A 144,179-nucleotide genomic window follows, 5' to 3' on the forward strand; every position below is an offset into this window, starting at 1 on the left:
TACACGGCCAGCTTCATATACCATATTTTTGTTTTCCGCAGGGCACTGTACGGCTTCAGTACCTGATCTGAAAGATCCACTCCGCCCATGTACTTATTGTAATCTAGGATACAAATAGGTTTTGAGGTGTGGGTACTGGTACCTCGTACAGGGACGGAGGTGGTACTGTCTCCGTGAATTGTTGTCAGTATAAGGACATCCCTCTTGTCCTTATATTTGACCAACAACATATTTTCGGTGGATTGTGCCCTGCTTTCACCCTTTCTCAGTAATTGGGCAACGTGCGTTTTTGGGAGGCCTCTTTGGTTCTTGCGCACAGTACCGCAAGCTGCTGTACCTCTTGAACCAAGGGCCTTAAACAGGGGGATGCTGGTGTAAAAGTTATCCACATAGAGGTGATAACCCTTATCCAGGAAGGGGTGCACTAAATCCCAGACAATCTTTCCACTAACACCTACGAGGGAGGGGGGGCATTCTGGCGGTTCAATTCTTGTGTCCTTCCCTTCATATACCCTAAACCTGTGGGTGTACCCTGAGGTACTTTCGCACAGCTTATACATTTTTATGCCATACCTTGCCCTCTTATTGGGAAGGTACTGGCGGAATTTAACCCTTCCTTTAAAATGTATAAGTGACTCGTCTACACAAATGAATTTTTCGGGGATGTACATCTCAGCAAATTTGGCGCTGAAATGATCAATGACCGGCCTGACTTTGAATAGCCGGTCAAAGGTGGGATCATCTCTGGGTGGGCACTGTGCATTATCGTTGTAATGCAAAAATTTAAGGATCGTCTCAAAACGAGTCCGGGTCATGGCCATACGATGAAGTGGGGTGCTGTACAGAACATCTGTACTCCAATATTGCCTAATTTCTGGCTTTTTAACTATGCCCATATGTAACACCAGACCCCAAAACGTCATCATCTCTACTGCATCTACAGGGGTCCACCTAGCAAATGATGACGTGGGGTTTTGGGCAATAAACTGCTGGGCATATAAATTACTTTGGTCCACCATTAATTTTATAAAATCATCAGGGAAAAAGACTTTGAAAAAGTCAATTTCTTTGAGGCCTGTAGTATCAAATTGGATTCCTGGGTTGGCCAAAAACTCAGGAACCTGGGGCTCAAAATTGTCTGGTGGTGGGGTCCATACGAGATCAATCATTGGGGGGGGGTCTCAGCTGCTCTACGGGGGCGTCTTTGAGGGGGTCCCTCATCACTAGAGGAGGAAGAGGAGCTTAAGACGAATGCAAATTCATCGCTTACTTCACTGGCTGTGTCAGTGTCAGAGGCAATAAGGGCATATGCCTCCTCCGCTGAAAACAGTCTTTGCGATGATTGGGACATTTTTATTATTTTTGTGTTTGTGTAAGTGTAGTGTTTCAACATGTGTATAGTGTAGCGGGGGGTACAAACTTTATTTCAACACGGGGGGTATGTAGTGTGTATGTAGTGCTTTAACACGTGTAAGTTAAAAGAAAAAAAAAAAAGCTCCTGCGCCAAAAATTGAGCACAGATGTTGGTCAGTAACATCCGTCACTGATCAGCGCTCAGCGGCCACAGGACACCCACAAAATCACCGTGGGTGTAAAAATTTTTTTTTCAAAAAAACCCCACAGCACCCTCCAAAAAAAAAAAAATAAACTGCTGATGAGTCAAAGGCAACAGGAATTTGATCCCAAAAAAAAAATTAGATCAACCCTGTGCCAAAAATGCTGATCAGTGATGTACATCACTGATCAGCGCTCAGCGGCCACAGGACACCCACAAAATCACCGTGGGTGTAAAAATTTTTTTTAAAAAAACCCCCACAGCACCCTCCAAAAAAAAAAAAATTAAAAAACACTGCTTATGAGTCAAAGGCAACAGGAATTTGATCCAAAAAAAAAAAAATTAGATCAACCCTGTGCCAAAAATGCTGATCAGTGATGTACGTCACTGATCAGCGCTCAGCGGCCACAGGACACCCACAAAATCAATGTGGGTGTAAAAAATTTTTTTTAAAAAAACCCCACAACACCCTCAAAAAAAAAAAAAAAAACTGCTGATCAGTGATGCAACACTGATTAGCAGTGAGGGGCAGCAGGCACACAACTTTTGGTGCAACCTGACGGGGTATATATATAAAAAAAAAAACCTGCACCCCAAAAAAGTTGCTGATCAGTTAATTTATACTGATCAGCACAAAAGGGGGGCAGCAGGGGGCAGCAGAGACAAAATTATATTATACAATATTATGTTCTATGACACAATGACGCTGCTGCAGCAGCAGCAGCACAAGCACCAGGAAGCAACAGCAACCAGGAAGCTCCAGCAGCTGGCAGCACGGATGCCACCAACGCTGATCAGGTCAGTATAAGGGGACAGATGGGCACGGAGACCGCTCTGCACGCTGTTCCTGACCGGAATGGGGGGCAGGTGGGGTGACCACCAGTGACCCCTTTACACCCGGTGGTTATTGGTGCTGTACTTAACAGCACCAATCACCACCGATCCCTGTGTTACCGAGCGACGTTATTCGCCGGTACACAGAAAACGCTGTAATTGGCTGTTCACATTTGAACAGCCAATCACAGCGATCGCCGATGGGGGGGGCATCGCTGCCCCCCCTGGGCAATGAGGGAAGATGTCTGCTGTCAGGGACAGCAGCCATCGTCCCTCTGTCACCGCGGCTATAGACGCGGTGACAGTTTACAGTCATGACGTACATTTATGCCATGTGTCGGGAAGTACATCCCGACCATGACGTAAATGTACGTCAAATGTCGGGAAGGGGTTAATAGTTTTCTGAATTGCTCAATAAGAAAGTTTTGGCTTGGGGGTGCCGTGAAAAAAGAGGCTGATTCTCATTGCTCCAAAACACTATACTAAGGGGGGTATTTAATGTTGGTCGTGCTCCCGCAGCCATCTACCGACGGGGGAGATGGCTGCGGGGCCCTATTCAATGCTGTCTTCCCCAACGGCATTGAACAGGGGTTTTAGGCAGAACAAGACACAAACCTGGTGCCCAAATACCACCTGGGGCCTTTTTTTTTTACTCCGATCTGGCTCCTAAATACCATCTGGGGCCTTTATTTTGACACTGAGCTGGCGCCAAAATACAACCTGGGGATTTTTTTTGTACTATTTTACACAGATTACCCAAATACCACCTGGGGCCTTTTTCTGATATTGACCTGGCGCTCAAATACCAACTAGGCCTTTTTTTTTTTATACCGAGCTGGTGCCCGAATACCACTTGGGGCCTTTTATTTTATACCGACCTGGCACGGCACCCAAATACCAGCCGTGGCCTTTTTTTTTATACTGACCTAGTGCCCTTATACCATCTTGGGCCTTTTTTAACTGTGACCTGGTGCCCAAATACCACCAGCAGCCTTTTTTTACTCCAACCCGGTACCCAAATACCACCTGGGGTGATTTTATTACCTGGACCTGTCACGCAAATACCACCTGGGACCTTTTTTTGACACTGACATGGACCTGGCACCCAAATACCACCTGAGGACTTTTTTTTTACACCAAACTGGTGCCCAAATTCCACATGGGGCTTTTTTTTTTTTTACACAGACCTGGTACCCAAATACTATCTGGGCCTTTTTGACACAGACCTGGTACCCAAATACCTCCTGGGCTTTTTTTTTTACTCCGATCTGGCTCCTAAATACCATCTGGGGCCTCTTTCTGATATCAACCTGGCACTCAAATACCAACTGGGTCTTTTTTTTACACAGACCTGGTGCCCCAAATACCACCTGGGGCCTTTGTTTAACACCAACCTGTTTCGCAAATACCACTTTGGGACCTTTTATTTTATACTGACCTGGCGACTGATTACCACTCGGAGCCTTTTTTGACTCTGACCTTTTGCCCAAATACCACCTGGGGCTGTTTTTTACTCCAACCTGGTGCCCAAATAGCACCTGGGGTAATTTTTTGACATGGACCTGGCACCCAAAATACCACCTGGGGCCTTTTTTTTTTTACACTAAACTGGTGCCCAAATTCCACCTGGGGCCTTCTTTTCATACTGACCTGGTGCCCAAATACCACCTGGGGCCTTTTTTTACACCTATCTGGTGCCCAAATACCACCCTGGCCTTTTAAAACACCGACCTGTAGCCCAAATATCACCGGAAGTGTTGTTTTCAAATACGACCTGGCGCCCAAATACCACCTTGGGCCTATTTTTGACAATGAAGTGGTGTCCAAATTCCAACTGGGGCTTTTTTTGACTCTGACCCGGTGCCCAAATACCACCTGAGGCCTTTTTTTGACACAGCCTTGGTGCCCAAATACCACCGGGGCCTCTTTTGACACTGAAATACATACCCAGGGCTATTTTTCAGCAGGCTCCAGCAGGAACTGAGGTCCTTATTCTAGTTCATTCTTTCTGACAAAATATGTGTTAGATGGACAAAACCATGTGCACTGCAGGTGAGGCAGGTGTTACTTGTGCAGAGATAATTAGATTTGGGTGGGGTTTTACACCTGATTCACCTGCAGTGCACATGGTTTTGTCCATCTAAGAAATATTTTGTCAGAAAGAGTGAACTAGAATAAGGGCCTCAATTCCTGCTGGAGCCTGCTGAAAAACAGCCCTGTACATACCTCCCAACTTCTGCAGTTGGGAGGTCGGGACTCTTGCGCGGCGCAGTTGCGCGCACTGCCGAAAAAGGGGCGCGGCCTCACGAAAAGGGGGCGTGACCTCGCGGGATGACGCGTCCTCCTGCCGCACCCCCGTTTTCCGCACAGCGTCTATTCTTGGCAGGCTGGGGGACTCCCAACTGTCCCCCCCACCGCGGGACAATGGCGGCCCCGGGCGGGACGCGGGAACGTCCCTGAATATCGGGACGTTCCAGCGGTAAGCGGGACAGTTGGGAGGAATGCAAATACCACCATAGGCCTTTGATTTTATACCGACTTGAAGGCGTTTTCGGACCTAAGGGGTCCTTCCTCAGAAGCTTCTGAGGAAGGACCCCTTAGGTCCGAAAATGCCTTCGAGCCTAACACCACCTCACTGGATCCCACGGACTACGCTCTGGATCTTTCTTGCCGTTTGTAACCTCCATCTGCCACTCCAAGGCGGATCTTGCAAGCAAGTATTATCCCTGGCCGATATCCGTTTATCCAGTTTTCTACCACTACACCCACTGTGGTGTTATATGCCTGTTGTTAATTTTAAAATGTGAGTGCAAACCTATAATAAATTTGTGTTATTTTTTTATACGGTGTTGCACTATTATATACCGGGAGTCGGGACTCGGAGTACTCACTGCACAGTGGAGCCTGCAGAGCACCGAGCCCCTCTGTATCCTAGGCTCGGCGCTCTGCAAGCTGCACTGTGTATTGTGCGTGCCTTGGCGCCGGGTGGGGAATGCATTGTGGGGGTGTGGGGAGTGGTGCCGTGCCACTGTGGGCAGCTGCCCGGGCCCCTTTCAGAGGCCGGGGCCTGGGACAGCTTTACCCCTGGCACCCACCTGTTGGTGACCCTGGACCTGGTGCCCAAATAGAAACTGGGGCCTTTTTTTTGTTCACTATAGCTGCGGCCACTGTTGCAGGGTGCTTACAGCCACTGGAGGGAGCCGGAGGATAGCTGACAGCTGCTCACTGACCACCTCTCTCTCTCTGGGTGACTGATCAGTGTCTGCACCAGAGACAGACAGGCGGTCCCACAGGCAGTGCTGCTTTCAGTAAAGGGAGCCCTGCAACAGATTACAGGCTCCGGCTCCGTGCAGGGCTTTCAGCACTCTCCTCCATCTCCCTCCAGCAGCTGTCAGCTCTCTGCAGCAGCGGCCACAGCTACAGTATCAGCACTGATACAGTGACCACTGCTGACAGGCTCGCTGTCGAGATGCCCGTGGCCCCCAGATTCCACAATTTTTTAAGTTGACGGATCTGAAAGCCTTTCATGCTGTTGGAAACCACAGGTGACAATATTTCCACCGGCGGAAATATCATCACAGATTGAATATCCCCCATAGACCTCTTAATGCCTAGGGGGACGGGCAGTCCTTCAGCCATGGCTCCCCAGAGGTTTCCTCACCAAGGGGGTTTTCCTCTCCTGTGTGCTAAGGACGATTCCTCCTGAGTCACGAGGCTTCTGCCATCTCTTTAAAGGACAAGTTTGTAAGAAATATGGACTTATCTTAGTCCAGAACATTTTTACTTGAAATAAAAGCTTGAATTTAATTTTTAAATATATTTTCTGTGAGACTGCACTGGCTTCACTGTGATATATGATTGGTTACCTCTTGATTGAGGGATTAATTAATGAATTCATTAAGTAATAATAATATAGGAGAAAGTGACAAAGATTTATATTTTTATAGCAATTTTCTCCACTATGAGCCCATAGACACAAAGAGAAGAGACTGCTGCTGTGTGCCAACTTGGAGAGAGAGGCCACTCACCCTTTCCTGCATCCTCAATATTCTTTCATCCATCCTTTATTGACTATTAGCCAGTGCTCTCCATGTGCATTGTGGGGGCACAAATACCGTGTTTAACTTTTTTTAAGAAGGGAACTTGGCCACACCTACCCAAGTTAGCCACACCTTCTCACAGTATCAGCCCTAAAATTGGCATGTGTAACCAGAGGCAGATTTGTGCAAAATTAATATTTGGGAAATAGCTTAAAGTTCCCTTTTCACTCAACAAAAGGAACAAGCTACTGGTGGTACTACAACCCTCATACTTGCCTACCCAACCTGAATGGCTGGGGGCTCCTGGACAAGTGGACAAGTTCCCCGAAATGGCGGCAGCCCTCGTTGTGTAATACCTGTAGTCCAGGCAACAATGTTACAATAGCAATGGCCACACCCACTTGTGCACTTATTTGAATAGCCCCACCCATGGCTCCGACCCTTTTGCAGGCAGACCGACGGCCCTGCCCCCTACCTCCCATTTTCTGGGGTTTAACTGCATTTTCAAATGTTCTAAAGCCTCTCCCCTAAATTTTCTGTCGCTGAGGGAATCGCCAGCAAAAGCCTATGAGCTTCTCTTCGTAGCCTTGTTTGAGGATTCCGTCACTGATCCCTACAAGCATGCCCCACGGCTGGCGACATCACTCAGACGTCCAGCGCCAAAGCTGCATCGCAAAGGAGAGCTCATATCGGAAGAGCTTTCCTTTGCGTTAATAATTGCAGATGCTAGTGTATATGCAATTTCCATGGTTGTGGTACCTGGCAAATGCTGGTGATATATATGTGTGTGTGTGTGTGTGTGTGTGTGTGTGTTGGGGGGGGGATGTTAGTGTATCTCCATCACCCTGGATATCATTGCACAGACACAGTTAATATTTTGGTAGTTATGGATACAGTAACACTTTTTTTTTATTATTAACAATTACTAATACAACAATTGTGAGCCCATTGATTTAATTATACATTTGTCCAAAAGCTGCTATTGATGTCTATCTAACTGAGGCAAGTGACAAGTGGCATATTCACTCCAGGGACCGATGTTTTGGCTCTGCGAATGCATTGCGTATATGCTAATATACGCATGTTCAAGGCTGCTGTGCAGATGCCGTTGGCAACTATGGAATGATTTCTCCTGCTAGCAGAGGCATGCAAGGGGATGTGTTCTCACACACACACATATCCCTTTGCATGGTACCGAGGGAATTTGGCAGCAGGGGGGTGGGGATTTGGCCGGGCAGATGGCGGCCTCTCAGGCACTTGGTAAGCTACGATGTTTGCAGCTTACCGAGCCAGACTGAATGAGGGCCTATGGGCATGATTCTGGTTCACTCACAAAAGCATACCTCCCAACTGTCACGATTTTAGAGGGACAGTCCCGATTTTCGGGTCCTGTCCCTCTGTCCCACCCGCGGCAGGCATTGTCCCGCTGCAGGGGGTGGCAGTTGGGAGACCCCCCAATCTAGTAGAATAGACGCTGTGCGCATGCGCACAGCGTCTATTCTCGTATGAAAATGAGGTCGCGGCTAATTAGCATAAGCCGCACCCTCATTTGCATACGCCCCGCCCCCTTTTCGGCCCTTAGTGTCCCTATTTCTTCAAGCCAAAAGTTGGGAGGTATGCAAAAGCAAATTCTCTCTCTAATGGAGTGGGTGTTATTTTGTTTCTGTGCAGAGTGAATACTGGCAATATAGATATCAGTTTGAAGTACAAACCCCACCCATATCTAACTCCCTCTGCACATGTAACATCTGCCCCACCTGCAGTGCATATGGTTTTGTCCATTAGAGAGAATTTGCTTTTGCAAGCCAACCTGAATGAAGGCCTATTTCCTTCCAAATTATAAAATGTATACCTACAGTATACCAAAACCGATCACTAGAGGGCAGAACAACATAATCCTTCCAGTAGTAAGATTTGTTATAAATAATACTGCATTCACTGCTGCAATAGTTAATTGGTTACCAATATAAATAAATCTATTGTTTATGCCGACATCTAAACACTGATACTGTTACTAGAATCTTGTTCCTAGATTCGAATGCTGATAATTTTGGGGATTCAAAATGTATTTTATGTCCATGTTATGTGGTCTATTTATTAAAAACAATTACTTGTTTGTTTGCAAAGAATTATTTGTGCACATAAAATGCCGTGCTTTATGCAGAACATAGGGTCATTCTCATCAGTCCCTGTCTGGTTGGAGTTTACAACCTCTACTTCCTACAACATGGACGCATATGCACACTTAAATTCTGTCAGAAAGCACTTCGTCTACCAGTATGTTTTTGTGAAGTGTGGGAGGAAATTGGAGCATCTGGGGGAAACCCACACAAACTGGACATACTAAGTTCACAGAGACAGTGCCTTGGTATGGAATGGTTGTGGATTAAAAGATTGACATAGGTCAAGAGTCATTAGGCCGACACCTTATGCTCGACATGCATTAGGACAACAGGGTCAAAAGGTCAACATGGAAAAAGTCAACAGGTACAAAAGGTCGACATTGTCGAAAGGTTGGAATTGGTCGACACAAAAATAGCTCATTTCTGTCATTTTGTTTTTAAACATATGAAAGCCAAAATAGTGAAAAAACGTCCCCTAACCACGCGCTTTGCTTCACTACCGCTATGCTTGTCACAGGTTACTATTGTAGTTTATGTGGATGGTAAATTATGAAAAATGTAAAAATAAAAACCTTGCGTCATCATTTTTGTCAACCTATAGGGGTGAATTTGCTAAAGCTTATAAAAATGAAAAGAGGTGATGTTGCCCATAGCAACCAATCAGATTCTGTCTATCATTTATAGACAGAATCTGATTGGTTGCTAGGGGCAATTTCACCTCTTTTCATTTTTAGAAGCCTTAGTAAATTTACCCCATTGAATGTCATTCTTCGTATAGAAAGTGTTTTGGATAGAAACTCATGAACCACTATTCCACCAGCTGTTCAGAATACAATTATTTCACATGGTCAAGCAAGCGGTCTACATTTAGGGGTTTATTCTGGTTGACTAGCAAGGCTGCGGATTCGCGGCCTTGTGATTCCACCAAACCCCGCCCAGTGAATGCCCCCCCCCCTCCTACTCGCAGCGTGGGTTCGCCCTTTCTGGCAACGAATTGATGTTTAACATAAACATCCATTCACAGGCTCTGGGGACCCACCCTCATCATTCGATGGTCGCCGACCAGCGAATGATGGCGAAGGCCCACACATATGTAAGGCTGCTCCGAGCATCTGGGCGACTTTGAGCTGAAAGTCGCTCAAAACAGCAGGTTTGGTTATGCCAGCAGATGAGCGGCTTTCAGGACAGCTTTGCATAGCGCTCCACTATGCAATGCCATCCTCCCCCCTCCGTCAGCGCCGGGCAGGGGGAAAGCTGCACTGCACTAAGTATGCACTGAGCGGCTTTCCCCGCAGCGATGACAGCGGTCATCGCTGTCCATACACGCCCAGTGTGTATGGAACTTTACAGATAATTTCTTAACTGCATGATTGTTTGTCAGGTGCACTTACAGTATATGTATTCTCTGCTATAGGTAATTATACTGTAATTCAGGCCTTTATTGTAATACTACACTGGTGACTTACGCACTTCAGTATACCCACTACCTGTTTTTTATTGCACACCTTATGAGCTTGGCCTAGGGGCACTTGTACACGTGTACAAGGAAGAGTCCAATTTAAGCATGAAGGCCTGCAAAAGAAAAGATTAGTACATACAATGATTCGGATGAGGCTGTGTTAATATTTGTTTCTCGTCGCTCTGAAGTTTTAGTTATGAGGGATATTAGAAGTGGTATCTAGACCTCCTCGCACATCAATAGGGCTCCGTACTCCAGGGTAGGGACATAGAGAGCCACACCGAGCCCGGTAATGAATGAGGAGGCGTGACCTAAAAAGAGGCGTAATGTAAAAAATGTATAATTGCGGCCCAGTGAGGTTGACAGGGGTCACCATTCTAATGTAGGGGGTCGGGGAGGACACATGTTTGCTGCATTGTGTGCTATCCTGCTTCCTTTCTCCTCCATGGCCGGTACCATCTACACAGCGATATTTGGGAAGATGGCGCATGTGCACTAGAGAGCAAAGACTCATGGGACTAAGTAAATCCTGGACCCGGACAAGACTCCGGAACGCCAGACCGGACATCAAACTCTGCATTCCGGAGCTTGTAGTGTTCGGTCCGGGGGGGGGGGGGGGGTGTAAAAAAACCCCCAAAAACTGGCCATTTTATGATAAATGATATAAGCAAGAGCCACGCGCTTCAGATAGGGTGAAGCTAGATCCCAAAGTAGTCACCATTTACCTATATTATTAGATGTGAAGATAAGAGAAAAAAGGAACCAGTGCTCCCAAATGGGACAGAATTTATAAATATAAAAGTTTAATTCCAAACTTTCCTTTTTGTTATGATGTTTCCACTTGAGGCTTTTATCATTTCAGATACCTCAAAATCATCGCTTTCCATAGCGCAGACCAATACATCACAAGAAATGGGTAAACAGTGCCCAGTTACGCTTTGTAGGCCTTCACCTATGCCAAAAGAAACAATGGGCCTGATTCAGACCTGTTCGCTAGGCTGCATACCTTCGCAGCATGTGAATTTGGACCCTAGCGAATGGGTCTGAATCGGCCCAATGTGTGTTATATATTCCCTCTGGATTGTCTCCTCACAGGCTTACAAATCTTCAATGTACGAAGAGATGCAAGGTAGCTCCACATAGTGCTAAAACATTCATTTATTTGGAATATACATAAAATAACCAGACGAATGATCAACAGGTAATGCTGATGAAGGCCCAGGGTCCTCAGAAAATCTTTCCTGGATGCCAGACGTTATGATCCAAAGTCCTATATGGATAATGTGCTTGTTCACCTTCACCCAGAGGAACACTTGATGCCACAATGGGCCATATTCAATGCAGCCGGCAAAGGGGTTAAATGGTGAGGATCTCCAAAAACAAGCCATCCTCGCCGTTTAACCTATGCACCCACTGCTCACCCTATTCTACTTTCCGGGGAAATCCTCCGATGCCAGAGGACAGTGAGAATTCCCTTAAACAGCGAGCCTTGCTGTTTTGGCGACCGCACAAGCCATTTCCACCTCGCTGTAAAAACCCAGCGAGGTGGACGTGGCGTGTGCAGGGGGTTCAGTTGAATACTGACCGTGCATGCTGTGATGGCGAGCAATCAGCACTGCTCGCTGTCACAGCTAGCATAAGAGCATTGAATATGGCCCAATGAGTCTGCGAAACACAGAAGTATTGTAAAGCTTGAAATCTACTGGCTGTCCATTTCATAACTGCAGACATTATATGGGGGTTTATTTCTCTAAATCACTCTTTTCATTGTACATTGCATTAGTATGATGTGCTATAATATAGTTTTTTTCTGTTTGTATCCATGCTCCTTGCCTGCAATGTGATCTATTATCCTGGCCTCTGGCTCTCTTCTCATGCTTTCTTGATAATGGTGCTTCTCGGCTGTGGTGCTTTCTTCTTTAGTCCCAAACGCACTAGGCGATCCGCGCAGATGCCAATATTGGCGGCAGTGGAGGGGACCCGGCGCACACACTTGCTGACACCGATGGGGACGTATCGGGGGCACGGCCATGCAGCATGGCCGTCGTTAATGAGGAACTCCCTTACCTGTACATGCAGGTTGAGGTTGTTAACGATGTGTGGGACCATGCATCATTAAGGATATTGAGTGCAAAACTAGAAGATATAGTAAAAGATATTGTGCAGAAAGACCTTTCTGTCCAATATTATTTACTATATCCTCTAGTGTGTATGGAACTTTACACTAATTTATTCTGCATATGCGCTGGCGTGTGAGCACAGAAGAGCAATGGCCACGGTTCTATAAGGGTCAAAATTCAACTTCTTTACACTTTTCTCATTGAGTTTAAAATGACACCATCCTGAGATGCAACTGGGGGATCTCCTGCGTAAAACAGTTGATACAATGGGCGGTATTCAATGAGGCTGATTCGCCAGGTTTTTATGGCGATTTTGTGCTGTAAGGCGAATTTCTGACTAAAACGGTGAATCACCCTATTCAATGACCAGATGGCGAATACATTTCAAGGTTTTTTTCGCCATGATTCACCGAGTAGCAATTGCTATCTTTTTATGGTGAAGTGGAAGGTGAACTTTTAAAATAAAGTGTTTTGTTTTTTACAATTGGTGTAAAAAAAATCTGGAATTTTATTCTGAGGAGGGGCATGCTATTTTTATTCATGTGCTGTAAGCACATGAATATATATTTAATTTAAAAAATATATTTAATTATTTTTTTTTTTTTACACAGACCGATCCGAGCCGCTCATTAGATATTCATATATTCACTTCACCCGATCATTACATATGCATGATCGGGTGTAGTGAATATACCCGGTCCCCTACCCGTTTACATTCCAATGGGAACTCCTAGAGTTTTCATGGGGATGGCCATAAAACGCTGGGCGTTCCCTTTTTGCCCGCCCCTCCCCTGCCCGTGCCAACACCTTGGCGAGTGTGAGACTAGCCGAATGCATTTGTACAGAGGGTCTGCAAAGTTGTCAAAATCCCTGTTTTAAGGCAATGATGTCATTTGTAGTTTAGAGAGGAGAAACTATAACTGCTGGCGCTAAAATTGAGGAGGTCGGGAACCAGCACAGGACAAGCATCCGCCCCCCCCCCCCCCCTCCTGAAATCCCTCCACTTTGTGTAGGCCCACAAATTTTTCTGGAAGATTGCATTTTCAGGGAGGGTCTTTGACGCCAGGGCCGGCCTTGTTCAGCCTGACTCAGTCGCCGATTTGAGGAAGGGTCTGAGCTACTACAAAAATTAATTGATGGGGGGGGGGTGTGTGTGAAACCGTCGAATTTGCGTATCTCTGTGGAGGGGCGGGGCTAAAATGACGCGATTTTGCCATTTTAGCTCCGCCCCCTCCTCTGAGACTCGTGGATTGCGGCATTTAAATGGACCCAATTTTCGGGAGACTCCCGGCCATTCCGGGAGGGTAGGCAACCCTGGAATTGCATATGGATAGTGAATAGTGTTTCATTCGCAATTCTCTCGCAATGCGGGTTTTCTTTGTGTCTGGAGGGCGGGTAACTTCTCAACTTTGCAGATCAGTGATCAGGTCTGAATCAGGCCCTGGAGACTTACAGCATGACAGCAGAGATAAAGCTTTCGTAATTGAATTGTCTGTGAAGTAGGAGCGTGCATAGGCAAATTTACCTTGAGGTGCGAGCATTAGGTCAAGCTGCTAATTGATTTCGGCCCTAGGAATTAGGTACTAGTTCACCACATGGATGTTAGCGCACCAGTTCTTTAGGTACATTCTAATAGTGTAATGAATCCACAAAGATTCAATCTTTTTCTTTACAGTTGTAAAACATTGTTGGCATGATGTGCTGAAATGTATAGTATGACCTTTTGTAAGATTACAGAATTCTAAATGCAAAGTAAATAGATGAAAAACAGCCTTCTGAAAATCTGCTAGGATCTGTAACTCTCACTTGTAGGAGGAGAGGAAACTAACTACTTCCTGTCTTGCATCAGATGTAACTTGAGTTTTATTCTTGGTCAAATACAAAGTTGGCTATAGTCAGAGCCAAAAGCAGATGAACAAGTCACTTGTCAGTTTATATGCACATATTTACACTGGGCAACTGTCATTTATGTCATTCTGACACAAGAATGATTGGATTGTGTGTCCCTCTACTTGTACACCTAGGCCAGGGATGATAACCTTGGCAAAACCATGTAGCACTGCAGGTGGGGCAGATTTCAAAAGTGCAGAAAGTTTCATATATTTAAGGGGGGCCTGGCCAAACTCAAAGCTAAACTGAAGCATACAAATAAAGTGAAACATCATTGTTGCAAACACAGCCAATATTTACCCTGCATGCAAAACAATACAGGAATTTGTACGGTTTGCAACATGGGGCTTGATTCAGATCTGATGGCTAGGCTGTGTATATTTGCAGCCTGGCGAACAGCTAAACACTGGCTGTCAATCCCTTTCTGCCTCCACCACCTGAATCCCCCTTCCCTCCTCCACCACCTGAATCTCCTCACTAGCATGCGAGGGGATGTGTACCCTGCTTCCACTCCATGTCTGCCCCTGAACAGCCTGGAGAGTGTGAAACTCTTGGAAGCCGTTCACTCCCGGGGTTTGCACATGTAAATATTTGTCCATTCGCAAACCCTGACCATCAGGGACAAATTTTGCCCGCTATAAACAGGTCTGAATCAGCCCCCTGGTTTGTCCAGGTGCAAAGTTACTTCCTTCCTTGCTTTTGCTCCCAAGAATCAGCCTCATAATATTCAAGAATATGAATTGGACCACTTTAAGCACTGTTTGCTAACATCATTTAAACCACTATTTACTGTTTCATTTAGTGTCATGATCAAGGTATATAACAGATGGCCCAAGAGAAAATCCCTCTGCCTCTGATACGGCACTAGTATGTTCTGCAGTATCTCTCTGCAGTATACTCTTATATTCATAGGAACATTAAATTATAAGGAGGGCCCTTTGAGCTCTATCGAAAAGGATCTTTGTGTCCATATTGTTGGAGTCTACAGAATATCTCATGACTTTAGGGAAACTTTGTTGGGAAATATGTGTGGTGATTTATTCCGACGCATACCTCTAGTTTCCAAATGTTTGGTCTGTATAACCAGCCTCTGACATCAACTCCAGAGACTGGCGCATAACAATGTCTTGTTTCTGTAGATCTTTCAATCTCACCAGATCACCAGAGATATGGGTAATGTCAGTTTGGAGGGGATTGATGTTAGAGCTGAGTTTTCCCTCAAGCAATTTTTCCAACTCTTGGAAATCAGCCTAGGTTAGGTTTTAAGCTAAAAATCCCATGTTCTCATCAGAGGCGTAACTAGAACTTTGTGGGCCCCATAGCAAAATTTATAATGGGGCCCCCCTAACTCAGGTCTCTACTAAAGCACACTGTTTGTGACCATCATTAGTGGGAACAGTAACAATGTGCCCCTCCAATAGATACTTTAAAAATAAAGAATGCACACATTATATAAGAAGGTGTGTGGCCTCGCCTCTTAGGGTAATATGTGACACACCGCGATGCCATTAAACATTACGCGACCCACCGCAAAGCCCATTACACAACCCACCCCAATACACATTACGCGTCACACCGCAAATCCCAAAACACATTACGCAACACACCGCAAAGCCCAAAACACATTACGCAACACACCGCAAAGCCCAATACACATTACGCGACACACCGCAAAGCCCAATACACATTACGCGACACACCGCAAAGCCCAATACACATTACGCGACACACCGCAAAGCCCAATACACATTACGCGACACACCGCAAAGCCCAATACACATTACGCGACACACCGCAAAGCCCAATACACATTACGCGACACACCGCAAAGCCCAATACACATTACGCGACACACCGCAAAGCCCATTACACAACACACCGCAAAGCCCATTACACAACACACCGCAAAGCCCATTACACAACACACCGCAAAGCCCATTACACATTACGCCACACACCGCAAAGCCCATTACACATTACGCCACACACCGCAAAGCCCAATACACATTACGCCACACACCGCAAAGCCCATTACACATTACGCCACACACCGCAAAGCCCATTACACATTACGCCACACACCGCAAAGCCCATTACACATTACGCCACACACCGCAAAGCCCATTACACATTACGCCACACACCGCAAAGCCCATTACGTGACATACCACAAAGCCTAATACACATTACGCCACACACCGCAAAGCCCATTACACATTACATGATGCACCGCAAAGCCCAATACACATTACGCGACAATTACAAACTTACCAATATGCTTTCTTATTCTGTTCCACGCGGCTCCTCTCTGCATCACAGGTGCGGGAGTAGGAGAGATCTGCGCACCGTCACCTTACTGCTGGGCATGGGGGGTGGGCAAGTGTGCATGCTGCTGCAGGGCCACCAAAAGGTGGCCACATGGGACTGGTGTCTCAGGCAGTATTGTGGACCCAGATACAACAGGAGACTGCTGCTACTCCTCCCCCTCCCCCCCTCTAGTACTGTCTAGCCTCAAGCAGCGCTGCAGCATTTTGAATTTGCCGCTCTCCTGAAGTAAATCACAGCTCACGGATCAGCAGCCAATCAGCCTTCTGATCCGTGAGCGGTGATTAGTTAATGGACAGCGGCAGATTTAAATTGCCGCAGCGCTTTCACTATAAGTTTGTTTCACTAGTGGGGAGGGGAGTTTTGCCCGGGACCGCAGAGGGTGTAAGCGGTGGGGAGATCAGCGGCAGCGTGAGGCTGGGAGAGGTGGTGAGCGGCTGTGCGTCTCTAAACACAGCCACTGACCACCATCCTGCACTGCCAGGCAGGATTCCTCTCTCTTCCGCCCTGCGCTGTCAGTCCCCACTGCCTGCGTCAGCGTGTCACTGTCAGAGGCAGGCAGCAGCGCTACTACAGAATCTCTCCTGCTTCTTCCGGACTCGTGTCCCGCCCCCCCGCTCAGCTTCTTTCCCTCCAGCATCATTCTAGCAGCTTCACACACAGGCAGTTGCGGCGGCCGCGGCTCCCTAAAAAAAAAAAAATCTTCGCACAGTGCAGGGGAGTGCTAGCTGTCCATCGGGCCCCCCCAGCCGCCGGGCCCCATAGCAGCTGCACCCCCTGCACCCACGGTAGTTCCGCCACTGGTTCTCATGTTCCCATGAGCTGTACTATGATGCAGGCCACGGGATTTGATAAATGTTGGAATGGTAGGAGTCCCTCTTAATTGAATCCTTCACAGGAAACGTGGTGGAGGGTACTTGAGGGTAAATTGGAAAAAGCAGTAGTGGCCTAGTGTGAAAAGCTACACTGCCCAGGTCACAATGGCATTGCTAGACCTTGAAGGTGGACATCAGGCTCTGGCAGTCAGAATTGTCCTCCAGATCAAGGCCACAGGGTTCATGAAAGGGAATGAGGTCCTATGACATAAGGGCCAGGTGGAGGGGAGCAGTGAGAGACCTACCAAACACAAATGAAAGGATGTCCAAGAGGGAACTGAACAGGTTGCAGGTGGTCATCTGTCCATGAAAGAAGGAGTTCGCAAAATTGTCATATAAAACCCTCAGGGTGCAAATAAAAAAACAACAACAACAAACAAACAAAAAAAATGTATGTGTGTGTGTTTGTGTATGTGTGTGTGTGGTTGTGTGTGTGTGGTGGGGGGGGGGGGGGGTTGAAAATCATTGTACAGGTTTGTTTTTTCCACCAACCTGCTTTACTGCACAGGTAATTCTTTAAAGTGTTTTTGTCATACTGCATGTATAAACTCCTTCAGAATGGTGAAAGCTGATATACTGTACATTTACTAGGAGAAGGAGTTGATGTCCCAGTTTCCTATTTGATGTGACAGCTCTTTTATTGCCTTATGCTACAGCCTTTTGTTCCCTTGCAGGCAGCATATGGGCTGTATTTGCTGAAATACCAAACAATTGATTTAATTAGCTATAATGATCAGGTGCAATGATATTGGAATTTTAACGTAAAATATTGCTTATTATTGCTTGCAGCAGGCAAAAGCATCCACTCTCAATGATCCTGTACCCACAGAGAAAGAACGGGTGTACTGGCGGTAAGAACTGTGCTGAGGGAGAAGAATAGTGGGGCCTACACAAGGGATGATTTTTGCCTATGTTCTATGCGATCTGACTAGATCTCGTCAGTGTCCTCTATATTGAAAACACAGGCACTGACGAGATCGCTCAGCACACAGCACACAGCACTGAGCGATCTGTGCCGAGTAATCTGAGCTTAACTGGATCGCTCAGCACACTACTTCTGTCGCCCTGTGTGTGGGCCCTATAAGATCAGGGCCCTGCCTGATACCTTATTTTATATATAGATAGATGATACTCAGTACCATTGAGTTTGATAGTTACTTACAGTGCAGCTTTACCACGCTGGCGTCTTGGTTTCCTCTTATTTATATTCATATTGTCCATAGTTTGAGTTATGTGCTATTAACATTGTGTTCTGAATATCCTACACCCTGAGTTATGCTGTCATGCATATGTTTGGCATTTTCCAAATGCTCTCCAAGATAATCTACAATTCAGGCACTTGTGGTTTTTCACTGTAACACATGCACATACCTATCATGCAGAGAGAGCAGATCACCATCATGGCAGCTAACAGAATGGACCGTCCTCAGTAATAGAGGTGGCATGGCCATTTGTGACGGGGAGTCTCAGTTGAGAGTGTGTGCTTCCAAAGGGCACTGGCACATGATGGTGAGGGCATGACTATTCCATTCTAGGTGGCCTCTGCACACCACAGCGGTACCCACAGCCACCTTCCTGGATCTACTCTTCTTTTCTTGGAAAGTGGGAGCGGCCTGGGTGATGCAATTTGCATAAATATGACCACATCTCCCACTGCACAATGATATGACATGCAGCACTACATATTTGTCACTTAGAAGGGAAATCAAACTTATAGGTTGGTCAAGCGGCAAAGATTCTAGTGATCACTTATCAAATACATTCTATAAGATATTGGCTAGACCTCGATTGGTTGCTATGGGCAATTTCTTCACCTGTCCTCTTTAAATGGTTGGATACATCATGTCCCCTTAGACCTTACTCCACGATCTTCCTTAGGGAAGATCAAAATGCTGGAAAGGTATTGTTTGTGTCCAGTTCAGATATCACTGTTATGGCGTACAATCCCTTCTGTTCACTATGCCGAGCTTGTTGTATACATGCATCATGTGTACTGCTCAGCTCGTTGCACTGCCACTACTTAGCTGTTTCTACTGCTGGCAACATACTAATTAATGGCAAAACAATAAGCAATGTACTGTAGTTTCCGTATTTGAAATGTTTATTTGAAAAAAATAAAAAAAATGTAATTACAGTAATAAAACATCACTTGCTTGCCAGATAAGATCCTTAAGTAAAACATCGCACAAATGTTCTCTCAGTATCCATAAAGCTGCAGTACAGTTTGCTCGCTGCAGTTTGACAGGTGGGACAATGTTTCCAGTCAGCTGCTGGGGTGAACATGAGACTGGGCACATGCTGTGAATGTCTATACAAAAAAGGTCTTTGCTTTGCATCCCTTTCTCAGAGCCTCCGTTACACAGATACCAAATCTTTATTTGCATTTAAAAGGAAGCTTGCAGAAAATATAAGACTTGATAACACATATCCACTGCCAAAACACTTTTCAGCCATTAATGCTTGAAAACTACATACAAAATGTGTTTGTTTGTTGTTGTTTTTTTACATGGGCTTGAGCCTACTATTCCTTTTTCATAAGTCAACATTATATTTAAATTGCACAAAAGCACTACACAACACAAGTACACAACAAGCATGACAGTGAGAAACTTGCTGCTTTACAGTGCTGAGGTGATGACTTACATGAGGGTCCTATAGGTGAGGAGTTTGTATCTGCTCCTACTGTTTACACTGTGTTTCCATTTTCTGCTACATGCCCAAAAATATACTGGTATATTAACAGATTAACTGGCATGGTACTGTAATTAGCAGGCATATACTGACTTATACCCCATTCACACCAGCATAATTTTCCAGGTTCCCGGGCCAAAATCCCAGCAAAAAATGCTATGGAGCTGGGTTGTTCCCGGGTTTCACCCGGGGACCTCGCCGGTGTGAATGGGGTAGGGGATATTTACCCGGGTTGCCGGTCCTCGGTGTTCTGTCCGGCCGGGAATCCTCACAGGCGGCGGGCGCAAATGACGGGACAGGCAGCGGATGAAGATGACACAGCTCTCCGGCGGAAGTGACTTTTCTGGTGTGAAAGGGGCCAACCCGGGAATGGCCCGGCATGATTCCTGGGCCATATTCCCGGGTGGGTCCCTGCATTTTCTGGTGTGAAAGGGTATGTCATCCTTATGCTGGGAATACAAATATTGTAGCCATATACCGAGATATATTTTATAGTGTTTGGCTAAATAATATCTGGGTTTCTCCCCTAAAGAGGAAAAATGTACCCATTCCTCCCATGGAAGAACAGGAAATGTCAGGTGGTTGGCCAGGCAGGGTGTACTACCAGCTGAATTAGCCGGATCGGATGACATTGTTGAAATGTGGATTGGGCCAATAATAACATAATATTCTGTATGCCTGACATTAGTCCCCCATCATTTAAAGAGAAAATTTTCCTTCTTGCCAAGAACAGTGGGGATTAAATGTGACTAGGGGAGAGGGGTAAATATGATGGGAAATATTATCATTGCCACTTGAGGTTGTTTGTTAATATTACAATGAGGTACATTGGACACATGAAGGGGGTTCCTAACATGTATACAGTATTTATTTGTATTTTTTTTTAACTGACAATTTAGGATGGCCATCTAAAGAAACAACGGTCATTTAGGTGGTTATTTGGTCTAGGACATTAAATTGATCTGTGTTTGTGGGAAAGCATTTAAGCTGTAAAATACATAAAACACTGATGGCTGATATTTCCGCCTGTCAGAAATATCTGCCAGGATGGATTACCCCCCTAAGAGAGAATATACAGAGCAGATCTATTAAGTGCTACTTGCAGAAAAATAACTATGAACACTCGACAGTCATTAGTCAGACGTCGGAATCCCGACTGCACAGCGTAGGGAGCGCAATGAAGCCCCTTGTGCTCGCCATGCTGCGGGCACGGTGGCGAGTTGCGCTCGCCACCTATTTTATTCTCCCTCTATGGGGGTCGTGGACCCCCACGAGGGAGCAGTCGGGATTATGACGTCGGAGGAATGACTGTCGGAATCCCGACTGTCGGGGAGCCGTCCAGCACCCCACCAAAGAGGTCTATTGCTTTTTCTCTCTGCACTTTCTCTTATAAAATTTATTTTCAAAATGGGAAAAAAACATGTGCACTGCAGGTGGGTCAGATGTAACATGTATAGAGAGAGTTAGATTTTTGTGGTGAGTGTTGAATTTGAAATCTAAATTGCAGTGTAAAAAAATGCAGCCAGTATTTACCCTGCACAGAAACAAAATAACTCACACAAATATAACTCCCTCTGCACATGTTACATTTCCTCCACCTGCACTGCACATGGTTTTGCCCATTTTGAGAACAAATTTGTAGTGCGATCAGATCTGAATAAGGGACTCAATGCAGAGTTTTCATTGTTCCCTCCTTGGAAATCCTCATCGAAACCAACATGTGGCCTCCAGTAACAGAGAAAACTAAAGGCCCATACACACAGCGACTTTGAGCTGAAAGCCGCTCAAAACACCAAGTATTAGCAGCTTTCAGCTCAAAACCGCCCCGTGTGTGTATATATATATATATATATATATATATATATATATATATATATATATCTCCTATATATTTGGCTACATCTGTCACTCAAAGTGGGTGTCTGTGTCTATAACGCTCTGTTCCTGGACTTTCCTCTTAATGTGTGATTGCCTTCATCTGTGCTGAACACCTTTCTGAGAAATTAACCTGTTTAAAACAGGTGATGGCAATCATACATTAAGGGGAAGTCTAGAAACAGAGCATTGTGTCCCTCCTGGAGAGGGTCATGTTGGGAGGTATGTGACAGAGAACCAGCCCAGTGAGCCCACAGACAGTGCCAGACACCCACTGCCTTCCCATGTTGCCCAGGAACCTACTCCACAGCCACCAGGTGAGCGCCCCCCTCCCGCGATTTGCGGCAAAACCTCCGCGCCCCCCCCCCTCCCGCGATTTGCGGCAAAAATACCCGCTCCCCCGCGACCCCCCCTACTGCGATTCGCAGCAAAAACACCCCCGCGACCCCCCCTCCCGCGATTCGCTGCAAAAAGAACCCCCCCACGACCCCTCCCGCAATTCGCGGCATAACCACCACCCCGCGACCCCCCCCTCCCGCGAATCGCTGTAAACCCTCCCCCCTGACCCCCCCCGATTCGCGGAAAAAACACCCCCCCGCGACCTCCCTCCCGCGATTCGCGGCAAAAAGGACCCCCCCCCCGCACCCCCCCCGCAATTCGCAGCAGCCCCAGGATTAAATGGCACATGCAAAACACTGACATGGCTATGGTCGACAATGAAAAAGGTTGACATGAGTTTTTGAAGATTTATTTTTAATTTTTTTAATTTTTTCATATTCATTGTCATGTGTCGACATGGACACCAATGAAGTGGCACACTTATGTCAACATTTACATGTGTTGACCTTTCTGTGTTGATTTTTTCTTGTGGCGATTCGCGTCACACCCCCCGCAACCCCCCCTCCCGCGATTCGCGGCACCCCCCATGACCCCCCACCTCCCGCAATTCGCGGCAACCCCCCACCGGAACCCCTGTGAACCCCGCCCTCCCGCGATTCGCGGCACCCACCCCCGCGACCCCCCCTCCCGCAATTCGCGGCACCCCCCCGTGATTCGCGGCAGCTCCAGAATTAAATTGCACATGGAAAACACTGACATGGCTATGGTCGACAATGAAAAAGGTTGACATGAGTTTTTGAAGTTTTTTTGTCATTTTTTGAATATTTTCATATTCATTCTCATGTGTCGACATGGACACCAATGAAGTGCCACACTTCTATCAACATTTACATGTGTTGACCTTTCTGTGTTGATTTTTTTCTTGTGGCGATTCGCGTCACACCCCCCGCAACCCCCCCTCCGGCGATTCGCGGCACCCCCCTGCGACCCCCCCCCCCCTCCCGCAATTCGCGGCAACCCCCCACCGGAACCCCCATGAACCCCGCTCTCCCGCGATTCGCGGCACCCACCCCCCGCAACCCCCTCCCTCCCGCAAATCGCGGCACCCCCCGCGATTCGCGGCAGCCCCAGGATTAAATGGCACATGCAAAACACTGACATGGCTATGGTCGACAATGAAAAAGGTTGACATGAGTTTTTGAAGATTTATTTAATTTTTTGAATGTTTTCATATTCATTCTCATGTGTCGACATGGACACCAATGAAGTGCCACACTTATGTCAACATTTACATGTGTTGACCTTTCTGTGTTGATTTTTTCTTGTGGCGATTCGCGTCACACCCCCCGCAACCCCCCCTCCCGCGATTCGCGGCACCCCCCGTGACCCCCCACCTCCCGCAATTCGCGGCAACCCCCCACCGGAACCCCTGTGAACCCCGCCCTCCCGCGATTCGTGGCACCCACCCCCGCGACCCCCCCTCCCGCAATTCGCGGCACCCCCCCGTGATTCGCGGCAGCTCCAGAATTAAATTGCACATGGAAAACACTGACATGGCTATGGTCGACAATGAAAAAGGTTGACATGAGTTTTTGAAGTTTTTTTTGTCATTTTTTGAATATTTTCATATTCATTCTCATGTGTCGACATGGACACCAATGAAGTGCCACACTTCTGTCAACATTTACATGTGTTGACCTTTCTGTGTTGATTTTTTTCTTGTGGCGATTCGCGTCACACCCCCCGCAACCCCCCCTCCGGCGATTCGCGGCACCCCCCCGCGACCCCCCCCCCTCCCGCAATTCGCGGCAACCCCCCACCGGAACCCCCATGAACCCCGCTCTCCCGCGATTCGCGGCACCCACCCCCCGCAACCCCCTCCCTCCCGCAAATCGCGGCACCCCCCGCGATTCGCGGCAGCCCCAGGATTAAATGGCACATGCAAAACACTGGCACGGCTATGGTCGACAATGAAAAAGGTTGACATGAGTTTTTGAAGATTTATTTAATTTTTTGAATGTTTTCATATTCATTCTCATGTGTCGACATGGACACCAATAAAGTGCCACACTTATGTCAACATTTACATGTGTTGACCTTTCTGTGTTGATTTTTTCTTGTGGCGATTCACGTCACACCCCCCCACCCCCCCCGCAACCCCCACTCCCGCGATTCACGGCACACACACACCCCCCCGCGATTCTCGGCACCCCACCCCGTGACCCCCCCTCCCGTGATTCACGGCACATCCCCCGCGACCCCCCCCTACCATGATTCGCCACAACCCCCGCCCCCATAACCCCCCTCCCGCGATTTGCGGCAACCCACCCCGCGACCCCCCTCCCGCGATTCTCTGCAATCCCTCCCCTCCCGCGATTCGCAGCATCCACCCCCCCACAACCCCCCCTCCTGCAATTCGCGGCACCCCCCGCGACCCCCCCTCCTGCAATTCGCGGCACCCTCCGCGACCCCCCCTCCCGCGATTCGCGGACACCTAAGTTGCAATACAGGGCATCTTTCATACAATTCTAACCATATTTCTCATATACAAACGTTCACAAATTAAGGGGGCGCAGCCCCTTACGACGGTGTGAAGAGCGCCCGTAGGGCGCGATGAATCACCTAGTATATATATATATATATACTTTCAATATTCTTGCATTTCGTCAATTTTGGTTATGCACATTTCAGTAATATGTGTTCATGGTTGGCTTGTTTGTTTGTTTTTTTTTTTTTTAATTATGAATTATTTTTAACTATTATTTTTAATTATTTAACAGTCCCTTTTTTTGCTATGAGTTTTTATGCATAAGGACACTTTTTTTTTTTTTTTTTAAGATCCATACACACTGGGCGATTTATGCCAAGTGTGTATGGACAGCGATGACTGCTGTCATCACTGGGGGGAAAGTCCCAGCGATGATGTGGGAGCACGCAGCAGCGCTCATCGCTGGGACTTTCCCCCCAGTGATGACAGCAGTCATCGCTGTCCATACACACTTGGCATAAATCGCCCAGTGTGTATGGATCTTAAAAAAAAAAAAAAAAAAAGTGTCCTTATGCATAAAAACTCATAGCAAAAAAAGGGACTGTTAAATAATTAAAAATAATAGTTAAAAATAATTCATAATTAAAAAAAAAAAAAAAAAAAACAAGCCAACCATGAACACATATTACTGAAATGTGCATAACCAAAATTGACGAAATGCAAGAATATTGAAAGTATATATATATATATATATATATATATATATATATATATATATATATATATATATATATATATATATATATACACACACACACACACACACCCTTGAAAACATTATCTACCTAATAATTGTACTTATATTTAAATTTAATTTTTAACATTTTATAAAAATAACTCATGATTATTATTATTTTTTGCTTACTAAAATAGATATTAATGTAATGCAAACCAACATACTGTACATACAAAATAATGTTTGGGACATCAAGAGATGGTTACATGTGTGTGCAAATCAGTGTATAATATAAGCACTTTATAAATAACCACAAGATGATATTTTTTTTCTACTTTTAAATCTATTTTATTATTTTATTATGGATAACAAGATATTTGCATTTCACTAATGGCAAGTGAGATTTTAGGTAAGGTTTACATAAAAATAATGTCACACTGCCCAGACGAAGCCTCTGGTGTACACAGGAAAGATGCTGGACTCTAACCTTTAACACACTGCATGAAAACACTCTAATTGGTTTAACATGTCTGCACAACAGTGTTTCCTACACACCAGTCATGTCACAGTGTAGACCTGACAATATTATAGAAAGTTTCCGCACTGCAAATACTGTACTTTGCTTTCCATAATGTTATGGTTCGGTCTCTGGCTCACATATATAAGCTCACAATTTGCAGAAATGATTGTTTGGCTACTACCATGCTTCCCACAGGAAACCTGTCAGTAGTAAAAACGATTAGTGGGGCAGATGTATTAAGCTTTAACAAGAGATAAATCCAAGGGTAATAAAGAGAGATATATGTTCAGCCAATCAGCTCCTTTCTGACTTTTTTCAAACACAGGCTGTAACATGGCAGTTAGCAGGTGATTGGCTGGATGGTTATCTCTCTTTATCACCCTTGGAATTATCTCTTGTTAAAGCTTAATACATCTGCCGCAGTATTTGCTTTGTTATGGATTAAGGGCCTGATTCAGAGTTGATTGCTGATCAGCTGATGGTGAATTGTGCAGCAGATTTCCAGGGAGAAGAACACACGCAAATCACCACTGCCACCATGTACCTTTCACATAAATTTGCATGCTGCTTTGATGGCAGGGTTTTAATCCAATCGGCCTTATTTAGACCTGCTCACTGGGCTACGAGTTTTTGGAGCCCAGCAAGCAGGTAACTGCGTACCCAGTCATGCACACAGGAGGAAATCATTCACCATCAAATTACTCCAATTATGGTGCTACACATAAGAATATTGAGGAGACTGTGCTGGAATAAGGACGTATTTAGGGTTACCACCTTTGTGTTGTGAGATTCCCAGACAATGCCCCACCCCTTGACCCACCCCACCCATTGACCCGCCCCCAGCCCCACCCCTTGATCCACCTTATCGTGGCTTTTTTTTAACCTTTGCTTCAATTCTATTCTTAATTTTGCACACCGTAATGCCACTTACACGTTACATCACACACTGTAGTGACCATTACACATTATGCCACACATGATACCCATTACATGTTACGCCAGCCACCCCGATGCCCATTACATGTTACGCGAAACACTGTGATGCGTGATGCCCATTACACATATGGCATATATATGGCATAATATACCGTGATGCCCATTACACATTATGCCATACACCAGGATGGGCATTACACATTATGCCAGGACTCAACAATTTTCCTCTAAATAGGGCAATATGGACAGTGCGCGCCATAATGCCTATTACACGTCAGATGCCCATTACATATTATACCACTTGCCATAATGTCCATTACACGTTATGCCAGGGCTTGACAATTTATTTTTCTAAATAGGGACAACAGGGACAGTGTGCACCGTAATGCCTATTACACGTCAAACAACCATTACATATTACACCACATGCCACGCCGTAATGTCCATTACATGTTATCCCAAACACTGTAATGCCCACTGCACATTACGCCACCATGATGCCCATTACATGTTATGCCTCGTATGATCCCCATTACATCACACACACACACACACTGTAATATATACTGTAAATAAAGAAAACTACTATAAATAGCTAAACACTATAAAAAAAAAATACAGTTTTTAAATAAATATTATTGTAAATAAATAAGAGCGTCAGACTCCTGAGTGGAACAAGATACGAGTCCCGAAGTCCCTGATCTGTCTCCCAGTCACTGCCAGCTGTGTCAGTAAGCAGTCATAAGAGCAAAGGCACAGCAATAGCATTATCCACCCATGCCTGGCAGCCCAGGTGAGAAGCCACCAGCCCCCACGTTACTCACATGCCATATGGTGAAGAAGATGAGGGCAGCGCAGAGGACCAGAGACAACATGTAGCAGAGGCAGCGAAAGTAAATGCCATAGCGAGCTGCGAGCCCAGCCCGGCCAGCAGCACCAGTCCTCAGGTGGCTGGAGAGCCCAGCGCAGCCACCACCCTTGGTGCGCTCTGCGCCACTGCTGCGTCCGGGTGCATTGGATGCGCGCAGCAGAGCCACCTCCAGACTTGCCCAGCAGGCGACGCCTCATGTCCGGCACAGGGCTCAGAAGTGTCCCGGCATACAATACTTTGTCATGCCGGGGCCCGGGCAGTAGTTCCGCCCCTGAGTCCTGGCATTTCAAATCTCGCGCCGCCTGCGGTCCGGGGAAGGAGAGACGCTGCCACACCACCACTGCTGGTCTTGATTGGTTGCCTGGACCGCAAGCTCCTATTGGCTCGTGGTCCGGGCAACCAATCAGGACCAGCAGTGGTGGTGTGGCAGCGTCTCTACTTCCCCGGACCGCATAGGATTGGCGCAAGATTTCTATTACCAGGTCTGACAGGCAGGTCCTGACTCCCGCGCTACAGCTTCAAGTTCACACACCAAGTTGCGGCGCGGTTCCCGGACAATGTATAGTCTGGGAACACCACCCGTCGGGACTCCGGACACCGGGCTTAATTACCGGACTGTCCGGAGTAATCCCGGATGGGTGGTAACCCTAGACGTATTTACTAATAAAAAATAAGTAGCTATAATGAAGAAAAATATAAAACAAAAACCAGTACAAAATAAGCCAAAATATTACAATAAATACTAGCCAGTGGGCAGTATTCAATGAGAAATATTGCCGTGTGCAGCGAATCCTGTTTAGGATTAGCTGCACACTCGCTGTGTCCCGGAGGGCTGGCTGCCACTCCCTCTCCGTATTCAATGTCGGAGGGGCGAGTAGCCCCTCGCGGCGAATCTTAACCCCTGCAGCAGACGCTCGTCCGCGGCAGGGAGCCGTGGGACGGTGGCAGGCAGGGAGATTGAAGTCTCCCTGCCTGCCCCAGAATGTATGTGGGGGGAGGTGGGCTCCCCGGGACCCAGGCAGCACAAGCTGTCCCCCCCCAGAGCCAGCAGGGGACCGGGTATATTCACTGCTCCCGATCATGCATATGTAATGATCGGGTGCAGTGAATATATGAATATCTAATGAGCGGCTCGGCTCCCGGCCCCCTGCTGGCTGCTCTGTGTAAAAAATATATATTTTTTTAATTAAAATATATATTCATGTGCTATAAGCACATGAATAAAAATAAAATGCCCCTTCTCAGAATAAAATTCCTGATTTTTTTACACCAAAATTAAAACAAAAAAACTTTTATTTAAAAAGTTCACATTCCACTTCTCCATGAAAAGATGGAGAATTGCTTCACGGAGAGACACGGCGAAAATCACTCAGAAAGACGGCGAGAAGTGCACATTGAATAGGGTTGCTCGCTTTTTGAGAGCAAAAGTCTCCGTCCAACGCGAGAAAAGCACAAATTCACCATAAAACATGGCAAATTTTTCTCATTGAATACTGCCCAGTAAGTTAATACACTGAAAAAAACATTAATACAGTTAAAGATTCTATACCAGGTGCATTGGTAATAATATTTGAAAATAGCCACTGTAATTATCTCGATAAAAAAATATAATTGTAATTATTAGTAGATGTTAGACAGATCAGAGACAGGGATTCCGTTAGTTGGATTAATATATACCATAATGCAGCAATATTTTCCTCATGTTAGAAGGCGTTGGAGTAATTGTGCACAGTACTGGCATTTATTAATAGTTACCGCTCTGAAGCATGCAAAGCTTTAATAAAGGGCCATATGTGTATGGATTCTTGTGTGACGGCACCTGACTGGTTTGCACTCCACCACACCTTGTCTGGAGCCCGTTCTTATGATATTTTGCCTCAGGTTGTATAATCAGGGGTCCTGGTACCAAACTGGTGCGTTTCACCACCTCCCATAAACAGCTTCTTCAGAGAGCAAATAAAAGCTCTGAGGAAGCCGCAGGCGGGAGATGGTGGAGAAAAGCATCAGATTGGTACCAGGACACCTGATTATACAACCTGAGCCAAAATATCATAAGAACGGGCTCCGAACAAAGTACGGTGGAGTGCTAACCAGCTGGGAGCCATCAGACAGGAATCCACATTTTTAGAAAGTCTAAAATGTATGTATCTAGATGTTACATTAGACGATATGCACAATGATGAAAATTTTCGATGCATATTATCCAGCATATATGCACTATATTGTTAACAATGCACTCTCCAAAAAGTCATTAGTGAAGCCATTTGTTGTCTATGCATGCAGGATGATGGAAGATATCGCTAGCGAGAGCCATGCTGCCCCCACCATCATAGCTGGCATCAGTAAATGTGTATGCACTTACCAATGCCAGCATCCCACCAGGTCCCCATAGGTAACAATATCCCCCGAATGCATGTCCTGGCGACTTAAAAAAGTCAGCCTCCCAATTTTGAATTCCTGGGAGAAACACAGCTGAGATGGCTGGTACATAGCGCTCGGCGGATTCAGTATGAAATCCCGGCGGTCGGGATCCCGGCGTTCAAAATCCTGACGCCGGAATCCCGACCGCCGAAATCCTGACAAGGGGGGGGGGGGGATGTGGATGGATTGCGTCCGTGGTGAGGAGAACCCACCAAGAAATCCAAAAGGGTCTGCCCATCCTCAGATGAGCTTCATCGAGCCACCAAACCTCCATGGTGAGACACACTGTTCAGGAACGGATAGATTGAGGACGTCCTTCCTATCTGGTCAGAATAAGCCTTTGCAGTGGGCGAGAATCAACTTGTGCCCACTCAACCATATCGAATATCGACACCAACAGGCCGAGAATCTGCATAGCCTGATGCAACATGACTCTGGGGAGAGGAATGAAGTATTGAATCCTGGCCTATAGCTGCAATTGCTTGACCAGAGGAAGAATCAACCTCTGGACTTTGGAGTCCAGCAGGGCACCCAAATGTAAAATCTGCTTGGACGGAACCAGAGCCAATTTATCAGCCCATGACTCTGAAGGAAGTCCTTGATGAGCTGAAGATGATAGCGTAGCATCTCCCTTGAACTGGCACAAAGTAGATCGTCCTAGTATGGGATTACTCTGACTCCGACGCCTAAATGAGGCCATTGTGACCGCTGTAATCTTTGTGAAGATTCATGGTGCTATGGCCAACCTGAACGGAAAGGCCTGAAACTGTAATACTCCAGCGGAATGGCAAATTGAAGAAACCGCTAATGTGAATGAGCAATATTGACATGCAGATATGCATCCTGAATGTCTAAAGACATCATGTAATCCTACGGCTCCATTGCCAATACAATGGTTCTTAAAATCTCCATGCAGGAATTTTAGGTTTAATATGGGCCTGTAAAACCAGTTTGGTTTGGGCACCAATAATAGGATCAGAGAAAAATCTCTGGCCTCACTGATGTGGAGGCAATGGTATAATCACCCTGGATTGTAGTAAAGATTCCACTACCTGCTGTAGGTAGGCTTTCTTTTGTGGTTCCTTTGGAAGATCTGTCGGGAATAACTGTTGAGGGGGGCTTTCCCTTAAAGGACACCACATACCAATGGGTCACCACTTCTCTTACCCAGGCATCGGACGTAGTCCTGAGCAATACCTGTGCATCAAAGATAAGTTGGCACCCTGGGATCCCCTAGAGGGAGGCCCGCCCCATCAGGCGGTAGGTTTGTCAGGCTTAGGGTTGTCTATTTGACCAGAGTTACCTTGAATAAGGCTTGTCTGTCCCTTACTTTTTTCAGAAGGATGAAAAGAATTACTATTGGTGAGTGATAGTAGCAGATGGTAGACAAGCTGTCTTGGCTGCTGCCAGGGAGGCTACAATTTTATTTAGCTCCTCCCCAAAGAGGACTTCCCCTGAAAGGGGGTAACACCTCTAAAGCACGCTTGGATTCCGTGTCCACTTTCCACAAGCGTAACCAAAGCATGCATCTAGCTAGCACTGAGACTGCTGAGGCCTTGGCAGTTAACTAACCAGCATCCATCATTGCCTCAGAGATGTATGCAATGGCTTGTTTAATATGTGTCAGATACATGGTACATTCCTCTGAAACAGCCTCCAGAAGTTCAGCTTCAATGATTTTAACCCAATCCTTCCTTCTCTGAGAACTTACAATCCTCCATTGGGAGATGATACCAGGAGATTACCCTTTTAGGTATCAGGAGTTTCTTCCCCGGGGATTTCCAGAACTCCGTCCTAATCTCCACAAGGTGGTGATCAGAGGGTGGAAACCCAGATCTAACCACTTTACGGGATTTAAACACATCTACTTTCTTTGCTACCGAAGCTGTCTCCTCTTCCTCAGAATTTATTTAATTTAAAGGCAACCTTTGAAAAAGTTGTCCCAGGACGACGAAACAAGTCAGGCCACATTTCTTTGTTGGACATTGGACCAGCTCTCCACTGATTACCTCCCATTGGATCCATCTTATTTTTTTTCCTTCCAACTGGAAATTCACCTTGGGACACCATCACATGCTAACTACTTGGAGCCTATCCTGTTTACCCAATTTGGGCTACCTCATACCGCCAGAATCAAGGTCAAGGCATCCAGACCGGTTTATGGACACCCACCATACCAGTTATTTCACCATCTTATTTGGGAGACCAAATTTAACCACTGAAGAGAGCATCCATAGGAACAAGCGGGACATATCCTACAGTATTACGGTCCATCCAACAACCTATTAACAAGTGCACCTCTTTTAACATAGTTTTTTTATTCATTATGATTTATAATACTAGGTGATTCATCGCGCCCTACGGGCGCTCTTCACACCGTCGTAAGGGGCTGCGCCCCCTTAATTTGTGAACGTTTGTATATGAGAAATATGGTTAGAATTGTATGAAAGATGCCCTGTATTGCAACTTAGGTGTCCGCGAATCGCGGGAGGGGGGGTCGCGGAGGGTGCCGCGAATTGCAGGAGGGGGGGTCGCGGGGGGTGCCGCGAATTGCAGGAGGGGGGGTTGTGGGGGGGTGGATGCTGCGAATCGCGGGAGGGGAGGGATTGCAGAGAATCGCGGGAGGGGGGTCGCGGGGTGGGTTGCCGCAAATCGCGGGAGGGGGGTTATGGGGGCGGGGGTTGTGGCGAATCATGGTAGGGGGGGGTCGCGGGGGATGTGCCGTGAATCACGGGAGGGGGGGTCACGGGGTGGGGTGCCGAGAATCGCGGGGGGGTGTGTGTGTGCCGTGAATCGCGGGAGTGGGGGTTGCGGGGGGGGTGGGGGGGTGTGACGTGAATCGCCACAAGAAAAAATCAACACAGAAAGGTCAACACATGTAAATGTTGACATAAGTGTGGCACTTTATTGGTGTCCATGTCGACACATGAGAATGAATATGAAAACATTCAAAAAATTAAATAAATCTTCAAAAACTCATGTCAACCTTTTTCATTGTCGACCATAGCCGTGCCAGTGTTTTGCATGTGCCATTTAATCCTGGGGCTGCCGCGAATCGCGGGGGGTGCCGCGATTTGCGGGAGGGAGGGGGTTGCGGGGGGTGGGTGCCGCGAATCGCGGGAGAGCGGGGTTCATGGGGGTTCCGGTGGGGGGTTGCCGCGAATTGCGGGAGGGGGGGGGGTCGCGGGGGGGTGCCGCGAATCGCCGGAGGGGGGGTTGCGGGGGGTGTGACGCGAATCGCCACAAGAAAAAAATCAACACAGAAAGGTCAACACATGTAAATGTTGACAGAAGTGTGGCACTTCATTGGTGTCCATGTCGACACATGAGAATGAATATGAAAATATTCAAAAAATGACAAAAAAAACTTCAAAAACTCATGTCAACCTTTTTCATTGTCGACCATAGCCATGTCAGTGTTTTCCATGTGCAATTTAATTCTGGAGCTGCCGCGAATCACGGGGGGGTGCCGCGAATTGCGGGAGGGGGGGTCGCGGGGGTGGGTGCCACGAATCGCGGGAGGGCGGGGTTCACAGGGGTTCCGGTGGGGGGTTGCCGCGAATTGCGGGAGGTGGGGGGTCACGGGGGGTGCCGCGAATCGCGGGAGGGGGGGTTGCGGGGGGTGTGACGCGAATCGCCACAAGAAAAAATCAACACAGAAAGGTCAACACATGTAAATGTTGACATAAGTGTGGCACTTCATTGGTGTCCATGTCGACACATGAGAATGAATATGAAAACATTCAAAAAATTAAATAAATCTTCAAAAACTCATGTCAACCTTTTTCATTGTCGACCATAGCCATGTCAGTGTTTTGCATGTGCCATTTAATCCTGGGGCTGCCGCGAATCGCGGGGGGTGCCGCGATTTGCGGGAGGGAGGGGGTTGCGGGGGGTGGGTGCCGCGAATCGCGGGAGAGCGGGGTTCATGGGGGTTCCGGTGGGGGGTTGCCGCGAATTGCGGGAGGGGGGGGGGGTCGCGGGGGGGTGCCGCGAATCGCCGGAGGGGGGGTTGCGGGGGGTGTGACGCGAATCGCCACAAGAAAAAAATCAACACAGAAAGGTCAACACATGTAAATGTTGATAGAAGTGTGGCACTTCATTGGTGTCCATGTCGACACATGAGAATGAATATGAAAATATTCAAAAAATGACAAAAAAACTTCAAAAACTCATGTCAACCTTTTTCATTGTCGACCATAGCCATGTCAGTGTTTTCCATGTGCAATTTAATTCTGGAGCTGCCGCGAATCACGGGGGGGTGCCGCGAATTGCGGGAGGGGGGGTCGCGGGGGTGGGTGCCGCGAATCGCGGGAGGGCGGGGTTCACAGGGGTTCCGGTGGGGGGTTGCCGCGAATTGCGGGAGGTGGGGGGTCATGGGGGGTGCCGCGAATCGCGGGAGGGGGGGTTGCGGGGGGTGTGACGCGAATCGCCACAAGAAAAAATCAACACAGAAAGGTCAACACATGTAAATGTTGACATAAGTGTGCCACTTCATTGGTGTCCATGTCGACACATGACAATGAATATGAAAAAATTAAAAAAATTAAAAATAAATCTTCAAAAACTCATGTCAACCTTTTTCATTGTCGACCATAGCCATGTCAGTGTTTTGCATGTGCCATTTAATCCTGGGGCTGCTGCGAATTGCGGGGGGGGTGCGGGGGGGGGGTCCTTTTTGCCGCGAATCGCGGGAGGGAGGTCGCGGGGGGGTGTTTTTTCCGCGAATCGGGGGGGGTCAGGGGGGAGGGTTTACAGCGATTCGCGGGAGGGGGGGGTCGCGGGGTGGTGGTTATGCCGCGAATTGCGGGAGGGGTCGTGGGGGGGTTCTTTTTGCAGCGAATCGCGGGAGGGGGGGTCGCGGGGGTGTTTTTGCTGCGAATCGCAGTAGGGGGGGTCGCGGGGGAGCGGGTATTTTTGCCGCAAATCGCGGGAGGGGGGGGGGCGCGGAGGTTTTGCCGCAAATCGCGGGAGGGGGGCGCTCACCTGGTGGCTGTGGAGTAGGTTCCTGGGCAACATGGGAAGGCAGTGGGTGTCTGGCACTGTCTGTGGGCTCACTGGGCTGGTTCTCTGTCACATACCTCCCAACATGACCCTCTCCAGGAGGGACACAATGCTCTGTTTCTAGACTTCCCCTTAATGTATGATTGCCATCACCTGTTTTAAACAGGTTAATTTCTCAGAAAGGTGTTCAGCACAGATGAAGGCAATCACACATTAAGAGGAAAGTCCAGGAACAGAGCGTTATAGACACAGACACCCACTTTGAGTGACAGATGTAGCCAAATATATAGGAGATGCATTATGCTTTTATATATGTCATTAATTATTGTTTATGATGTGTCAAGTTTAAATTAAATACATTTTTTACTTGTGATACCCAATTGATAAGCTTTAAAAAGATCCTTTTTTTAAAATACCCTGATTAATTTACTAATATATTCTAGCAATCCACCATATTGTTTTCTTTGACTGAGAAGAAGATGCCTGTTTAGGCCGGTTTGAACCCTGTGCAGTAGCTAAGGGTGTATTTTGGGACACCGGTGTTTGAATCAGAGACTGCATTGTGCTAGACAATGAATACACCCCCGGCGGAGTAATTTGCATGACTGGCGCGGGGGTACTGGACCTGTGACGGGTGGTAATCGGTCCACTAATGCACCTAACAACTGAGTAAAGGCTGCCCATGGAGGCTGTTGCGTCTGAGGTGCAGGTGAAGGGCCCGTAGAAATATGGCAAGAAGTAGCACAGAGACCATGATACACAACCTCCTAGCCAGATCATCTTGCTGCGCATTAACAAAGTAGTGGGGAATCTGCCTGCCGGTGTTCCTGATCACTATACATGCTAGCAACCATAGGCGTGCGCAGCACATTTTATTAGGGGGTGCACCATCAAAGGGGTGTGTCTAGCACCACCTATTGGGTGTATCTAACATTGCCAATCAGGCATTTCTACCATCCTCTATTGGCACTAGCTACTATATAAAACGTCTCTCCACCACACCATAATCCCCTGCCTATTTCAGTTCTAATTACTCTGTGTAACAATACATGCAAATAAAGTCACACACATATATGGATGAGCAGGTATGTAGTGATATGACAATGGTCTAGTACAATTAATAATGCAAAACATAATTGACTGATGGGTGCTTCTTTTAATTGAATACAGTTTTAAAAAAACAAAAGTATTTGGTAAAAGGTTATTGCTGGTATTGCTAGCGACAGGGAGGTGTTCATAAGGGTGGACACAGCATTAGGGGGCGCCTGTGCACCCCTAACACTCAATGGGGCAGATGTATTAAGCCTGGAGAAGAGATAAACTGGAGTTAAAGTGGAGATAACATGGAAGAGATAACGCACCGGCCAATCAGCTGTGTTTGAAATATGACAGTTGGGATCTGATTGGCTGGTGCGTTATCTCCTTCCACTTTATCTCTTCACCAAGCTTAATACATCTGCCCCAATGTGCGCACACCTATGCTAGCAACAATATAGGAACCTGCCACATGTGAGGCTCTATGCCTTGACAGTGACCCGTGTTAAGTGTGACTAGGTATTACAGCTTCCCCAGTACACCTGGTCCCAGGTGAACAAAGTGATATATATATATATATATATATATATATATCTATATACTAGATTTCTCAGCACACAGCACTGCATAGAGTTGTGCCACTGAGCAATCTGTCAGGAACAGTGTTCTAGTGAGATTGCTTAGAAAATGCCCGGTATTCTCAGCAATACAATTTTTCAGCATTCGTCCTGAACGAAAATTCCAGGACTAATATAATATGCTCTCATGTTGGTAAAGGATTCACCCTATGTGACAAGATAATGACACAAAACATACATCCAGGCCATTGAAATCTTAGAAAGGAGATAACCCATGGACAGACTCCTATTTGTGGCACTGTAGACTTAGCGCAGGTCTTTGGAAACATTGCACCTGCCATGTTCCCAGAGTCTAATTTCCAGTGCTGAGGCACAGGCCTCAAAAACACGAGTGCACAAGTTCCAGAGGACACATCTGTATTGTGCATGCACGATTTACCAGGAAGTTGGCTGCCGTGCCGTTTCTGAGTGATCTCTCCGGCCTCAGCACCACCAATGTAGCTCTCCAGCAAGGCAAGATAATAAAATATGGGCACAGGTATGTGCGGTGTGGGTCACACTGGAGCCAGGGGTCCATGTGCACCGCACATACTACATCCATTATTAATAATAACTATAATTACTTGTGCTCCATGCGGTCAGAAGTACCTTTTAGGAACAGAATAACTGTAGGAGGTCTGGGGGGTGTTGGGCATTCCGTGACTAGAAGCATTAAAGTGCAGCTTTATAGAAGTGGAGATGTTGCCCACAGCAACCAAGGACAATCGACTTATTTATCGTGCACCTTCTAGAAGATCTTAGCTAGAACCTGACTTGTTGATATTGCAACATATCCAATAATTCTATAAACCCGCACTTTAGAGCTTCAAATCAAGGAATGCCCAACAGTCTTCAGCCATAAAATTATTTGGTATGAACTGAACAGAAGTGTGAAAGCAACAGAATTATCGTCCAAATTAATGTTTAGTTACCATTGTCAAAAAGAATGCGACAGTTGTATTTGGTGGTTATACGCGAGAATGATGGCTACATTTACATTTTTATAATTTCTTTTTGTTTATTGAACCCTTTGAGTGCCAACATATGAGCGATGTGCAAAATTGGTATCTGCTTAAAATGCCAGGATCCCTCACATTTGTTATATAAATTAAAACAAATAAATAATGTTGTATAAAAAAAAGATTTCCTATGCAAAAGTAAACATTAGCGATTAGGAGGAAAAAAAATGCTTGCTTGGCAATTTACACAAATTCACTTGTCACTCAAAGGGCTAATCTCCATTTATTTGTTTGTTCTGTGTGTCATGCCACAGTACACAGACATTAGAATACATACATTAAAATTGAAAATAAAAAAAAATAAAAATTGTTATGTCCCAAGACTTGGTCCACATGGTTCTAGGTCAACATTAGTCAAGGTTGACATGGGTCTAGGTCATGGGTCCTCAATCTGCGGCCCTCCAGATGTTGTGAAACTACAAATCCCAGCATGCTTTGCCACAGTTTTGCTATAAAGGAGTGTTAAAACTTTGGCAAGGCATGCTGGGATTTGTAGTTTCACAACATCTGGAGGGCCGCAGTTTGAGGACCCATGGTCTAGGTCAACAGGACATTAGGTCAACATTAGGTCAACAGTCAAAAGGTCGACAAGGGGATTTACAGTTTTTCGACCCGAATGTCGACACAGTCGACATGGACACAGCTTAAAGTGCATCACATCGCTCGCAATGCTTCGGATACTATTTTAGTCTCCCACCACACCCTAGTGCAGTGGTGGGCAACAGGCGGCCCGCGAGACGCTCAGGTCTGGCCCGCAGCACTGACCTCTATCACTATGACAAGCGGCCCAACTAGCTGAGCCGCTTGTCAATTAACCGGCAGCTGCAGGGCACCGCGCACAGCATTACTGGGAGTGTGGGAGGGAACGCGGTGGCTGCCTCCCCGCCATTGGTTAGTGTGACCGCGTCCCTTCCCACACTCCCAGTAATGCTGTGCGGGGCGGGAGCGGTCGGACATCGGCGGCACTGCATTTCTTTTAGCCCTGTGGCATGACTGACGACTGCTAGCACTGGCACCAGAAAGTCCTGCATGATCCTCCTGTCCTGGCTCCCCTCGCTCAGGCTCCCCGCTGACTGGTGGCTGCAGTTTTTTGGTGGGTGATGTTCTGATAGGGATGTGAAGGAAGTGCAGTGATGAGGGGCATGAATGAAATGTGAAGTAATTTTGGGTGATCATAGGGTGCTCACTTATAGGGGGTACAATGGGTGGCTTGAAATGAGGGGTTCTGATGGGGATGCTATTAGGGATTGCGCAGCAATGGGTATGCTATGAGGGATTGCGCAGCGATGGGGATGCTATGAGGGATTGCACAGCGATGGGGATGCTATGAGGGATTGCGCAGCGATGGGGATGCTATGAGGGATTGCGCAGCGATGGGGATGCTATGAGGGATTGCGCAGCGATGGGGATGCTATGAGGGATTGCGCAGCGATGGGGATGCTATGAGGGATTGCGCAGCGATGGGGATGCTATCAGGGATTGCGCAGCGATGGGGATGCTATGAGGGATTGCGCAGCGATGGGGATGCTATGAGGGATTGCGCAGCGATGGGGATGCTATGAGGGATTGCGCAGCGATGGAGATGCTATGAGGGATTGCGCAGCGATGGGGATGCTATGAGGGATTGCGCAGTGATGGGGATGCTATGAGGGATTGCGCAGTGATGGGGATGCTATGAGGGATTGCGCAGCGATGGGGATGCTATGAGGGATAGCGCAGCGATGGGGATGCTATGAGGGATTGCGCAGCGATGGGGATGCTATGAGGGATTGCGCAGTGATGGGGATGCTATGAGGGATTGCGCAGCGATGGGGATGCTATGAGGGATTGCGCAGTGATGGAGATGCTATGAGGGATTGCGCAGTGATGGGGATGCTATGAGGGATTGCGCAGTGATGGGGATGCTATGAGGGATAGCGCAGCGATGGGGATGCTATGAGGGATTGCTATGAGGGATTGCGCAGTGATGGGGATGCTATGAGGGATTGCGCAGTGATGGAGATGCTATGAGGGATTGCGCAGTGATGGAGAAGTGATGAAGGTGTGCGCAGTGATGGGGATGCTATCAGGGATTGCGCAGCGATGGGGATGCTATGAGGGATTGCGCAGCGATGGGGATGCTATGAGGGATTGCGCAGTGATGGAGATGCTATGAGGGATTGCGCAGTGATGGGGATGCTATGAGGGATTGCGCAGTGATGGGGATGCTATGAGGGATAGCGCAGCGATGGGGATGCTATGAGGGATTGCGCAGTGATGGAGATGCTATGAGGGATTGCGCAGTGATGGAGAAGTGATGGAGAAGTGATGAAGGTGTGCGCAGCGATGGGGATGCTATGAGGGATTGCGCAGCGATGGGGATGCTATGAGGGATTGCGCAGCGATGGGGATGCTATGAGGGATTGCGCAGCGATGGGGATGCTATGAGGGATTGCGCAGCGATGGGGATGCTATGAGGGATTGCGCAGCGATGGGGATGCTATGAGGGATTGCGCAGCGATGGGGATGCTATGAGGGATTGCGCAGCGATGGGGATGCTATGAGGGATTGCGCAGTGATGGAGATGCTATGAGGGATTGCGCAGTGATGGAGAAGTGATGAAGGTGTGCGCAGTGATGGGGATGCTATCAGGGATTGCGCAGCGATGGGGATGCTATGAGGGATTGCGCAGTGATGGGGATGCTATGAGGGATTGCGCAGTGATGGGGATGCTATCAGGGATTGCGCAGCGATGGGGATGCTATGAGGGATTGCGCAGCGATGGGGATGCTATGAGGGATTGCGCAGTGATGGAGATGCTATGAGGGATTGCGCAGTGATGGGGATGCTATGAGGGATTGCGCAGTGATGGAGAAGTGATGAAGGTGTGCGCAGTGATGGAGAAGTGATGAAGGTGTGCGCAGTGATGGGGATGCTATGAGGGATTGCGCAGTGATGGGGATGCTATGAGGGATTGCGCAGTGATGGGGATGCTATGAGGGATTGCGCAGTGATGGAGAAGTGATGAAGGTGTGCGCAGTGGTTGGTTTTGATGGTGGGGTGAGTGCCCATGTCGGATTGCTTCGTGCAGGGCACATCGCATCAACTATGGAAATAGTGACCCTTAAAAATTAAAAGTAAGAAGCTGCTTCTGCCAGCCTATATTACGATATGTGAAAATATACTCTGTGTGTGTGTGTGTGTGTGTGTGTGTGTGTGTGTGTGTGTGTGTGTGTGTGTGTGTGTGTGTGTGTGTGTGTGTGTGTGTGTGTGTGTGTGTGTGTGTGTGTGTGTGTGTGTGTGTGTGTGTGTGTGTATATATATATATATATCTCATATAATTTTGTGTGCGGCCCTCGAATATTTACTGGAAGTGTGAAGCGGCCCCAAAGCCAAAATAATTGCCCACCCCTGCCCTAGTGGATGGTAGGGCATGAATTACCTCCTGTCGGCACAAAAAAAAAAAACCGTGTCGACTTTGTGACTGTCGACCTAGAACCATGTCAACCTAATGGTGTCGACCAACATACTGTAGACTAAATTACTGTATTCCCTACAGTGGACACCAAAAGGGGGGGGGGGGGGGGGGGGGGGGAGCCTAATGCAATTTTTAGAAAGAGAAGGGGGTGTTGATCTGATGCACTTATATTTTAAGATTTTTTTTAAATCATTGTTAATATTAATAAAAAAAAAGTTATATTGGTACTTATGTATTATCTGGGCTCCCATGTTAAATGCACCCCATTTTTTCATACCCCTACTATCCAACTATGCATGGAGTTGATTTTAGGTACTTATGTAGTAACTGGGCTGCCGATTTCTAAATCGGGTCGGATCGGGAGATCGCATCGCATCGCATGCGACCATGCGATTCGATGCGATGCGATGCGATGCGATGACCCGATTTTTCCATAGGAATCAATGTTAAAATGGACTGAGTCCATTTTAACATGGAATTCAATGGGAAAAATGGGTCCTTTTCATACCCCTACTATCCAAGTGGGCATGGAGTTGGATATAAACCTGTGGCGAGCGTAGCGAGCCACCGAGCCCGAAGCGTGGCGAGCGAAGCGAGCCCCGCGAGGGGACGAATACCGTCCCCTCGCGGGGCTCGCTTCGCTCGCCACGCTTCGGGCTCGGTGGCTCGCTACGCTCGCCACAGGTTTATATCCAACTCCATGCCCACTTGGATAGTAGGGGTATGAAAAGGACCCATTTTTCCATAGGAATCATTTTAACATTGATTCCTATGGAAAAATCGGGTCATCGCATCCGATATCGGATGCGATGCGATGCGATGCGATATCGCATCGCATCTGATTGTATGCCTTAACTTAAGGCATACAATCAAAAAATCGGCAGCCCAGTTACTACATAAGTACCTGATTTTATATAGTGTGGCGAGCGCAGCGAGCCACCGTGCCCGAAGTGTGGCGAGCCCCGCGAGGGGACGCGGTCTCATAAGAAAAACAGGTGCCCAGATATTACATAAGTACCGTTGTATTTAATCTGTACAGTGCAAAAGATATAGGGGATATTCAATATTTGTTTTCGACAGTTGGAATCGGGCAATCAAACGTTAATTCGACCATCTGAATTCAATTGTTGAAATCCACGAGTATTTGTTTAAAAACGTCTGTGGATAAGGCAATCTAGCGGCTATTTTCGACCATGCAGATTTGACTTTTTAAAAAGTTGAATTTGACAGGCTTCAATGCGGTCGGAAACAGCCGCATTGAATAGGTGTGTGATGAGATTTCGGACTATCGGAAATATCGGCACACATTGAACACCCCGAAAGACACCAATTTGCTTTATAAATATTGCATGTGTTCAAAAATACATGACACAGGTTGGTTGTATTCTTGCGTCAAAATAAAAGAAAGAAACTCCTCCTTTAACGGTCAAAACCATATGCACTGCAGGTGGGGCAGATATAACAGGTGCAGAAAGTGTGTTACTTTTGGGTAAGTTATTTTGTTTCTGTGCAGGGTAAATACTGGCTGCTTTATTCTTATACTGCAATTTAGTATTCAGTTTAAACACAGCCCACCCAAATGTAACTCTCTCTGCACGTTACATCTGCCCCACCTGCTGTCCACATGGTTTTGTCCAGTAAAAGGTGCTTGCTTTTGCAAACCAACCAGCATCACCCCCATTGTACATGACGGCCATGCTGCAGCATGGCAGTCATATCCTCGGCATGTTCGCCCCTCTGGTGTGCGGCATTGGCAAGTGTTTATGCATTTGCCGCCACTAATATCAGCATCGGCATAGTGTGTGCAGCCCTTAAAGATGCATGATCACCAAGGTAACACACTGTTTGTCTTCTGCTGTCTATTTCCCAACAGCTTTGTGATCACTTTTCTAAGCGATCTGTCTAGATCTGCCTGCTTAGAAATGAAGCACGGATAGCTCTGTGTGCATGGCCTCCGGCAACGCGTGGTCTTGCTTGTCCCTATTGCCTAACCAGATTTATACTACATGCATGCAGTATAAATCTATTCACCACCAGTGGGCGATTTATATAACTGTTTTTACAGATTTCTGCTTGTACAAGATTATGGGCAGTATTCAATGCTTTTTGTGAGCTGTGACAGCGAGCAGTGCTGACTGCTCGCTGTCACAACTTGTACGGTCAGTATTCAGCTGACCCCCCTGTAGATCCGTTTCCACCTCACTGGCTTTTTACAGCGAGACTCGCGGCTAAATGCAGCGGGCTCCCTGCATTAGCTGCGAACCTCGCCATTTGGGGGAATCCCTCAGAATGTTGAATGTGGTGAGCAGCTGGAGTGTGGGTTAAACGGTCACTTTTTTAGGCGATCCTCACCGTTAAACCCCCTCGCCGGCTGCATTAAGCATTCTGGACAATCTGGCTCCCATTTCACTCATGCACATCCTGCTAACTGTGCATATGGCCTGCAGAGATTACTGGGGACTTATTTATATAGCACACACATTCTGCAGCGCTTTACAGAGAATATTTGAACATTCACATCAGTCCCTGCTCCAGTGGAGATTACAATCTAGATCATTTCCACCAAAACAATTTGATATACTCCTAATACTCATAAACAGACATTTTATTCAAGAAACAGATGTAATGAACAGTAAATAAAACATAACATTGTTTATTACCATAGTCTGATTACAATTATCTAAGCCTGGTTTCACCTTAAAATACAATACAAAGGGAATGTTGCATCACTGCATGCAGAATTACCAACCTGTAGATCTTTGAGATGCTAGGATTGTGTTAATGATACTGAAGTCGTCTGTATTTTCAGAGCAGCGTGTCTGCAGACATCTAGAGCCTATTATCAAGCCCATTTTTCATCAAATTATGCAGAAATGGCAGTTTCTGCATTTTTTTTATGTATTTGCACCATGTACAGAAACAGACAGTAGCTACAGGTCGAGTATCCCGTATCCGAATAATTCCGAAATACGGACATTCCAGAAAGTGAAAATTTTTTTTTTTTTTGCTAAAAACTCACTGGGGACATTTGTAACAGCACTACTGAGGACATGATATGTAACTGGCACTATATATGTGCAAGACAATGATTGCTTGGCATTCAAATTCAGTGCTGAGATAGTACACACATTTTGTTTCACGTTTTGAAACCTTGTTTTTTGAACAATTAAAATATATTTGTGTGTATTTTATGTGGTAATAAAATATATTTGTGTGTATATTATGTGTTTATACAGCATAAATGCAAGATACTTCAAAATACATCATTGAAATATTAAAATATTCCGAAATACGGAATAATCCGTTATCCAAAATTCTCCTGGTCCCGAGCATTTTGGATAAGGGATACTCAACCTGTACTAAGTGCTGCAGGCCGTAACCATCAATGTAGACTTCAATCTGAGCCCCCTGTCCCAGTATTTGGATGTCATCCTCCGATTACTAACCACATCTCCCTTATGTCCTACTTCAATACAGCACTGCTTCTAGACAAAAGCATGAGGAACATGGCTACAAAAACATCCAGACAGGAGAATGTATGCTGCAATGGTTAATTTATGAGCCCAGAAGGTTTGCCAGGGATGCTTGCTGAAAGCAATGCAGATCAGCCCTCAGCTATGAGGGCATAAACCACTTATTTGTCCAGCCTGGAAGTTAAAATGGTAAACTCTACATGAAACTAGAATTGAGTGGCTGGTGGAGTTCACACAGATAAGTTAAATTACAATGATCTGCTACACCCCATGTTCTATAAGCATCAAATAAAATACAAGCATAAAGTAAATGTCACAGCTACTTGCAGTACAATTAATTATACTTTATTCATAGAACACAGCATACTCTGGATTTCTTTACAAATGGGAACAAACATTGATAATGCAAGTCAGGATATTGGTCAACAATCACTGCTTTATTATCACCATAACAATAACAATTGGTTCAATGCTATGGCCTTTTCTCTTGATACTGCTTGCTTAACTAAAATTGGAGTAAGTGGTACATCTTCCCACTGAGCTGCTCATTCACAGCAGACAGTATAGCTAGGTTTGGCTGAGGCAAGCAGCAGCACGAGGGGATCCCCTTCAGGGGGGTCCAACTCTGGAGCTAGACAAAGAGCTTAGGTCATGTACTCACAGCATGTGGTAGAACTTACTTCTGATTTTAAACAGTAAATTGTTAAAAGGAGTAGGCAATTTCTTGTGGCCCACTCTTTCTCAATAGATCACTTTCCATTGGGAGTGAGTCCATAAAGTCTAATGTGCATGCAGTAAGAGGCAAAATTAATCTCCAGCAAAATACAACTGAAGCTATTTAGCATACTAAACCCACAAATGTATATATTCGTAAATACATTGACACTATACATTCAGTAATAACAATTTGCTATACATACTCACATATAGAAGCTAGTTCCTCTCATATAAATGTAGAGAAAACAAGGTAGCTCAACCAACACCTACTGAAGGAAGCCCTAGGTCACAGGTCTTCAACCTCGGGCCCTCCAGATGTTGTGGAACTACATGTCCCAGCATGCCCTGAGGTTTTTCGGCATGCTCTTATAGGAAAAAATGTGGCAATGCATGTTGGAACATGTAGTTACACAACATCTGGAGGGCTGCAGGTTGAAGAGGTGCACACACAGAACAAGGCTTGTATGCACTAATGGATGTAATGATACACAAGTCATGGATTTGCTGTGGAAGTTGGAATTATTAAAGAGCACCCTGCCTACAGATTGTAAAGCCAGACTATCGACTAAATAGAGAATTAGTGGCATTACATGAACATTTACTGTATGTACTATTGCATGGATCTTCAACCTGTGGCCCTCCAGATGTTGAGAAACTACATGTTCCAACATGCATTGCCACATTTTTCCTATAAGAGCATGCCAAAAACCTCAGGGCATGCTGGGACATGTAGTTCCACAACATCTGGAGGGCCACAGGTTGAAGACCTGTGTACTATTGCATTCAGATACTGAACCTAGAAAGAACGGTCAGTATATCCCAAAGATCACACCAGCTTTTTAAAACTCATTTTTTCATGCATAGTAACTGTCCAATCACGCATAGGAGGCATCAGCAGGTGTTAAGGGTCCCATACACGCACCGATAAATACATCTGTGCGATGCGATCTCCCGCGGGCATCCCATCGCACAGTACAAAAAGTATGTGCTACACATACTTTTTGTACTGTGTTTTGTTTGCATTGCACGCAATGCTATTTTAGCACAAAACGTACCGTATAATCTGTACGTGTATGGGCACCTTAAGGTAAAACAGTGAGGCAACGTGCTAATATGAGAAGTGTGAAAAGAGAAATCTTCCTTCAGTTTAGTTTCACTTGCAGAGACAATATTAATGCATGGGTGCGTGTCTTGAAGGTTATGTTTGCTTGAGCTGTAAGAGTCTCCTATTTCATACACCCTTCCTTCCCCAGATCAGTCAGCATGATTATAAAAAAAAAAAACTTCATTCAGACACCAGCACTCTCATGCACAATTTGCTCCCTCAGCCAAGCATAAGCAATGCAGCAACAGCTTAATAAGTACAATAACAGAGAATTATAGGTAATCCTAGGTACAATTACACTCATGAAACCTTAATACACTTATGCAACTTCTCAAAGGGAGAAGTCTCATAAGAATTCCATTGAACCGCCAGGAGCATATTTGCATGCGATATAGCGAGCCCTTACGCTGCATAACCTAGTCCCCAGGCTGGTCCTCCGACCCCCTCCTCTTCTTTTCACATTTCACTCACAGCTCTCCCATACTGAAACACTCAGCGACCATCTTCGTCCACATAATCATCTCCATCTTTGGCCACCAGTCCCTAGCAGTACGTTGATCAAGTCCTCGCTATTTACATTTAAGCTGTAATGTGTATTGAACTGTACTCTATTTTTGTTATATATCTACCGTAATGCTAAGTTTTGTCTCCCTGTACTGTTCCTTTGTACGGCACTGTGAAACACTTGTGGCGCCTTATAAATAAAATAATAAATAGGGCATTCCCTGCTGCCAGGAGGCTGCCCATGTCAGAAGTCAGACCTGCAGCCAGGTACAATCTCCAACTGCGATACGATGCGCATCAGATGTTAAATTAATGTGATTTGTCCAGCTTTACAGCTCATATTGTATATAATGCTGACAGAGGTACAATCCCCGTCTACTAGTAAGATAACTATAAAGTACACTGGATCTACACTTGTTAACCTCCCAGAGTGGTCAATCTGTAAAAATAGCTGTTTTCTGAGCAACAACAAACGACTTCATTATTCTCATCCACAGTCCTACCCTGGCCTTCTTGTGTTTCCCAAATTTAGAAGAATTTGACTTGTTTTGGGGTATTTTTACCACCACTTCTGGGTAGCCCTTAGCATTTGAGAATGCACTGTGAAATAGTGCATAGTTATACAAATGGCCATAAAAAAAAATAGATCTGTGCCTACGCAACCATAACTGCCTTTTACACGTTGTATCATCTAACCTGATGGTTAAGTGCAACTACACACGGTGAGATTACCTTGCTATTCGACTTAAGATTTGGGTGCTATGCAATATTTGCTATCTCTGTACTTTTATCATACAATTCATACAATCAGCATTAGATCTGCACTATATAGTCATTGCTGCCCTGTCTACCTGGGTTTCGATTTGTGCTGTCACAGGAGCGCGCATCGGGATCGCAAGGTAAAAAACCTGTGCGATCTGCTTACTATTTTGGCTATATAGTCAAAATCTAATGTCAAATCTCACCGTGTGTACACAGCATTACATTTTCTGATATAAGTGTATTTTTATAGAAACTAGTTTACAACTATTAATTAGGGGATTTATATACTACCAACCTATTATGCAAAGCTTTCCTGAGAATATGTAATCACATGAGTCATTCTCAAACACCCCCCCTCCCCCGACACACACTAGGGTTAATTTTTAGAAAACAATTAACCTACTGTATATATCTTTGGAGAGTGGAAGGAAACTGATGATCCCTGTGGAAATGAATATTTCAACAAGCATTTGCTTCTCCGAGAATAGCAGGGCTATAAGTGGATGTTTTTGAACTTCAGTCAAATTCTGTAATTCAATAGCATTTTGCAAATACACTATCAAACCTAATTTAATTGCAATCAACATAGGTCCAGTATAATGAAAAGACTCTGCTTTTTGTGGTTTATTATTATTAGATTCAGTACCTATTAAAGGGCGGACACGTGAGATTTTGACCGGACAGTCAAAATCTCCTAGAACAGGGGTCCTCAAACTATTTTGCTCTGGGACCCCATTATACAATAAATATAATTAGGGGACCCCAACAAGTGAATGCAGAAGGTCATCACATGACATGTGTAGTCAGCAGACAGCACATACATGGCAGCATTGTGAAGGCATTACATGATGAGAGGAGGCTAAAATAACAGACAATTCAACAGATCTTTCAGACTCCTTGAATCACTGACTGAGATTGGAAAAGTCATCAGCCTGATGGGTCAGCAACATGGAGTCGCAACCCCATGCTGAGTAGGTCGAGACCCACTTTGTGGTCAGGACCCACAGTTTGAGAACCGCTGTCCTAGAAGATTAACCAATATCTCCCTTTAGCTAAACTATAACAAATGCAGCTTAGATAATGTTTTCCAGATAGGCCTTCTTATTCAACTAATGAAATATGTTCACAACAGTGGACATCTAAAATATACTTCCAGGCTCCCACTCATTCTATATACAAAAATGAGTAAAATGTCTAAAGCACTGTATTTTCAAACTGTATGATGTTCAATGATTTTGCCTGCCAGATTTAAAAGGGTGATAATATTTCATGCAAAACAGGCCTGATTTCACATTTACTATTTTTGCGGCTTTAAATAGAACAGGCAAAAATCGGCAGGAAACCACGGAGTTCTGAAAATGCACGGGCTTAGTAAATGTTCTCCTAAGGAGACAACAACTACATAATATCAGTAGGAGTAATGTATTTAGGGGGCATTAAATTCTTAACAGTAAGGATCAAATGAATTACATTGCAAAATGTAACCTATAGTTTTACATTTGAAAGCTATGTCACACGCACTATCAAAAATGTATGTTTGTTTTATTTTTGACTAAAAGGCAAACATTAAAAAGGCATGAAAAGAATGGAAGTATACAAACATTACTCGTCTGAAATAGCAAAACAAATAATAGAGAAAGACTGAAAACAACATCTTTCTGGTTACACTGGTTTGCACAGTAGGTCTATAACCAGAGCAGTGGCTATTTAGCATTGCAGCCTGACTCACATATTTGTTATGTCACCTAAAGTAACCCCTGATCCTTCTGGAACACACCCTGTGTAGGCAGTAATTCTGGTTTTATCCCCTCTTCTATCTCTGTACTCTCTGACTCTGTGACATAACCTTCAAAAGGACTCAAAACATTATTTCTAAATATGCAGAACTGAAAAAAATACCAGACAAAAACATGTTTCAGGCTATGCAAGTGTCTGAAAAGGTAAAAAAAATGTGGTTTTCACTATAACCTGCAATGGAAAAATCTAGGCCACTGTCCTTTTGGACCTTTGTTAATGTTTCTTCTTTGTTGTTACAATAATAAAACATTCCATTCGTGTAACTTCAAATTTTTACTATTTAAAAAAGGGGGAAAAACGAAAATAAGAGGGAAAAACAAAAAGAAAGCCTTATGCTTGTAACTAAAAATAAGATGTGGAACTATAGCCAAGACAGGAAAGGGTTACCCAGGTTCCTAGGCATCAGCTTGCTACTCCTCGTGTAAGCAGCACCGTGCTGCTGACTTCCCTTTGTGTCCAGTAAGGCCTAGCTATGACTCAGCTTCCAGAAAACATAAATAGGTGGCAAATGAAAGCGATCCAAAAATAATGGTGTAGGATCCAGCCGAAAAGTATCAGTACAGTAATCCAGCAGTAGAGCATGTATCTATGAACCTGCATTTCACATTGTAGACGGTGTCCTGCCCCTTGCCTGCTATCCACACCTCAGCCTGCCTGCAGCAGCCATTTCCCAGCTGCTACGTGTTGGGTGGGGACTGGTAACATAAGCCTTGCTATGGAAGGACAACATGGCAATCCTTTTACACAGACGCATCGTGCTGATATCCATTAATAATAGACTTTACACAAAGGCATACAATTCCTTTTAGTTGAAAATGTAAAATACAATGTTCTGGTTTTGTTTTTGGCATCGTGTAATAAGATAAAAGGTAGGATTGACGTTTGTTTAACAGTATAATTATACTCTACCAGAGGTTATACGTGGAATATAGAATGTATAGCCATCAAGCTGAACTTCTACATGTTGGCAGTGAGGGTGGTGGTTACATTCCAGCTTCCATAGGCCGTTCCCTTCTGTCTACTGAAGGACAAATGTGTTTACTTACCTGCAGAACCAAGCTTGCAGATTGCTGAAGTTAAGTCGGTATATATGTTCTTTACGTATATGATCTTGCATCAGGCGTGTTACACAAGATCTCCACTTTTCAAAAAGTAAATAAAAAACGTGCACATTGCAGGGAACTGCGTACTCTACCGTCAGCATTGGCTGTACTGGTAATTTGATCTGGAGGTCATATTGCACTTTATTATACTTACTTTTGCAACAAATCTAGCAAATTGACCATTTGAGCTGAGAGCCTAAAAAGAATCAAACTATTGGAACAACTATGGTACACATATAAACTTACAATAGCAATTATGAGCGCACATTACCTTCTCAGATTGCACTTACAATTCCCTATGAAGGGACTTTATACATATAAAATGTTCACAAATGATCAGAAATGAGAAAAAAAAAACCCTTTCATTTCTGATTTATTGTTCATCAGCAATCAACAGGGACACTGCAAAGCTCCAACCTTCCAAAAATACAACAAAAAGGAAAGGCTTTACTTATTTCAGACTAGGGTGTGCCATGACCTAGATGTAACCAAGATGGATTCCAAGTCATAGGGAGAAAATCCAGACTTGCTGTGCTATTTACATTTCTATCTTCCTTCTTCAAAAAATAAAATAAAACATCCTTTAAAATGGCAAACATAAAGAGAACACAGACACAGCTGAGTCCTGAGAGGTGCTGGTTGGTTCAATTACAAGGATCCCTTGTTTGTAACAAAGGAGGAACAGCCAGAGTCAGTGTGCACACAGTTGGCCATTACATCCCAGGGCTGGGTAATAGCTGCAGCCTGCGTGCTCTCCTTGGCTGCTGCTGTCTGCTGAAGGATGTCTGCAGAGTACTGTAATAACTCAGAGGCGGATGCAAGCTGCGCGCTGATTGGTCGCAGACTAGGGAGAGTCTCTCTGCCAGCCCATTACGTCACTGTGGCCCGGACCCCGGCCGGGGACACCCCCCCGCTCCCCCCACCCAGGGCAGCCTCGGCTACCCCTCCTTTCTCATCATGGAGCTGTGTGCATAGACTGCTGCCAACTGCCAGTGTCACGGACGGTGCGTGCGGTGCAATTGCAGACGCTACCACACACCAGCCCACCCCGCACCGGCTGTATTGCAAAGCGGCCAGACACGCGCATAACGGGCCGGCTACTCTGTGTGTCAGCAAACGGCTGATGTCTACACGGGTATATATCCCCCTCCCCCCCAGGGGTAACACAAAATGGAAGCCGACCTGCGATTGGCGGCTGGAGCTCGGGGAGCGCTAGCTGTGTTGGGATATAATGGAGGGGGACAGTGCGCTTCTACCCCTAAACTTCCATCTTTAGACATGACATAAACACAGTCCCTAGTGGCACCTCTTCTCCCCACTCCCACGGGATTAGATCTGCGGGAGGGAGCCCTGGCCAGGTCCATCTTGTTGTTAGCAGGCGCCATGTAAATGTGCCGTGCAGCAGATTCCACACATCGCTCCCCTTTCATACCGAGGGAATCCCTGACACATCCGAATAAACACACGCGTATAAGTAGGAGAGAGGTCACTGATACCTAGCCTTTGATTTGCGGTGTATTAGCGGCATGCATATAATAATTACGAATTAGGGCGATACGTGCATTTTACGAGATCTGCTCAGAGCCCGTATGAATGCTACTTTATTTGTTTTCCTCGCACAATTTATAATAAGAATAATATGAAAGAAATCTATGGCGTTGCTAAATATGAATCCTGGTATGAAAGCTGCTAGTCTGCTACTATGCTTGGAAAGCAGAGCGGAGATGGCGAATGTGCCGTGCAGAAGCGGGAGGCTGCTTCCAGCAGGGGCCGCTGGCTGGCTGGGGACAGAGGAGGGAGGCGGAGGATAGGCAAGCCGCGGTGCATTGTGGGCTGCCCCAGAGCGAGCTGAGCACTGCTCACACACACAATATGTGTTGGCTCGCCAAAAAGGAGCAGGCAGGGTGCCCTCCACAGCATGCCATGTAACCGGGGACGGGGCCTGTGAAGCGGCTTGGCCTTTCCTGCCGGGCAAGGAGACGACCCTGTGCGCAGGGGAACAGGGGCTGGGGGGGTGTGGGAAAGGCGGGCAGGCATGTCTTTCAAGGAGGCCAAGCCTGGGGAGAGGAGCAAGAATCCAGAAGACCATGGCAAGAAGCAGCCTCCAAGTGAGCCCGGAGTCCCCCTTATGTCCTCCCCCTTGTTAGCCGGCGCGGGTGGGGGGCTAGATGGCAGCCGGGGGCTCTGCATGTATTCCCCGTTCCCCCCACCCCACCCCCACCGCACACACCACAAACCCACTGCTTATGTCTTCTTGTTTATGGCTTTCAGGCTGGATAAACGGCATGGAGGCGGCTAACCAAGCCGGCACTTCTGGCGAGAAGAGAAGTCACCATTGGAAGAGTTACAAGTTGATAATCGACCCTGCTCTGAAGAAGGGGCAGCACAAACTCTACCGCTACGATGGGCTCTACTTCAACATGCCTGTATGTTCCTGCCGGGGGGCTGGGGAAAGCAATTGCAACTAAATGGCTCCAAGCTGTCAGGAGCATAGAAAGTTGCTGATCCCTCTGATCAGCTACTTTTTGGATGGAGTATGCATCCTGGCAAGTGTGCCCCGGGTGCATCCTCCTGACATGTGTACCGTGTGTGCATCTATCTCCCTTCCCCCGTTGTTATCATCATTATATCTCCATTCTCTCCTTTTGTTGATTTGCAGAACTCAGGCGTCCCCCCAGTAGATTCCGTCAGAGATCCCCGGATCGGAAGGATATGGACCAAAAACAAGGAGATCGATTTAACTGTGCCGAAGCTGAAGGTATTGGTGGCAGCTGCTTGCGAGCAATCCTTCCCCGTTATAAAGTCACTAGCAGCAGCCCGTGTATAACATACGTGTTGCTCTGTCTAGTGTAATGCCCGTGTTGTTTACAGCTGCTCTCCCACAACGTGCAGCTCCCCAAGCCCCAGATCGTAGCTTTCTCTGGAGGAGGCTGTGACAGGCATTGCTTTGGGCAGAGGGGTGGGGGCGCGTGGTGCCCTAGTGGGCGATCCGCAATCATTTATTTACCATTTTGCTCTCAGATCGACGAATTCTATGTCGGGCCGGTGCCTCCCAAGCAAGTCACGTTTGCAAAACTCAACGACAACATACGGGAGAACTTCCTGAGTGACATGTGCAAGAAGTACGGGGAGGTGGAGGAGGTGGAGATACTGTACAACCCTAAGAACAAGAAGCACCTGGGCATTGCCAAAGTCATGTTTGCCACTGTGAAGGGCGCGAAGGATGCAGTGAAACACCTGCACAACACGTCAGTCATGGGCAACATCATCCACGTGGAGCTGGACACAAAAGGTGGGTGAGCTGGGCAGCCGGTGTTTGGGTGCCCGGGATCAGTCACAAGTGGGTTGCATACGCGATCGTTGCAGAACTCTGCAGCCGGTCTGAGTAATAAGCCACTGACAGTTGTATGCTCATTCCCCGTGTCCCCTGCACGTCACGTGTGGAAAGTGTTGTCAGTTGCTAGGAGACTGCAGATCTGGGCTGTCTGTTGCTAAAACTTACTGCTGCTGTCAGTTTCTCACCCTTATATCTCCTAGGACCACCGTTTTCATGTTATCGATCCACTTTTTATAGGTCGAACATGTTCACACTGATTTTTAGATGATTTCAATGTGTTCCTATGCATGCATGCTCCCACACAGCGACAGGCTAGAAAATGCAAATATTGACTGGATAGTGTTACACAGCTCCTGTCAGTTGCCTGGTGTATGGTAATTCTGATGTGTCTGTCTTGTTTTTAATGTCTGCAGATATACACACATCTGCAGGGGCAGGCTGTATCTAATAACACATTGATACAATAGCATGGCTCATTTGTTTCAATATAATCATTTGTTACTTTTATACAGACTTTTTTTTCTTTGGTGCCAGTATCACTTTGCTTGAGTATGCATTTATACTTGGGACTTGAAATGGTCTGTAAAAGCTAAATATTGTTTACAGTAAAAACAGTAGTTCTAGGGTATTTTAATAAATGATTATTTTCCTTTTCCAAGTTAAATTGAATAAGAGTAAAAGTGTATTGACCATTTCTGGAAGAATAAGTGTAGAGAGCTGCTGACAGTACTAGCAGAAGGGGGAAAACCGTACAGGAACATACACAAAAAAGTACAGTAACTTGCTAAATACTGTATAAATAAGTGAATGGACTAGCTACACCTATAAGACTTGTAGTATTTGTAAAATAGTTTTGATAGTCCTTTTAATTAGAGAAATATAATTGATTCATTTTATTTAATTACTTTGGTTGCAATTAATCTTCCACATATTATTTGTTAGTGATAGAAACTGTCACTCTGGCTGGTTGGAAGGACGTCCCATAATTAAAGTTTGATGACACAGTGGTGCAAGTGTTGTATGATTTACTTTATTTGAATATGTCAATAAGCAAGGTGTGTTTTTTTTCTTCATCTTTTCAATTAATAAATACTAAACGGCAGATTGTCATGGCTTGGTAATGCAGGGTACACACTAGTTCTTTTCCCTGGGAGAACGATCTACTGCATACACATTGGCCAAAACACTTCCCAGTACCTGTCAGTGACGACACCCAACTCCTGCTCCGTACATGCAGTCGCTGACTATATTGTCAGATTAAGCTGCCTGTACAGACTACAGGGGGGGTTGTTAACGGCCCGCGGCCACACGCATCGTTAATGATATTGACTGAACAATATATATATATTGTAAGCAATATTGATATTGTCTTTATGGTTAATAGTAGTTTTAGGGGGCCTGGTGCTGCTGTTTAGTTTCTCACTCAAACTGCACAGGCAAAATTCGTACAGCCTAAGCACTATGGGAGACCCGGAAACTTTGTACCACCACCCATCACTTCTTGATGATATAATCTGTAACTAAAAACGTTCTATTTCCATACTTGAAAAAAATTATATTTGTTCATATTTTAAACGATGGCTTTCATACGTATGAAAATACCTGGTTATGAAGTAGTTTACTACCACCGTTCTATCAGACTTAAGCCTTGTACACATGGGACGACCATATTTCCGTGTGTACGGGGTGATGTTCCCGGGAGTGCGCTCCCGCGGCCAGCCCTGGGGTGGTCACTGGTTGGGGGAGCATGCTCCTGTGGTCAGCGGCTTCTGCAGGCACAGTCTCTAGTTTTTATCAGCGACCATCTCTGTGTACGGTTCTTAAGACATTCATGCCAATTACAGAAATGATTTTGAGTGGTGAAAATCGTTATGATGGCAACCCTACTGTGTTAGAAGATAAAGGTGCCTATACACAGTGCTATGCACACCATGCATTTTAAAATAGATTGCATTGCATTTAGTTAAAAAAAGCATGTGATGTGCTAAATAACCGTGTGTTTTGAACTAGATTCAATGCAATCTAGTTCAAAAAGTACGGGCAGCATAAACTTTATGTGCTGTGCGTAGTAGCGCACATCGCACTGTGTATGGGTGGCATTAGGCTTTCCTTTCTGTCTTGTCACCAAGGGCCTTATTCTGATCTGTGCGGCCAGATCAGAATATGCGGCCAGGACCGTGCAGGCGAATCCCCGCCTTCCATACGGATCGCCACCTCCGTCCGTACGCGGATATGTGGCGGTCCGCATGAAAGTGGACGGGGATACGCCTCCTCCATCTTGGGAGCAGCCCCTGCATTCGATGGTCGCCGAACATCGAATGCAGGGTCGCACGCTCCACCAGCGCCCGCCACCCTAGACCACACGGACACTTGTCCGTATGAAATCATGTATGGGGGCGGGCAGCTGACATCCGGCGATGTCAGATGTCCGCCCCCTACACATGCGTCACGGCTTCATTACCATGCATACGCCCTGCATTTGCATGGGAACGCCCATGAAACGCGGGGCGTATGCATAGGGTAATGAGGCTAAGTAGCCCTTCACGCCCCTCTCCGCCCCCTGTGCGGCGTCTAAAGAATATGTGCGGCGAAACCGCTTGCACATGCGCAGAGTGACCTCTGCACATGCGCAGTGGAAAACCATCGGCGGTACGACCGCATGCGGAAAAATCCGCACCGATCAGAATAAGGGCCCAAGTGTTGCCTGATATGCCCCAGATGACCTGGGAAACACTGCTATCAAATAATGGTGGGCACAGCACTCCAAAAGCAAAAAATCTGTACACTGTCTGTAGTGAAAGCAGCTTTCTCATTAAAACAATGTACACAATAGATAAGTTCTTAAAATGTATTACTCGGAAGGCTCCTTCTGAGCGATATTGTTAAAAAACTCATCTATTGTGTATGCTTGGTCCCACTCATTGTTAACAACACCCCTACAACCCCCCCATCTGTGCATGCCTCTCAATCTAACAATATCACCAGTGACTTAATGCACTGTGTGGGATTTGGTGAACTATATCGTTCAGTGTGTATGCGCTACATCATTTACCCAGTGGTGCAGCCGATATAGTTAAGTATATCGGTGGTGCTGCTAATCATGTACTGCGTACGGGGCTTAAAACACGCATGCCAATTACAGAAATCGCCATATGAGACCCTGCACTACTGTTCTAAAATATTTATACTGTAATTGTTTCTATTAAACAACGGTAATGGTGTGTGCGCACGGTACAATTTAGCCTACAAATCACATCGGGATCGTATGGTGATAGCACAGGTTTTTTAACATTTCAATCCCGATGTGATCCTGATGCGCGCTGCTGTACAACACAAATCGAAGCAAGCCATATAGACAGGGCTGCATTGACTATATATTTCAGATCTGTACTATATAGTCAAAATTGCATGCATGTCTTTTGGCTTGCTGTGTAATTCGATCACATCGGTATCGAATAGCAGGGCTGTCGGCCGTGTTTACACACCATTATAATTGCGTATAATATTGTTGCTTTTAACTTTTGGGTTAGAAATAGTTGTATATATTCAGCTGTAACAATCCCAGAAAACTTTGTTCATACATCTCCTTTCCTATATTTAGGCTTCTACATGTACTTTACTTTTTCTGCTAACTTTGAATTCTCTGCAGTGATTTGTGCTTGAACATAGAGCAACATTTTTTTGTAGTTGCACTGGGTGATGTAATTAAAGGCAACTAAACCCTAAAATGCAAATATATGGTTCTAGCAGTCTGTCACTGATAGAGAACCTACTAACATGACAGCCTGCTTTTGAAATGACGAAACATAATGGACATGTTTAGTTATGGATAAACTTCAGTCAATATATAAAAATATATACCCTTAATCAACTCTGTTCTACAAAGCCTTTGATTTATTTGCAGTTTCTTATTTTAGCTTAGCATATTCCGTTGCGCTTTACAATTGGAAACCGTGATAAAATAAGTTGAGTAGTAACACACCAACATAGGGGTAGGAGGGTCCTGCTCAGAAATTTACAATCTGTAGGGAGGGATATATAGATTCCATTGCATGGCAGTCCTACCAGATTGTAAAACCGTTCTGATGGGATGCAATTAGGTATGAATGCTACTGGAGGTTATGTGGGGGTCTTGGAATATGTAAAGCTTGCCTAAAGAGGTGCGTTTTCAGGGAACGCTCACAATTTTGATGGCTAGAGAAGAGTCTTATTGTGAATTGAAGGGTTGGTTCTGCTTGAAGAAAGTTCTGCAATTGTGAATGGGATCTAGTAATGTGTGTGTGGATGAGAGACACAGATCATCTGCAGAGAGGTCTGGTGGGGATATATTTTGAGATAAGTGAAGAGATATATGTTGGTGCAGTCAGGTTAATGGCCTTGTATGTGATTAGAAGTATTTTATATTGAATGCGGTAAAATACAGGCAACCAATGGAGAGACTGACAGACGTTGAACAGTTAGCATAATGTCTGGCATATTTGGAGGAGAGGGGTTTTATGATCCCTTTCCCGCAGTTTTTAAAAACGGACACTTTTTGGGTGAAATTAATAGGATGAGAGATTTGGTAAGAAATCTCCAATTTTATTTTTATTTGTAAAGCGGCAATCATTTACACTGCAAAATCAAACTGGTTTGATAATGTGGCAAACTGCACATAAGTACACCACACACTTGAGGGACAATGTGTAAATGAACAGATATTGCTTCTGTATTTTTTCCTGCCTGCATTCAGTTTTCTGTATCTGGTTGGGTGTCTGTTAGCTAGAACTGGTTGCAGTATGGTCGAGTGCTCCCGTTGCTCTCTATGACAGTGTTTCCCAACTCCAGACCTGAGGGACCCTTTTTACAGTGTATATTTTCCAGGCGTCTTAGTTGTTGCGCAGGTGTTTTAAAATATCCAAAGCTAATTATTTCGCTGAGGAGATTTTTAAGACATGTACTTGCCCACAATTCTGTAGTCTCATCTCTCTTGTATTTTTCTCAGTTTCATTCCCCACGTCTCTCTAACTAGCACTCTTCTGCCTCTCCATTGGCTCTGCTCCTCTCTCTGCATTCACTCTATTCACCCCAGCAACACCTAAACCCTGCCCCTGTATGCACTGCTTATACCTTCGGATACATACATACATACATACATACATACATACAACACTCCAAAGCACACAAATAGTACCTGGTTGTTCAGGGTCTTCAATTTTTCGTAATTTTTGCACCCACTGTAACAGCAGCTTCTACGTGTGTGAGGGGGTGGAGTCAGGTTCTGTGTGTCTTGCCCCTTTTATGTACAATCAGGCAGTTTCCATAATTTAGATCCACCTCTAAGCTGGGACTGGACTTAGCTCGGGTGTTGCTGTGGGAGAGGGAGGACTATGGCACACTCACCTGGGTCGCCCCTTCTTATTCCCACTCTGGAGTCATAAAGCAAAACATGGAGCAATGTAGAAGATGAGGGCTGGTTTTGTACTTCAGAATAGTGGTTGAGAACACCTGTGGTAGAAGCACAAAACTACTGCAATATTTTGGAAATACTCACACATGCACACACTTGTAGGAAAAGTAATGATGTAGCAAGAAAAACTAGCATAATATGTTTGGTAGCTGAACTTCTGCCCTTTTATTGGCAACCCTTTTTGCCATTGTTTGAGGTCTGTGGGTTGCGCCTTTTACGGTTTGTGATGTACGGATATGGACATACTCCATTATGCTTTTCTGTCATTTGGGGGAGTGAAAACCCAGAGTAGAAACAATGCATTTGTGGGAGCAAGACACAAAAACAAAAAAATATCGGCGCTAAATCTTCTCAAACACAATGTCTATTTGTGGGAGCCTCTACTGTGTCTTTTCCTATTGTCCAGCTCGGTTCTGGGGCCATGCCTCGGTTCACCACAATTATACGTACTGTAGTGTTCCCTCCCCAATAATGTTACTTCATTTACCTAAGCATTTAACATTTAGAGATGCAGTTCTTCAGATATAGATGAATTGGTCATGTAGCTGACTTCAGTGCATGCTTTAATACAATGACCCGTGTCTTGCTGCACTCTCCATCCAGAGAACGATGTGTGTTATGATGGTAGCGCACATTGACACACATGACTATTGTTCTAGCTGGTTTATTTCACGTGTGTACATGATCCCAGGTCCATGATTACTCTGTTCGCTGGAAATGTGCGAGGAATGTGTTAGGCAAATCTTGCATTTAATTATGTGTGCACTAAATTTAATTAAGCAAAAATCCTTTTGCATGGCCTTTTCACTCATATCCATCCAATATTCAATTGATAGTTTGTTAAACCTAAATTGGTATCGAGAAAAGACCATAATCCAAATAATAAAGTACATTCTTTCAATCTAGGGGTTCCGATCCGATGTGCACAGGACTGCTTGTTGGATCAGAGCGAATCTAAAACTCATGCGATTTGCCCGATTTTTCACCCAATCTGTCAGAGTTGGGTATAATCCGGCCAAATCCAGCTCATTCTCTCAGCTGTAAAAATGGCACATCAAGTAACAAATCATATGGAACTTCAAGGAAAGTCGGACTTGTGTATTGCCACCTTAACACATAGATGTACAATTATCGCTCATCAAATTGATCATTTCAAGATAGCAATGTAGTTTTGTCATTCACCATATTATGTGAATAAGGTGCACAGTTTGAGCATGAAAGACACTGGTGTACAAGACCAATGGTACCATAGGAGCTAATTGGTGGGACTGAGGCAACAGTAAGAAAGGATACCTTTTTAGGTGAAAAAGTTACACTTCCTAACCAGTTGTATTAACTAGCAACCGCAGCATGGTCTACAAAGCTTGTACTTGTGTGTACACAACCTTACTAACTTTGGTCTACACGAGAGCCCTATTTTTCTTTTCTCTTATTCAGTGTAGATGAATCTAGAAGTGTTTACAGTGCATTCTTGTGCACACTCATTTTCTGTGCATGCACAATGCTAATGTGGATATGTGGGGGTATACCAAGTGCTCACCTTATCAACTGCATTCAGGCAAGGAACTAATTAAATTCCCCCCTTAATGTATGCGTTGTGGTCAAAGTCTGCATAGCTTGCTTTTTGGCCAGAAAATCGCACTCCCCTCTCCCAAGTTTCTACTACTATTGTTCAAGAGAGGTACACGTACTTACCCCCCCCCCCCCCCCCAAAAAAAAAAGTCCAAGATCAAATGCAAATGGACCAAATGGTTAAACTCTGTGTATGCGTGGGCCCGTCCTGAGGCAGGGCCGGCGCTACCCACTCAGCAGCTCCTGCAAAGCAGGGAGGCGCCATGCTGAAAAGGCTCTGTCTCACTCCCTGCTCTGCTAAAGCTGCCTCAACCCTCACTGTCACTGCCTCCTACACGCCACCCGCGGGCGGGCGGCAGTATAAAAATTTGCTCCCTGCACCCTGAGTGCACACAGCCTGCATGCCGCTCGCAGTGCCACAGGGCCACTGCCAGTCCTCAACACTCCGGCCCCTCTATTTCCTCCCCTCTTCTTCCATCTCGTCCTTCTCTCCCCTCCTTTCCCCCACAGTCACAAGAGGGGTGTAATGGCGTCCTCAGCGTCCTGCCTGGGCAGATAGAAGAGGAGGGACTGCACAAGAGTTAAACAGCAAAAGAACATTGAGTCTTTTATTATACATGTTTATAACAAATTTTTTAATAATTGTAGATTTTTTTAAATATTAATTTAGACACTTTTTAAATAATGGGCTGGGTTATGTGCCTAAAGGTGGCCATACATAGCAGCATAGCAGCGTGCGATGCAATTTGTGCTCCCGCAGGCATCGCATCGCACAGTACAAAAAGTATGTGCTGCTTTCAGATCGCATCGCACACACATTGCATGTATGCCGTGCAATGGGATCTAGCCCATAACGTATGCTATTCTCGCAGCATGTATGGTTTATGCATACATGTACATGCACCCGAGATCCTCGCAGGTTGCATACACTCCCACAATCGGGCTGCAGCTTGTTGCAATTGCAATGTGAAAGGGCGCAAAATTTATGGTTTGCAGGAAGGCGCCAGACACCCTAGCACCGGCCCTGTCCTGAGGCATTCTCTAACTTGGCGCACTGCTGTCGTGTGAGCATTTTTTCATGCTATAATATTCTTCCTATGTTCTTTTCTACAAAGGTGGCTTATATATTTATCAGGCAAGCTGTGATAGAATTGTACGAATATTGATACGTGTTCTCATAGTCCTGTCCTTACTTTGTTATGTGTACTTGTTTATGCAAGATTAATAATTAATAAAATGTATCTAATCCAAGCTATAGATAGCCATATTTTCCTATCTATTACTAGCGTGCTAGCTTTTCATTGTGGTCAATAACAATTCCCTTCTGTACAGGTGAGACACGAATGCGGTTCTATGAACTGTTAGTTAATGGTCTCTACACACCCCAGACTCTTCCGGTTGGATGTGACTTGGATGCTTCACCCAATGTGAATGAAACACCACAGGTAAATTGGGAATAAACCATTGTATCTGTATGTATAGATTAATCTACTATGTAGTTCTACCTGTCTGAGACCGATGTATTAAGCCTGGAGAAGAGATAAACGAGATAAATTGAAGGGAGATAAAGCACCAGCCAATCAACTCCACACTGTCATTTTCAAACACCGTTCATCGGCTGGTGCTTTATCTCCTTTCACTGTATCTCCACTTTATCTCTTCTCCAGGGTTAATACATCTGCCCCTATACCCCTAAAGGTGCCCACAAACTAGAACGATTTTTTTTTTGTCCGATTTCCGATAAATCGTCCAATGTTTACTGATTATCGGTCGAAAATCGTCTGATTTCGGTCCGATGCGCGCTCCCGTGGATCTTTTGCTAAATCTTCCGATCTTACGTGCTGCAGGAAAGATCAGAAGATTTAACAAAAGATCCATAGGAACGCACACGGGATCTTCAGAAAATCGTTAGTAAGGATGCGCGCTTGCCTGAAATCTTTTGACCAGGACAGGCAAAAGATTTGAAGGCTAATTTATGCGCACATCTTACGATCGCATATCAACCTAGGGGATGTTGACCCTTTTCACGTGTCGACCTATGGCCTGTTGACCAATAGGTGTCAACTTATTAACTGTCGACATTATTACTGTTGACCACCCAATTGCATCCCGTCTTTGGACCCTTTCACACTGAGCTTTCAACCAGGTTAACCTGGCAATAATCCAAAGAGGAGGTGCGAAAGCGGTATAAATCGTCTGGTGTAGCATGGGGGTTTGGCTAGGATGGGGACATTTTTCTATTGTTCTATAATACTGCGGTAACTTGAGATGATTAAAGTTAAAAAATAATAAAATTCGGAACTCCTAGTTTTATCACCTGATTAAATATTTAATAAAAAAAAAAAGCTTTAAGAAAAATGTAGATTTTTATTTTAATACAATTTGCTTATGTAACCATGGTTATGGGTTTTCTTTCATTTGTGCATAGGTAAATGAAACCGTGAAACGTACGAAAGAACCTGGTGTTGGTGCGTCAGTTACCCCAAACAGCAGTACTCCATTTTCCCATGATACTGCCTATTCAAGCTGTCGACAAGATACCCCCAACTCTTACAGCCAGTATACCCCACAATCACAAGGGACTCCTCACACCCCACGTCAAGGAACACCTTACTCTCAAGACTCTAACTATTCCAGCCGGCAAACCACACCAGCTTTTCATTACGGGCAGGACTACAAACCAAGGAGACATGAATCAAAATTTTCAGACGCTTACAACCGGAGGCCAGGGCATCATTATGTCCACAGCTCTAGCTCCTACCGTGGCTCTGACCACACTTTTAATGCAGCTCGATCACAACCAGAGACTCCGCAGCTATCAAATACACCACCATTGAGCCATTCTGGTATGAAATCTGCCTTTTCACCTTATCAAGCATCTTCAGTTTACCCACTTCTCGATGAGAATCCATTCCCACAGTCCTCAAGAGAAGTAGATTACCGGAGAACAGTACCACCACTATCGGAGCTTTTTTCTGATGGTGGGTGCAGTTCTATAAATATTGACTTTATACCTGTTAAAGAGAAACCTGATGAACCCCCTCCTCCAGAGCCAGACTGTGTCAAGGAGATTAAATCTGCCTCTCGTGCTCGAACACCAGAAGGACGGGACACACCGGGGACACCTACATTGGAGTCAGAAATGCAGCACAATAGTTTAGATTCAAGAATTGAAATGCTTTTAAAAGAGGAAAGAACCAAAATACCTTTCCTACATGAACCTAGTCTGGACAAGGAGTTGAGGATGGAAGGAAGCCCTATATCTTCCTCTTCATCCCAGCTTTCGCCTATCCCTCCATTCAGCTTGAGCTCTCAATATCAGGATCTTACCCCTTCCTCTCGACCTTCTAGCACTGGGTTAGAAGACATCAGCCCAACTCCATTGCCAGACTCTGATGATGATGATGAGCCAATTCCTGGCACTTCATCTTTTTGCCAGAACTCAAGGTCCGCAACTCCCACCATCCCAATGAGTCAACCTTGCAGGATAGTGGAGTGCTCTGAGGTGACGGAACCGATGGCAGGAGACGCAACCCCAACATCTGAGAAAATGGAGGAAGTAAGTAAAAAAATAAAACCTATGTATTTTAGGATGGTTGCATAGTAGAAGCAAACTAAATTTTAGTATTGAACTTTTTATCCGTACAGTGATGATAAATCTCACCTTGACAATTTCTTTAGTTTAGATTCTTTTCCTGAAACAATGTAATTATTGCTGTGCTTCATATTGCCCTGATACTTTCATTGCTGTACCAAATGTTGTAAAGTTAACAGCCAAAGGCTAGATCCTTGATCTTAATCACCAATACGTCACAACTATGCACACAAACAAAATATTAATATTGGCATTCAGTCCATTCTGCAAATACAAACTGTGAACATTTACGGTTTCCAATATAATTTGCATAAAAAGTTAAGATAAAATAGTGTCTTTCCTTAAACTAGTTGAACTAAAGCCTGCACACAGAGCACAGTCTGTGCCAGCTTTATGCCATATAGTCATGATAGTGTAGTCTTTAAATCTCGACAACTAGAGAATTTAGAATCGTCTACTCTGCTACAATGTGATTCATGATTTAGCCTACACGTTACCAAACACTTATCTCTTATCTCTCTGTCAAATGTGGTCCGTATGAAACATTTTAAGCCAATTTCTAATACTAGAATGTTCACTCTTGTTATTGTAACTATTGTTTGTAATGTGGTTACTAAACATTCCCTGTGTTTGTAACCCAAATCATTGCTTAAGGAGTTGTATAGGAGGCATGCATGGTATGGTTCCACTCATTTAAGAAATGTCCACCTTGACATTGCCTGAGTGAACATTATTGCTTCTATTTCTTGCTTGTGATTGAAATAAACCTATTACATGTAGGGTATGACTTTTAAAGAAAAGGTGTCTCAAATGCACGTTTATTGAAATAGATAGAAGTTACATGGTTTAGTCCACGGCTAGCTAACTCCAGTCCTCTAGAGCTACCAACCGTTCATATTTTCCAGACCACCTAGCAGGTGCACGGATGTATTCATTACTCACGGACACATTTCAAAAGATTTACACGTGAAGCTACTTGCTTCACTTGTGATTCTGTGAGGAGTCCTGAAGAACGTTAACTGTTTGTAGCTCTTGAGGACTGGAGTTGGCTACCCCTGGTCTGGTTTAGCCTTTGTTTGTTTTTGCCATTTATTTGTGGTGGGGACTAAATTCTAAGCATTTTATTTTTTTAATGGGTATAGTGCATATTCTGGCAGTGGTCTGCATCATAAATGATGGCTAGCAATAGTGTGAAAGCACTGGTTTGTAAATGTTGATAAACATCAGTGTTTGGGGTAGTTGGGGTAGAACAAAATTGGCTTGGTAGAGGAGAAAGGAGGAAAAGTCCTACTCCGAGCCAAAGCTCAAACTCATGAATATCCTGACCGGAGGAAAGTTTTGGTTAATTGTTAATCAGAAGGTAGGGAATCTGGGTCAGGTTAAGTTCTATCCCACTGAGCCAATGTATGCGAGATCAGTGGATGAGCCCAAGGCCTGCTTTAGACATTTAGTTCTAGGTAGCCACAGAAGACCGATTACTAATGGCACACCAAAACTTATTGCTCAATGTGCAGGCTGCATGACCAAATAATGGCCATAATAATGTTTTGTATTAATACCTAGGCCATGCCCTCCCCTTCAGTAGATCGTAGAAATATAAGACGTGTAATAGTTGGACATCTCTTTTGCCAAATGTCGAACATGATGTAGGAATTCAAACACATTAGGCCGGACACTGAGATGTAGGGTATGGAATAATGACAATAAATGTAGCAGTATTTTTATCTTGACTGCTGTCATCTAGCCCAGACACTATATGGCAACTCCAGTTGTCAAAATCTGACTTTATATTGGGAAGAAGCTTGGGGAAAATTTTCCTCAAATAACTAAATTATGTGAGTGATATAAACTCAAAATAGTTTATTTTCTTCAAATATCTTTGAAAAGGCGAGTGTTGAGTTAATGGTAACTTGATAGAATATTAAAGATAAAAACATGACGTTTTTATGGGAGTTGACACTATGGCCCTTATTCTAGTTGACTCGGATGAATGCGTATTTTCGGACGGCCAACGAGTGTTCTTAGCCCCGCCTACCATACGGATATCTCACACCGTCCGAATGCGGTAAGACGCCGACCAAACGGACCGCGAGTGGATGTTTCATGTGAACAACTCCCCCATCTGTGGGAACCTCCCACATCCTCCGATGGTCGCCGACCATCGAATGATAGACCGAGCGGTCAGACAGCTCCGAGTGCTCCAGACCACTCGGACATTTCTCCATGCGAAAGCAGAGATATGGGCGGTCGTGCATCCCGGCCGGATTTCCATACGTACGCCCAGCTTTTCATGGGAATGCCCTTGATGATTTTATCACTGCCTTGATAAAGCAGTGGTGAAGCGATCGTAGACTAGTGTCTGCTTTGTGTGAATGATATAGCATAGCTAAGCACCGGTCCTGTATATTTGTAGGTGATTAGAACCAGTGTCACTGAGTAAACTTTATTATTTCTTGTTTATTCAGTGAATAGCGACATGGGGTTGTTGGATAATATCTTTATCAGAATACAAGTTACGAACGGCTAATATTGTCTATCCAGAAATCTGTTTAAAGCGAGTTGGTCAATTGTACATTTTACCCTATAATGATGACTTTTATTGAGGGCCATATATGACAGACAAATACCATCTACTCAGAAATATAGCATATTCCCCACATTAACCAGCACGACCCATAAGAGGTCAGGTAGGTGGGCTTGAACAACAATTTGACTTTATTTTCTGTTTACAGTGACACTAATTAAATTCCATAGAGCTTGGTATTGGACTGAGACACTAGAAGGTCATATGTATAAATAGTCCAGGTATTATCACCCCGATTATATCTAGCTACTAAAGCTAAACCATTTCTGTCAATCATAGATATCAGCGATAAGACATAGAAACATAGAATTTGACGGCAGATAAGAACCATTTGGCCCATCTAGTCTGCCCCTTTTTTACCCTTCAGGTGAACTCAACCCTTTTTGATCCTTATTTATTTGTAAGGATATTCATATGCCTATCCCAAGCATGTTTAAATTGTTCTACTGTCTTAGCCTCTACCACCTCTGATGGGATGCTATTCCACTTATCCACTACCCTCTCTGTGAAGTAATTCTTTCTAACATTTCACCTGAACCTACCTCCCTCCAGTTTCAGTGCATGTCCTCGTGTTTTATTACTTATTTTCCTTTGAAGAAAATGTCCCTCCTGTACTATGTTAAAACCCTTGATATATTTGAAGATTTCTATCATGTCCCCCCTTTCCCTTCTCTGCTCCAAACTATACATGTTAAGATCTTTTAGTCTATCCAGGTAAGTTTTGGGATGTAGGCCATGCACCATTTTAGTTGCCCTTCTTTGTACACTCTCCAATGTATTTATATCCTTCTGAAGATATGGTCTCCAGAACTGGACACAGTATTCCAGATGAGGCCGTACCAATGACCTATAAAGTGGCATTATTACGTCTTTTTTTCTGCTACTGATTCCTCTCCCTATGCAACCAAGCATCTGACTAGCCTTCCTCATTGCTTTGCTACATTGCTTTCCTGCCTTTAAGTCACTTGAAATAGTGACTCCTAGATCTCTTTCCTCCTCAGTAGTTTCCATTATAGTACCCTTGATACTATATTGAGCCTTTGGGTTTTTGAGTCCCAAGTGCATAATTTTTGCATTTTTTAGCATTAAACTGTAGTTGCCATGCTCTTGACCAATTCTCAAGTTTACTTAGATCATCAGTCATTTGATTTACCCCTCCTGGTGTGTCTACTCTGTTGCATATCTTTGTGTCCTCTGCAAAAAGGCATACTTTTCCTTCAATACCATTTGCAATGTCACTAACAAAGATATTAAAGAGCACTGGTCCAAGTACAGATCCCTGGGGTACTCCACGGGTAACATGTCCCTCCATAGAATGCACTCCATTTACTACAACTGTCTGTTTCCTATCCTGCAACCAGGTTCTTTTCCATATAATTGTTTTATAATCCAATCCCACACTTTCACGTTTATTTAAGCAGTCTCTGATGTGGGACAGTGTCACGGAGTCAAAAAAGTCAATGGGCAGTATTCAATGAGAAAAATTCGCCCTGTTTTATGGCAAATTTGTGCTTTTTTCGCCTTGGACAGAGTATTTTGCTCTCCAAAAGCGAGCAACCCTATTCAATGTGAAATATTCGCCGTCTTTTTAAGTGATTTTCGCCGTCTCTCGCCGTGTAGCAATTCTCCATCTTTTCATGGAGAATTGGAATGTTAACTTTTAAACTAAAAGGTTTTTTTTTTTTTAATTTTGGTGTAAAAAAAATCAGGTTTTTTTTTCTGTGAAGGGGCATGTTATTTTTATTCATGTGCTTATAGCACATGAATATATATTTAATAAAAAAAAAAAAAATGTAATTTTTTTTTTTTTTTTTACACCGAGCAGCCAGCAGGGGGCCGGAGCGCTCGAGCCGCTCATTAGATATTCATATATTCACTGCATCCGATCATTACATATGCACGATCGGGTGCAGTGAATACTGGGTCCCCCGCTGGCTATAGGGGGGGGGCAGCTTGTGCTGCCTGGGTCCCAGGGAGCCCCCTCCCCTCCACATATCTTCTGGGGCATCCAGGGAGACTTTAATCTCCATGGCTGCCACCGTCCCACGGCTCCCCGCCAGCTCCCTGCTGCGGACGCTCGTCCGCTGCAGGGTTTAAGACTCGCCGCGAGTGGCGGCGAGTCTTAACCACGTTGAATAGAGCGAGCAGGAGAGGCAGCGAGCCCTCCGGAACACGGCGAGTGCATGGCGAGAGAAAAAATCTCTCGCCATGCACCGCAAATTTTTTTCATTGAATACTGCCCAATGAGACTTGTTTGGCATGATCTGCCTGCAGTAAAACCATTCTGTTTTGGATCCTGTAAATTGTTTAATTTGAGATATTCCACTATTCTTTCTTTTAATAGTGTTTCCATTAATTTCCCTACAACTGATGTAAGGCTCACTGGTCTGTAGTTACTGACATACAAAGGAGTATTGTGCTACATATATTATAACCGTGTAATGGGGCCTACACACGTAGCTGTGTGTAGGAGAGCATTCTGAGCGATGCTAGATTGGTCTGATCGCTCAGCACACAGCGCTGTGCGATGTGTCAGGGGCCTACATACGGGGAATACACACATAGCAATGTGTGTAGGAGAGCGTTCTGAGCGATGCTAGATTGCTTGTAACGCTCTGATCGCTCAGTGCTGTGGGCTGTGCGATGTGTCAGGGGCAGTGTTCTCCAGTGAGAACACTGGCCCTAAACAACTAATAACCAGGTTATTAATCAGCTGGAGATACATGACATGCGGGGCTGCGCATCACTATCACTATGGCCCCTAGACGCACAGCGATGTATAGGCATTTTCTGAGCGATGAAGTTAAATCAACTAAAATCACTGAGAAAATGCCTGCATATATCGCTACGTGTGTAGGCCCCGTAACACTGATTTTAGTACGTCTGGAAGAGAGGATATGTAGTTACTGATTGTCACAAATAGATGCAAGCCGAGGAAGGTCTGTTTCCAAAAAGAAAGCGACAAAGGAATTTTAAGTTGCCATAAACCTCCATCTATCTGAGGCTTGAACAGAGCTTTGCATAGATTCCAATGACAGGGAGGGGATTAAGTGAGGGTCTGTGTGGTATATCAGCCCCCACTAGTCACTACTGGTCATGGTGTCTTGAACTTTTGCAAGGTTGTTGTGGGCAATTCCTCTTTTTGAACCTCCTCTTTGTTGGACTTTACCTCACTGGGAATAGCATACCTAAACTACCTGACAGAGCTGCTCAGCTATTGCTCGCTGCAATAAGAAGGTTTGAAAATAGGGATTATAATTTTTTTCTGCTGTTACATTGTTTTTTAAGGTCCTGGTCTGTCTTTCTAGTTTTCACTTTTTTCTGATTGTGTGCTATAGTTTTTTTCTCATGTCTGCTAAAGAGAGCAGATAGTGAACTTAATCTAGATGGTTAACGTCAGTTCTGTGTATTATGTGTCCAACAGACCTGCTTATACTCTGTAATAGACTGCTTGTGGTTGGTGTAAAGGTGAGGGGCAGCTGTTGTACATTTTCATCTGTGCAGCAGTCATTCTGGCAGAATCACTTCAGCAAAGATCATTACTTCACTCCACTGTATAGCTTTCTGAGGTCACAGCATGTCTGATGGTGGTGAGTGCGTCTCATCACGCCTTCAAGTAGAAAAACTGTTCAGGTGCAGAAGTTTGACCTATTTATTACAGAGTTTCATTTTGGTTCACACGTGATACATTTTTCCAAGGACTAGACCTTGTCCAAAGCTTTAAAACGACCCCATCGACATCTAACTTTAACTGTACACGTTTAACACACTGAAAAGGTACATCATTGCTGATTTAAAGTACACAAAGGTGACATTTTAGCATGGACTATCATGCTTTAACTCTCTCCCCCCCCCCCCCCCCCCCTCAGGAGGATGGTGAAGAGTCCAAGAGGTCTCCACATACTTTGACAAGGGTTGCTGTAGTAGGAGGAGCCAGATACACCAGCCCTATTTTGGAACATTAAAAAGAAACACTCTATTTTTATTTCTTCTTTTCTTCAGATGAAAAATGTGAAATGTGTGCTAAACCTGACTAGCCTTTCCTGGTTTCACACAGACATTGGGGTCTATTCAGTGCCGTGGGCGAGCGGTGACAGCGAGCAGGGCTTCCTGCTCGCTGTCACCGCTCGCCCTGTGAGTATTCAACTCACCCCCCTCATACGCCAATTCCCCCTCGCTACGGTTTTTGAGCGAGGGGGAATCGGTGTATGCGGTTGCAGAAGCAGCGAGACTTGCGGCTAAATACAGTGAGTTCGCTGCATTAGCCGTGGGTCTCCCTGTTTGGGGGGAATCCTCCCCGTCCTGTGATGTCGAGGATTCCCCCAGAACGTTGAATAGAGCAAGCGGCCGGCGAGGGGGGGAAAACAGCGAGGATCGCTGGTTTTCTGTGATCCTCGCTATTTAACCCTTCTAAAAGGTCTTGGCATTGGCTTGTATTAAAAATTCAGTTCAAAAGTGGTTTGCACATGTTCTAGATCTTTCATGGCTAACCTTTACACTCCAGCTGTTGAACTATACATCCCAGCAGGCTCTACTTCAGTTTTACTATTTGGCCATGTAAATCTGATGCAGCGCATGCTGGGATGTGTAGTTCAACAACAGCTGGAGTGTCAAGGTTAGCCATCAAGGTTCTATATGGTCTGCAGTCTGGTAAGCCAATGACTAAATTGGTGATGTTGTTTGTGATTGATTTATTTAGCCTTGGTCACTGTGTACCATGCACTATGGCTTAAGGCCTGGAAAGCAGGTACAGCATTTAATAAGCCTTTCGTGCCTGTACCATTTTAGCAGGACTATAAATGTGTACGATTTTCAGCCAGGACGCAGGGCGAGGTGTATTTTCATGTCTCAGTTTCAGAATTTTGATATTTCCTTATCATGTTCAGTCATTATGACCAATTTCTGGCGCTATCTAGCAATACAGGTAAGTGCAGCTTGTACGGTTCCGCTGGAGAGCATTTCAGGTCCAGCTTTTATTGAAAATGAATAAGGCAGCTTGTAACTTGACCTGCCAGTTCCTTCATGTGGTCTCCAATGGGTAGTCTATTACTCTTCTAGTGGCTCAGGATCGACAACCTCTGTAGAGGTTATTAATTCACCGCTTGAGACTGAATAATTGTGATGACTGATGCTAGCCCTTAGGGCTGTGGATGGCTCTTGCTCTACAGGGAAAGTCACTAAAAAGCAATCTCCTTACCAATATACTAGAATTAACTAGTATTAAACACTCTAATCAGGGAATAACCTCTATTCTAAGTGCAAAGGCAATAAATGTCTAATCAGTCAATGTCACAGTAGCAGACTAATGTGCTGGCTGAGTTAGAGAGGTTCCAGGTATTCATACCAGAAGTGAACAATTGGGAAGCAGATTTTCTCCGGTTGGGATCATTTGGTCTACAGCATGATGGTCGACAGTCATTAGGTCGACACCATTATGTCGACATGGGAAAAGGTAGACATGGTTCTAGGTCGACAGGACGTTAGTTCGACAATGTCTAGGTCGACATGGGGTTTTTCGCTGTTTTTTGACCTGGATGTCAACACAGTTGACATGGACACAGTTAAAAGTGCACCGCATTGCTCACTGCACTCGGGAACACTGTTTTATTCTCCCACCACGCCCTAGTGGATGGTAGGGCATGAAATACCGCCTGTCAGCACATGTCAGCTCAAAAAACAGTGAAAACCCCATGTCGACCTTTTGAATGTCGACATAGACACTGTCGAAATAATGGCCTTTTCGACCATGTTGACCTTTTCCCATTTCAACCTAATGGTGTTGACCTAATGACTATCGACCATCATGCTGTAGATGAAATGAACGCATCCCATTTGTCCACCAGCATGCTCTAACTGCAGTGAATGGTTTTCTCGTCTAAAAGTTAGTACTCGGACAAGGGGGTAAATTTGCTAAAATGGGAGTTCTATTGAAGATGGGATGTTGCCCATAGCAACCAATGAGATTCTACTTATTTATTTAGCACCTTCTAGAAGATAATAGATTGGTTGCTATGGACGACATCCCATCTTCAATAGAACTCCAATTTTAGTAAACTTACCCCTATCAGTCTTAAGGTTCTTACACATGATTATGCCCAGCGTGTATGGACAGCGATGACCGCGTTCATCGCTGGGGGGGAAAGGCTCTTAGGGCATACACACTGAGCGGCTTTCCCCCTGCCCGGCACGGACAGATGGGAGAGGACGGCTTTGCATAGTGCAGAGCTATGCAAAGCCGTCCCCTAATACCAGCAGATGAGCGGCTTTCCCGGCGATGTTGCGGGAGCGTGCAGCAGTGCTGCACACATACACACCGAGCAGCTTTGAACATGCTGTTTTGAGTGGCTTTCGGCTCAAAGTTGCCCAGTGTGTATGGGCCTTTACAATGTTTTCGGTACACACCATTTTAGATGATTCCCCCCCCCCCCCCCCCCCGAATTTCCTGTTAGCTTCCATGGTTCCTAACAAAAGTAGAAAGTGAAAGTAATCATGTGATTAGTAACCCAGGCCTGGCCAAGAAGGTTATTGTACACAGACATTCTCTGTAAAGGTCCATACACACTGGGCGACTATGCCCAGCGTGTATGGACAGCGATGATGTCAATCACCGCTGCGGGGAAAGCCGCTCAGTGTGCATACACACTGAGCGGCTTTCCCCCTGCCCGGTGCCGACGGAGGGCGGGGGGAGGATGGCATTGCATAGTGGAGCGATTTGCAAAGCCGCTCATCTGCTGGTATAACCAGCAGATGAACGGCTTTCCCGGCGATGATGCGGGAGCGCTTAGCAGCGCTCACCGCTCATCGCTGGGGCATACACACTGGGCGGCTTTGAGCTGAAAGCCGCTCAAACAGGCTGTTTTGAGCGGCTTTCAGCTCAAAATCGCCCAGTGTGTATGGGCCTTAAGCTGCAGGACTTCATAGTTGCTTCTGACACCTCTTTTACAGCAATCCCTACCCAACGTCTTCATAAATGGTATGTAAAGTCATTTTAACGCTAGCACAAGGTATTTTCATAACCAACATGGACATGATGAAGCTACTTTGTTGAATGAAAGTAAAAGATATTTAATAGTCTTTCTGAACAAGAAAACGTTCTCCTATAGATACTAGGGTCTTTACTGTCGTACACTGAACCCTTCGTGTTGAAATTGCTTACATGGCAGACTACTTTTTTGACTGGCTTTACAGGCCAAAGATTTTAGGATCTTGGGAATCTATCTTTCCATATATAACACTCCTTTTCTTGAGACCAAGTCCTTGTTTTTTTGAAGAAGTCAATTCAGTATGAAGAGAGTTGGGTCCTGCAAGCCTTTATGCATATCTAGTGTGCACCATGGTGCTGGTTCAGTTCCAAACTTGCTTTACATGTTGCCAGTTAATTTTTGGGGTGTGAACCCGCTGAGCAGTTGAAAATATGGGAAAAAAACTTTATTTTTAGGTAAAACTGTTCGAGGATCATGCAGAACCTCTGATACGCTGATGAATGATCATGCCCTTGAGGGGTTCAAATAGCATCATTTTGCCACTAAAGATGTCAGTTTCAAGGGGAATTTCTCCAAAATGGTGGATTTTAGAACTTCTATTCATCAGATGGACTGATGTCTTCTATTGCTCAATTCAATGAATTCACCACCTGCATGTGAGGGAGGGAAGTTGCCTCAGCAATGATGTGTAAATGCCAGCGTTGGAGTGCACCTCACTCAGTCAGGGGTAGATTTATTAAGCTTGTGAAGTGATAAAATGTCTGTTGTTTTTTTTTATCACCGGCCAATCAGCTCCTACCTGTCATTTTTCAAAACAAGCCTATAATTTCACAGTTAGGAGCTGATTGGCCGGTGATAAAAAACAGACACTTTATCACTTCACCAAGCCTAATAAATCTGCCCCTCAGATTGGTGGATTAGTGTACACAGTTCTATGGGGCTGCAAGCAAAGCTCTGTGAAACCAGCAGTACCTTAATTGTGGCATAAAGTTGCATCTACTGCACCCAGTGTAGAACGTGTACACATGGGGCTATTTGGCCAGGCGATTTTGACTTTCTAGTCAAAATCACGTAGAAGGTTAGCCAGAATGGCCCCATGTGTACACTGCAGGCGTAGCGATGTTCAATGTCGCTATCTCCCAGCCAAATAGATTGCAGGCAAGACCATTTTGACTAGACTCCACACAATGTATCTCACTGTATACACGGTTGGCAGGGAGGCAGGGTTAGGCACATAGAAGTGGGGGGCTAGCGTTAGGTGGCAGGGTATGAAGGTTAGTGTTGAGCACTAGCAGGGAGTGCTAGGGTTAGGCAATGGGCAGGGGTTTTTTTTTTGGAGGTGGGGAGCGGGAGAAAGAGATGACTGTGTCTGTATTCTGACAGCCCCATTAGTGAGTATTCATCTCCTCTGCCTAAATCATGTCTGGACGCAATGCCAATATTCACGTAACTAATCTTTGTAGTCAGATTGCGCATGCACCAAGATTGCACTGTGCACGCACTGAGGTATCTTTGCAATGCTGCTTGCAGTGAGATTTGTTTTTTACGCAGAGTGACTGACCGGAAAGGACTGTTTAGGGGAGGTAATGGGAGTGGTGGCCATGACACCCCTGTGGGGTTTTTTTTATAGCAGTTTTGGGGCAAGTATCAGCCTTCAGCTGCATGTATTACACAAACCGCGACAGTGTTGCTACTATTTTATAGACTTTTAAGAGGCACAGTTGGATATCTCTATTGTTGCTAATCATTTGATTCACTTCCAATGATTAGTAAGTCCATAGGCTGAAAAATCCCAGATGTGTTGGCATGTGCGTACAAACAAGAATTACTAGCGGTCATGGCTCCATTTTTGGCGTGAAACCCTCTATACTGTATGTGTAGGCTGTGTAGGTCTTTTGTGACCTTTTTTTCTTATTACACGGACACCGTTTAATACAGGCGGTATATTTGCTCTCTGTTCTGTAATAAAATTTGTGACTAGGTTATTATTTAGATTGAATATACCTTGCTGTCAAGATTAGAATATTGTCCTATGGAATCATTTACCTCAGGCAAAAAGGTTATACACATTGTGAAATAGTTTATGCAGTTACTTCAAATTGGCTAGTTTTCACAACCCCACTGCTTTGTGCAATTACAGCTGCTGTACAATGCTTTTGTAGGTCTCTCTTGACTGAGGATAAAAGAGACCAGCTGCTCTCTGGTAACAGAAGGGTTTGGTGAAACGTTAGATTCCAAAGAATGAATAACAGGTGATGTCATTAATTACTGTCCCCACCGTTCTAGCTGTGCTACTGCTCTGAACATTACAGGTGCAGTTTATTGTGCCCATTTTGCAATCAAGTTTTTTGATGCTTTTTGTGACAAACTTTGAATAAATCCTGCTACCTAACAACAGTACATTTTTACATAAAATTAAGAGAGTGACAATGCAGGAAATAATGAAATACAAATTATTGTAACCTAAAAAGATGCAGATAGCATAGCACTATGAGTGGTCTACAACCATCAGCAATACATTTAATTTACTGTCGGTGGCCACTGTGAAAATTAGAAGGCCCAAATAAGTACATCCTAAATTCTTCTCCTACTCTGCAAAAAATCCATACACTGTGGCTTTCAGTACTTAACTGGCATACTTTACCTAATGGCCCTGGTTCTTTTGTGATGGTAAGCTTGCGAGCAGGGCCCTCCTACCCATTTTATTTAATCACTGTTGTTTCCAATTGTAAATCACAATGGAATATGCTGCGCTGTATTAGAAACGATAAATAAATAGTGAAGGCTTCAGTTCTGGCCTATCAGACATGTGTGGGTTAATGGTGTGTACACACGGTGAGATGTGCCGTGCGATGCGATCCGCAATGCAATCAGATTGCATCGCACAGCATGCATGCGATGGCATACAATTTTGACAATATAATGCAGACCTGCACTATATAGTCAAGGCAGCCAAGACTTTCTGCCGTGCGATACGGGAGCGCGCATTGGGATCGCAAGGGTTAAACCCCTTGCAATCTGCGTGCGATACCGATGCGATTCTGACTATATAGTCAGAATCGCAGGGTGATTGTACCCGTGTGTACACACCATAAGACTTCAATATTTGCTTTTTCACTTTTCCCTCAACTGTGTTTGCTTCTAGGGATTTTATAGCCCCATGTTTCAGGTAACTTGTGTCTGCCTGGCTTGGTACCAATCGGGTCCTAATAGCACATGATTTCTTGACATTAACTAAACTGGAATATAAATATAGTCCAATATATGAGGAGTAGACATTACCAAAATGAACATCTGATTTTAGAATGGTGGTATTGATTGAATTTGTTATTTCTTAATTTTTCTACACTTTCCTTCAACATAGCAAGGTATGTTTGTTTTTGGCCAGTGCCTGTATCTTGCCATGATGCTCTGACTAAAGTTCCATACACACTTCGTTGAGTCGGGTGAAAATCATTCAGTGTGAACGCACTGAGCGTTTTTTAGCGGCCATCAATTTTCATCGCTCCTGGGCAAAATGCCCAGTATGTATATCCCCATATGCTTTTAGTGTATCTTTGTTATGGTATGAAACTTACTAATATATTAATAATGGCAATATGTGCTCTTTTTCATGCCTTTTTTTTTTTTTTTTTTTTAAGGTTAGGTTGTTCAATTCAATTCCAGTAACCAGTACAGCTATCTCATTATAGTGTTTTAGCAGAAGTGATAGGGTATGGGATTGCCATAATTATTTATTAACCTATATAGATGTCATTCCTATCGAAAGGTGCCCATACACGGTACAATTGCTGGGTGTCGTGAGACGCTGAGTATGTGTTGCACATACTTTTTGTACTAGATTGCATCTCATTGCATTGCAAAACTTATGCGATGCAATCTAATCCAAATTGCATACAATATTTGTACCGTGTATGGGCACCTTAAATGCTGAGACATTATTGTGACTCATAGTAACGTTTCAAATCGGTACTAGCAAAGTAGCAGAATGTATTGTTTATTCTAGCACATTTCACAACCCGTGCAGTTCCTCATTCCTGCCTCGAGAGCTATTCTCTGCTGTGGTGCTTCTAACACAGTCTGGTCTCTATTTCAGCAGAGAGATACAGACCACACTGTGCTAGGATCACCACAGTAGAACATGACACCCCAGGCAGGAAAGAGGAACTGCACATATTTTGAAATGTGCATGGTGCTAGAATGAATACTACAGAATGTCTAGTTGCCATGGGCAACACCACTTTTCCCATCCCCCAATATTTCTAGAGAAACTGTCTCAAGGATGTTGTTCTTTGTAGTGTTGTTCCAATAGTAACTCATATTATAGACTGATTGCTATCAGGGCCGGAGCTACCATTAGGCACTTGCCTAGGGCGCTGCCCAATGGAGGGTGGCACCGCACGCTGCCGATGAATAGTTCCATTGCTGTGTACTATTAGTACAGATCTGCCCCCTCTGATTAACCCTCCCAGCAACTGAATAGTTCCGCGATTCGCCGGTGGTCACATGTTGGCTGCACCATCCATTTTCTCCAGAACTTCAACCCCCCCCCCCCTTCTTATTGCCAAACCCACCCTCCCTGCAGCCTAACCATATTCCCCCTTCCCACAGCTTATCTGTAGTTCCCCCACTAGTGCCTTAATCTAACCCCCTTTCCTGGCCTCCCGCTACGGCTCCCTGCTTTATCACCGACAGGGATGATGGCTGCATGGAATTTATTCATGCAGGCATATATAAATGATACACACATACACGCCTCTCCCTAATCATAACTCCTAACAGTAACACCGTAAATCATGATGGTAAATCGACCCTAATATCCTATTGGAGTTGGGGGGGGGTCAGTGTTCTTTTTTTTTTGCAATTAAGGTAATAAAACAAAACCTGCAAATCTGGCCATCCAAGTAAAGTATTAAAAGTAATGACTATTTGTATCATTGTTTCCTGGCTGCAGTGATATAACTGATATTCTGCTTTTAATAGGGTCATCCTTCTTCAGGAGAGGACATGGAGATCTCAGATGATGAAATGAACGCTTCTCCCCTCACCAGTGAAGAATGTGACAAATCCATTGTCATGAATTCAGCAGTCACCCCAGTCATTCCTATCCTACCTCCTGGATTTCCTCCACTACCACCACCTCCACCCCCACCACAGCCTGGGTTTCCCATGCCACCACCTCTTCCTCCACCTCCTCCACCAACCCACCCTTCAGTTACAGTACCACCTCCTCCGTTACCAGCTCCACCTGGGGTTCCTCCACCACATATTTTGCCACCTCCTTTACCATACCATCAAAGTATGTTCCCCATGATACAAGGCGACATGATGAGTGCCCTTGGTACGCAATGGGGCGGAATGCCTATGTCTTTTCAAATGCAGACTCAGATGCTCAGCCGTATGATGCAGGGACAAAATGCTTACCCCTACCACCATTTCATGGGGAATTCCATGTCATTTGGCACCCAGCATACTTACCGGCCTTTAACTGTGTCCACACCTCTGTCACGTGGGCAACCTTGGCCTCCTTTTCCAAAGTTTGACCCATCTGTGCCGCCACCAGGCTACGAGCACAAAAAGGAAGATCCCCACAAGGCCACTGTGGATGGGGTGCTGCAGTTCATTGTTAAAGAACTTAAAGCCATAATGAAAAGAGATTTGAACAGAAAAATGGTTGAGGTGGTGGCATTTAGGGCATTTGATGAGTGGTGGGATAAAAAGGAGCGTTTGGCAAAGGTAAGTTTTTTTTTTTTTTTATTATTATTATTATTACAATTGAAATATATTTTCCAGTTTTTTATAAACATGTTGGTTGGATATAAATTGTTTTTCCCATGGTCACCACTGGATGGTGCCTATTAGAACAATTCAAATGTTGCTCCATTTGGGTACGATTAACAGGAGACACATATCAATTCGCAGCCCCTTGGGATGGCTAAACATGGTCAGTTTAAGCACAATGTGCTTAAAAAATTTGAATAAACACCTCCGTTACTTAAGACAGATATCAGCAATGGATATCTATACCAGGTTGAACTAGATGGACGCAAGTCTTTTTTCAGCCTTACCTACTATGTAACTATGTAACTATGTAACTATGAGATTGTGCACCATAAAACAACTGATACGCCCCTTTTGTATTAATGATTATGGTTTATAAATTATTAGGGGAAAAATCAAATATTGCAACTGCCTTCTTGTCCTACAAGTGTTTGCGTGGTTCGGATACTGGATAAAGACAGTTGACTGGAATTGGTTATAGATCACAATTGGGTAAATTTTATTAAAAACAATGTGAATAGTACCAGATGGGAGCTCCCGGAGTTATTCTAATCAGAGTGCTGCTGCCGCCGACTAGTGGATTTCTACTCTCCCCTGTCGGGAGGTGCAAGCAGAAATCCGTCAAAAACTAGGGCGGTGAAAACCGCTATGCCACGGGCACTTAAGTTGGAAAATGACGGTACTCGCAAGCAAACACCAGCAAATTCCAACATTCTCCTACTTAGCAGCACACAGATTAGATTCCTAGCTGAGCTAATTGGATGACTACTCCTATATGTCTGTAGGCACTGAGGTGTTTTGTGTTTGTGTGTGGGGGGAGGGGGGGGGGGGGGGTTAGTGTATGCTGAAGCTTGGTCTTGATTCAGTAATTGCATAGGACAATGGTCCTAATTACACCCAAAAAATGTAACTTAGGGGTCAATTTACTAAGATGAGTTCTATTGACGATGGGATGTTGCCCATACCAACCAATCAGATTCTACTTCCTAATTATTTACCACCTTTTAGAAGATAATAGATAGAATCTGATTGGTTGTTATCGGCACCATCCCATCTTCGATAGAGCTATCATCTTAGTAAATTTACAACTGGAAAAAAAAAAAACAAAAAAAAAAAACAACCCAAGGATTTTCAAACTCCAGACTTCAGCTACATTGAGATGATGTGGTGGGACCTTTTCAAGAGCTATACAGATGTCCTCGAACACTTATACACATTCCTCGTGTCTGCTTCTTTGTGTATAATTCCGCATATGGATATAAAACTATAGTCCTAGTGGTTAATTATGTTGTGGTTTTTTTTTTTATAAACACACACACTGTACATTTTTACATTAAATTAGATGAATAGCTATTTCTACTATTAGAAATGTGTGTGACTGATACAGATTGCTATGTATAAAGTTCTCTAATAAATGTAAAGCACTTTCTCTCTTCAGACTTGCTTTTTATGTATTGTTATCAGTTTTTTTTTTTTTTTTTTTTTCTGTTTTTTTAAAGGAAAGTGTATGTAATTTTCTATATATTTTTCTAATGTATTCTTTCAGAGGAGCTCATGGTTGTAGAATCTAATATGTTTTACTCTCCTGCTTTATCACTGATATTAGCAGTCTTTGACCCCAGTAAAGTCCGGGGATAACAAAGATGAAGAAAAACCAAAGCCGAGGGACCAAATAACATCAAGTCTGCTAGAAAGCTGGAACAAAGGAGAAGGGCTGGGCTTTGAAGGAATAGGACTGGGCATTGGCTTACGCGGAGCAATCAGACTGCCCTCATTCAAGGTAAATTCAGCTCCTTACTTGCATTAGACATTCCCAGTATATTTGAACTTTTTTGGTGCACACAGCAATTAAGTAGGAAAAAAAAAGGCGAGGATCAGCCATTTGAAACCTTTTAGGGATATTCAGTCATTTCCTTATGTCCACTAACAACATTGTTACTTGTATCTTAGTTTTAGCACTACTTAAGGTGTGTGGGTTATTATACCAAAAAAGGAGGGAAAAATGAGTATAGTGTGCTCTGTGTGAGTCCTAAAACATACACTCTGTATGATCTATGCTTGCTGATTCATGAATGTAATGGAGCCCTGGGTAACTATTTGTTCTCTCACATAGGTTAAGAGGAAAGCACCATCTGAACCGGCGCCGGTTGGGGACCAGAAGAGAATTTGTCTCTCACCTTCTGCAGATGAGGAAGATGAAGGTTTGCAATTGAAGTTTAGAAATCTATAGCTGCCAGAGGTTTACAGTTTGCACTGAGTGTACTTTTCCTTTTAGTTGCATTTAATGGAATTTAGCAGTTTACATTTGGTGCTTTATTTATTCTTAAACAGTATGTCTTCTGATACTGCTTTGTTATTAGTGGGTGAAGTTAATTGTTTTCATTTGGCTTCACATTTCAGAGTGTGAACGAGAGAGGGATGTGCTGGACACTATATCAGACCTGTCTAAGAAGGACGCCGATTCAGTTAGTGTCCGCAGGAGGCCTGCAAGACTCCTGGACAGCGAGGGGGAAGAAGAGGTGGAAAGTGAGGGGGAAGAGCCCTCAGATAAAGAGGATATAACCCTTGAGAAGGATGAGGAACAAGAAGATGACTCTGATGTCCTGTCCAGTAAAGTGCGTAAAAAGATAATAGTAATCTAGCCTTACAGGTTGTCTGGCAGTATATTATTTGAGTGCAAAAGGTTATGTCAATTTGTCAAAATAGGTGCGAAAATTGGCCAGTAAACATTTTTTTCATTATTATGACCTGTAATAATATACCTTTTTTATATAGAATCTCTTTTCACACAATATTTTTGATTTGATTTTATATACCCAATGTGAGCAACGCTGGCATTTTTAGCACCTATTTTGCACATCTCTCACAGACACTCAAATAAAAGCCTGCAAAGAATAACTTTACCAGCATAAACTGTGTTTAAGATAGCTTTGAAATTAGTTCTGTTATAATCATTCATCCTATATAGGCCTGTGGACACACTGGTTTATAGGGTGTAATGGAAGGGCCTTGTCCATAATAAAGTTACCTGCAAATACACCTTTATAGTCAGAGTCTGCCCCGGACCTACAATGTGTGTAAGTGTCCACAGGAGTTGTGCTCTTTCTTTCCTTTGCTGCATTTAAATTTTTGTACATTTTATATGTGACATTTAGGGCAGTATTCAATGCTCCCGATTCACCGTTTTTTTTTTGTTTTGTTTTTCGGTTAATCGGGCTGTTTTCACTCCCTGCGGTGAATCTTTTTCACTGAAATTCTGATTCCCCCTATTCAATGTTCACTGTTCGCTGAATGCCGGCTGGTTCTCAGTTTCATGCTCGCTGCAAGTCGCTGGTGTATTTCAATGGGGTTTAGACTGTGATTCGCCAAGAGTGTAAATGCTAGGATGGCGAACTGCTTTCAGCATGATTTTCGCCATGATTCAACATTTTGCATTCAACATCTTTTTAAGGTGAACTGGAATGTGATCTTTTAAAATAAAGGTGTGTTTTTTTTTTTGGTGTCAAAAAATCAGTAATTATTATTCTTTGAAGGGGCATGTTATTTTTATTTATTCATTTTTTTTATTTTTATACATGACATCAGCAGGGGGAGCCGCTCATTACATATTCACTGCACACGGGATCCGCTCATTATATATGCACGAGCGGGACCAGCGCAGCGGCTCCCTCCACCACATTCTCTGCCAGCTCTCCCTCCTTCTCCCCCACAGTGTCTGGGGGGGGGGGGGGGGGTGGTTTAAAAATCGCTGTCAGGGGCAGTGAGCCCATGCGGCATTGAATGATTGAGAGGGAGGAACATGCGAATGTGCAGCGAATCCTAAACAGGATTCGCTGCACATAGGGTCTTATTTTGGTTCATTCTTTCTGACAAAATCCTTCTTAGATGGGCAAAACCATGTGCACTGCAGGTGGGGCAGGTGTTACTTGTGCAGAGAGAATTAGATTTGGGTGGGGTTTTACTTCAAAGTGAGATCTATATTGCAGTGTAAAAATAAAGCAGTCAGTATTTTCCCTGCACAGAAACAAAATTACTCACCCAAATCTAATTCTCTCTGCACATGTTACACCCGCCCCCCCCCCCCCTGCAGTGCACATGGTTTTGTCCATCTAAGAAGGATTTTGTCAGAAAGAATGAACCAAAATAAGGCCCATAGTGATTAATGTCATTGAATACTGCCCAAAGACTACATTTAGTTTTAAAGATAAAATGGTTACAAGTGCTCTTTACCCCCCCCCCCCCCCCCCCCCCACAGGTTGCTCTACCTTTGTTTCCTTTACAGCAAGGATATTGTGAAATGGGAATTCACAGATAAGGTAACTGTACCTAGAGCTCTTTTGTCCAAGACTACCATAGTTCCTATACGGAACACTGCTACCTTATGGGATGATAAAACTAGGAAGATTGAGGACTCCCTTGCAGTAATTCCATGTTCATTTTGAACATCACTTTAACTTTGTTTACTTAATGGCACAATGACACTTTATTTGACCGCAAACTGTTGCGCTTATGATCCAGGTTAGGGGATCTGTAGTCTCTGGTAGATGATATGCAAGTTCCTTGGAACTTCAGTCAGCTGTACCTGTTCCTAGTGATATTCTCTTTTCTAGTAAGTGCAGATCTAAGATATGTTCCAGTGATTCTAAAGGTATTGTCCTGTTCAAGAAGGTCCGTACACATTATTTCTTAGCATGACTTCTAAGAACAGATTCATTGTCAAGTTCGAGCCCCACTTACCTAAAGTTGCTGTCTTTAATGGTTTTTAAAGTTATCGCCCTTAGAATTTTTTGACGGTGGCATGCAGACCATGCCCAAGGCTTGGATGACTGTTTTGGCCATGAATTACGAAAGGGTTTTAAAGATCTAAGTGGTTTCTGGTCAGGAAGGGATTTTAACATTAGATGTTTGAATGTTCAATTCTTTGTAAAGTGCAGTTTTTCTCTTTTACCTGAAAAAACTAATTTTTCAGTCTCGAAGTTCCATGGCAGGACATTATGCTTTCAGCCTTAAATTGAGATCAATCTTCATAGGACCACATAGTAGTGAAGGACAGATGATTGGTCTGAGTGAAAACATAGCATTGCTATGGTAATTCTCTAGGTTTGCACTAAGATAGGAAAGACCGTCCCAGAAAATGCGTGGGTGAATTTTATGAGATGATTGACTTCCTGAACAACACGTCGTCAGACACCTGCTTCAGCTGTTGTTAGATGGCTACTTACACCCCTGTCTGACAGATTTAATACTTCTAGAGGAGCTCCGGCCTTTTGTGGGGGGGTCAGGGAGAGAGAGAGACGAACCCGGGGGGGTCAGAGAGAGAGGGAGAGACGGACCCATTGGTCAGAGGGGGAGAGACGGACCCATTGGTCAGAGGGGGAGAGACGGACCCATTGGTCAGAGGGGGAGAGACGGACCCATTGGTCAGAGGGGGAGGGAGATGAGCAGGTTTGGTTTACTCTGGTCTTATCGACAAATTATCGCAATTTTGGATTTTTCTGATTGGCTATCAGCTATCACATGTTTTGGATAGCCAATAAGATCCCGCTTTGAGAACTGCCTGAGGTATATTAATTTTACTTTAGTTAATTCATGCAGGTGCATGGAGTGTATAAAATGTTAACGTACACTGTGGCCACTTTTTATGTACCCCTGCTACCTCTGAACCTCAGGGTCCGGTAAGGGTGTCCCCTTTGACCCCGTCGCTGGGACTGGGTACATTGTACACTTGAATGCAGATTCTTCTTCAGTTTGAACTGGCACCCTACCCACCAGACGGCATTTTGGGAAAGGATGCGAAGTCCAAAAACATTTATACGAGTTGTCCATTTTAGAAGTGAATTTAGCACGAGGCCCCTAAGTTGCTGTGACTGGGCTGCTTTGGGTCACCACATTGTAACCCTTATTCAGCACTTTTCTTAAAATTGTTTTTTAAATTAACACTTTTTAGCATTAATACCTCTCACCTATGTAAAACTCCTTTACGCATAGAGTTTGCTTCTTTCTTGGTAACACTTATGAGCATTTTATCGTCTCACTAGTGTAGTGCCTTGGGGTGGACCTGGACTTAGACTTGTGACCCACCAGATGAATGGTCATCTGGACACTGGTTGGTGGGAACATATTGACTGTTCAAAAATGATGCCAAGCACCTGTATTTCGCTCTGTTAGGTTGGAGTTCATTATGATTCTGGTTGGCAGTTCTGGGTACTAAAGGGTGTGCACCTGCATCATTTCTTATTTCTGCATACACCTACAAATATTAAAAGCTTTTGTATGTTATCCATATTTCAAGTAACAACTTCTATGTTAATGCACTTTAATGTTATTGTCTTATTTAAGGAACAGCATTATATTGAAGAGGATGAGGAGGAAGATGATGATGTAGAAACCAGTGTGAAGGAAGGGGAGGAAGATTCAGATGATGGTACATATTGTGAAAATTGTTTGTCTAGCAATACGTGCTTCTAAGCTTTTGTATATCTATGCCATGGCATGATTTATGTGGACTCAAACATTAGGGTTATTCAATTCTGCATGATCTGGGTGCTGGATGATCTGCATGTGTGTGTTGACAATGGTAGCATAACATTGCTCCTACATATCCTCAACATCACACATTTTGCCTCGCGTTGGTAGACCATATACATTTCATATACACACCATACATCAAGTGATGTCTTATCACATAACATTGAATCTGCCACAGATGATTCTATTGCTAGACAACCTGGTCTGGTCTCCACTATAGGAGGGAGGTGTCAGATGCATGGTTTTTGAAAGCTATAGTAAAGCCAGTCTGAAAAAACGGACTTGGAAGATTATATCCCTAGACAATAAATAATTTCGGTACTTGTGTAGTTTCACGGCGCCACTAGATAGGACAGATAGGATGCGATTTGACATAAGATATCGCATAAGATATAGTATAAGATTTACTATCCATTTCATTACCCCACCATCCACTAGGGCGTGGAGTTGATTTTATGTGGCGAGCTCAGCGAGCCACCGAGCCCGAAGCGTGGCGAGCGCACACGGAATGTATTTTATGGAATTGCATGCAAATGGCATGCGATATTGGTTACTTGCTTTGAAACAACATCCGTGTCCCCTCGCTGCGCTCGCCACGCTTCGGGCTCGGTGGCTCGCTGCTCTAGCCACGCTATATAAAATCAACTCCACGCCCTAGTGGATAGTGGGGTAATGAAATGGATAGTAAATCTTATACTAAATCTTATGCGATATCTTATGTCAAATCGCATACTAAATCGTATCCTATCTAGTGGCGCCGTGAAACTACACAAGTACCATAATTTCATAGTATCAACTGATGTTTTTGACATTGCCTTTTTGCTCACACAATCTGGGATCCAGAGACAACAAAGAGTGGGCACTTTGGGACTCGGGGACTCAGAATCAAGCCCAATGTGCAAAGACTTGTGTTGAATATTGCGATTCGAATGCTGTAAAACAAAGGTACTTGTTTCCTAGCACGGCTCCCAGATTTTCTACGTGTGCTAACGTAGTGAAATCGCATTGCATCACATGTGCTTTTTTTTGCATGCGATGAGATGCAATGCGATTTTTTTATTGTATAAGCACCCATACCATGAGATGTGATGGTACTTCATTTTAAAAGCACCCATGCACACCCTCATTATCCATGTCACCCCGAAGCGTGGCGAGCGGACGCGGTTATGTGTCCTCCTGGCCTTTTTTTATACCCCCACTATCCACGTCGGCGTGGAGTTGATGTTATGAAGTGTGGCGAGCCACCGAGATCGAAGCGTGGCGAGGGGATGCGGATTACTTTACATGTATTACGCGTCCCCTCGCTGCGCTCGCCACACTTTATAAAATTGACTCCACACCGATGTGGATAGTGGGGGTATGAAAAGGATGGGAGGACGCATACCCTCGCGGGGCCACACTTCGGGGTGACATGGATAGTGAGGGTGTGCATGGATGCATTTAAAATGAAGTACCATCACATCTCATGGTATGGGTACTTATACAATGAAAAATCGCATTGCACAGACAAATTGCATGCGATGCGATTTCACTACACAGAATAGCCCTCTAAGCGAATAGCTTAATGGGCGCCGTGCTAGGAAACCAGTACCAAAACAAATGTGTGATTTTTGAGAAATGTATTATGAGTAAGTGATCTTTCTTGGCAACATAAGTTAACCATTAATCAACTGGTGGGCTGCACTGTTTAGATTAGCGAGATGGATTGGCACTGGTTTGGTGTAATCAATTGAAATATGTTATATAGGAATAATCGAGAAAACCAACATAATTACTGCTTATTAGGAAAGATTTTTAGCAGTGTTAGGTTGGTGGTGCTCCCAAAAGGATGTTCAGTGATTATACTGAAAAAAGGGGGGGGTCACAAGGATGACCACAAGGGAACATACGTTAGGTTTTTGGGGCACACTTGAAATTTCTTTTTATATAATAATAATGATAATGAGTGATTGGTGCGATGTATAATGAGTGTAATAAAACTTAACTTTTATTATGATTGATACTAAAAAAGAAAGACACTGTACATATACAGTAGGGATGTATAAATCCAAAGGCTAATTGCCATACAAGGGTCCTTGATTCAATTCGCAAAGTAAGCGCAATGTTAGGATAGATATATAAGATACCTGTGAAATCAACACTTATCACTAGATATGATTCATTTACACCAATGTGTGGAATAGTTGATACAGGTATAGATTCATGGATGCTTAACACACTTCATGAAAAATAATGATTCAAATCACACTTAAATAACACCTCCGTCGTATTCAAGTATTGGTGGGTCACAGCATGAAATATGGGGGAGTGCAAAAGAGTTGCAAGATTAAAGAGTGTAAAGAATAAAGAATACAGAGAGCTTGGGCTGGGTCCAGAAGGTGATCCCCTGTTTGCCTGATAATTACAACACCAGGTATTCCCAGTGAGTCTTCCCACAGGTACTAACCGGGCCCGTCACTGCTTAGCTACTGAGATCGGGACGGGTTCAGGCGATCCAGTGAGGAATGGTAATAATATTGGCAGGATAAAGGGGCACCAACATTGTAGCCCAAGTGAAATAGAGTGCTTCTGCTTTCAGTGGCGTCATCAGTGGCCCCCCCTGTTGCTAACCTGCATTGCAGGGGGGACAGATTTGACGCGACTGATGAGAGAGCACTGAAATGGAAATAGGGCAACAAAAAGGGGGGTTGGTGTCAATGATGCGGGCCCTTACTTCTGCTGTCCACCATCTACTGATGGTATCAAATGATGGATGAGAGAGTAAGGGAGCGCTGACCCTTCCCCGGAAAGGCAAGAGGATGACTGGGGTGAAGCAACAAACAATGATGTCGCCACAGGTGTGATGTGGAATAACTTCAATGACAGGAGTTAATTATCCAAAAATGATGTTTTGTATCCTCATTGATGGTGCACGTTAGTCGCCATTGGTGTCAGTATTTGATAATTCCGACTGGGGCTATTGTGACACCCTGAGGAAGTTTTTTGCTGAATTCCCAGATAGATTTGGGGGGATTTGTGACCGCCGTTAAATCAGACGATAGTGACCGGACAGTCTGAGCATTGAAAACTGTAAAGATGTAAACAAAGAAATATATATACAAGACATATAATACAATAGTTCCAAAAGTCACTCGTGCAGTATATTGTAACGAGGCTGGTAGGTATGATAGAGATCAATACTCTGTAAGTCAGCTTCTGAAACAGTGATCAATAAATAGTAATTCTTGGCTGGTGATAGTATTGCACTACCTGGTCAGGTGGATTTAATTAACACAATGCAGTTGCTAAACAGTAGTGACAACCGTTACAGCTCCTTTGATAAAGCTACGGCGAAACACGTGTGAGGTACGCCTCTGACACACCTCCCTCCTCCGTCTCTCAAGCTGGTCACAGCTTACACTTCAAGCAGCAGCTCCCGTTACATGGCGCCAGTCACTATCGTCTGATTTAACGGCGGTCACAAATCCCCCCAAATCTATCTGGGAATTCAGCAAAAAACTTCCTCAGGGTGTCACAATAGCCCCAGTCGGAATTATCAAATACTGACACCAATGGCGACTAACGTGCACCATCAATGAGGATACAAAACATCATTTTTGGATAATTAACTCCTGTCATTGAAGTTATTCCACATCACACCTGTGGCGACATCATTGTTTGTTGCTTCACCCCAGTCATCCTCTTGCCTTTCCGGGGAAGGGTCAGCACTCCCTTACTCTCTCATCCATCATTTGATACCATCAGTAGATGGTGGACAGCAGAAGTAAGGGCCCGCATCATTGACACCAACCCCCCTTTTTGTTGCCCTATTTCCATTTCAGTGCTCTCTCATCAGTCGCGTCAAATCTGTCCCCCCTGCAATGCAGGTTAGCAACAGGGGGGGCCACTGATGACGCCACTGAAAGCAGAAGCACTCTATTTCACTTGGGCTACAATGTTGGTGCCCCTTTATCCTGCCAACATTACTACCATTCCTCACTGGATCGCCTGAACCCGTCCCGATCTCAGTAGCTAAGCAGTGACGGGCCCGGTTTAGTACCTGTGGGAAGACTCACTGGGAATACCTGGTGTTGTAATTATCAGGCAAACAGGGGATCACCTTCTGGACCCAGCCCAAGCTCTCTGTATTCTTTATTCTTTACACTCTTTAATCTTGCAACTCTTTTGCACTCACCCATATTTCATGCTGTGATCCACCAATACTTGAATACGACGGAGGTGTTATTTAAGTGTGATTTGAATCATTATTTTTCATGAAGTGTGTTAAGCATCCTTGAATCTATACCTGTATCAACTATTCCACACATTGGTGTAAATGAATCATATCTAGTGATAAGTGTTGATTTCACAGGTATCTTATATATCTATCCTAACATTGCGCTTACTTTGCGAATTGAATCAAGGACCCTTGTAGGGCAATTAGCCTTTGGATTTATACATCCCTTTCTTTTTTAGTATCAATCATAATAAAAGTTAAGTTTTATTACACTCATTATACATCGCACCAATCACTCATTATCATTATTATTATATGAAAAAAATTTCAAGTGTGCCCCAAAAACCTAACGTATGTTCCCTTGTGGTCATCCTTGTGACCCCCCCCCCCCCCCCCTTTTTTCAGGGCTGCACTGTTTCCAAGGTTGCAAGTGGTGTTTGGGGAAGTCTGTCAGATACGCACAACAAATCTGTCAAATGGCAGCAACGGTATATTCCTGAGATTTCAGCATGTAAATATAATTAAAATTCAATAACTGGTAGATTAATTTCGAGTAATATTAGGGTGCCCTTGCATCAGCAGGGAAGATCCTCCAATCTGCAGACCAGATGTGCCGATTAGCAGGCATCGGTGATCAGTAAAACAGTGTACGAATCGGGGAAATAAAACATGTTGGGATCAGGGGTTCGGTACTTTTAAACATGTCTAATATCCTCGATCCCCTGGTGCGACTGGCAGGGGATCGGGAGATTGCCCCAATACATTGTATCTGCACCATTAGCCTTTAAGTGTACAAGTAACCTGCAGATACACGCATATATGTATTTGACATATCATTTTTATTCTTCTTCTTGATAATTTCGTCTCTTCATAAGACATCACTTACATTCTTAGTGGTTACATGGTTTATTTCAGTGGTTCCCAAACTTTTTCAGGTCGAGGCACCCTTTGGGTCTCCATGATTTTTTTCAAGGCACCCTTAAGCCAAAATAATTACCGAAGTGTCCCTTTTTTCAAAGTAGTTGAGTCAAAATAATGTGATTAGTATTAGGATCAGGAAAAAAGTACGGTACTTGTGTAGTTTTACGGCGCCAGCATGGCGCCGTGCTACTTCCGGGTTGTAGGCTCGGCAAACTATCTAAAATAAAGTAACTTAACTCCATGCCAATGTGGATAGTTCATACCTCCACTATCCACGTAGGCATGGAGTTGATTTTAGATAGCGTAGCGAGCCACTGAGACCGCAGCGTGGACGAGCGAAGCGAGCCCCGCAAGGGGACTGACGCATGCTGGCGCCGTGAAACTACACAAGTACCAAATGTACTTATCAACTTGTTTGCAAAAAAGGATGGTTGGGAGTGTTACGCCAAACATCGCTGGCCAGGACTTAATGGCGTTGTTTTGAGTGGCAGTTAGTGCACCTCCTCTATTAAATGTAAAATGTAGGCTCCAGCTCCCTGGCTGATGTGATTTGCTGACTGTAGTTGTGCATATTATTTGTGTGATCATATTATTTGTGTGACCCCCTGAGCAAGGTCCCTGACGGGGGACTGAAACCTTGGGAGGGACAGAACCCATAGTAATTCTTTGTTGTTATAAAGAATACTTATTGTACTTATTGTATTTCCTATATTTCATAAGTGGAGTGCTAGGTTTATAATTTTAAGCACACAGTTAATTCAGCAGCTGCACCTGCATAATCATGCACTCACTGCAGCCACGGGAGGAAGGGTGCCGGGGTGATGTTCTCCTGCGGTTTCCGCAGCAGGAAGATGGATGCAGAGTCTTCTCCCCCTTCTTGTCCAGAGGTCGCACAGCTGACAGAGGGCGCCCGAAGCAGTGACATCCCCTGGCAGCGAGGCTCCCTCTGTTAAGTATTGGCGCCTGCCCGCACCCCATGCCGCTAGCTGACTGCACACCCAGCCTGTACTCCCTCTCCCCGGCGCCGGCTAAGTAACTAAGCTCCCTGCCCGGCCCGCTTGCACCACAGCTAAAGGAGACCTGCGGCTGCCAGGCAGCCTTATTAGGGCCACCGGACGCGACACCCCTGTGACAGTGCTGCGGCTCCCCAGGGAGCCGCGGCGCACAGTTTTGGAACCACTGGTTTAATTTAAATGTATATAAAATCACTATTGCACAAGCGTGGTGTCTTGTTTACGTGACTACCAAATACTATGATCAGTCTCTCTCTCTGTAGGAGATGCCACAAGTTTGACTTCCTCTAAAGCTGAAGCAGACTCCTCTGATGAAAGTGATGAATCCTCAGAGTATGAATCCAGTTCTGATTCTGATGAAGATGAGGACGAGGAAGATGAAGAGGAAGAGTCTGAATATGAGGAAGTTGATGTGGAACATGATGAGGATGATGATGTGGAGGTAGAAAGAGATGACCTGTCAAGAGTTCCTTCTGTACAAAGCAGTCCAACCAAAGTTTCAGTGGATGAAGAGTTAAGAGATCTAGAAGGAGATGCGGTTGAAGACCTAACACCGTCAACGGTGGAGGAAGTTTCGACACTGAATGATAGAGGTTTAGATGTACCCGTCTATTCCAAAGATTTACCTGATCAGGATACTGTGTCTGAGGAGTTATTGGAGAAACCTTTGGATATGGATGATGGAACAAATATTGAGAAAGCTCCATCACCATCAAATGAAGGTATCATATATGGTTGTGTGTGTGTCTTTCTGTTTGTAAAATTACAGATGGTAGAGTAAACCTAAAGATCACATTGGTTTGGTGATAGTAAGGTTCACCTATGCAAACTAATGATATTTATCACCAGAAGCAGCACTTCAGAATGATGCGCAGAATAGAAGCAAATCTGCGCTACTTGAAACTTGCATGTTGGTTTGAGAATACCTTGTTTTATATTTAGTTGGACTTTAAACTAAACGCAAGTATGGTGGAAAATTTAGATAATTGTTTGTACCTCTTCTCTGTAATTACATTTGGACCATGTTTGGCTATTATCTTATGTATACATTGTCTGAGGTTCAATAAAATCTAGTGTATATTGAAAAAAAAAACATGCAACCCAACAGATGTGTCCTCATAGACTTTTGATGCAGTCATGTCATACAGCGTGCATGTGACTTCGGTTCGCTAGGTTCCATGTTGCTTCAGCTTGCGCAGAGCATCTTATGTGTCTTTCTCTCCTGAAAAAGCATCTTAGTTGCAAATGTATGTGACAATCAGCTTGATTAGGCTGCACTGATTCATTTGATATGTAACACTTGTATAATTGTGTGTGACTAAGTCGGAATCCTTATGCGAAATGCTGCTACTGCTAGTGTGCGGCCACACGCGTCTCCTATATCAAAGTAATTATTGAGTTATGGTTTGTCGTATCCATTTATGACTGAGGGGCAGATTTTTTAAGCTTGGTGAAGTGATAAAAACCAGACACTTTATCACTCCACCGAGCTTAATAAATCTACCCCTGAGATTCAAACGTTCAGATCAAGAGAAGTCGCACAGGACCTGGTAGCTCACTCTAACCAGGCATCTCATGTTGCCTGGTTATTGAGCCTAGGTGTATGGGGACACATCTGTATGCTTTTTTGTTATCTATAGACATGTACATGATTAGTGAGAAGTCTTTAATAATAATTTCATTTTGTGATCTTGTTGCAGCAGACCCATCTGAAGTGTATGTTGAACTTCACTTGGTGCCTGTCGTAGAGAGTCCAAATACAGAACCCCAGGAGACTATAGTCATTCGACCATTAACACCTACTGGAGCTTTTGGTGACCCGAGCATCCTTCTTAAACCAGAAGAAATTTCCTCTGATACTCGACATCCACAAGTGAAATTGGCCCCTTTTATTGCAGAGGATGATGTGCTCTGTCCTCGGACCCCTGGGCGGGACACAACTGCTCATTCGGATTCAGAAGTTCCTTTTCCAGCTGTCCCCAAAGTAGCTCTTGCTGCACTTCCCTTAACACAGAGTCACAGTAGGGAAGAGGAGCCACAAGTTCATCATGAAAAGAACTTGGCAGTCACAAAAATGCTATCTGAAGAGGAACTTCCACGAACTCCTGGCAGAGAATTTTCTGTGAAAGTATCCCTCCTTGGGAAGTCCCAGAGCACTGACACTGTACCTGCAACACCTGGTAGTGATGCACCTCTCACAGGTAATAGCTTGACTCTTGTTTCTCCCCATATTCCTGGAAGCCCATTTTCTTACCTTTCTCAATCACCTGGCATAATGAACAGTGGTATTCCAAGGACTCCTGGTAGAGACTTTAATTTCACTCCAACTTTCCCTGAATCTAATGCTACTTTCCCCTGCCATCCATCAAGCAAGAAACCTTCTGTCGATGATCCAGATGAAAAATCATTCAAAGAACCAGCTAGTGCTTCCTTAATTCTGAATAGTGTTCCTTCTCCAATCCCATTTGCAAGTCCCCCAAGAGGAGATCTCCAAAAGGACATCAGTTTAACGGTTGATGATCTGGAATCATCTGAAACGCCAATATACCCTGGTGATAAATTAAGTGAAGAGAGTGAATCTGAACACCCTAAAGGACTGTTACCTTCCACAGAGGACTCTTCACCTTCTCTTCCTCCTACAGGTAGGAGGAAACCCGGAAGGCCCAAAAGGCTTCCATCCGCCCAAGCAATGGATGATGACGTTGTTGATGATGGGGAGAAAACAACAGAAACCCTCCCTAGCCTTGCATTACCAGAAGTAGCCCTCGCTAAGGGTGTGTTCAGTGATCAAGCTATTGAAATCTGTGGCATTAAAGATCCTACAACACTTCCATTAGACTTCCGGAATGAAGAGCACCCCACTATTCCTAGCTTTGAAGCCATAAGCCAGAAAGTCCCATTGAAAGAGCGTGAGAACCAGTGGAGGGAACAGATAAAGGAAGAGGAGGACATTACCAAAATAAAAAAAACAAGGAACTGGAGAAATAAGAAAAAATCTGTGGATATTTCTCCTGAGTTGTCCCCACCAAGATCTCTCTTCAGGCCTCGATCAGAGTTTGAAGAGATGACTATACTGTATGACATCTGGAACGGAGGAATAGATGAAGAAGATATCAAGTATATGTGCATTACTTATGATAGGCTGCTACAACAAGATAACGGCATGGATTGGCTTAATGACACCCTGTGGGTCTATCATCCTCATATCCTTTTATCAGAATACTGTAATTTGTGGTTTGTTGGGGCCAGGTGGTAAAGTCACAGTTAGCTGCTTTATTTGGAGTGTCTAGCTCTTAAATTTGTGGCAGGGAAGAGTATGACACACAGACAGGTTATTTGTTTGGTAAGACAGGAGAGAGATAATGGATAACTTTTCTTTTCTTTTTTTTTTTTACATTTTACAGTAAAAATGCATACATCCATGTCCTTTGCTTTAGATGTGAGCACTTGTGTGTTCTCCTGCCAGACTTAACTCATTGCCGGTTCAGCTAGTGTGACCTGTAACAGTTTAGTTCCCAGGCATATGTTCAGTATAACATAGCAATTGTCATCCACAATGTGTACTTGAACTGCATATGCTGCTTTGGGAATGCTCTGAACATATCATTATGATGTCATTGGGTATGTTATTCTTCGCTCAGTCTAGTTGTCTGCTGTGTCCCCACATTAACAGATCTTACAATACTAATTTATTGCAAGCTTGGGGTTTATGGCGAGACTGGTATTTTGGTTCCAATGTAACACTATTAAGGAAAGGTAAATAGGGGGTTATTTTGGGTCACTCCTTTTGACAAAATCCTTCATAGATGGACAAAACCATGTGCACGGCAGGGAGTGCAGAGGGAAAATGTGCAGAGAGAATTAGATTTGGGTGAGTTATTTTGTTTCTGTGCAGGGAAAATACTGACTTCTTTATTTTTTACACTGCAATATAGATCTCACTTTGAAGTAAAGCCCCACCCAAATCTAACTCTCTCTGCACAAGTAACATCTACCCCACCTGCAGTGCACATGGTTTTGTCCATCTAAGAAGGAATTTGCCAGATGGAGTGAACCAAAATAACCCCCATAGTCCAGTAAGAAAAGCCAGTTTAATGTTTGGTTTACAGTTTGCAACCTGAGGTAAAAGGGTCCTTTTTTGAAAAATAACACCTGTAGCGGGACCACCGGGGTTGAACCCTAGTAATGATGCAGAGTAAACGGCATTACCCTGGTTAAACCACTCAGGTTAAGTTTAAAAGCTGCTAATCGGTTGTGTATACAGAGGTCCAGGTTCAGGGTAAACAAGGCTAACCCAGGACCAAGGTTCAGTGTAAACCGGGTCAGACCCAGGGCAGACATGGGTTTTTGGTGGAAAGGAGGTATTTGCTTGCTCCTGTCTCTGCATACCCAAAGTTATGGCCTTTTGCAGTTATTTATTTATTTACAGTTTCTTATATAGCGCATACATATTACTCAGCGCTTTACAGAGTATAGTTGAACATTCACTTTAGTCCCTGCCCCAGTGGAGCTTACAATCTATATTCCCTACCACATGTACACGTGCACACAGACATTCATTTTTTATTTTTTTTTGTCTTTAACATATGGCAGTTAACCATTGCAATACAACATGCAATTTGTTATTTCGACGACTAAATAGACTCCTGCTCCAGGTATGAAGCCAGCAGATATCCAAAAAATAGCTTGTCAGTCAATAGATCAATACCATATGGTAGACCTAACAATGATCAACACAGCATATGGTTGACCAAAGTTGTTTTTGGTGGATTTTTTTGAACATTATAATACTTTACTAGCCACGTGGACTATATTTGGGAACGGTACTCCAAATTCTTTACCCAAAGCATGGTGAGCGAAGTCGTACGCTAATTGGGCTATTATTTGTTGAAACCTACAATGTATTACCCAAAAAATACACCAACTTATAAGTCGACCCTGCCATGTGTCGATAGTTTGTGCCATCCTTTCCATTGTGTCTACATTTTTTCACATGTAAACCTTTTTACTGCCAGCCTATTGACCTATGACGAAAGCGGCATCCTAGTAACCTAGAATGTGAAGACCAATAAAAACAGTTTGGTCCATCTAGTCTGCCCCAATTTAGAACAGGAATTTGGATACGTAGATAAGTGGTTGTTGAAATGGAAGTCTCCCAATTTGAGTGCCACAGAGTTTCCTGCAGAGTAAATGTTGACCTAGACCACTAAAAAAGTTACACCCCAATTTTGTTTTCCTACACAGGTTTGTCTAAATTGTCACTGAAAAATAAGGTTTTGAGGAAAGTTTGCGGACTTCCTTGAATAAATCCAGCTAATTGGCTGCCCTTACATAAGGGATAATCCCAGTAAAGGTGAGACCGGAAAATGTAAGAGCTTGGCACACACGGATGGTGTATAGTGTGTCTGTGACTTCCTAAGCTGCCTTTGGAAAATCTACCAGTAGACACATGGGAGGGAAATATTGCGGCTGTTAGCTGTATTACAGTTATCAAATGTAATTATCACCTAAATATGAATGGTTTCTTTTTTTTTCTCAAACTCTGTGGCAGCCATTACACATTGAAGGTACTTAGGGATATCCTAAAAGCAATTATTCTTGATCAATTAATTCCCCAAAAAGATATTTTGGTACTTATTTCCTAGCACGGCCACACCGATTTACATCGGGGTGGTCGTGTCGGAAAAATCGGGTCGATCGCATCGCATGCGATTTGGTCGCATGCGATGCGATCGACGCGACCGACCGACCGATTTTCTACCCGATTTTTTCATTGAATGAAATGTAAATCGGGTCCCTGGGACCCGATTTTACATTGGATTCAATGTAAAATATTCCCAACCCCCCCCAAATTTGACGTAAACCACCACCCCACGATAGACGCCAACCCGAAGCGTGGCGAGCGCAGCGGTGCGCGTCCTCCGACCTTTTCATTCCCCTACTATCCACGTCGGTGTGGAGTTGAGAATAGAATAGTGTGGCGAGCGCAGCGAGCCACCGAGCCCGAAGCGTGGCGAGCGCACGCGTATACCTGTGAAGTTATACGCGTCCCCTCGCGGGGCTCGCTGCGCTCGCCACGCTTCGGGCTCGGTGGCTCGCTGCGCTCGCCACACTATTCTATTCTCAACTCCACGCCGACGTGGATAGTAGGGGAATGAAAAGGTCGGAGGACGCGCACCGCCGCCCATCGCGGGCTCGCTGCGCTCGCCACGCTTCGGGTTGGCGTCTATCGTGGGGTGACGACGGGGACATCTATAATGTGAAATGGGTCATATTGGCCCATTTCACATTTTTCACATTTTCTCACGATTTCAATGTTAAAAAATATTTTAACATTGAAGCCTATGGAAAAATCGGGGGCATCGCGTCGGGACCAATGTTAATGGTCCCGACCGACGCGATGCCCCCGATATTTTACCTTTCCCGACACGATTTCAATGTTAAAATATTTTTTAACATTGAAGCCTATGTAAAAATCGGGGGCATCGCGTCGGTCGCGTCGGGACCATTGTTAATGGTCCCGACCGACGCGATGCCCCCGATATTGTGTCCTAGCCGGCAAAATGGACCTGATTTCAAAGGAAATCGGGTCCATCGTATGGATCGTGTACCTTAACTTAAAGGTGCACGATCCATAAGATTGTGGCCGTGCTAGGAAACAAGTACCGATATTTTTGATGATGACTGCTTGAAGAAATATCGTTCCTAAGTGAGCCTCTTCCAAAGTAGTTAAATCTACATTATAATGTTTGCAAAATGTATGAAGCGATGCATCGCATGTACTAAAAAATCCCATGCGATGCGACCGACGCGATGACCGCGATTTCCCATAGGAAACAATGTTAAATGTCCCAATTGACCCGATTTTCCATAGGGAACAATGTAAATGTCCCAATTGACCCGATTTTCCATAGGAAACAATGTTAAATGGCCCACAGAGGCCAAATAGGCACCCTGAAGTGTGAAATGGCCCCCCCAATTGTTTAACGCCACCCCACGATCAACGTCAACCCGAAGCGTGGCGAGCGGCGGCGGTACGCGTCCTACGACCTTTTCATACCCCCACTATCCACGTCGGCGTGGAGTTGAGAATAGAAAGTGTGGCGAGCGCGAAGCGTGGCGAGGGGACGCGGACACCTTCACAGGTATACGCGTCCCCTCGCGGGCTTCACATCTGTCCGCGTCCCCTCGCGGGGCTCGCTGCGCTCGCCACGCTTCGGGTTCGGTGGCTCGCTACGCTCGCCACACTTTCTATTCTCGACTCGACGTGGATAGTGGGGGTATGAAAAGGTCGTAGGACGCGTACCGCCGCCCCGCGCGGGCTCGCTGCGCTCGCCACGCTTCGGGTTCACGTTGATCGTGGGGTGGCGTTAACAATTGGGGGGGCCATTTCACACTTCAGGGTGCCTATTTGGCCTCTGTGGGCCATTTAACATTGTTCCCTATGGAAAATCGGGTCAATTGGGACATTTAACATTGTTCCCTATGGGAAATCGCGGTCATCGCGTCGGTCGCATCACATGTGATTTTTTTTTGTCGCATGCGATGCGACCGACGCAATTTTTTTTTCCTTCCGATGCCCACGATCAAAATCGTGGGCGCCCTTCTAGGTAAAGAGTACCTTTACTTCTACTTCACTGTTTATCTTCTTTTGTGTCTGTACTAATGGGAACCCAATCTTGGACATGTTTGTTTCCTCCTTTTACTGTAAGGTTTGCCATCTATTTGCTCAGTCTTTGTTATGGTGTAAGACTTTTCCAGTTTGGCTTTTGGACTTGTCACCATACGAATCAAAAATCTCTGAATATTTGTTGAAACACTTTTTGTGTAAAACCCTTATGGTTGTAGGTGATTATTCGCCTTATTGTCCTTTCCTGCTACACGAAGTGATGTTAGGGATTTCAGATTGTTCTCTGCCTGCTATATGAATGCTGGTATTCTCATCTTCATGCGATTCCTTTTTTTGAATGCTGCCACCAAGAGGATGTCTGGAACATCTTTTCATCTGTTTGTATTGCACATGACGCTGCTCTTGCTTCTGCATGTTTGCATGCAGTCTATTACTTGTGGCTCCATGCATACACTACTGACTCCTCTAGATGAGCTCCACAACCCTTGGAACTTGAGTCTATTAATACAATAAATCCTGGCTTATTATTTGAGCACTTCTAGTTGTAAATGGCTCATGTTAACTTGCCCATTGAATAGAATAGAATCTTTATTATCATAAAATGCCCACATACAATGAACATTAAACGAAAATAAGTTGTGAACAATTGTAGAAGATCTATTACCGAGGAAAAAGAGAGAGCGCTTGAGTTACTTACTAACATAATATTCACATTGTTTTACTATCCGAGGAGACAGATTCCTGCAGAGCCTGGATCTGATAAGACATTTAATCATTTTGAATTCTCTACCATGACACTGATTTTGGGTTTATTTACTAAATCAGCTTCCACTTCCCTACGGTTACAGTATCACAAATAGATAATGTCTAGGTTGACCAGTAATGGTCGACAGTGACAGAAGGTTGACACAAGCTTATGGTCGACACTCAAAATTTTTGCCGTGTTTTTTTGTGTAAACGTCGACATGGACACTGAATAAGTGTACCGCGTCTACCCACTTGGCTCGCTGCGCTTGCCATGCTTCAGGCACTACAATGTTCTTACTCTATGCCCACTTGGATAGTGGAGTATGAACCAAGTCGGTCTACACCCAAAAAACTGGAAAAACACACGTCAACCTTGTGGGTGTCGACCTTAAGCTTGTGTCAACCTTTTGAAAATGCCAGCCTATGGTATGTTGACCATGTAAAGGTTTTGACCTAGTCACTGTCGACCATTAGTGTTCAGCCTAGTGACTGTCGGCCTAGACATTGTTGACCCAGGGACCGCATAACCTTCCCTACGTGACCAAGCCTGACCTTTTGTGGCAGTATTGTGTTTCAGGCTTTTCCAGAGTCTCTTATTATTCATGCCTATTGTAAAGGCCAGAGGGAAGTCATGGATATAGGAAATGGTATACCAGACACAGGGGCAGATTTATTAAGCTTGGAGAAGAGATAAACTGGAGATAAAGCGGAGAAAAGGTAAAAGGAGATAAAGGGGGGGCGTGGCTTGACCTGCAGAGGGGAAAGCAGTAACTCGTCTCAGCTCCTGCCCGACCTTATCAAAAGGCATAACTTTAACCCCCACCCATTGATATTCCTGCCTGGATCCCCTTGCCTCCTTCCCACTAGACATCCAGGACGTGGCCTGGAGAGTGCCGCGGAGCCGGGGGACCTGGAAACGGGTCCCTGCAGGTTGTGGCCTTCCAGGCCTGAGAAGCCGGGACCTCGATTAGATAGCCCTGCCCGCTCCTGAGCTCCGTGGCGGGAATCGCGGCCGATCGGGTCCGCGAACAGAGCTGGAACCATCCCTGCCTGGCTGCTGACCTCCCCCTGGGCCCCCCGACGCTGCTGGCGGCCCCCCCGCTGCCACTCACCACAAGAGAAGAGCCCGGAGCTCCGATCCCTGCTGCGCTCACTCCGGCGGCGGCCATCTTGGAAATTCAGCACAGGAGCTCTGTGAGCTGTGGAGGCTGCTCCTGAGCCTCCTGTCAGAAGGGCTCTCCAGTGCCAAAGGAGGTAAAACTAAGAAAACACCTGGGGAGGGGTGACTGCTGACAGTGGTGTGCTGGCTGGATAATTTAGACAGCAGGCAGCCACGGCATAAGGTCAGACTCTGGGGGACTAACAACACCCCCCCCTATCTGCGGTGGGGACATTGCAGTACCTGAAGACATCCACAGATACCATTAGGGACCCTATACTCCCCCTTACTCTGAGGGAAGGGAAAAAAAAAAAAGTATCTGGACCTTTTAATATACTCACAGCTAACGCTTCACACATAAAAAAAAAAAAAAAACAACTACAAGGTGTGTAACAAACCGACCAATACACACAGGCCCACTAACTCCCTGAAAATATACTGCACTGCTCTCTATTTACAAGAGCGCCACCTAGAGCTCAATCCCTAACTTGACATCACTCACCTAAAAGCACGACCTGCATTGCCTTTGATGCAAACACTAAAGCAGTCCCTTCCCAGACACGAGATGATTGGACGCTGCTGAGCCCTATGCAGGCGTAGGCCTCTTTCTCCCTGGGGGATGTGACCGACGGCCACACATGACGTGAAACACGCACACTCAGCCTGACCTACTGCACCACTACCTGAACTCTGTATATCAGTCTCGCTCCTCTAGTGCCGCATACCACATGGGTAAACGCGGAAGAAGCATCTCAAAAGTAAATACCCCTAAAAGCTCGAGCTCCGTTCCACAGCCTGATTTGCGACACTTTCTGAGGTCCCCCGGACCGCATACGAATCCATTAGACGATACTTCACGTCCATCTTCGACCGCTACTCCCTCATCACCGTGCTCCTCCTTACAAGACACCCATACAGAAATGGCTGCTGATGAAGTTCCAGACCTTTCTGCTATAATGCTGCTCCTCAAATCATTACCAACAAAACAGGAGCTACCATCAAAAGCAGACTTTGAGTTACTTGAGACCCGTCTCCAAGAAACAGTCCGCAAGGAGGTAGCGGGCCTTAAGGCAGATATGTCAATGTTAACAAACAGATTAACCCTATTGGAAGAAAATAAGGACACGCTGACAGATGAACTGCATGCCTTAAGAGACAAAGTACGGCTCCAAGCCACGGGGTTGATAACTTTACAACAACAAATGGACGATATGGATAACAGAGGGCGTAGAAACAACTTGAGGGTCCGAAGAATCCCAGAAGACATCTCAACCCAGAATCTGATCGACGTCTTGACCAAGATTTTTAATGAAATCTTGGAAAATGATCCAAGCTCAAGTATTATATTTGACAGAGCGCACAGAGCTTTGAAACCTCGAGGAGATCCTTCGGCAAAGCCCAGAGATGTGATATGCAGACTTCACTATTACTCTCAAAAGGACGAAATACTGCGCAAACTCCGCAGCCTAGATGAAGTGGACTTTAACGGTAACAAAATTCAAGTATTTCAGGACCTATCATGGCGCACCCTACAGCTACGCCGCCTACTTAGGCCTTTGACAGAAGCTTTGCGCTCAAAAGATAGGAAATACAAATGGCTGTTTCCTTTTGGCCTACAATCAACCCATAATGGCAAATCTGCAATTTTCCGGGACCGCCCCGATTTAGATAACTTTTGCACAGTGTTAGATATCCCCGCTCCAGATTTACCCAACTGGGATGAAACCTATTTAGTCCCTCCACTTCCCAGATCTGACCCCCAGGGCTTCCAACCAACCCGCGGATCCAGGCGTCAGCAGAGGAAGAGAATTCAAAACGAATCACAAGATGTGACTTGACTTTCTTTATAACCAGGTTTTTCTTTTTCCACTCTTATTGTGATTGTCTGATTATACGTTCATGACTTACCCTTCTCACCTAGTGAGCGTGGGTACTTATATGCCATAACGTTAAAGGTGACATTGTCACTGATTAGTTGGTTATAGTACTGAAATGCACCCATTTTAACCTCTTACTGTTATAGTCAAGGTTGACGTTATCAAGGTGCTAATCGAGGGGATGAAGGTTTACTCAACCCCTGTTTTCTGCAGAGTTCAGATACGTCGTTCACACCACTGGTTGGGTGAACGAACTGTATTGATGGTTCTAACTTCAAAATTGGTCAGACTGTTAACCTGAATGATTTTCTTATAGTACATTGCTATTAGTTTAATACCTGTTATTCTTCTTTTCTCACAGATAGGATGTTAATATGCTTTTAATACACTGATGCTTGTGCTTTAGATTCTTAGTGCTTCTTTATAGTTGTGGCCGTTGGCACTATTCCCCCAGTGCCCCAATACCGCAAACAATTTTCCTGAGCGTGTGGAGACATCCCATTGTCCTCCACATGCATCTCAGGAGCGGTATTTTTCGAGTTATGTTTTTTATTGTCTTCTTACTCACTTTCTTTTTTTCTGTCTTTCTTCCCCCCCTCTCTTATCCTTCTTTCCCCCTCCGCCCCCCCTCTTACCCCACCCTACCACCTCATCACCGGGAACCTCTCCTACAACTCTCATTACCAGTCACGCTGTGCTTAAACCTTAAACTAGAGCGCTGGCCCACAGCAGAGAATTGCCCTGACCCTCCCTATGATGACTCCGACTCTTAAAATTATATCTATCAATGCTAAGGGCTTGAATATCCCGGAAAAAAGATCCAGACTCCTAAGAGAGCTTAGAAAGGACAGAGCTGACGTTGCCTTTATCCAGGAAACCCATTTCCAAGACGGTAGAGCACCATCTTTACGCAACCGAGACTATACAGACTCATATTACAGCAACAACAGCTTGGGTAGGACACTGGGAGTGGCAATACTTTTTCATCGTAATCTCTCTCCGTCTAACGTAGAAACCCATGTTTTAGCTGAAGGTCGAGGATTGTTAATTAAATGTAAAATATCCCATCAAATTTTTACATTTGTAAACTTATATGCTCCAAACTCTAATCAACATTCCTTTATCGATAATATGCTCAACCAGATTTACGCCCTGAAAGCGGGGATTATGATTGTTGGGGGAGACTTAAACTGGCTAATACATCCATCACTAGATTCATCCTCCTCCCACTCAAATCGCCCAGACAAATGGCATCGGAAAATTTGCAGAGCCTTACACGAACACCAATTAGTCGACGCATGGAGGCTACGTCACCCAACAGATCGTGACTACACCTTCTACTCACACCCTCATGATACTTACACAAGGATAGACTACCTCTTAATGGAGCACCAGCACCTACATATGTTAGTTGATGTGGAAATAGGACATATTACGTGGTCAGACCATGCCCCCGTTCTTCTTACCCTTAAGTTTTCTCAAAGCCAACCCACTTTTCGCACATGGCGATTAAATGAACTTCTTCTTCAAGACCCATATTGTACCGACCAACTAAAACAATGTATTGATGAATATATTAAGCTTAATGACTCCCCTGACACCTCAGCTGTTACATTATGGGAAGCGCACAAGTGTGTCATTAGAGGGAAACTAATCCAACTCGGCTCATATATCAAAAAACAAAAAGAGGAACAAAAAAAAAGGTTGTTGCAAAAGATCCATAATTTGGAAACCGAACATAAATCCTCCTTAGCCCAAGATGTATTCCAAGAACTTACCGAGACCAGACACACCCTTAACAAACTTATGTCAGACAAAATCAAATTGGACTACACTAAATGTAGAAGCCGCTTTTTTCAGTGGGGAAACAAACCTAGCAAAATGCTGGCAAGAACCCTGAGGGCGCAAAGGGCCTCCATGCATATTCAGGAGGTCATAGACGACTGCGGACAGAAATGCCACTTGACATCTGACATTGCAAAGGCTTTCCAGACCTATTACTCCAAGCTTTACAACCTGATGGCTGACCCCCCAGGAAACTCCAACCACACAACTGATGACACTCTCCTGACTTACCTTAGGGACTTGGATCTTCCAAAGATTTCGGAAGATGAGGCAAACCACCTAGATAGGCCTTTCACTCAAGAGGAGCTGAGTGAGGCGATTAGGCTCACGCCATCAGGGAAAAGCCCAGGGCCAGATGGCCTCCCGATCTCATATTACAAAACCTTTAGTGAGTCTTTGTCGCCTATTATGCTCCAAGCCTTTAATGCTATAACCGACAAAACTCCTTTCTCGGCCCAGTCACTAGAAGCCTATATCACTGTTATCCCTAAAGAAGATAAAGATCCCTCCCTTTGCCCCAGCTATAGACCCATCTCCCTTCTAAATGTAGATTTAAAATTATATGCCAAATTAATCTCCAACAGACTGAAGCTACTACTGCCAGATCTAATTCATACTGACCAGGTGGGGTTTGTGTTGGGTCGGGAAGCCCGTGACAACACCACCAAGATGTTAAACTTAATCCATCAGTCCACCCAGACCCCCGCTCATACAATGCTATTATCTACCGACGCCGAGAAGGCGTTCGACCGAGTAAATTGGAAATTTATGAGAAGCCTACTAGAACACATAGGTTTAAAGCCCATCTCCCTACATAGGATATTGGCACTCTACAGCAATCCCACTGCTAGAGTTAAGGTCAATGGAAGCCTTTCAGATCCAATTATTATCTCGAATGGAACACGTCAAGGCTGCCCGCTGTCCCCCTTGATTTTTGTTTTATGCATGGAGGCCCTAGCAAGATCCATACGTGCAAACCCTAACATTACAGGTTTGCGGATAGCCGACACAGAATATAAGTTAGCATTATTTGCGGACGATCTATTAGCAATTATTACCAACCCAAAGATCTCCCTGCCAAATCTTATGAAGGAGTTCAAAGTCTTTGGAGACCTATCCTACTTTAAAATCAATTATAATAAATCGATCGCTCTCAATCTCACCATCCCCTCAGATACGCACACCCAGCTACAACAGACATTCCCCTTTAGATGGCACCCCACATACATCAAGTACCTAGGGGTCCTCCTCCCGAAACACCTCACATCAATATGCTCTCTAAACTTTACTCCGCCAATAACTAAACTCCGACAAGAACTTTCCTCATGGTCCTCCAAAGGCATATCATGGCTAGGGAGGATCAATGTAATTAAAATGAATGTTTTACCCCGCATCCTTTACCTGCTACAGGCATTGCCGGTTCATATCCCTAGGGGCTGGTTTGCAGAACTCCACCGGATGATCAGAAATTTTGTGTGGAGTGGTAGGTCTCCCCGATTTAGACATGACTACTTATATAGAAGGAAGCATCTAGGAGGCTTTCAACTCCCCCATTTTGAAACCTATTATGATGCCATTATGCTAAGTAGAATTTACGAATGGGCCAACCCAAAAACAACAAAACAATGGGTGACCATAGAAATCTCATTCAATAAAACCCCCCTGGAGATTGTGCCATGGCTACCTCACCTACCCACTATTTTGCACCCGACCATAGGCCCAACCCTTGGGTTATGGAAACGAATCAGAAGTAAAAAATACATCTCATCAGCATACTCCCCTATGACACCACTATTTGATAATCCGAAATTCGTACCAGGAGACTCCAAAACGGCTTTCAAGTCATGGGTCGAGGCGGGTATCTTAAAAATAGGTCAACTATATAATTCTTCGGGTGTGTTGCCATTCCCAGAGGTTCAATCCAAATGGTCACTCTCCAACAAGGAAATTTGGAGATACCTTCAAGTTAAACATTTCCTTCAGTCTAAAGCTGGGTACACATATATACAATCCAACCGTTTGGCCGACTGTACTCCCGTCGGACCGTCCACAAACAACAGCCGATCACGCGCGTACACACCTGTACAATTTTACTTGCGACGTCCGATGTACTCCCGTCCAAACAGTCGCAAGAAAAAGATTGTACCACCGTACACACTCTCTCGATTTGGGCTTTTGACACGATATATATGAACAAAATTATCATAATGGGCTGGGTTAAGGGCATACCAAAACAAAGAGGCGTGAGTACAGAACCTAAACAAAAGTGACGGGGTACGCGTCTACTAAACTTCAGTATAGAAATGCCGGTCTGGTCCCGCAGTTAAATTTGAGAGGCACAAGCAGACAGACAATAGCGCTTAAAATGGCCAAGGATAATACAAGGCACAGTTGCTAATATTTCAATATGCATTACATAATGTGACACACACGGAGCACCAAACTTCTATAAAGCCGGGTATGCGACTAGTCAGTTTGCGGTAGTCACCCTGCCAAACTTCTAAAAAGCCGGGTATGCGAGTATAGTCAGTTTGCGGTAGTCACCCTGTAGTCGCATACCCGGCTTTATAGCAGTTTGGCAGGGTGACTACCACAAACTGACAAGTCGCATACCCGGCTTTATAGAAATAATGAACTACAATAGTTACACTATAAATGTGTAGCAGCAAATGATATCAGAAATAAAAAGGGGAGATTTATGAGGTGAATATACTGAACACAGTTTATTTAATCAGTAATAGTGCAATGTTACAATGTTGTCAAAACAAGTCTAGATGGTAACAATTGGAAGCAACACATGTAACAATGTTAGATAAAAGGGTATGTGCACATATAATGTCTGAAAATGGTGAATGTTAATGTGGCTATTACAAAACAATATGCATTACATAATGTGACACACACGGAGCATCAAACTGCTATAAAGCCGGGTATGCGACTAGTCAGTTTGCTGTAGTCACCCTGCCAAACTTCTATAAAGCCGGGTATGCGACTAAAGTCCGTTTGCGGTAGTCACCCTTGCAAGCTGCTATAAAGACGGGTATGCGACTGCGGTAGTCACCCTGGCAAACTAACTACCCGGCTTTATAGCAGTTTGGTCCTCCATGTGTGTCACATTATCTAATGCATATTGAAATATTAGCAACTGTGCCTTGTATTGCCTGTCTGCTTGTGTCTCACAAATTCCTCATGTTGTGACAGCCTGCTCTTATATATCATGCGCAGCGAGCCGCCGGCTCCGTGAACTACCTTAACCCTGTCACCTCCACACATGATTTATTCAAGTGTGCGGTGTGGAGGTGACAGGGTTAATTTAGTTCACGGAGCCGGCGGATCGCTGCTCATGATATATGAGCAGGCTGTCAACATAAAGGAATTGTATTATTCAGATTAACTTTGGGTAATGTTAAAACCAATTCTGTTGCTGTGACCAAGTTATATAAGAGACGGGGCGGCAGGACGGGGCGGCAGTAAGGGGGGGGGGGGGGTGGTGGTAGTGCTGGTCAGAGTCACCTTACCTTTCCCCAGCACTCGCTGTGACTGTACGGGCGCCTGGGACAGTGGGGACGCGGGAGCCTGTTGTGGCAATGCTGTCCTGGACGCTCTGTGCTGCTGATTCGTCTGTGTTCCGTCTAGGGTTTAAAAGGTGCTCTGTTCTGAACATGAATTGACGGTAGATGGTGTGCAGGGCATCCGCATAGAGGGACTATAGAGCCTGTCAGTCTGGTCTCTAGATCAAGTCTAGCAACAGCGCTGGTAAGAAATTTATCGCAAGACATTGCAGCTAGTACAGTATTAATTAAACTGTAGGATCACTTGAGGGACATTAAGCATTTCCAATGTTGGGCATGTACGCAGTAAGGACATAGTGTAATGCTATAGATGCACTCAATTCACCATTTACAAAGAATATGCAGGACTCTCCGTTGTTATGTACAGTATCTTTTTCAATACATTTCTGTACTTTGTATCTTTTTCAGTTCTGCTTATATCATGAATCTTTGATCTGTTTTCTGGGCTGCTTGCCAGTTATACAATGTAACTGTTTAATGGTTAGTTCTTCATTGGTGAAGCTTCTACGGGAGTTAGCAGAGTTTTATCGGAGAGCAATATTTTCTTATTTAAACAGGTAATTTGGGGCTGTATTCTGGTAGCTTCTCTCTTAAAAAGACCATGTGTAAAGTTATTTTGTTTCATACATTATTTCTTATTTGCATATAGGCAGTTTGATTTAAGGTGTACATGTGAATGCATTAATTCCTTCTTTAGTAATTAATCCTTTGTCTGGAATAATTTGGCATCCGTACTCAGTCATATGCAAATCCTTGTGTGTCACTCAATTATTAATTCCCTTCACTGGTGTGATATGAGTGATTATTTGTTACACAACAGTTGTTTCCAGCTATTAATATCTGTGTCTAGCTCTGTACGGGCTTCCACAGTTTTTGTAGCATAACCGGTCTACATAGACCTTTAGTCACCCTGCCGGCTGACTAAAACTTAGACGCTAAACACCCACATTTGAACATAGTCATATATATATTAGTCAGCCGGCAGGGTGACTAAAGTTCTATGTAGACGGGTTATGCGTGTAAACTTTAGTCAGCCGGCAGCGCTGCTGCAGTCGCTCTCTCTGTGCCTGGATCTGGATGTGTCTGACTGGTACCAGTGCTGCAACCCCCTCTGGACCGAGTCAAGGAGCAGCAGGTCCCCTGTGTGAAGCATGGTAGTGTCCCCTAGTCATGTATGTGCCAGGGATTCATACTGTAGCTGCGGGCGAAGTCGCGCGACCTGGGCTGTCCTGTCCCTCCATGCCTGTGGGTACAGTGTTGCTGGTGGGTGCTTGTAAAACAGTAATATTTCCACCCAGGGCCATTTTTAGCTATATATCAGAGGGGGCACGGGGCGACCTGCTGTATGCTGAGGGATAATTTAGGATGTTAGTGCAGCCATCTGACTCTGGTTAATTGGATGCGGGCAGGACGATCCTGAATGCCTTTCCTGATGCTGTAAATATACCTTAAGCTTCCCCTGCCGCTTCCTCCAATTGGCAGATTTTTGGCTGATTTTATTAGAATTTTTTATGTAGACTGATATCCAGATTTTTGTATATTTATCTTTATTATGAGTCCACAATTGATTCTATTTGTGTCTGCGGCTAATGATCATTTAACCGCTGCTCTCTATATCTCTAAGCGGCTTCTTAAAGTTTAGACGCATAACCAGTCTATATGTGCTGTAGGAGAGATCATGCAGCAATGGAACGCCCACATGGGCGTTCCAGCTTTGGCAGTATAGTCGCAAGGACGGCAGCATATCGGTCGAACGTGCGTACACACTGCACTTTTGTTCCGATATGAGGCCGTCCTGTCGGATGAAAATTAAACAGCAAAGAACCATCGACCGACCGAGTATGGACGGTCAAGACAGTTTTTTGCCGTTTATCGCTCGTACGGGACAGCGTACACACATATACAATTGAACAGCTGTCCGACCCAGAACGGAAGAACGGCCCGACAATTGTATATATGTGTACCCAGCTTAAGGAAATGAAAGCGGCTGGCTCTAGAGATTTAACACCCTTTGAGCAACTAGTCTCCTCACAGAGCATGTCAACACATCTTACGTCACACATATACAAATATTTAATTGAAAACAAATTCTCCACTTTACCTAAATTTACCACAAACTGGGAAAGTGACTTAAATCTGACACTCAGTGAGTCACAGTGGAAATCCATTTTTGAGAAATCATGGAGCAGCTCCACTAACATACTTACTCTAGAAACCCACTTCAAAGTTATTTCTCGTTGGTATCGCTGCCCATCCGTGCTTTCCAAAATGTTTCCGGGAGTCTCTGCAAATTACTGGAGATGCGGCTCTGATATTGGCTCCCCAACACACATTTGGTGGACATGTCCGACGCTACGGCCTTTCTGGAACAATGTGATTTCGACCACAAGAGAAATACTTGGCCCAGAGATCCCAGACACCCCGGAATTTTGGCTACTAAACTTACACCCCTCCCCACTACCAAAATACAAAAAGTCCGTACTGAAATACTTCAATAGTGCTGCAAAAGCAGTCATACCAGTCCATTGGAAATCTACCTCCCCACCATCCCTTTTAAATTGGTTCCAAAGAATAGAGCTTTATAGAACAATGGATGACATCATAATGTCCTCCCCTGATAAATTCCAAACATATTCCACAATTTGGCTCCCTTGGCTAGAATTCTGTGAAACAGACAAATACAAAAGTATCATCAACAAATCTCAACCCCCATCCTGAGCCCAAGCACACTAGTAATAAAAAAAACAAAAACAAAAAAAAAAAAACAGCGCAATCACCTCTAGCGGTTCCTGTTCGTTCCCACACCTGACCTATCCCTCCCCCCCTTCCCTTTCTTTCTTCCTCTCTTTCTCCCCCCCTCTCCTCTCTTCACAACATATTGCTGAGATATATTTTCTGTTAAACCTGCTCACAACAAGTTTATTCTTATAATGTTCACTGCTAACTATACTCAAATGTAACGTTATCTCCTATGTCACATCTTTGCTTCATATCTGATTACAATACTTTTTCTTATGTGACGGATGAGACTGTATAAGATTGAGCTTTTCAAAAATGTAAAGAAAATGTTTCTATTGTATTTGTGTAACTTCTCATATGCAATCTTACTCAAATAAAAATTAACATGCAAAAAAAAAAAAAAAAGGAGATAAAGCACCAGCCAATCAACTCCCAACTGTCTTTTTCAAACACAGCTGATTGGCTGGTGCTTTATCTCCTTTTACCTTTTCTCCGCTTTATCTCCAATTTATCTCTTCTCCAAGCTTAATAAATCTGCCCCTGAATTACTTGAGGAAGCAATAAGGTTATGGTGCAGTTTGAATATGAGGGTGGGCATCCAGGAAATCTGTTGATGTCAGAAGTTATCTTCTATAACCATGAGAAAAGCACCTTGATAACCAATGATTCAGTCTTCAGAGATGTCTTAAATTCTCCTGAGCGTCTCTACTGAATAGTATCTAAACTAAAGTAATCACACTTCCAGAAGTGTATAATGTTGCAGAAATATTATTTATTTGGATTTCTTTGCTACTACCTGGAATTCTACTATACCCATTTATACAAACCTCTGTTTTCAAAGGTTCTTTTTAGTTGGTATCCAAGCTTCACAAACTCAAAATGACACCGCCCAACAGTAACATTGTGTGTTCCATAGTCATCGTACATTCCTTGGCTGTCTGCATTGTTTTCTCTGAAACAGTTGACTGGAAGAAATACATTTCTCAAACACAGCCTGTAACATGGCAGTTAGGAACTGATTGGCTGGTACTTTATCTCTCTTTGGGGCCCGTTTATTAAGAACCACATTTACAATGTGATCTGGGCAGAATATTACCGCCCAGGATCGCATTTTACTATGCATTCCTATCGCAGGAATGTATCACCCTGCACAGGGACAGGGCTCAGAAAGCGGTGTTCTCAGCTGGGTGCCGGGTTGCTGGGTACAACTTTTTTTTTTTACTTGGCTATTGGGGGGGGGGGGGGGGGGGGATTAGATTTTTGCACCTGAGCATGTAATGGACATTTAGAACTAAAGCTGCCTCACAGCGCTGAGGTCATGGGTTTGATTCCCACCATGGCCCTACCTTTGCGGAGTTTGTATATTCTCCCCGTACTTGTGTGGGTTTCCTCCCACAATCCAAAAATATACTGATAGATTAATTGGCTCCTAAAAAAATGAACCTTAGAATGTGTGTGTGTGTGCGCGCGCATGTGGTAGGTAGTATAGCTTGTGAGCTCCACTGGGGCAGGGACTGATGTGAATGGTCAAATATTCTCTTTGTAAAGCGCTGCGGATCTGTATGCGCTATATAAAAAATTGCTAATAAATAAATAAAGCTATGCACAGCAATTTCAGAGCTAAACCCCCCCCCCCCCTCCCCCATATGGTTGCTTTTTGACATTCCCAAGAGGATGTTGGACAATACATGGTTTGTTGTTGTACTTGCATTAACTTCTTCTCTCTGGTTGCTATTTTAAGACTGTCCTAGTGATTGGTTAAGAAATAACTCATTCCTGGCAGGCAAGTGGTTATAGGGTTCTAGGGTCAGAACTCAAGCCCATACTCCTGACCTTAACCTCTTGGGGGTGATTTAAGTTATTTTAGGTGCCCAAAGTAATGGGTGCATATTAGTTGCTGCTCTGATCAGGAGACCATTACTTTTTAAATGCCCAAATAAAAGGGGTTGAATACGGTCTAAAATAGCCCCCGCAATGCAAAAAGTCCTGTTTGGGACACTTTTCGCACATTTCTCCTAGTCATCTCAGGAGGCTGCACACAGAAATGTTGGCACCTGGATGGCAGAATAATTTAAATACTGCCTTCAGGGGCCAACCAGTGGCTGTTGCCTGAAAAACAATTGAATTGTTCTCCTTGCACTCTATTCCTCCCACCCCAGTTGATTCACAAAAAAAAAGGATTTAACAAAAGTCCCATCATGATAACCATGGATCCTAATATCATTCTGTACTTTTTGTTGTTGTAGAAGAAGGTTTAGGTAGGAGTCCAGGATCATATACTGTATTATGTGAATAAATTATAAAGGCATTTGGATGTTCTCTGTAAAGCAAGGTGGAAGATGTGTGTGCTGTATAAATAACTGGTAATACATAATAATACTCTGTTAAGGTGGCCATACTCGCTGCGACAGCATTGTGTGCGATTTGATACCCGCTCCTGCGGGCATTGCATCGCACAGTTTAAAAAGTATGTGCTGCGCATTTTGTACTGCTTTTGGATCGGATCGTATTGCACGCACATTACGGATCTAGCCCATAACGCATGCTTGCAGCGTTTCTGGGCACCTTTAGGTACGTATTGCTTTTGTGTGTTCTTTAGAATACATATTTGTATTTCCTTAACTTTTCATTACCGACCAGTGTTTATTCTCCCAAGAAGAAGAAGCAGCGGGACGATGGGTTACGGGAGCACCTCACTGGCTGTGCCCGTAGCGAGGGATATTATAAAATTGATAAGAAGGACAAACTGAAATACCTCATCAACAATCGCTCTTTGACGGATGAACCTTTAAATGATACCCAGGTAGGACATTATTGCACAATGCATGAATCGTACAATAGGGCATTGCTTTAGATTAATAAAGGTTTTGTTAGAGAGGTTAACCCTTTGAGTGCCAACATCTGTTATAGTGTGTACACACTTGTACAATCTCCCTGCGATTCTGACTATATAGTCAGAATCGCATCGGGATTGCAAGGGTTAAAACCTTGCAATCCCGATGCGCGCTTCCGTATCGCACGGCAGAAAGTCTAGGCTGCCTTGACTATATAGTCAAAATTGTATGCCATTGCATGCATGCCATGCGATCTGATCGCATCGCACGGCACATTTCAGGTGTGTACACACCATTAGAGATGATAAAAATAGCCATTAAAAATGCCAGTCACTCACATTGTTATATTTTTATTCAACTAAAAAATGTTGTGCAAAAAAAGATTATATTTTCTATATAAGGTAAACATTACGTCATTCTGATGAATGAAAAAATGTTTAGGCACCTTTCACACCTATTTTAACAAATTAGCTTGGCACTCAAAGGGTTAAGGCATTTCTTGGAGAGATCTTATTTTGTTGCAGTTCTTTTTTCCCTCCATTTATGCATCAGATTTTTCCTTGTAGAAAGCATGCCTTATGATAGGCGACACTGCAAACTGATGGGTAAAAGCACATTATGTAGTATACTTTGCTACCTCCTCTCTTGTTCAGAGATCGAACTAAATGAATTTATATGACAAATGTTTTTTTTCCTCACTCTGTAGGGGAAGAGCATCCCAGCTCAGCCTCATACCTCCACCCGAGCGGGCTCAGAGAGAAGATCAGAACAACGCAGACTTCTCTCCTCCTTCACTGGAAGCTGTGACAGTGATTTGCTGAAATTTAATCAGCTAAAGGTAGGGTATTCTGGTCACTGTATTTTCTTTCTCCAGATGATGCAGGAGGTTTCTCTCTGTACGGGTTCAGCCATTTATCTGTAGCCATAATCCTAGTGGGCTTTTCCAATGGTTTCACTGCATGAGGTGTCCTTCCTAAATTATCCACCCTATTTTACTTAAGGTCACTCAGCTGGTAGGTGGTAATACAGAGATCAGTAACATGTTTTTGAATACATTTGTAAAATGTCATAGCTAAGAAACATCCGGAAAGTGCTCTGTCATATATATGTATATATATTTTGTGTTCCTTCAGTTCCGCAAGAAAAAAATACGTTTCTGCAAGAGCCATATTCACGACTGGGGCCTGTTCGCCATGGAGCCAATTGCAGCGGATGAGATGGTCATAGAATATGTTGGACAGAACATTCGGCAGGTTAGATAAGCTTAAAAAAGTGCCTTTCTAGTGGGGAGATAATAACTCAGATGTGTTTTGCCAGATTTGCATTTTTTTATGATTTTAATTTTATTTTTCAGGTTATTGCAGACATGCGTGAGAAACGATATGAGGATGAAGGGATTGGTAGCAGTTATATGTTCAGAGTGGATCATGACACCATTATAGATGCCACAAAGTGTGGGAATTTTGCACGGTTTATCAACCACAGCTGTAATGTAAGTTGCTCTGTGCTTCCCACTATTACTGTCTGGTAGACTATAATACACATGTAAAATGTTGCTCAATTGTGTAAGACCTTAGCAAGTGATCAGGCTAGTATGCCCTATTAAAAACCCCTTATGTGGGATATATACATATATTCGGGGGTCAGAATACTGACACCGGCATCCAGAAGGAGGGAATCCCAACAGGTCAAGTAAGTAAACCTACCCTACCCTAACTGTCCCCACTAGTACCCCTGCTGCTTAAACCTAGTAAACCCCCCCCCCCCCCCCACTAGTGCCTAAACAAACCCCACCTTCCCCGGCTTGACCCTAATCTGCCCGCATACTAACTGATCGGGATGCCCGCTGTGTTTCTGCAGTCGTATCCTGAACATATTCTGCGGCTTGCATACGATTTTGCCCTTGATGTGCCATTTTTTACATGTGATAAATTTCATGCGATTTATCATATGTAACCAGGGAGCTGCAGCGGGCAGTGTGGAGCGGATGAGGAGCTGCAGTTGGCGGGTGGTGATCAGCGGGCAGCGGAGGGTATTATAATTTTTTTTTAAAGTCTCAAATGTCTGGCCGGCCTGTGATTGGTTGAGAGAGAGCACTCTTAGCCAATATGCGGCCTCTCTTCCGGTTTTTAGAAGAGATAAGTATATACCTCCTCCTGCATTTGCATTGGTAAGGATTGCATATGCTAAACTCCTGCAATCAGCTTAACCTATACAATCCAACCCTTGCCAGTAGAAGAGTCTGCATTTTGGAGGTGGCCAATAATGCTGAAGGTGAGCTAAAATATTAAAAACATCTTAGTGAATCCATTCTTTGTATTGAAAGCAAATACTATGCAACATGATAAAATATAAATGCTGATTTGTCCACTCTATACATCTTGCAGCCTAATTGCTACGCAAAGGTCATCACGGTGGAGTCTCAAAAGAAGATAGTCATCTACTCCAAACAATACATCAATGTGAATGAAGAGATCACGTATGATTACAAGTTCCCTATTGAGGATGTTAAAATTCCCTGTCTATGTGGAGCGGAGAACTGCAGAGGGACGCTTAATTAAACGCCCCTTTTGGTCATTGCACCTTTCAGCCATAGTGGACTGCAAGATATAGGTGTAAGTTGCACTTTTGCCAAAAAAAAATAGTGAAAAATACAAACAAAAAAAGATAATGTTTCGCACTTCTCTTGGGCTTCTGAGCAACAAGAGCACATGTACGTTGACATTGCTTCTGATTGTAAGGACCCTGGTGCTTTTTGGGTTTTCTTTTTCTTTTTATTTTTTTTATTTTTTCTCTCCCGTACATTTAAAAGGTGATTACCACTTAGTGGCACAAAAAACTTCTATAAGGAAAAGAAAAAAAAAAATAGTAACTTTCTCCTGTATAACACCAACATTCTTGTTGGAGGTAATCCGGTACCTTCTCCTTTTTATGCCATAAATGCTGCTAGTTTCCTCATCAGATGATCATCATAAATATGAAGAGGAAATGCTGTAATGGTATCCATTGGAAGTAGTAGTTACCCTTTGGCTTTCAAAAGGGACTCCCTTTTTTATATATTGATGGTCTTTGTAGAGAGCTTTTGATGAATTGCCGCTGTTTGTTTTATAGGCGTTTGATTGGTCTGTTCCTCCTGTTTTCAGCAAAATCTAACCAGCATCAGATCCCTTTTGTGATGCCTTGAAATTCCCAAGCACTGGTCTGCACTCTGCCTCTGTCACAGCAGACGGTAATTACGCCCTCACTGGGATAACTGCAGAGTGACTCTGCCTGAGATTAGTTATATGCACATAGACATTTGAGTGCTGACCAGAACGTATGTTTTATTAAATCTGTCCTATTCACACTTCAGTGAAAGTCTACCGTGAAGCCCAGATGTGTATATACATGCTCCAACATACACTTTCACCAAAGTCTCTGTATATGAACATTTACCACAAATAACACAATTTATCATTCTGCCACCCAAGGCACAGATTGGATTCAGTACATATGTAGACCTTTTTTAATGCTGTTTGCATGGTATACAACAGATTGTGATGCACTGCATCACTGCAGGCTTCAGAACATGGAGAGCTGTGCCTCTGTCATTTCTTTGGCCCCGGATCTGTCCCTCGTGTAGTGGTTAGGTGCACTCTAACCCATCATTTCAGCCAATCAGCAGACACGTTTGCAGTAGTCTATATTAGGGGATTACATGGAATTGGGCAGCTGAATACAGTTAGTTCAACATTCATACAAATTATTTTGGTTAAATATCCTATTAGTTATTGCCATTGGGTACATATTTTGTAAACGGCATTACAAGTATTTATATATTTTTTTTTACATTGGGCGGCTTAAAAATGGGTAACCTTGCAAAGCTTAATAGTAATTTATATATATACTAATTTATTAAAGTAATGGTTCATAGAAATGGAGATGTTGCTTATAGCAACCAATAAAATTCTAGTAGTTATCTTCTAGAAAGTGCTAGTTAAATCATACGTAGAATCTGGTTGGTTGTTATAGGAAACAACTCCCGTTCTATAAACCCGCACTGTATTTCCCCAATTAGTGTCATTTGAGGGAAAACGTTCTGTTTAATCTGCTATGATGCGCCTTCTCATTCAGGGGTAGATGTATGTAGGGAGAAGTGAGCCATGGCATCCAATCAGCACGGAAGTAACATCTATAATTTGCATACTATAAAATTATACAGAGCAGCTGATTAGTTGCCAGGGGCCACTTCTCCTCCCTTATCACTGCTTCATACATTTATCCCTCAGTATGCTGCTGTGGTGAAAAGCAGGAAACACCCACAAGTCATAACTTACTATTACATCTGCAACCCATTCACATTGTACAGCATCTCCATGAATATGGTGTAAAGCTGCTGAAGTTGTGCATTTAGGCAGAGCCCGTTACATTGTATGAAGTCTCGCTCGTTCGGAATCAGGTTATCGGTAAAATGTTTTCATTCCAATCAAGGTAACTTCTGTGGCTTGTAGTTGCAGTCTATACAACTTGTTCTTTAAGTTATAAATCATGCACACTCATAAGAGCGGCAGCTGATCATGATTTGTACATTTTCTTATATTTCACAAGTTTAGCTATAGTTCCTGGACTGCTGCTTTTTTTCCTGTTTTGTATCTTTTATTATCCATGCTTTGGTCATTATGTGGGAAGGATGCAGTCATCCACAGAAGAGTGCTGTAGAGTGATTGGCAGCAGTAGTGGTCTGCCTTCATAATAGAGCTCTCTCTCTCTGTACACTAATGAAATATTTTATAAATGGTTTAGTTTTTTGAATAACTTTTTTTTTCTTCACATTTTAATTTTATGGCAATGCATTGTGGTATATCTTTATCCTGATCTGGAGCTTTGACCTCTGCAAGTGTTGTCTGTCCGCATCCGTGGTACAGTTGCCCTGTGTGCATTAGCCTTCAGCGACCCTTACATTCAGATTTGTGACCATTGCATTTAAGCTTTTTATGTTTTAGTGAAGCACAATGGTATGTGGTTAGCAGTTGGACGGAGTTATGGTATTCCCCAGTCACCACCAAAGGATGTTTAATAAGTTCATGGTTTTCCAAACAACTAAAACATTCTATTACCACTGTTTGCCACAGTGCTACTGGCCCATTTTTTGGTTATCCAAAAATTACAACCCCGTCCACCCCTTTACTTTAACCATTTTTATTTCATATTTTTCCCAAGATTAGTAGATCTTCGTTTCCGGAAAAGTGCACATTAAACCTAAAAACATATTTCGAATTGACACTTTTATCAATTTTCCCAGTAATCATTAGTGCTGGAGATATGGTTAGTGCTGTCTTTGGTCATTGTATTGTTGTTTTGTTGTTGTGATTGATTTATCTAATGGTCACCATTTTGGTTTCACTGAAGATGCACATTTGCAAGGCCAGCACTGAGCGCGCTCTTCATTAACATAATCTGTCACTGGTACTGCTGGAAGCTGGAATTCATTTGAATTAATGGGATTCATGTCTTCCAAAGTTTAGCAGTTTAAGGTAAAGATTGCAGGAACACCGCAGTATAGCTTTGTCAGTATTTGTAAGGCAAAAGATATGCAGGAATTCAGGGTAACAAAAAGCACTAAAAATCCCAGTGTCCTTCCATACTGAATAAAATAGTCATCCCGGATAAGGATCTGCTCGTGGCTTGTTATTTGATGTGTGGCTTTCTGGCCTGTGGCACCTTGCATTCTAAACTTTCACTAGCACTCCCGAGCTGCAAATACTGAAACAGGACCCACAAGTCTTTGCTTCTGCACTTATACAGCAGTCAAGAAAAATCTGAGTATATACGGAGGTTTATTGATTATTTGTCCACTGTGTTCTTGGGTTTATTACAATGTAATGTGTAATATTTCCTGAGAAGTTTGACATCTCACCCAGTGCACATGCATAGAGTGGCCAGCTGTATCATTTTTATTTTTACTTTTTTTTTTTGCTAGGTTAGATACCTAAATATGCTGTATTCAACCAAATTTAAGACTACAGTAGAAGCCTTCATTTGCTCTCAATTCAGTTTCTAAAGTACAAGAAAAAGGTGGTCTTATCTTCACTTTAATACAGTAGATTTTATTTTAAACCTTCAGCTTTGAAAGGTAAATGTGAATGCTCAATTTGTACCATAATAAATTGTAAATTAATAACTGTTGTTTTTGTCTGAAGTGTACATAAGCTAGCAGACCCTCCCTACCTTTTTATATAAATGCACTAAAAATCCAGAACTTTCCCCATTAAAAAATAATAATATATGTGTGTGTGTGTATATATATATATATATATATATATATATATATATATATATATATATATATATACACAATTATTATCTCTTTTTTTTTTTTTTTTTTTTTTTAGCATTTTACGGTTCTTCCATTCTTACGGATTAAAATTAAAGAAAAAAATAATATTTTTTAGACCAAAAAGGAAAATAAACTAACAAAATCTTAGGTGAAATAGTTTGTGAATATCTACCAGGGATTATTTCAGTGCATTTGTGTAAAAAAAAAAAAAACTATGATATAAATGTGTCTGTATATAGATTTATATATATATAAATGAAGAAGAGGTTTTCAGTCTACCTAGAAACTACATCTTCTGTACAAAGTCTCATTTAAAATCTCTAAACATTTGTTTCTTGTAGAAACAAGTTGAAATTAGTTTATTTCTGCTGATTTCTTTGTTTATAAAAAGTGTGTAAATAGTTAAAGTGAATATTTTGAATTTTCTTTTAAAATTAAAGCTCAAGACATAATGATTTCATTTCAAAATGTGGGAAAGTTTGTACTCTCGGATGAATCCCACATATTTCTGAATTCATAGAGGCCACATTCTACCATATTGAAAAGAAATCTAGAGCGATAAGGAATTGTATATTGGAGTGGAAAAAGTAGCAAATTTTAGCTTGTGTCAAGCTTTATATAACATGTACATTCTGTATAAATATTTTTTGTCAAGCTAGATGTTATTTAGAAGCATTAACAAATTGAACAGAAGAAATCGGAGACTCCCCTGCAATACAAACATCGTGTATTTATTAAAAATTGAGATATTACGTCATTGAAGTAATAACCATAAAACATATTTAAACCTTTTGCTGCCAGGAACATTGCTGAAAATTTGCATCTCCGTGCTAAAGTGATGAGCAAATTGGCCTCATTGTTAGATCTTTAGTGTGTGGGTATGTTTAACACCTTTGCTGCAAGGAGCACATGCAAAATTTTTAGCAAATTCTTCCCTGCAATCATGGCAAATAACAGGATTTTCAATACTTGCATTTATATATTTTTGTTTCATTTGTCAAATAAAAATTGCCATTTATAGTATTTGTTCAAATAAAACACTATAAGGAACATTTTAAAGGGGTTGTTTAAAAACATAAATCTAATGGCACACTGCTGAAACTTTCATGGGATTATTTTGTATATAAGGATATTTTTAAATCACAGAAGTCTAAAAAACAAAACAAAATCAAACAGAAGCCAAGTTACAGGTTTTGCAATAAAAGAACTTATTTTTTCATTAGCTCCATTAGATTTTGTTTTGGAATCTCTGTTCAAGAGATTTTGCGGGTTCTATATAATTATTTTTTAAAAGACATTTAGGGGTTTTTTGTGCATATAAAAACTGCCTTGGATATGTATTTTTTTTTTGTTTTTGAAAAAAGTGTTTTTTTGTGGGTGTGTCTTGCCTGTATATATTTGTTCATATTTTTGTGAATTCAATACTCTGTACCATTGTATTATAGTAACTTTTATAAAGCAAACCATAAATATACTCACTTTTCTTACAGAAAATCAAAGTATCGTTGTGTATTCTTTCTAGTGTATCTTTTTATTGTTACTTTGAATAGTTTTAAACAAACTTCTTCTTTCTATGTTGTAACTATAGCCTTTTTATTCTTAAGTGGTCTGGTTTAAAGAAATAGAATGCAAGCCTATTTATGGACAGGGCCACAACTGGGGGGGGGGGGGGGATGTCAGATTTAAGGTACTTTGGATGGCACAAGGAAAGTGCCAGGAGACAGAGCAGTACATGGTGCGAGCATGAGACACCCAGGTACTTGTCCCAGATTGAGATAAGTAGGGGCCCACACTGGCTGTTAAGTGTCTTCTGATGGAGCAGTTGAGAGTGAGGAAGAAGCTGCTCTATTGCTAGCTGTGTCTGTCCACGGTAGCCATGAGTGATGATCAATAACAGGCAGAGTGACAGTCAGCACCATTTAAGATATCACACTTTACCTGCTAGCCGCGCTGTTGCAGCTTGGGTCTGCCAGCCGTGATTACTGAGTTGGGAGTGACGTCACCTAGGGACTTATTTTAATTCACTCTTTCTGACAAAATCCTTCTTAGATGGACAAAACCATGTGCACTGCAGGTGGGGCAGATGTTACTTGTGCAAAGATAATTAGATTTGGGTGAGTTATTTTGTTTCTGTGCAGGTTAAATACTGACTGCTTTATTTTTACACTGCAATATAGATCTCACTTTGAAGTAAAACCCCACCCAAATCTAATTCTCTATGCACATGTTACATCTGCCCCCCTGCAGTGTACATGGTTTTGTCCATCTAAGAAGGAATTTGTCAGAGTGAACTAGAATAACCCCCCTAGTGACGAAAGGCTCCATCAGCTAAAGACGGCAAGATGCAGACTTGGGAAAGCAGTTGTGTAAGGGTATGCAGACACTGGCACTGAGACCTTGGCATACAGGTGGCCAATGGCAATTAAGCGGAGCAGACAGCAACTTGAAAGAGAAAAACCTAAGGAGGCACAGTGATAATCAGGTAACCCTCTACACAGCCTAGCAAACACCTACAGGATATCAGAAGCACAACCTTGCAGTCTACTGCTAATTGTAAGCACCTACAGTAGGGCAGAATGTACAACCAAGAGTATTTGCTTCATATGACAATCCCTCAACTCTCATGAGGCCCCATACTGAGCAGCTACTAATGACAGACCTCTATTACAGTATAGCTACTGATCCGATAAGTCAATTACCAATTGTAAAGCGCAACGGAATATGCTGTGCTATATAAGAAAAACTGTAAATAAATTGAAGGCCAGTTAAAGAGGGGGGGGGGGGGGGGTTTACAGTCCAGCCTTGTTCCGGGTGCCAGAAAGAAGCAGCAAAACCAAGCACGCTTGAAGCTAAATTTAACCAGTGTTGCATTTAGTGTAAAATGTATCTAAACAGATAATAATCCCTGTTTATATCAATGCAACCTTGTAATTTTAAAATTACAGTGCTACCACACAATACATGAGTTACATGTGAATGCTAAGTATTCTAAATTAAACAATCATGTCGCCGATTTAACCGGCAATATACTATTATAAGCAGATCACACACTGGGAACAAATGTTAATAATTAATTCATAATGCCCAACCTTTGAGAAATGTACAGAATTACTTTGCCACACATACAGATAGGATACAATTTGGTCTGCATATTTTTGAAAAATCTTGTGTGAATGAATGTCTGTTGTTCTGTGCATAAGGACAAGCAAATGTAATTAGCGGTCAATAAAAAAATATATATGAATAATAACTACATTCAAAAGATATGAAATGAAGTCAGAAAAGCATTATAGGAAACAAGAATGTCCTACTGTTTCATTAAGTCCTTTGGTAGACAAAGTTTTCAGAGGATGGATTCCAACAACATCCAACAGCCCTAAAGGCCCACACACACTGGCCAACTTTGAGCTGAAAGCAGCTCAGTTTACCTGTCTGAGCTACTTTCAGCTTGAAAGCCACCGAGTGTGTACGGGGCAGCGGTGAGCGCTGATGCGTGGTCCCGCATCATAGCTGGTCTGACCGCTATACTGCTGGTATTAGCAAACTATTAACTGCAGAGTGGACGGCTTTCCATCCCGTCCTGCAATGAGAAGTCACCCTCCCCCAGGAAAATCACCAAAACTATTGAAATATGCACAGTGTGCGTTTTCCAGCCCAGCGATTTTTTTTTTTTCTTTTTTTTTTCATCATTGGTCAACATGCTGGGCAAAATCCCAGGGCATATCAAGATTCAATGGTATATGGTTCATAATGCAGTTTCACTGGGTGACCACATTGTTGACGTTCTCCCTAAAGTGTCTCACAACTGCAAGGCTTGTAAAGGTACTCTGATAGTTGAATGGTGAACTGCCATTCTCTTGAAAGTGCATTTGGTTTTGCCGACCTAGAGGTATATTTTCTGAGACAGGAGTTTTATTTCAGATGGGATGTTGAGCAACCAATCAGATTCAATCTATTATCGTCTTGAAGGTGCTAAATAAATATTAGATTCTGATTGGTTGCCCATAGCAACATTCCATTAGAAATAGAACTTAAATCTTAGTACATAAACCCCCTAGTGTCTGCCATACAGGCAGCTAATGGAATTAATGGAGGAATTGGCTTCCCCTCTACACTATATCTTTGATAATTCACTATCATCAGGAAAAGTACCAAAAGACTCGAGAATAACAGAGGTTAGTGCCATTATTCAAAAAAGGAAAAAAAAAAGGATCCCGCTAATTACAGACCTGTTAGTTTAACATCAATAGTGGGGAAACTATTTGAAGGACTTTTAAGAGATGGTATCCAGGAATATTTAGACCTTCATAGTTTACTCAGTAATAACCAGCATGGGTTCATGAAAAATCGTTGCCAAACTAATCATGCCAAACTAATCTACTAGGTTTCTATGAGGAAGGTAGCAAAAACCGCGATAGTAGAAACGCTGTAGATGTGATTTTCCTAGATTTTGCTAAAGCCTTCGACACAGTACCACACAAGAGGTTGATAAATAAAATGGAGGACATGGGATTAGGGGCAAATATCTGTAGATGGGTAGGGAACTGGCTGTGTAATAGAGAACAAAGAGTGCTCTTGAACAGTGCCGTATCAAATATGATACCAGTACTAAGTGGAGTGCCACAGGGTTCGGTTCTTGGGCCCATTTTGTTTAACATTTTTATTAACGATATTGGGATGGGGTTACTCAGCAATGCATCCATCTTTGCGGACGATACAAAACTGAGCAGAGTTATTAAATCATCAGAAGATGTCTCCACGCTTCAACATGATCTTGACAATCTACAAACAGCGGCTTCAGGGCCGGAGTAAGGCTTCTTAGCACCCTAGGCATAATGTCAACCTTCTGCCCCCCCCCCCTCCCCATGCTGCCACCAATACCCACTTTTCAACCCCTTAACCCCTTCATGACAGAGCCAGTTTTTGCCTTCCTGACAGAGCCCTTTTTTTCAAATCTGGCATGTATCACTTAAGTGGGGATAACTTTTTTTTGCTTTTACTTATCCCAGTGATTTTGAGATTGTTTTCTCGTGACACATTGTACTTCAAGTTAGTGGTAAATTTTCGTCGATACAGTCTGTGTTTTTTTGTGAAAAATACCAAAATGTCGTAAAAAAATGGAAAATTTTGCGATTTGCAAAATGTTAAATTTTCTGCTTGTGAGACAAATAATCTTACCACTCAAAATAGTAAATAACTAACATAGACCATATGTCTACTTTATGTTGCCATCATTATTTCAACCTCATTTTCATTTTTTTGTACACTAGGAGGCTTAAAATATGAATAGCAAATTCTCAAATTTTCAAGAAAATTTCAAACTCTGATTTTTTTAGGGACCAGGTCAGTTATGATGTGACTTTGAGTGACTTGTATGTGAGACACCCCCATAAATGATGCCATTTCAAAAACTGCACCCCTCACAGTATTCAAAACAGCATTTTGGAAGTTTGTTAACCCTTTAGGTGTTTCACAGAAATTAAAAGAAAGTGTAGGTGAAATTTCAAAATTTCATTTTTTTTGCAGATTTGCAATTTTAATACATTTTTCTAAGGAACACAGTAGATTTTACTAGAGAAATGTGACTAAAAATTGATTCCCCCAATTCTTTGGTTTTCATAAATATCCTATATGTGGCCCTAGTGTGCACGGTGACCAAACCACAGGCTTCATAATAGAAGGAGCACCTACTTGATTTTGGAGCCTCCTTTTTATGAGATTATTTTTTAGGCACAATGTAGGTTTCTAGGCACCATAAGATGCTAAAAGTTAGGTACCCCCCCACAAGTGACCCCATTTTGCAAACTACACCCTTCAGGGAATTCATCTAGGGGTATAGTGTACATTTCAAACCCCCAGGGGTTTCACCAATTGTGGTACAACTGGGCAGTGAAAATGAAAAAAAATTAATTTTTCATTTTCACAGCTCAGTTGTATCAAAATTGGTGAAACCCCGGGGGGTTTGAAATGTACACTATACCCCTTGATGAATTCCCTGAAGGGTGTAGTTTGCAAAATGGGGTCACTTGTGGGGGGGTTCCACTGTATGGGTGTTTCGGGGGTCATTCAACCAGAATCTGTGCTGCAAAATCCAAAAATCACTCCTTCCCTTCTGAGTCCTGCCATGCACCCAACTGGTATTTTTTGGTCACACATGAGGCATTGCCGTACTCGGGAGAAATTGGGGCACAGATTTTGGGGTGCTTTGTCTCCTTCATTCCTTGTGAAAATGAAAAATTTTGAGCCAGATCTGCATTTTTGTGTAAAAAAATGTAATTTTTTACAGAAAAATGCAGTTCTGGCTCAAAATTTTTTATTTTCACAAGGAATGAAGGAGACAAAGCACCCCAAAATCTGTGCCCCAATTTCTCCCGAGTACGGCAATGCCTCACGTGTGACCAAAAAATACCAGTTGGGTGCATGGCAGGACTCAGAAGGGAAGGAGTGATTTTTGGTGGCGGAATGAATGGTGGGTGCTATGTCGCATTAGCAAGACCCCCGAAGCACCAATACAGTGGAACCCCCCCACAAGTGACCCCATTTTAGTCACCAGCTTTGGGAGGGGGGCTGGCGCTGCGGCTGGCGGGGGGGTGGGAGGGGTGCTGGCGCTGCGGCAGCCGGGTGGGTGGGAGGGAGGGGGGCTGCCGGGTGGGAGGGGGGGGGGGGGCTGGCGATCGGTGGGGTATATACACACACACACACACACACACACATATATATATATATATATATATATATATATATATATATATATATATATATATATATATATATATATATATATATATGTATGTGTGTGTATATATGTATATATATATATATTTATATATATACATATATATACACACACACATATATATATATATATATATATATATGTGTGTGTGTATGTGTATATATATATATACATATTTTTTCAGTGCATATATTTTATTGTACACCTTTTTCAGCAGCTTGATGCTGCTGCTGCTGCTGCGGGGGGGAGGGGGGAGGAGGGCAGCGCTGCGTGCGCTCCAGACGCTCCGGGGGAGCCGTTGGAGCCGCTGCTGCTGCCGGGTGAGTGCCCGGCGGGTGCGAGGGGTGGGCTGCACATCGGTGGTGATCGGTGCTGTACCTGACAGCACCGATCACCACCGATCCCTGTGTTACCGAGCGGCTTAGCCGCCGGTAACACAGGAAACGCTGTGAATGGCTGTTCAGATTTGAACAGCCAATCACAGCGATCGCCGACCGGGGGGGGCACCCCTGCCCCCCCTGGGCGGCGAGGGGGGATGTCTGCTGTCAGGGACAGCAGACATCACCTAACTGTCACTGCGTCTCTAGACGCAGTGACAGTTAGAAGTCATGACGTATATATACGTCATGTGTCGGGAAGTACTTCCCGACCATGACGTATATATACGTCAAATGTCGTGAAGGGGTTAAGGCATACTTACCTAACATTCCGGAATGGCAGGGAGGCTCCCAAAAATCTGGTGGTCCTCCCAGCCCCCAGGGAAGGTGGGCAAGTCCGCTGAATTCCCTGGAGGCCCCCTTTGCCACCCACAATAGAGTACAAGGAGGATGGGGCAGACTTGGTGGGACCCCCTAGTGCTCTGCACCCTAGGCAGCTGCCTAATGGTAGAGCAGGCCCTGAGCGGCTTCCTGTCTATCTGCTTGCGATCAGAAAATATGCTGGATTTTTTTCACTGAATGGCCTTGCGCATGTGTGCTACAATCCGTATGCATGCCCCGCATAACCGTCTGCCTGGCAAAATTGCATGGCTGCAATCAGGTCTGGATAATCCCCTATGTTCCATACCATAGCACATCCTTTCAGTTGCAGGAAATACAAGTCATTAAACAAAAAGTAGTTGTATGTCAGGTTCCAATAGGTGCATGAATACATCAATAATTAGTCCCATGTATACAGGATTGTTGGTAATAAATCCTACAGGTGCCAAACCCAAGTCATAGGAAATTAACGTGCAAAGGTTTTTAAGATCAGTGGTACACAGGAGGCAATGTGAAGGAATCATAGGAAGATTCTGTAATTTCATGTTAAATATATTGGATTCTTTAAGGTAGCTGTTCTTGGACTGGACACTTAGCTGTAATATACTGTCCAGGAAACTGAGGCTGGTGGGTAGAGAGAACCTCTTGCTGAAATGCTTGCCATACCTGCTGGTTTTTTTAATGTATTTTAGGGAATATATTTATTTATTAACCGTTTCTTATATAGCGCAGCATATTTCGTTGTGTTTTACAATTGAAGACAGTGATACAACTAACTATTTACATATAGTCAAAAAGGTAGGAGGGCCCTGCTGCAAGCTCACAATCTATAGGGAAATGGCTTGATTGGAAATTCAGTGATCAAGTCTTCTTTGAGAGCAGCTAATCTCATTCTTAACTTCTTATGTTCGGTCACTTAATATTCATTGGTATGCATCAGTGTCCATCAGTTTCTCAAATATAGTCGCTCAGATTCTGTATGACAATGACCCTGCCTTTGCCAGGGGGCCTGATGGTAATGTCTGCAGACTAAGTTTGTGTAATGCTTGACAGTATTCTTGAGATGTGAAGAAGAATGTTGTTAAACAATTTTCTGGACATCTGCATCAATCAAGAGGCAAAATGTTATGCTGGACACATGAAGTACGAAGTATCTTTTTTTGATGCACAACAATAACAGTTGTGCAATCTCTGGCCCAAAAGAATTCATTCAGGTGCAATTGGGACCCCAATTTAAACTGTTTCAATTAACCCTGTATGACCCCTTGTCCATTTAAAAGGACACTGTTAAACAGTTTTTTTGTGATGATGGTTGGCCTTTAAATCCCCAATATCCATTTAAATATAAAAAAAATACTGTGAAGATTCTAGAGTATCAAAATATGAAATTAGAATGAATCGCAATGTGTGAATGAGCTACAATGCTTTATGTACTAAAAACTAAAATGAACAAACAATATTTTTTTGAGGTTACTTACAGTATGCTTCATTCGTCTACTTTACAATGTCATCACTGGGATTCACCGGAAACATACAGGGGGAAATTTACTAAGATGTGAGTTGTATTTCACATGGGATATTGCCATGGGCAACCAATCAGATACTATCTATTATCTTCTAGAAGGTGCTAAAAAAAATGAGAAGTAGTTTCTGATTGGTTGCCCATAGCAACATCCCATGTGAAATACAACTCACATCTTAGTAAATTTTCCCCACAATGTGTCATAAAGGGTTGAAGTAGTCAAAATAATTGGTGGTCCCGAAATTTAAATTTTGACCATCACACCTAGGGTATCTTCTGTGGGATTAATATTTTGTTGATGGATGCATAAAATGGTCCTGACCATGAGCAGAATCTGTGGGTTCTATGGCAGTGGTGAAAGAGGTTCCTTTAGGTGATGTTTCAGTATACAAGGCAGCTCTATTAACCCTTTGAGTGCCAACATCTCTGTGAGAGATGTGCAAAATATCGGTAATTGTGTATTATCACGGCGCCCACGATATTAAGTCGTTCAACTTATAATTGCATCACATCGCATGCCATACACCCGATGCACAGCGATGCGATTTTAAATTGTATAAGCCCCCTATACCATTTTTAATTGTATAAGCACCCTAATGGGGGCTTACAATGTTAAATGCACCCCCACGCCACCCCCACTATGAACGCCAACCCGAAGCGTGGCCAGCTGCGGCGGTACGCGTCCTCTGACCTTTCCATAGCCCCACTATCCACGTCGGCGTGGAGTTGATGTTATATAGTGTGGCGAGCCACCGAGCCCGAAGAGTGGCGAGCGCACGCGTATTACTTTACATGTATTCCGCGTCCCCTCGCGGGGCTCGCCACACTATATAAAATCAACTCCACGCCGACGTGGATAGTGGGGGTATGAAAAGGTCGGAGGACGTGTACCGCCGCCCATCGTGACCTCGCGGCGCTCGCTACGCTTCGGGTTGGCGTTGATAGTGGGGGTGCTTTTAACATAGTAAGCACCCATGACGTTTAATTATCTTATAGGGGGCACTTTTAACATTTAAAAACCCATTAGGGTGCTTATACAATTTTAAATCGCATACCATTGTATATGCGATACAATGGCATACAATGCGATGGTATACAATTTAAAATTGTATAACATCGCCTGCCATCGCGCAACATCGCATACCATAATATGCCTTATGGTCTGCGATGCGATGGGCGCCGTGCTAGTACACAAGTACCAAAATATCTGCTAAAAATGACACTACCTCTATCATCAACAGCAACAGATTTAACAGTATGAGATTTTGTTTTAAATGGAAATCCTTTTATTACAAAATGAAAAAAGATATTCCTGGTATGGAATCTCTGCAGTATTTTCTTTTCTTTGTATCACTAATGTAGGGTTCCACATGATAGTAATAATATTTCTCTGACATGCAGCAGGGGCCACTGGGAATCACTTCGGGTTTTGGAGCTTGGTTAGCTGGGAGCTAGGCACTACTTAGTTTTAATACAGGGGAGACTAGCTCCTCCCCTCCAAGACCCATCATCCCCCAGTGAGAAAATTGTGCCTGAGGGAGCTAGTCACAGCTCTCACTGCTCCTGCACTACTCGAATCCTTTTCAGTCTTTTTTTTCACTAATTTTTCAGTTTTTTCTACATAATCTGAGGATCCCTTCCCTGCTTATTATGCACAAGAAGAGGAAGAGTATGTCCTTATGTGGTGCACCTATGAAAACTATCACGAATAAAAAGTAACTTTTATTCTTTATTGATTAAAAAAGCGAAATATAAAAACACACAAACATAACGTACAGTGTATTAAAATAACGGCGGCTCACTGTTTCCACACACAGTATTGCTTATTGTAATTTCAAATTACAGGGGTAAGTAGCCAACACTAATAGTTAATATAATCAATTTTTATTAGAGTGTTCGAATGGCTCAATCCTCATATGCACATGGAATTCTGCAAATACACATTCTCCTGTATCTATAATAATGACACGATCTGGAATAGTTTTAACAAATAGTTCATGGAGTTCACAAAAATTTTTCTCTGAAGTCCACCTAAACTGTGTATCCCAATGCGGACCCACTTCAGGAAGAATTCCAAAGGGATCTGCAAGTTGTTAACATAGATGTGGATTCATAAAAGGTATGATCCCTTATACAATTATATTCATACCCTATCTCCCATCATATAAAGCTGGAATTGCTGTGTTTGGGGAGTGTGGTTTATAGCCACTGGGTAGATATAGTTAGATTTATTGGGAATCCGTAGTTAACGTTGGTGTGGTGTCGACTTCAGGTGTCATTTATATTCATACCATGTCTCCTCACATATACAGTTGGAATTGCTGTGTTTGAGGAGTGTGGTCTATAGCCACTGAGTAGATATAAATATATTTTATTTAGTGGTGAACATACATGAACATAAATGAAAAGTCAAAAAGTATAATGTCGACTTCAAATGTCAACAGTTCTAATATTGGCATTCAACTAGCAGGTAAGTATTAACAACGATTTCTCTGATAGTCACCCTAGATTGGGGCTACTATAGAAATGCTAGTTAGATAGCGCAATTTGCCCCCAGTATTAACACGCAGTGTAACCTTGTACACCAATATTTAGCGCAGATGTTAGGGCAGAGTGAGAAATCCTTCAACACTCTCCCATGGACTGCTATTGAATTTGTGAAAATCACTGGTATGGCTGATGAACATAAGGGGTGAATCAACAGTATGATGTCGACTTCAAGTGTCAGTAATACTTGTGCCGTGTCTCTCTTTATATAAAGCTGAATTGCTCTATTTGGGGAGTGTGGTAAATAGCCACTGGGTAGATACAGGCAGAAATTTATTCTATAATGAGAAAATAAAAAAATGTTGAGGAGTCAACAATATGGTGTCGACTACAGGTGTCGCTGGTTCTATTATCGGCATATAAATGGCAGGTTATATATGTGATTTGTCTGGAGTAATCTCCGCAAAATCAGGGCTATTATGGTAATGCTATTGAAATAGCAGGATAAGCCCTCAGTGGTTATCAGGCAGTGTAACACTGCACCACTGTAATTAGCGCAGGTGTAAGAGCAGGATGATGGTACAATCCCTCACCACTCTCTTAATGCTGCGTTAAAGGTATAGCCGATTAGTCAGACACGAGAGAAACCTCATACTATTTGCCAGTGCATAATTATGAGGAATACCCTGTATTAATAAGACAGATCAAAATACATCCTAGTCAATGTGAGGAAACAGAGAGCGTCACCGCTAGCCGGCGCGCGCTTCGCAGACAGCTTTTTCAAGGCCAACCCGACTGGCCAAACTGAGGCTGTTCTTATACCGTCCCTGATGTGGGCGCGGCAGTTAAAACTTTGATTGACGGCGGCCGCATCCTATGTGTGTGATCACTAGTAACTCCGGGCGGCATCCATTCGTCAGGGGGCGCGGCAGTCTCAGAAGATGACTGACTGCTCTCGCGTCCTATCATGTCTCTGCTACGTAAGTGCTGCACCACTTACCCGTTATCTCTAACGGAGCTGACATGTTTACATTGGTTGTCATGGTGACGTCGTTGGTAATGATTCTATGTTATGTTATCTGGCCACCAGTGTCTGTTCTCGGGGTGAGTATGTTCTACTCCGATATTATGTGTAATTTGTGCATCTATTTGCACTTGATACAGGCTCTGATAGTGTTACACGCCGTCTTGACTCAGAATCAAAAAAATTAGTATAAATATGATATCATCATGACAGGCAATGGAGTGGGATTACACATGATGGGATTCCAAAACATGGACACTGGCACAACATAAACAGTGTCCTTATTGTGTTCATACTGTACAAGTATGTAACACCTGAATACATGGTTAAGACAAGGTTGATTGAGGGGAAGGGGAGAATGAAGAATGAAAAGGTATACTGTGAATCGATTCATATGAGAAGAAGGGAAGAACATTATATTCTTTGATGTGGGGCATTGGTATAGCCCTTTATTACAACTGATGAGCATATTCATGGTGAAATTATAACACTATAAATGACTTATAGGGGGTGATGTCCACATTAACAAGGTAAGTATACGTCAAGGTAGTGTTAGGTCAGGACGTGAGATGAAATACAGTGACCTATATGATAACAGGAAACCTGTTAACCAGTGCCATGAAAAAATGACATGATGTGTGACAATGAGAGTGACAATGAAATATCTGGAAAATAGATGTGATCAGGACTAAATGTCCTGCTAAATATAGAAGAAGTCTGATTTATTACAGAGTTTACTATACAGTGAAATGGAGTGATAAATTCAGTGGTCAATTTAAACCAATGTGTGTGAAAAAAGAAATCCTCAAAATTCGGTGAGAAAATGAATATAAAAGTGAGTAACAAAAACAATTTGACCAACAGAAATAATATTGATAAAGAAATTAATATCCATTTATATTCATGAATAATGTGCCTAAAGATGAATATGTTCTCAGTTATAAGTCAATGTTGGAGGGGAAATTATCAAGGTATCAGAGGTATGCTGAATATTTATTTTCTTCGTTTAATCCATTTGGGGCCATGGTATCTAGTAAAAAGATGAGCCTGGTTTCCTGCCTCAGCAGTTCATTATCCAGGTCACCCTTTCTGATGCCTAGGTTGACCTTAAGCATGCCATATGCTTTAAGACCTGAGGGATCCTGGTGATGATGCCGATAAAAATGACGAGCCACTGGCGTTAGAGTTTTCATAGCTGTCTTATCCCTTTGGGCATTTTTAATGCTGTTGGCATGTTCCATGATTCGTTTTTTAAGGGGCCTGATGGTCTTGCCTATGTACATTTTGTTGCACGGGCACTGTAGGTTGTATACCACCCCTGCCGTGTCGCAAGTGATGTGGTCCTTGATTTTCCAGATGGAGTCAAATTTGTCCCGATAAGAATTTGTAGCAACCATGTAGGTACAGGCTTTACAAGTGCCACATTTATGTGACCCAATTTTGGTCTTGTGTGGCCCCTTAATTTTGTCCAGATGGCTGTGGACTAATATATCTCGCAGGTTCTTACTCCTGCGCCAGCTGATTTCAATTCTGTTACCAAGAATGGGGGACAGATCTGGGTCTGTCTTAAGTATATCCAGATTTTGGTTCAGGATCTTTTGAATGTCACGCCATTCTTGGCAATAGGTCCCTATAAATCTGACTTTCTGATCCTGTTGATTATCTCTTCTTGAGGGTACAAGTAGGGATTCTCTTGTCACTCTTTTAGTGTTGTTATATGCAGATTTAATGGCTCGATTGCTATAGCCTCTCTCTCTGAGGCGGCCACCAAGTTCATCAGCTCTTTTGATAAAATTATCTTCATGTGAACAATTTCGTTTTGTCCGCAGGAATTCTCCTTTGGGGAGCCCCTTAATTACAGGGGGAAAATGGGCACTTTTAAAATGCAGTAAGGAATTAGTGGCCGTTTTCTTCCTATACATATCAGAGGAGATGGTCCCATCTTCCTCAATGTTAAGGCGTAAATCAAGATAATTGACCCCTTCCTGGCTCATCTCAAATGTTAAACGAAGATTGAATTCATTGGTGTTAAGAATGTTGATAAAGGCAATGAAAAGATCAGCATCTCCCTCCCAGATAATCAATAAATCGTCTATATATCTTAACCACAATAAAATGTGGTTAGTATATAGTTCATTTTGCTCCTGAAACACCACCTCCCGTTCCCACCACCCCAGGTACAGGTTCGCGTATGTCGGAGCACAAGTGCTCCCCATAGCGGTCCCCCGTACCTGGAGGTAGAAGGCCTCATTGCACACGAAGTAATTTCTCTCTAACACGAATCGTAAAAGTTGAATAATGATATCGTGTAGATCATTTTCTCGGTCCATGCTGAGAAAATATCGTGCTGCATGGATGCCCTGTCTGTGAGGGATACTTGTGTACAGGCTTTCGACGTCACAAGTTATCAGCCAAGAATTACGATTTAAAACAACATCCTGTATCTTTTTCAGGACATCCATTGTGTTATAATTTCACCATGAATATGCTCATCAGTTGTAATAAAGGGCTATACCAATGCCCCACATCAAAGAATATAATGTTCTTCCCTTCTTCTCATATGAATCGATTCACAGTATACCTTTTCATTCTTCATTCTCCCCTTCCCCTCAATCAACCTTGTCTTAACCATGTATTCAGGTGTTACATACTTGTACAGTATGAACACAATAAGGACACTGTTTATGTTGTGCCAGTGTCCATGTTTTGGAATCCCATCATGTGTAATCCCACTCCATTGCCTGTCATGATGATATCATATTTATACTAATTTTTTTGATTCTGAGTCAAGACGGCGTGTAACACTATCAGAGCCTGTATCAAGTGCAAATAGATGCACATATTACACATAATATCGGAGTAGAACATACTCACCCCGAGAACAGACACTGGTGGCCAGATAACATAACATAGAATCATTACCAACGACGTCACCATGACAACCAATGTAAACATGTCAGCTCCGTTAGAGATAACGGGTAAGTGGTGCAGCACTTACGTAGCAGAGACATGATAGGACGCGAGAGCAGTCAGTCATCTTCTGAGACTGCCGCGCCCCCTGACGAATGGATGCCGCCCGGAGTTACTAGTGATCACACACATAGGATGCGGCCGCCGTCAATCAAAGTTTTAACTGCCGCGCCCACATCAGGGACGGTATAAGAACAGCCTCAGTTTGGCCAGTCGGGTTGGCCTTGAAAAAGCTGTCTGCGAAGCGCGCGCCGGCTAGCGGTGACGCTCTCTGTTTCCTCACATTGACTAGGATGTATTTTGATCTGTCTTATTAATACAGGGTATTCCTCATAATTATGCACTGGCAAATAGTATGAGGTTTCTCTCGTGTCTGACTAATCGGCTATACCTTTAACCAGGGCCGGCGCTGGCCGCTCAGCAGCTCCTGCAAAGCAGGGAGGCGCCATGCTGAAAAGGCGCACTCTCCCTGCTCTGCTGCTAAAGCTGCCTCAGCCCGGCCCCTCGCCTTCACTGCCTGCATGCCGCCCGCAGCGCTTGTCTGACAGCGCCGGGCGGCAGTATGGAGATATGGATGCTGCGCGCACACAAACACACTGTCTCCGAGTCCTACAAAGTCCGCCTCCTGTCCCCAGCAAAGAGCGGTCACGGCAGTGCCTGGCTCAGCTGTTTCCCCCCCTGCACCAGTCTCCATGTGCTCCTCACTGCACTCTGACCTGATATCTCTTTGACAGCAGCCATTCAGGGCTGGCTGGTGCAGTGTCTGTTCAGTTCAGGGACACTCACACAGCGCAGCCAGGACGGAGCCTTCACAGCTGCACAAAACTTCATTACTGGGGCCAGCCCATCTCCTGGAACCAGCCACCAATGAGCTGAGCTCCCATACGGCTGGCCCCTCCCCTCCTGTGTCCCGACCTGATACTCTTCTCTCCTCCCGGGCAGCATGAAATGAATCCTGCTCCCTCCCTTCTCCACACCCTGTACAGAAGCTCCCCTCCTTGGTGAGTTTTTTGGTGGATATAGTCATGTGTAGGTATAATGTGGGTGGGAGCTGTTGTTTTCTTTGTTAAATGTGTTTCATACATGTGTCTGCATGTGAGTGTAAAAATATATGTGTGACTTGCATACGTAATTTGTGTGGGGGGAGGGGGGAGTTTGCTGGTATTTTCTTTATTATATGTGTGTGTTGAAAAATACATGTGTTGTTGGTGGAAGGGGGGCTTGTTTTTTTCTGTGTTTGTAACTAATTTTGCATGTTTGTAAATATTGTGCATATTTTTATTAATTGTATATTTTTTTAATATTCAGTTAGACAGATAAATGATGTACTAAAATCATACTTGTCTACCTAAAAAATGCTCTGTTCCTGGGCTTCCCTGGTAATGTAGGATTGCCTGCACCTGTGGTGACACCTTTCTTATCAGTTACCTAGCTCCCCACAGGTGCTGGCAATCCTACATTACCAGGGAAGTCCAGGAACAGAGCATTTTCTCCCTCATGGAGAGGGTCAGGTAGCCAAGTATGACATAAATAATGGGCTGGGTTATCATTATAGGGGTTATTCTAGTCCATTCGGTCCTCTGTGCATTCGCACGGAGGACCGATGGTGCGCGCCTGCGGTCCTGCTGTCCTGCGTTCTCATCGTATTGAGGCAGTGGCACGGGAGCAGGGGCTGGCAGCTGATATCACCGGATGTCAGCTGCCCGCCCATTTCCTGCCAGCATGCACGCATATTTAAGTGACTTAAAAGTCACTTTTATATGTGTGTACCTTCCACATCTTTCGATGGTTGCTGACCATCGAAAGATGTGGGCGGTTACTCGAGGCAAATGAATGAATGTTTATGCTAAACATCCATTTGCAGCATGTGCGGGCGAACCTGCAATGGCAATGTGACAGGGCGCAAAATTTATGGTTTGCAGGAGGGCGCCGGACACCCTAGCACCGGCCCTGCCTTTAACGCAGCATTAAGAGAGTGGTGAGGGATTGTACCATCATCCTGCTCTTACACCTGCGCTAATTACAGTGGTGCAGTGTTACACTGCCTGATAACCACTGAGGGCTTATCCTGCTATTTCAATAGCATTACCATAATAGCCCTGATTTTGCGGAGATTACTCCAGACAAATCACATATATAACCTGCCATTTATATGCCGATAATAGAACCAGCGACACCTGTAGTCGACACCATATTGTTGACTCCTCAACATTTTTTTATTTTCTCATTATAGAATAAATTTCTGCCTGTATCTACCCAGTGGCTATTTACCACACTCCCCAAATAGAGCAATTCAGCTTTATATAAAGAGAGACACGGCACAAGTATTACTGACACTTGAAGTCGACATCATACTGTTGATTCACCCCTTATGTTCATCAGCCATACCAGTGATTTTCACAAATTCAATAGCAGTCCATGGGAGAGTGTTGAAGGATTTCTCACTCTGCCCTAACATCTGCGCTAAATATTGGTGTACAAGGTTACACTGCGTGTTAATACTGGGGGCAAATTGCGCTATCTAACTAGCATTTCTATAGTAGCCCCAATCTAGGGTGACTATCAGAGAAATCGTTGTTAATACTTACCTGCTAGTTGAATGCCAATATTAGAACTGTTGACATTTGAAGTCGACATTATACTTTTTGACTTTTCATTTATGTTCATGTATGTTCACCACTGAATAAAATCTATTTATATCTACTCAGTGGCTATAGACCACACTCCTCAAACACAGCAATTCCAACTGTATATGTGAGGAGACATGGTATGAATATAAATGACACCTGAAGTCGACACCACACCAACGTTAACTACGGATTCCCAATAAATCTAACTATATCTACCCAGTGGCTATAAACCACACTCCCCAAACACAGCAATTCCAGCTTTATATGATGGGAGATAGGGTATGAATATAATTGTATAAGGGATCATACCTTTTATGAATCCACATCTATGTTAACAACTTGCAGATCCCTTTGGAATTCTTCCTGAAGTGGGTCCGCATTGGGATACACAGTTTAGGTGGACTTCAGAGAAAAATTTTTGTGAACTCCATGAACTATTTGTTAAAACTATTCCAGATCGTGTCATTATTATAGATACAGGAGAATGTGTATTTGCAGAATTCCATGTGCATATGAGGATTGAGCCATTCGAACACTCTAATAAAAATTGATTATATTAACTATTAGTGTTGGCTACTTACCCCTGTAATTTGAAATTACAATAAGCAATACTGTGTGTGGAAACAGTGAGCCGCCGTTATTTTAATACACTGTACGTTATGTTTGTGTGTTTTTATATTTCGCTTTTTTAATCAATAAAGAATAAAAGTTACTTTTTATTCGTGATAGTTTTCATAGGTGCACCACATAAGGACATACTCTTCCTCTTCTTGTGCATGTTAATCTTTTGTGTCCAGTGGTAGCACACCTCCAACCATACTCATATACAACCAATGATGTGATAAATGGGGGTTCATTCACGTTAAACCTCCAATAGACGAGGGTCCTGTGCGAATAGCAACCTTTGTTGTGTCTCCACTTCCCTGCTTATTGAAAAGCTAGGGTCCGGGTTCCTGCGCCCCTGGGTTTTCCCAGGCTGTCAGTCAGGGCCTCTTCAAAGGCACCTGCCGCGACATTACAGCGTTCCTGCCACCCTCCATCAAAAGGGATTGCCAGGCGCTACTTCAGAGCCTCAGCAAGGGTGAGTACAAACCCCCACTAGTATAGTTATACGCCGCAGCGCTTATCCTGCAGACGCCGCCGCTAATAATTGGCGCGGCGGAAGGGGTTAATGGCGGCCGCGGCGGGGGTCTGAAGCGCGCCTTGTAGGAAGGCGCACGTACTAGCCCCCACCTGTCCCTACCCTCTACACGCGGGCAGCGCTGTCCCTGCAAGGCGCCGCCGCCATTTTGACTGTCGCGGCGGGGGTTAATGGCGGCCGCGAGGGGGATCTATAGCGCGCCTGAATACACAAGCGCAGCTAACCCTCCAAGCGCCGGCAGACTCTGTCCCTTACTTAAGCAGGGCATAGGCAAAGCTGCGGTGAGGAAGGGGGGGAAGGTGCGCGCTGAGGTGGGCATGGCGCGGCCCTGTTAACACACACACACACTACATGCTGCTCTCTCCTCTTGTCTTTGCAGGCAGACTGCAGCTACTGTAATCCTTTTCAGGGCACTATCTGTCATTTGACTGTGTTTATAGGGACTTACTCCCTTCCAGGACCCTCTCTCCCAGGGGGGATTTGGGTATTGCCCTAGGGTGATCCACTGTCTTGTGTGTGTGTCTGTGTGTGCCTTAAAATAGAGTGGCCCACGTGCAGACATGGCAAGCAGGTCCAAGGCTGCTCAGAAGTCTTTCACCTGCACGGTTTGTTCTAATAAGTTCTCCCAATACTCTGATGGGGGAACTTCAGTCTGTCAGACCTGTGCGGTCTCCCCGTCAGGGTCCCAGACTACCGACACACCAGCCCCCCAGTGGGCTGCAGCCTTAGTCGGCACTATGACTAAGTTGTCTGCGGAGTTGGCAGTATCCCACAGGGCAGAGCCTGCATGGGCTACGGCCTTGTCCAGGTCTGTGGACTCCTTGGCGGGGGCCCTTTCCAAGCCCCAGAGGCCGGGTCCCTTAGCCCAGAAGCGCCCATTTCAGATGATGCTTCAGGGAGAGGACACCGACGAGGAGCCTGAGCCCTTTGAAGAGATGGAAGAGGGCGAGTGGGAGGAGATACAGGATACCCCTCAGGAGGCGGAGCCAACTCCGGTTGGTATAGAAGCCCTTATTCTTGCAGTTAAGGAGGTGTTGCATTTGCCTGAGGATCCTCCTCCGGCTCCCCAGGAGTTGGATTTATTTTGAAATACACAGAAAACCTCTGTGGTTTTTCCTTGCCCTAACCAGGATCAGCTTCTTGAGGCCTGGAAGCGACCGGACAGGCGTTTTCAGGTACCGAAGAGGTTCCCTTCAATGTACCCTTTTGAACCAGCAGCCCTGAGCAAATGGGAAACGCCTCCACCGGTGGACACATCATTGTCAAGGTTATCTAAGAAGACTACCCTGCCAGTCCAAGGGGCATGTTCGCTTAAGGATCCGTCAGACCGGAAAATGGAGGCCACCTTAAAGGCTATGTATACGGCGGCTGGTGCCCAGCTTCGGCCGGCCATAGTGTCGGCCTGGGTAAATAGGGCAAATGCCAGGTGGGCGGAGCTGATCACTGAGGGCCTCGACTCAGGGATGCCAGCAGAGGAAATTCGCCAACTGGCGGAACATATTAAGGAGTCGGCGGGATTCCTTGGAGACGCTGCTAAGGATATTTCCCTTATTTCATCACGCATCTCTGCGAACGCCATTGCAGCGAGAAGGGCCTTGTGGCTGAGGTCTTGGCAGGCTGACGCAGAATCTAAGAGAGCGGTCGAGGGTCTCCCCTTTGCGGGTGATATTCTGTTTGGTCCAGAACTGGACAGATGGATTTCGCAGGCAACGGGGGGAAAATCTGCCTTTTTGCCAACAACGGCGCCGCCTCAGAGACGCCAGTATGCGGGACCCTCTTTTCAATCCTTTCGTCCACAACGTTCCTTTCGTGGCAGAGGAAGAGGCTTCCAATCCTCCAGAGGTACTAGAGCCAGATCTCGACCACAGGCCGCCCCCCGGGTCCAGGAGCCAAAACAGCCCCCAAAGCCGGCAGCATGACGGTTTGCCAGCTTCAGTGGGAGACTGGTCAGTCGGAGCACGCCTCTCCTACTTCAGAACCCAATGGTTCTCCCTAACGGAGGACCCTTGGGTTCGCAGGATTATCTCAGAGGGCTATCGTATACAGTTCGACGCTCCTCCTCCCAACAGGTTCTTCACCACAGCGCTGCCAGAATCCTCGGTCAAGAGAGGTGGGATTCTCCTGGCTATCCAGATGCTGTTGGACTCTCAAGTCATCTGTCCGGTTCCGGTCTCACAGAGAAGGTTGGGGTATTACTCCAATCTCTTTGTGGTGCCGAAGCCGGATGGGTCAGTTCGACCCATCCTAAACCTCAAAGCCTTATACCTACTGGTCTCACACCAACCATTCAAGATGGAGTCAGTCCACTCAGTAATAGCTTCCTTGGAGCCAGGGGAATATATGATTTCCCTGGACATAAAGGATGCTTATCTGCATATCCCCATCTGCAGCCATCACCAGGTTTTTCTACGCTTCGCAGTGGGCAGAAACCATTTTCAATTCAGGGCTCTGCCTTTCGGGTTATCGTCAGCCCCCAGAGTGTTCACCAAGACTCTGTAGGTGGCAATCGCCGCTCTTCGGAGCCAGGGGGTGACGATAATCCCTTATCTGGACGACCTTCTCGTCAAGGCCCCTTCAGTTCAGATGCTCGAGGATCATACCAGGAGGACGATTATGATGCTGACCAGCTTAGGCTGGGTCATGAACTACAAGAAGTCCTCGCTGACCCCTACTCAGAAGATTCGGTTTCTGGGCCTTTGGTTGGACACAGAGGCTCAGAGAGTCTTCCTACCGGAGGAAAAGATTTTGGCCATTCAGGAGCTAGCACGAAGAGTGTTGCTACCTCAGAGGGTCAGTTTGCACCTTTGTGTGCAGTTACTGGGGAAGATGGTGTCGGCTTTTCCAGCACTGAGCTGGGGGCGCTTTCACTCCAGGACTTTTCAGATGGACCTCCTCAAAAAGGGAGCAGGTTCTCATCTATTGCTTCACAGACAGATCCGGTTATCCCCTCATGCCCGTCTATCCTTGACTTGGTGGCTCCAGCGAGATCACTTGAGCGAGGGCCGTCGGTTCGCGATCCACAATTGGACGGTAATGACGACGGACGCCAGTCTGAGCGGTTGGGGAGCGGTCCTCCTAGACCTCAGAATGCAAGGAAGATGGACCACCCAGGAACAGACCTTACCTATCAATGTATTGGAGTTAAGGGCTATTTACAATGCGCTGGTCAGATCGGAGAATCTACTCCAGGGTCACGCGGTGAAGGTCCGCTCGGACAATGCGTCAGAAGTGGCCTATGTGAACAGGCAAGGGGGAACGCGCAGCCGAATGGCCATGACAGAGGTCAGAAGAATCCTTCTTTGGGCAGAGCGTTGGAAGGTGGTTCTGATGGCGGTGTTCCTACCAGGAGTGGAGAACATAGAAGCAGATTTTCTCAGCCGCAAAAGTCTGCATCCAGGAGAATGGTCCCTACACCCAGAGGTGTTTCAAGACCTCACCAGGAGGTGGGGCACTCCCGAGGTGGACTTGATGGCCTCGCGGGAAAATCATCAGCTACCAAGTTATGTGGCTCGCACAAGAGAT

At 44.1% G+C, this 144,179-nt stretch overlaps 1 protein-coding gene across 2 annotated transcripts; it reads left to right on the forward strand.

Moving 5' to 3' along the window:
• Positions 1-52,497: 52,497 nt before the first annotated feature.
• SETD1B (SET domain containing 1B, histone lysine methyltransferase) lies at positions 52,498-118,424 on the forward strand. 2 transcript variants are annotated; one of them, XM_083151304.1, is made up of 18 exons: positions 52,498-52,799; positions 52,963-53,117; positions 53,351-53,449; positions 53,713-53,983; positions 62,382-62,494; positions 63,478-64,608; positions 79,195-79,947; positions 81,599-81,772; positions 82,106-82,193; positions 82,393-82,607; positions 86,332-86,416; positions 92,934-93,392; positions 94,371-95,872; positions 114,872-115,042; positions 115,780-115,911; positions 116,207-116,326; positions 116,428-116,565; positions 117,461-118,424. In XM_083151304.1, the coding sequence occupies exons 1-18, from the start codon at positions 52,727-52,729 to the stop codon at positions 117,632-117,634; spliced, it is 5,853 nt and encodes a 1,950-aa protein (XP_083007430.1). In that variant the 5' UTR covers positions 52,498-52,726; the 3' UTR covers positions 117,635-118,424. The 2 variants fall into 2 exon arrangements, with proteins under 2 accessions (XP_083007430.1, XP_083007431.1); XM_083151305.1 differs by having other exon boundaries at positions 81,602-81,772.
• The last annotated feature ends 25,755 nt before the right edge of the window (positions 118,425-144,179 follow it).

The sequence above is a fragment of the Crinia signifera genome, chromosome 1 (assembly GCF_055691185.1).
Source record: "Crinia signifera chromosome 1, ASM5569118v1, whole genome shotgun sequence".
Classification (NCBI taxonomy): domain Eukaryota; kingdom Metazoa; phylum Chordata; class Amphibia; order Anura; family Myobatrachidae; genus Crinia; species Crinia signifera.

What these genes read in the sequence shown, in the direction of transcription:
- SETD1B (XM_083151304.1), top strand. Translation starts at nt 52,727, where the DNA reads ATGTCTTTCAAGGAGGCCAAGCCTGGGGAGAGGAGCAAGAATCCAGAA. An exon ending in GGAGGAAGATTCAGATGATG is followed by an intron (nt 86,417 to 92,933) that starts GTACATATTGTG and finishes CTCTCTCTGTAG; the next exon opens with GAGATGCCACAAGTTTGACT. An exon ending in TGAAATTTAATCAGCTAAAG is followed by an intron (nt 115,912 to 116,206) that starts GTAGGGTATTCT and finishes GTGTTCCTTCAG; the next exon opens with TTCCGCAAGAAAAAAATACG.